The sequence below is a fragment of the Lissotriton helveticus genome, chromosome 11 (assembly GCF_964261635.1).
Source record: "Lissotriton helveticus chromosome 11, aLisHel1.1, whole genome shotgun sequence".
NCBI lineage: Eukaryota > Metazoa > Chordata > Amphibia > Caudata > Salamandridae > Lissotriton > Lissotriton helveticus.
Genome location: NC_136072.1, coordinates 803,536,052 through 803,680,230, shown reverse-complemented (window position 1 = coordinate 803,680,230; position 144,179 = coordinate 803,536,052). Strand labels below are relative to the sequence as shown.

At 45.6% G+C, this 144,179-nt stretch overlaps 1 protein-coding gene across 3 annotated transcripts; it reads left to right on the top strand.

The window, feature by feature from the left end:
• The first annotated feature begins 23,032 nt into the window (after positions 1-23,032).
• Positions 23,033-142,590, top strand: LOC144791974 (uncharacterized). Of its 3 annotated transcripts, none has more exons than XR_013602497.1 (5): positions 23,033-23,182; positions 94,574-94,732; positions 96,874-97,205; positions 105,778-105,862; positions 141,589-141,702. XR_013602497.1 is itself a non-coding variant. In XM_078666835.1 (5 exons), the coding sequence occupies exons 3-5, from the start codon at positions 94,582-94,584 to the stop codon at positions 141,799-141,801; spliced, it is 696 nt and encodes a 231-aa protein (XP_078522961.1). In that variant the 5' UTR covers positions 23,042-23,182; positions 50,945-50,965; positions 94,574-94,581; the 3' UTR covers positions 141,802-142,590. The 3 variants fall into 3 exon arrangements, 2 of the variants coding, with proteins under 2 accessions (XP_078522960.1, XP_078522961.1); XM_078666835.1 differs by lacking the exon at positions 105,778-105,862 and adding an exon at positions 50,945-50,965 and having other exon boundaries at positions 23,042-23,182; positions 141,589-142,590; XM_078666834.1 differs by lacking the exon at positions 105,778-105,862 and having other exon boundaries at positions 141,589-142,590.
• The last annotated feature ends 1,589 nt before the right edge of the window (positions 142,591-144,179 follow it).

The following is a 144,179-nucleotide window of genomic DNA, read 5'->3' as shown; positions in this document are numbered from 1 at the left end:
CAGTATATTGCTTTCAAAAATGTGTCATACATAGAAGAAGTTACAGTTGAAAACATTGGCACTAATGGCTGTTTTTTTCAACTCATTTTCAATTTTTTTATTTTCAACTGTTGGTTTCTATGTAAAAAATCTTGAAGGATCTACAAAAAAGACCCCTTGCTGAATTCAGAATTTAGTCTACGTTTCAGAAATGTATACCTTTCCAGGATCCATTATTGCTTTCACACTTATTTCTACCACTAACTGGAAGGAGGTTGAAAGCAGAAAAAGTAGCAAAAATAGGCTATGTCCCAGTAAAATGCCAAAACTTTGAAAAAACATTTGGTTTTCTGACAAAAAGTCTGCCAGTCCCTGAAAGCTGGGGTGGTGTTGATTTCAGCACCACAAACCCTTTGTTGATACCATTTGCAGAGAAACAAACAGATGCTTTCTTCTGCGGCACTTTTTCCCCTCAAAACTTTTTTTTCTGTATTTTGGCTACTTTCAGGGTCCGCTCCAGGGCAATCCACACACCCTGGGTACCTTTAAAATCCCCATGATTTTGGAAGAAAAGGACGCAAATTTGGCATAGATTCCTTATGTGGACAAAAAGTTACAAAAGCCTAATTGCGAACAACCCCAAATAGCCAAGAAAAGGCTAAGCACAGGTTGGGGAAAAGGTCTAGCTGAGAAAGGCTCAAGCCCAAGTAGGGCGGCACAATGTGCCCACCTCCTTGTTTTAAAAAAAGCCTGCATGCGCCCGGGACCTGGCCCACCCTGAAGCTATATTGTAAACTGGCATGGGAGACTGTGCTTGTTTTTTTTATTTTGAAGCAGATTCGCGGTTCCGTCCCATTCCAGCGGCTACATTTTGTCGCTTTTTGTGCCTGTTTGGTTAACAGGGGGGCTCTAGGACCACATTTACAGGGTCAAAATATTCTTAACCTGACCTCTTTTCTTTGTTTTAACGCTTTCAGCGCGGCACGAATTTTCGCGCTGTGCTGAAGGTTCTAAGAAACGGGCGGGGCCGTGACGGAACGGTTCCGTCATAAGCACAGCCCAACCGTCGCTAATGACGGAACCGTTCCGTCACAAGCATCGAAGGGGTTAAACGTTCTTTTTGAGACTCGGTTGAAGCTGAGTCCCAAGATGGCTGCCAAAACTTTCTGGTTGAAGTGTTGGCAGCAAATTAGATTTCAGAATGGAGACTGTTAGATCCTTGGAGGATCTGTGTCTCTATAAATACAAATTTGGTTTTCTTCTAATATTTCAAATACTATTGAACAGGTTTACACCAAATAACAAAAAGGGTGCCTTCTGGACCAAGAGCTACCTTTCTTCCAAATTTGGTGTATTCCATCCAGCAGTTCGGACTGTAGTTGTGTCTAAAATTCAAGGGAAATTAACATGAAAATAAACACTTTTATTTACCCCCCCTTTTCTCGCCCCCTGCTTGGGGGATCACCCTGAAACGTTCCATGCACAATAATAATCACTGGGCCCCTTTGTTTGGAAATGTTTGTGAATATTCATCAAACGGCGCCAAAGACATAGGGAAGTCAAAACACACTGAAACATGGTACTAACTACGATATATATACATGGCGGGTGCTGCTGTTATATGATGGTGGGATCACAATAAATATCAAAGCTTCCAAGAGAGACGGAGCACTGGCTGGGTACAATTGAAATCTTTATTAGCCCCCGGGGATTGTCACCTCCTGGGGCTAAAAAAAACAAAATAGTGGGTGGAGGGGTCCATGGTCCCCAAAGCCACGGGGACCACCACCCCCTCGGAGCTTTATGTACTGTAGAAGGGCCGGCTCCTGAAGTGTCCCGGGGTGCAAGGAAATCTCTTCTCTCTTTCAAAATCTAAATCAGTTTGCTTTTCCACATGGGGAGCTGCATGTTAGTAGATCCCCATGTGGAAAAGCAATGCCGGCTGCCAAACGCATAGAAGTTGTGCACCAAAGGAGCTGGAGTCGCGCACCCTACAGATTATGAGTCGTGCATCCAGCGCGTACACACCAGGGGGCGTCACTGAGCGGTACGCTGGGTGCGCGACTTCCAATTTTACCATAAACAAATAGCCCCAATCAGTAATTTCTAATATCCCCTGGGACCCTATCCTTCGGGTCTTATAAAAAATGTTGGGGCCGTGTGGGGAGCCACAATGCTCCCACGGTTCCGCCGGCTCCCCGTGACCTTCGGGAGCCAGCATTGCTTTTCCACATGGGGAGATGCTAACTTGCATGTGGAAAAGTTAACTGGTTTGGATTTTGAAAGTGAGAACAGGTTTTACTGCTCTATCTTTCAAAATGGAAAACAAGTTTACTATGGGAGGGCGGGAGCCACAAGACCTCTCATAGCAAACAGTAGTTTCCCAGGGGTAGGCATCCCAGGACACTGCAGGATCCGGCCCTGGGGGGGTGGATGTCCCCGGGGCCCTCGGAGGCTTCGGGCGGGGGGCCACGCAGCCTCCCTCCCACAATACACAAAGCCCTGTGGGGTGGTGGTTCCCGGGGCTTGAAGGGGGTCGTTGAGGCCCTTCCACTTCTAATTTTGCAGGGGGGGGGGCGTTGGAGCCCATTCCAACCATTTATTTTATAGCTCTGGGGGGTGGCTCTCACTGTTGCATAGCAAACAGCAATGTTGAGAAAATCTTCCGGTAAGCTAACAAAGGATTTTGAAGTCCATTTTCGGCGTTTTTGTTGTAGGTTGCAGCCGCAACAATTTTACCGCCGTGTTTGAAAATATGCCCTTAAGTTTTGTAATGTCGACAACCTTGTCTCACATTTAAATAGGCACGAAGAATTTCTTTAAGTGCAATGTGAATCGTGAAGCAACACTGTCTAATTGTGAACTAGTTGTGTACTTCTTTTGCTCGTAATGTGCATAGGGGCAGATTTACAAGTTCATTGTGTTACTGTAGCATCATTTTTAAGATGGGAAAAGTGACGCGAAAGTGGCTCAAGGGGCTTGTAAATCTGCTACACAGTGTTCTGTCTTACTTTGCTTTCCTTTCTGTCATGTAGAGGATCCTGGGTAAATATAACAGTTTCTGTACAGTCAGTACCATTCAACCCTACCCCCAATCTGCTTACTGTCTGTTACCATAGTAACAGTTCATGAAACACTTAAGTGAGAACAGAGGTTAGAAGTTCACCACACTATGTTGCTAATCAAAACAGTTACTGTGCTGGAGCTTTAAAAGTTTTCTATAGGAACCGTTAGTCGTAGAAGAAGTCAGTGGAAAATATAAATAAAAAAATAGCGAGGGTTCGCTGGGGCCCCCACAGTCCCGGGGCTTCACTCATGTTGCATGTTGCAGTAGGCTGTGGAAATGATATCGAGAAAACAACAATGTGGCATATTACGGCTTTTCTTTAATATAATGTGGAATACTGTTTATGTATTAGGCAGTGTTCACTTTTGTTACGGATAGAGTCACTTTGTTACAGGAAATGTATTAATATGTAGGACGGCGTGTTCTGTATGTGTGCGTGGAACAAATTTAACGTTTAATTGGCTAAGGTGTTCCAACAACAAGCTTAATGTTCATTGGGTGCAAACTATTGAAAGTAGAAGTGTTTTATGCTATTCACTTCTGCTCTGCAGAGTAGCAAGGACATCTAATTGGCTTACATGTTGTAAGGAGGACTTTCCTGAGCTTTATGTTGGTTTGTTGCGAACTATTGAAACTAGAAGGGTTGCCAGCCATTCACTTCCACTCTGCAGAGTAGGAGAGACATCTGATTTGCTGACGTGCTCCAAGGAGGACTTTCCCAAGCTTAATGTTGATTGGCTGTAAACTGTTGAAAGTAGAAGTGTTGTCAGCGATTTCTTCCCTCTTCGCGGAGTATTAGGGACATTTCATTGGGTAACGTGATCCAAGCGGGACCTTACGAAGCTTTAATGTTCGTTGGCTATGAAGCATTAAAAGTAGACGTTTTGGCAGTCATTTCTTCCTCCTCTGCGGAGCAACAGGAACATTTTATTGGCTAAAGTATTTCAAGCACAAGTTTGCTCCTTATTGGGTAGGAACAGTTCACTGTTGTCAGTGATTTTGTGACTCACTTCCGAAGGAGTATGGGAAAAGAAAGTAGTAGAGGGGAGGTTAGGAACACTAGTAACTCTGTACAGTGGTCACAAGGTGGTGGACAGGGATTATGAAGGTAAAAATTGTTTTTATATGTTTTAAGGGCCATTTCCATAATTGCTGTGAGGTGTACAAATCACGGCGGAAAAATGACAGTGTCTTGCGGTGTTTTTTTATCAAGTTTGGGGGTGGGATACTTCCCTGGAGCATTATTTACTTATAATGTGGGGTTTACATTTCTGATGGGGAGGTGTGTTTGCGCAGCAAAAATTTCAGTCTAGGTTTGAAACTGTTTTTATTTAGCAAATACAAATAAACTTTCTTCAGAAACTGACGTTGTATATATGAAAGGGGTGACAATTAAAAATGCAATTTCAGAAAATATCAGTTAAGTGTGGCCATACCCTCCTTTTTTCTGCTATAGTTTGTAAAAGTGTTGTCCCATATTCTTGATAATGTAAGAGGGCATCAGTTACTTTTAGATAAAGCAGAATAGAAGTGCTACAACAAACATTCCCGCACTACATTATCTGAGGTCAGGAGAACAAGTAAAAAACAGTTAAATACAAGTGACTTCATATTACATAGAAATGTATGCGTTATCATTTTTCAAATTTGTATTCTGTAGAATTCAGGAACGTTCTGTCACAGTGCCTAGAGGTCGCACACTGTTCTGCTAACAAATCACAAACTCAAGTAAGAATATATAGAATGGTACTTTTATAATATACAGAACTGGTCCTATATATTCTTTAGGGAGATGGTGAATAGGAACCGCAAATGAGAAGAATAGAAATTAGAAAATAACATTCAGAAATGTAGCGTTTATCAAATATTTAAAGTAAAAAAGTATGTATGAAAGCTATATTTTTTATCCTGCAATTTCGTAAAATATGCTCCCTGAAAAAATATCTTATCAAGTACGTTCTAATGTTTCCAGATGGAGCCGAAAAATCTCCTATTCCTCTTCTGTAACAATAGGACAATCTATTACAATATAACGATTGATAGATACCATTGTTACAGTAAAACAAAAAGGAAAATAAAGTTATCTATTTAACAGAACATCCATAACGAAATACTTTCGAGTGGTAATTATTTTCTGAGCTTCTTTTCTCTGGGAGGTCAAAAAGTTTGATCTTCGTGGCGACGGGTCATAAACTCCTCTGAGATCATGACTGTGAAAATTATAATATATATATTCACTGTATATGATCAAAAGGAGGGAACAAACTAAAAACTAGAAGCTGGTGACGTTGCTTATATATCTTTACTCTTTGTGACGACGGGTCATGAACTCCACTGAGATTAGGATAACTGTTAATATTATAATATACATATTAACAGTATATAATCCCTAGGGGAAAACACACTAACAACTGGAAGGTGGTGACGTTGAAATAAATGTTTAGGGTCTGCGCCGACGGGTCACCAACACCTCTGAAGCGAAGTATAGTGTCAATATTATAATATAGAAAGTCACAATATATAGGCTGAAAGGAGCCAGAAAAGGAGCAATGTTTGTTGTAACCTATCTGTTTCTGAAAACAAGCTGCTGACGTTACAGAGAAAAAGAGAAAAACATGCAATAATACTTTTTTCTAGATATAAATGTTTAAATATTGACAAATAGCCACAAATTATAACTATCTATTATGCCATAATGAAACAACTTACAACTCCGGAATATGTTTGTTGACGCAAAAGAAGAATCCGATGCTAGAAAAGGGAACCTGCATCACAGATTGGTGACGCAGAAATAACTTGTGAAAACAAACTAATCGCACAATAGGTGTGGTTTATATAGTTTTTGGTTGTTTAGTAGTCTATGGAAGGAAGGTTCGGCTCCGCGTATGTAGTTGTCATGTTTTACAGTTTACATGTGCTCACGTTTTAACTGTTTTACTTGTGCACGTGTTTGGTAAAGTTACAAACTGTGAAGCTGTAAAGGTTTCGATTTCCATAGTAACACGTATAAGGTCCTTATTATCTAAATACGTTGGAGAGTTTAAAAAGTGTTACCCGGTAAACTGCGTCCTTTGCATTCTCATGATTAAAAACAACTAAATAGAAGATATTAAAAAAACATTGTTTACTATAGAAAAAAAAGAACGTATAAATATTTGTTATCACTATGCTTTTAAATTAAAAAAAATGCCGGCATTTGTAAAGCATAAAGCTACCCCTGGAAAGGTGTGCCGGCGTTTGGCGCATTGGAAAGATTAAGCAAGGTGTTACCTACAGTGAGATAGTGGTGGGCTAAGATGCTTATGGACTTTGGAATCGAACTGTGAATGCTGTTCTTGAAAGTCAGGTATTATAGGTGCTGCGTCATACTTTTACTACACTTATATGTTAATTACTGCTAATTAAGTTGAAAATATTCATAAATTATAAGTAGGGCTCCTTGATTTATGTTTTTATTGATTTTTACAGATAAATACAGACAGAAAAGTATTTTCCTCTCTGTATTTATTTTAACGTGTGGATAAATACGGAGATTGGGTTATTTTTTGAGTGTTTGTAAATGCTGTCAATGATGAGTAGTACGACAATAGGTCTGTTGTTCTAAAAGTAAAAGGGTAAAATCAATTAAAGACTTTTAGTAAACAGCCTTAAAGAGCAATATATGTCCTCGTATACGAAAACTTACACATTTTAATATGAAGGTTGTGTATATTTTATCATCTAAGAGTGTGTACATGAGTGAAAATGGTCAGTCTTTCAGCCATGAGTGCATATTTATCAGTAAAATAAATGTGGAAATATACTAATTTCAGATTAATTTTTTTACATAACTCGAAATATATATTGGTAAATACACATACAATTATTAGGTTATACTAAGGAATTATCTTTTAAAAAGCCTTTGAAATTCACTGAAAAAACCATAAGTTTCAGGCAGGTTGTGGTTAGGAATTATCATTTAAAAAATCTTAGAAATTCACTGAAAAATTCATAGGTTTCAGGGGTGTTATAGTTAGTTGGACATTTTACTCATACAAAACCATTGAAATTCCTCCATTATAGTTAGTTGTACTAAGTATAACTTGCGCGCCTGCAATCCACTGCTGATGATGTCACATATTGCATCATTCATGACATAGTCAGTGACATCACTGATGACATCACTGATGACATCTCAAATGACATATAATAATTGTATGTGTATTTACCAATATATATTTCGAGTTTTGTAAAAAATAAATCTGAAATTAGTATATTTCCACATTTATTTTACTGATAAATATGCACTCATGACTGAAAGACTGACCGTTTTCACTCATGTAAACACTCTTAGATGATAAACTATACACAACCTTCATATTAAAATGTGCAAGTTTTCTTATACGAGGATATATATTGCTCTTTAAGACTGTTTACTAAAAGTCTTTTATTGTTTTTACCCTTTTACTTTTAGAACGACAGACCTATTGGCCTACTACTCATCATTGACAGCGTTTACAAACGCTAAAAAAAACCCAATTTCCGTATTTATCCACACTTGAAAATAAATACAGAGAGGAAAATACTTTTCTGTCTATATTTATCTGTAAAAACATAAATCAAGGAGCCCTACTTATAAGAATATTTTTACTCTTAATTAGCAGTAATTAACATATAAATGTGGTAAAAGTATGACGCAGCACCTATAATACCTGACTTTCAAGAACAGCGTTCACAGTTCGATTGCAAAGTCCATCCCCATCTTAGCCCACCACTATCTCACTGTAGGTAACACCTTGCTTAATCTTCCCAGCGCCCCAAATGCGGCACACCTTTCCGGGGGTAGCTTTACGCTTTACAAATGCTGCATTGTTTTAATTTTAGTATAGTGATAGCAAATATTAATACGTTCTTTTTTTTTTCTATTGTACACAATATTTTTTTTTATCTTCTATTTAGATGTTTCTAATCATGACAATGCAAAGGACACAGTTTACCGGGTAACACTTTTTAAACTCTCCAACGTATGCAGATAATAAGGACCTTATACGTGTTACTATGGAAATTGAAACTTTTACAGCTTCACAGTTTGTAACTTTTCCCAGCACGTGCACAAGTAAAACAGTTAAACGTGAGCACGTGAGCACGTGTAAACTGTAAAACGTGACATTTACATCGGCGGAGCCAAATCTTCCTTCGATAGACTACTAAACAACCAAAAACTATACAAACCACACCTATTGTTCGATTAGTTTCGTTTCCGCGAGTTATTTCTGCATCGCCAATCTGTGATGCAGGTTCCCTTTTCTCGCATCGGCTTCTTCTTTTGCGTCAACAAACATATTCCGGAGTTGTAAGCTGTTTCATTATGGCATAGTAGATAGTTATAATTTGTGGCTATTTGTCAATATTTAACCTCTTCAGCGCGAACGCGTTTCCCCCTCCGGTGCTGGGCGGTAATAGAAACGGGCGTGGTCATGACGGAACGGTTCCGTCATGAGCACAGCTCAACCGTAGCTCATGACGGAACCGTTCCGTCATGAGCATGGAAAGGGTTAAACATTTATATCTAGAAAAAAGTGTTATTGCATGTTTTCCTTTTTTATCTGTAACATCAGCAGCTTGTTTTCAGAAACAGATAGGTTACAACAAACATTGCTCCTTTTCTGGCTCCTTTCAGCCTATACATTGTGACTTTCTATATTATAATATTGACACTGTACTGCGCTTCAGAAGTGTTGGTGACCCGTCGGCGCAGACCCTAAACATTTACAATCAACATCACCACCTTTCAGTTGTTAGTGTCTTTTCCCCTAGGGATTATATACTGTTAATATGTATATTATAATATTAACAGTTATGCTAATCTCAGTGGAGTTCATGACCCGTCGTCAAAAAGAGTAAAGATATATAAGCAACGTCACCAGCTTCTAGTTTTTAGCCTGTTCCCCCCTTTTGATCATATACGGTGAATATATATATTATAATTTTCACAGTCTTGATCACAGGGGAGTTTATGACCCGTCGCCAAGAAGATCAAACTTTTTGACCTCCCGGAGAAAAGAAGCTCAGAAAATAATTACCGCTCGAAAGTATTTCGTTATGGATGTTCTGTTAAATAGATAACTTTATTTTCCTTTTCTTTTTACTGTAACAATGGTATCAATCGTTATATTGTAATAGATTGTCCTATTGTTACAGAAGAGGAATAGGAGATTTTTCGACTCCACCTGTAATACACATTAGGAAACATTAGAACGTACTTGATCAGATTTTTTTTCAGGGAGCATATTTTACGAAATTGCAGAATAAAAAATATAGCTTTCATACATACTTTGTTACTTTAAATAGTTGGTACACCCTACATTTCTGAATGTTATTTTCTCATTTCTATTCTTCTCATTTGTGGTTCCTATTCACCTTCTCCCTAAAGAATATATAGGACTAGTTCTGTATATTATAATAATACCTTCGTATATATTCTTAAGTGAGTATGTGATTTGTTAGTGGAACAGTGTGCGACCTCTAAGCACTACGACAGATCGTTCCTGAATTCTACAGAATTCAAATTTGAAAAATTATAATGCATACATTTCTATGTAATATGAAGTTACTTGTATTTAACTGTTTTTACTTGTTCTCCTGACCTCAGATAATGTAGTGCGGGAGTGTTTGTTGTAGCACTTTTATTCTACTTTATCTAAAAGTAACTGATGCCCTCTTACATTATCAAAAATATGGGACAACACTTTTACAAACTATAGCAGAAAAAAGGAGGGTATGGCCACGCTTAACTGATATTTTCTGAAATTACCTTTTTAATTGTCACCCCTTTCATATATACAGCGTCAGTTTCTGAAGAAAGTTTATTTCTGTTTGCTAAATAAAAACTGTTTCAAACCTAGATTGAAATTTTTGCTGCGCAAACACACCTACCCATCAGAAAAGTAAACACCACATTATAAGTAAATAGTGCTCCTGGGAAGTATCCCACCCGCAAACTTGATAAAAAAAATACCGCAAGACACTGTCATTTTTCTGTTGTGATTTGTACAGCACACAGCGATTATATAAATGGCCCTTAAAACATATAAAAACAATTTTTACCTTCATAATCCCTGTCCACCACCTTGTGATCACTGTACAGAGTTAATAGTGTTCCTAACCTCCCCTCTACTACTTTCTTTTCCCAAACTCCTTTGGAAGTGCGTCACAAAATCACTGACAAAAGTGAAGCGTTCCCACCCAATAAGGAGCAAACTTGTGCTCGAAATACTTTAGCCAATAAAATGCTCCTGTTGTTCCGCAGAGGAGGTAGGAATGACTGCCAAAACTTCTACTTTTAATGCTTCATAGCCAATGAACATTAAGCTTCGTAAGGTCCCACTTGGAACACGTTACCCAATGAAATGTCCCTAATACTCCGCGAAGAGGGAAGAAGTCGCTGACAACACTTCTACTTTCAACAGTTTATAGCCAATCAACATTAAGCTTGGGAAAGTCCTCCCCGGAGCACGTCACCAAATCAGATGTCCCTCCTACTCCGCAGAGCGGAAGTGAATGGCTGGCAACACTTCTAGTTTCAATAGTTCGCAACAAACCAACATTAAGCTCAGGAAAGTCCTTCTTACAGCATGTAAGCCAATTAGATGTCCTTGCTACTCTCCGGAGCAAAAGTGAAATGCAGAAAATACTTCTACTTTCAATAGTTTGCATCCAATGATCATTAAGCTTGTTGTTGGAACACCTTAGCCAATTAAACGTTAAATGTGTTCCATGCACACATACAGAACACGCCGTCCTACATATTAATACATTTCCTGTAACAAAGGGACTCTATCCGTAACAAAAGTGAACACTGCCTAATAAATAAACATTATTCCACATTATATCAAAAAAAGCCGCAATAAGCTGCATTGTTGTTTTCCCGATATAATTTACACAGCCTACTGGACCCCACTCCCAACATGAGTGAAGCCCCGGGACTGTGGGGGCCCCAGCGAACCCCCGCTATTATTTTTATTATATTTTCCACTGACTTCTTCTACGACTAACGGTTCCTATGGAAAACTTTTAAAACTCCAGCACAGTAACTGTTTTGATTAGCAACGTAGGGCCATATGTATCATAGTTCCGTTTTGCGAATTCTAAATAGCGATTTTTAAGGAATCGCTATTTAGAATTCGCAAAACGGTATGTATGTAAAAAATCGCATTTTTATTGCGATTCCTTAATATTCTTTATTTGCGAATTCGCAAGTTGCGAATTCGCAAATAAGGAATAATTTCCCATTCATTCCAAATGCATTTCATTTTGCGATTCGCAATTTGCTAATCGCAAAATGAGATTGATTTCAAGGGTGCAGGGGTGTCTCAAGGACACCCTCCTGCACCCCTGAAATCAGCATGTGTGTGCATATGGCGCACATACATGCCCTATGGGCATGTATGTGCGTCACATGCCACATTCAAAAATGCCAACTTGTGCGTTTTTAAAAGAAATCGCAAATTACCACCAAGTGAAAGTTGGTGGTAAATTGCAATTTCTTAAGCTAAATTCGCTATGAAAAAATGCTTCATACATAGCATTTAAGGAATCGCAAAAATGCGATTCCCTAAATGCTATAGCAAAATAAGGAATCCCAAATTTTTGCAATTCCTTACTTTGCAAATTTTTCATACATTTCAAAATCAGAAAAAAAGGCCGTTTGCGATTCGCTAAGGCCGAAATTCGCAGAATTTCGGCCTTAGTGAATCGTAAAATGCTTGATACATATGGCCCATAGTGTGGTGAACTTCTAACCTCTGTGCTCACTTAAGTGTTCAATGAACTATTACTATGGTAACTGGCAGTAAGCAGTTTGGGGGTATGGTTAAAAGGTACTGGCTGTACAGAAACCATTATATTTACCCAGGATCCTCTACATGACAGAAAGGAAAGCAAAGTAAGACAGAACACTGTTTAGCAGATTTACAAGCCCCTTGAGCCACTTTCACGTCACATTTCCCATCTTAAAAATGATGCAACAATAACGCAATGAAGTTGTAAATCTGCCCCAATGCACATTACGAGCAAAACAAGTACACAACTCTTTCAATTCTTTATCGATCACAATTAGACAGTATTGCTTCACGATTCACAATGCACTTCAAAAAATAATTTGTGCCTATTTAAATGGGAGGCAAGATTGTCGACATTACAAAACTCAAGGGCATATTTACAAACACGGTGTTAAAATTGTTGCCGCTTAAACGGCTGCAACCTACTTCAAAAAAGCAGAAAATGGACTTCTAAATCCTTTGTTATCTTACCGGAAGATTTTCTCAACATTGCTGTTTGCTATGCAACAGTGAGACCCACCCTCCAGACCTATAAAATAAATGGTTGGAGTGGGCTAAAAGGCCTCCCCTGCAAAATTAGAAGTGGAAGGGCCTCAACATTCCAGCCTGAACTGCCGAGCCATGTCTTCCCTGGACTGGAAACAAGTATCATGGGACCGGTGAGCTAAAGAATTGTGATGGATTAAACCCAGATCTGTTGACTGGGGGTGAGTGTTTGATTTGCGCAAACGTTCGGTCCATCATCCCCTTTGGTATCGCTTTGTTCGCCCTAAGTTGGCAGGGTATGCCCAGACCTGGGTCCCTTGCTCACTCTACCACTGGATTCAATATAGCCTGGTTGATGAGGATTATGAATCCGAAACCGGTCCCAAGATGCTTCTTTCTGGTCCAGGGAAGACATGGCTTAGCAGGTTGGGCTGGACTGTTCCCATGAGGCACAGGGTCAAACTGATTTGCATATGGCCATGTCTGATCTGGGGTGGTGGAGTGAGCTAAAGAATGGTGATGGATTAAACCCAGATCAGTTGACTGGGGGTGAGTGTTTGATTTGCTCAAACGCTCCGTCCATCATCCCCTTTGGTATCGCTTTGTTTGCCCTATGTTGGCAGGGTATGCCCAGACGTGGGTCCCTTGCTCACTCTACCACTGGATTCAAGATAGCCCGGCTGATGAGGATTATGAATCCGAAACCGGTCCCAGGATGCTTGTTTTCGGTCCAGAGAAGACATGGCTTGGCAGTTCGGGCTGGACTGTTCCCATGAGGCACAGGGTCAGACTGATTTGCATATGGCCATGTCTGAACTGGGGTAGTGGAGTGAGCTAAAGAATGGTGATGGATTAAACCCAGATCAGTTGACTGGGGGTGAGTGTTTGATTTGCTCAAACGCTCCGTCCATCATCCCCTTTGGTATCGGTTTGCTATGACAGGGCGGGAGTCTCGCGGCTCCCGCCCACCCATAGCAAACTTGGTTTGCATTTTGAAAGACAGAGCACTGAAATCTGTTCTAACTTTCAAAATCCAAACCAGATAACTTTTCCACATGCAAGTTAGCATCTCCCCATGTGGAAAAGTAATGCCGGCTCCCGAAGGACGCGTGGAGCCGGCGGGACCGTGGGGGCATTGTGGCTCCCTTCAGGGTCTCTAAAGTTTTTATAAGACCCAGGGGATACGGTCCCGAGGAATATTAGAAATTACTGATATGGGCTATTTTTTTACAGTAAAAAGTAAAAGTCTTGCACCCAGCACAGCGCTAAGTGCGGCCCCCTGGTGTGCACGCGCTGGATGAACCAATCTCATAATCTCTAGGGTGCATGACTCCAGCGCCTGTGGTGCACAACTTCTAAGCGTTTTGGAGCCGGCATTACTTTTCCACATGGGGAGCTACTAATATGCAGCTCCCCATGTGGAAAAGCAATCTCATTTAGATTTTGAAAGAGAGAACAGATTTTCTTGCTGTGGGAAGGCAGGATGGACACCCCGGGACACTGCAGGAGCCGGCCCTCCCACAATACATAAAGCCCCGGGGAGTGGTGGTCCCCAGGGCTTTGGAGACCTTGCAACCCCCCCCGCCATGTTTTGTTTTGTAGCCCCGGGGGGTAACGGGGCCCTTGAGTGCTCCAGGAGGAGGGCCATGCAGTCCCCCTCCCACAATACAAAAAAGCCCCGGGGGTGGTGGTCCCCGCGGCTTTGAGGACCTTCAACCCCTCCCCCTACCATTTTTTTCTTTTTAGCCCCGGGGAGTGACGATCCCCGAGGCTGCGGGCCCCTCTGGGCCCCATATAAAATTTTATGATTTTGCCCACGGTATTTAACCTCCCGGGGACTAATTATAAAAAAAACCTCTGTTTTATTTTATTTATTTTACGGCACAGTCCGCGCACCCTACACCCACCTGCCGGTTTTTTTAAAAAAAACAATTGTGGGCCCTGGGGGTCCTTCTGGGTCCCCCTAAGCAGGTCTAGAGGGTACAATTATTTCTACCTTGCCCCTTTCTACGTTTTGCACACATATTCCACTGACTTCCTCATCCTCGCCTCTACCGAGGCACAAAATAGCTGCCAATAGTTCCTGGTTTCGAATGTTGACAACCGCTTGACAGCCAATTAGATTTCAGTGCATGATCGGAAGGGTGCGCTTAGGGTACGATGACGATCCTCGCACACTCCGCGGATCCACCGCACCCATAGATATATAAATGATTACACATTTGATAGGCATCATCTTTATCCCTGGAAGCATCCTTATTTGTTTCATAATTATGTATGCAAACTGAGCGCAAGCTTATAACCTACTATCATCTCGTGTTCTGCTTTGATATATAAATGACTTTAACTGTAATTTTCTCAGGAACTACTAAACATATTGACACCATTTAAGCAAAAGGCACAAGTCTGAACTGAGAACTACCTCTTTGCCAAATTTGGTGTAATTCCGTTCAGCTGTTCGGGCTGAAGCTGTGGCTAAAGGTCCTATGGGAAATTGCATCGGGAAAACATGTTTTGGAACCCCCCTTTTTTCTCGGCTCCCAATTGACGAATCACCCCCAAACTTTCAGGCAAGGAGCAGAACTGAGCTGGCCAAAAGTTTGGAAATTTTCGAAAAGATTCACCAATCAGCCTCAAAGTTATTGGGAATAGAATGTTGCGGATTTCCTATGCATACTAGGTCCTAACTATAACTCCTTACTGGCGACCGCCAGTAGGTAATATATATATATATAGGTAATATATAAATATATATATCTATGTATGTATATATATATATATATATATATATATATATATATATATATATATATATAAATATATAAATATATATCAATCAATGCAATTCTTGAAGAATACGCAGCACTCCTTTCGGAAATATTAAACTCATTTTTATTGACTTCTTTTCTCTCCTCCTACGCGTTTCGAGCTGCACACAGCTCTTGATCACGGTAGTAAAACAAGTCCGTTTTTTGTTTCACCAAATTTATACTGATTCACCACAGTCGCCCATAATGAAGCATTGTGGGCTCAGTAGTTTTTATATTTTGCATGTGCACATGCTACATATCGTTTACCTGCCAAAAGCCTGGGGTTTGGTGTATGGTACCAATATGAATGAATTATTGTCAGGCCTGAGTGGCCATTTGAATCAATTGATGATTCTCAGAAAATGACAGCGTTTTGCACAAATGCTAACACAAACGTCAAATGACTACTCAGGCCTAACAAAAATTCATTCATACTGGTACCATACACCAAACCCCATGCTTTTGGCAGGCAAACAATATGTAACATGTGCACATGCAAAATATGAAAACTACTGAGCCAACAACGCCTCATTATGGGCGACTGTTAAGCATTGGCTGAAAATTCGTTCCGCTCGCAGAATTTGCAGATTTTTGGCAATTTTGCGGTCCATAAATCGCTCGAAATTGCACAAAAATCCGCAATTCGCAAGTTCGCGAATTTTTTTTGCTTGTTCGTGCTTCAAAAATACAATCTCGCGCACACTGCATTGACTTACCTTGATTCTGAGTTTGCTGAGTTGTTTTCCTCACACGAACAAGATGGCCGTGCCCAAAAACGACCGCATGGGTAAGTTCGCGGTAGCCGCACTGAAAAAAAAACCCGCGAACACGCAAAAATCCGCAAGTTTGCACAAGTTCGCGGATTTTGCGGATCGCGAATTCGCTATTGCATTTCGCCCATACTTAGCGACTGTGGTGACTCAGTATAAATTTGATGAAACAAAAAACTGACTTGTATTACTACCGTGATCAAGAGCTGTGTGCAGCTCGAAACGCGTAACAGGAGAGAAAAGAAGTCAATAAAAACGAGTTTAATATTTCCGGAAGGAGTGCGGCTTATTCTTCAAGAATTGTATTGATTAATGTTTGCGAGAACAAGTCCTTTTCTCGCCGACCGCACCAGCTACAAGTTGTTCCTCCTGCAAGGACGATTTTGTTATATATATATATATATATATATATATATATATATATATATATATATATATATATATATATATATATATATATATATATATATATATATATATACTAGCAGCCCATCCCGACCTTGTCCGGGAGCAATCAGGCTTCCCCAACACCCGCCCGCCCCGACATTGTGCAGCAGCCCGGCCCCCCGCCCGCCCCGACATTGTCAAGCAGGCCGGGACCCCGCCTGCCCCGTCCCCCGTCTGCCCCGACCCCCGCCTGCCCCGACCCCCGCCTGCCCGGAGCCTTACCTCAGCCACCGCTCCTCCCCCGCACTCCTCATTTCACCGCACTCGCCGCTTACCGATCCTCCCGCCTGTCCGCCGGTCCTCACCGCCATTCCGCCGTTCGTCACCGCTCCTCCCCCGCGCCATGTCCGCCGCTCCTCCTCGCGTTCCTGGATGCCGCTCCTCCCCGCGCTCCTGACGTCAGCACGCAGGTCGCGGCCGGCGCTACTTGGAAGGGACTACTTTTTTTATGTTAATTTTTTAAATAACGCATATTTTTATACTTTATATAGCCTATGTCCATCTGCACACCCTGACGATTACAATGATGTATCGGGTGTGTGGATTGGCGCTGTGGTTCCCGAGTTTACCCACCTCAAAGGTGCAAAGTTCTTCCTTTATAATAGTAGTATAGATATATATATACACATATATATCAGGTACACAAATGCTATTCATTTTTGTTTTGCATTTTACCTTCACATTTTTTTCACGAAGTTATCTGTCAGATGCATCATGATTTTTTACTCTGATCTGGACCCCTTAGCACTTAATGTGATATCCTATTATCATGGGCCAGAGGTCAAGTAATGCCTTTCCAATGATGTCATCCTTATGCTTGTAAGTGGTTTTTAATACTTGCACATTCTACTTGTTGGGTCACTGAATGCTACTTTCACATCTCATGCTGGTAGAGCATAATGACCAGCATCTCTTCACAGCACATGCATGATTGCTGCTTCAGAGATCTGTTATGAAGTTTAAATCTGACAAAATGCACAAAAGACACTCATTTAGGTCAATTAATTTCTAGATCGAAACAAACCAGACAGCACAGCTGTGGTATAGCAAGTAAAATAACACCTTCACTTGCAAGGCAAACATTCAACCATTAAGATTACACCACCCATAGACTCTCTCTCTCTCCCGTCAACACACCCTCAGTGCCATGCATTCATCAGTGCTTGCACTCCCTAATCCACCTGGACATGCACTGTCATGCACGCACCCAAGCCGGTGCCTATTGTAAAGATGAAATCCTTGCAACCAACCTCTCCCACTCCTGTCGGGTCTTGTCCAAAGCGCAGAATTAAAGCACTTCAGTGAAGCAACACCTATTTGGAGGAATGTGAGCCGCTGTGTGCCATCCCATGGAACAGGCCTGAATTTTGTCAAAGTCTAGGACTTGTGGAAGGGGGTGCGGTCGTGCACAACCAAAACAAACAGACAGAAATGCACAGTTACAAGAGCAGTGATCTAACCAGCAAGGTTCTCTTAACAGCATTGAGCACCTTATGGTATAATGGATAATTAATGCTTTACCAGTGTGCTGGGTAGCAGTCCTTATGCGACCAGGCCTTCCAGGAAAGCCTGGTGGTCTAATGTGGCTAACATGTGTTTCCTGTTAAGTCAGGTGTGGACTAATAACTTAGAAAACACAGGTACCAAAGATGGGCAAATAGACGATCACAGCATTCCTTGTTGTGGGCTTCTAGAACTGGATACTCCAGAATACCTGGTGATCTACTGAATATTAAGAGGTTCCCCAGTATGTCTTGTGATTCTTCCTGTAGGAATGGCCATTTCAGGAAGTGGAACACCAAACACCCTGGGGGGCAACTGGTGGCTTGGTGCTTTACCCTTCTTTTACCCCTTTGTCTTTGCACTCCGTGCAGCTCTGCTTTTTGTGGTCTTCTCCATACCTTCCACTCTTACTTGCCCTGCAGGGATGTATGACGTTACAACGCATACCTTTACAACACATTTTTTACAACGCAACAACGCATTCCATTACAACGTATACCATTACAACGAAATTTTAAAAACTACATTTACAACACATTCCATTACAACGCATAATACCTTTACAATGGATACCATTACAACGCATAACATTACATTGCATGTTTGGTAAGTATTGGATAGTGTAGGGGTAAAAAATACTATTCTAACTCCAGGGGGTGCAACAGTAGGGTAAGTGTTGGATAGTGTAGGGGTAAAAATTACTATTCTAACTCCAGGGGGTCAAGAGTAGGGTAAGTGTTGGATGGTAATGTTATGCGTTGTAATGGTATGCGTTGTAATGACTGAGTTGTAATGACATGCGTTGTAGTGGTGTGCGTTGTAGTGTCATGAGTTGTAATGGTTGCGTTGTAATTGCATGTGTTGTAATGGATGTTGCGTTGTAAAAGTTTCGTTGTAATGGCAGTGCGTTGTAAAAGTTGCGTTGTAAAGGTTGTTTCCCGCCTTGCAGGGATCCCTATCAGTGTTCTTCGACAGCTTCAGAATTGGTGTCTCCTAATGTATTATTTCCACAGGCTAGGCCACAGTAACTTTGATATCGGAAGCCTTCTGGAATTTCCTTATGACTCTGAAAGTGCCTTGCCTCTGGTCACTGAAGAGGACAAAAATGTACAAACTCTACTCCACAAAACACAAAAGAACAAAAGTGAGCCACCATCCCCATCTTTCATGGTCTTCCGTTGCAGCATAAGCAAAAGCTCACTGTCAATACAGGAATTGCTTGGCTATCCAAAACCTCACATGCCAGCTCATGGGTGACTTGCAAGTACAAACATCTAATTGTGACTAAATTAAAATGAAGAAACTTCGAAAAAACATACAAGATTTTTCAGGGAAATATGCCTGAGAAAAGACCAGCATATTAGTATGTGGAACTTAGGTAAACACAAACAAGTACTGCAATCAAAAACAAAATCATACTCTCCAAAAATGGATCCACAATTCACTCTGGATTTTCGAAAAGTAATTTCCTGCTGTCCTTCCAGTCATTGCAGCCAGCATCCCATCCCTCCCATTGAGAAGACTGATGCTGCTCCCCACTTCCATCCCTAGGCTCCAGGACACCAGGGACGTCCTCAACAAAGGGCAAATGAAACTGAATAGAAGGACATCATCCGGGTTGGCCTTATTAAGATGTGAAAAGGACTAGGGACCAGGTGGTCTGCTCCGCATCCTGCATCACATTAATGCAGCAACTCGGTGGCCCATGCACACATCATCCAGCACCATCTCCATCCTTTCTTATTTGCAAACACCCGCCTGCATAAAGCTACCAATAACGACCTCATCCATATTACCCCCTCAACCACAACAAAAAAGAACACATACTAAGAGCCATGCTCAATGAGACACTTTACAGTGCCAGAACAAATGTGGAATCGTAAATGCAGATGCCAGTGCACTCATATCAAATAGACTTGGTGCACTTTTTATTAGCGAGTCCCGGGTTACCTCAGCCTCTCCAAACTTCTCATTCGCCTCAACCAGGATTCCACAACTTCTCCTAATGTTACCATGCGCTTTCCTCGTGGAAGTGGCGGTGCTGTCCTCTGGAAGGTTCTAGTCTCTGAATTGATGGAGTCTTTGTGAGGAGGTCAGAATTACAGTCACTACTGAGGCCGAATTGGCTCCCCAGGGTCTCTGGATGATGTTGAATGTAACATCTGGACTGCTGATAGAGAGAAATAACGGGCGAGCCATTTGAAGAGTGGGTTGACTGGTCTTGCGAAGCCTGAGTAAGATTGTCACCAGACTGAAGGACTCAATAGGATTGTCACCAGAGTGAGTTTTATTCCGATCCCTTACAGGACCATATTGTATTGTTGGTGTCCTTTTTTAGGTCACAGAGAGAACAAACAAAATGTCTATCGCGTCTTTGTTGAATTGTTTGAGTTTCTTTGAGGGCGTGACCACTATGGATTCCTCCGTCTCCCTACCGTACACAACTATCTTCTGTTGCGCACAATGTGACTTGGGCAGTGTGGGCCTTATTGTAGTGTCACAAAACTCTGCAACACTCAGTCTCTGAACTAGAGGCCCACACCACGAGAGGCTGACAGTCAGAGGCTGTACGCACTGAGTTATTTCACCAGACCCTCTTTACAGACACCTTGCTTTTTTTTTACAGTTTAAAAGGATCTCAAATATAACAAGCATTTGCAATGCAATAGGGCTCGTATTTACGCCAGTTAGAGCTATTGTCATCGTAAATGACTGCCTTTTATTTATGTTTTGTTTTTTAAAACATAAATAAAAGGCAGTGTCATTTACAAGGCCAATAGCTTAAACTCGCTCAAATGTGGGACCTATTACAAATGCTTCTCTTCACTCTCACAAATGAAAGAACCTTCTTATTTACCAGAGTTTACAACACCAGCTGTACGAAATCTTATTGTGTTTGAACTAATAAAGAATAATGTCGCTCTATCTTTAAGAACGCATCAGGCACATACATCTGTTACCACACAAACACACATAAATACTCACACAGACACACAAACACACCGTCTAAATGAAGCACCGTGCAAGAATCGTCCCCGTGTCAAAGAAATAGCTGAAACTGAAGAAGAAGAGCACAGCTGATATAAGCTTTCGCCGAGTCATTTGTACAATTGAATCACATTAAAAACATCTCAGGGTTAAGTAAATGGCAAACAAACAATGATGTGTTGATTTGGTTCAGAATCCAACTTGTAAACTAGTGCGCCTAATATACAACCTACCACGTGCAATGCTCATCACTTACCAGCATTACGATTTTTTTAACTATAATTATGTTTTTCATGTATAACATACAATGCAAACTTTACATAATGCACCGAGGCACTCCCGTTTATTTTTTTCCAGACAAGAGACGCCGGTCAGAGGAAGACACTCGGATAATTTGGGCAGGATCACACAACGCAGAGCAGAAGCAACCAATTTGCAAACCCAAATCACTGGCTCTGAAGAGTGAAGTTTAGTTACCAGATCACTTCTCATTAGCATACGAAACTAGACGCGCCCTAGTTCTGAAGACACGAAACGTGAGTGTTGTTGCGTAAAAGAGTACTCAGGTCAAAGCTTCCTCCTGAGCCATTTCAGTCTGTTCTGTTCACATGCGTTGGTACCGTCCCCGAGTGCAAGCTAAGCACGCACAAACACATCTGATCCTGAACGCACGCGTGCAAGCAGACAGGACAGCCCTGGAAAGAGTGGACGTGGATACAAATAAAAAACACAAGAGTAAAATGGACGAGAGTAAAATAGACGGGCGTGCACATCTCCTGTCCGCGCAGGCACAGCAAGCAGGAGACAGGGAGGGAAAGGAGATGTCCACGCGTGCACATCTCCTGTCCGTACACACGCATGACAGGAGTCCCCCTTCGGCAGAGAAACCGACGACAATAGGTCTGACCAAGGCGGGAGGCGCATGCGCTGCATCGCTAGACGAAACCTAAAAAGCCTGACATGCTCAACAGCAGAGGCTGGCAGAGAAATGGAAGATGTCAAGGTTGGCTCATGCTTCAGAAAGGGAGGTAGTACTGGGTAAGAGGCTGACACTTGCTAGGTTTGTGCCTGGTAGAGTTTGATCAAGGTTGTTCTTTTGTCAGGTTCATGGAAGAAAGGTGAGGAAGACTGGTAGTGCTTAATTTGTGTTGGTGGTTACAGGTAGTGGGCCCCCCACACTCCTTTTTGGGGCCCAGCACTTGTTTTGGAGATTGAATCAAGACTAGGCGGCCTTGGTATTCAGTAAACCCGTCACTGATCAGCATTTTCTACGAAAAACATTGGTCTTTTGCATTTATTTATGTATTTTTGCACATTGAGTACTAACTGGACTGGGAAAGGCAGAGGCCTGGCCAGGGCTCCTGAAAAGCCAGTGAATCTTGGTCAGAGTCTGGCCATTCTTTGAAAGACTGGTAGGTCTGGGAAGGAGGATGTCATTTGTGAGGCTGGCACCCCTCAAATGCCAGTAGATCTTGGTCGGTCACTCTTTTCTCCCAAAGGCTAGTAGGTCAGGGGAGGAGACTGTCACAAATTAGGCTAGTGCCTCTGAAAAGCAATGAGATATTTGTTAGTCGGACTCTTCTTCGAAAAGCTAGTAAGCAGTGGTATAACGCAAAATGATGGACCCTCCTCACCGCCCTCCCCACAGAATGTGATAAGGGCCAATGAGACTCTTATATCTCGTAAGTTATTCGCCGACTTTGGGATGAATTGGGGCACCTTGCACCACATGGGCTGAGGGGGCCTGCGTTACGCCCCTGCTAGTAGGTCTGGGGTCATGTCAGGCTAGTGCCTCAGAAAACGAAGTAAATCTGGGGCAATCCATTACACGTTAGACTGTCTCCATAGTTCAATGCCTGGAGGTATGGAACAGATGTGGCAGCGCCACCTTTCAGCCTCACGTTTGACATGCCTACTCGGCGAGATCTGTGCCCTACCCAGCCTTACATTTCACGGGCGGCGCTTCTGTAAACTCTGTTCCTCAGCAGACACAGAGAGAAGACCTGTCGGGACGGGAAAGTCGAAGTGGGGCAAACAAGCGCCGACAACTGAAGGGCACAGTTAGGATGACGTGTTGCGTTTTATAAACAGGCTGGAAACTACCCATGACTCTTGGAAGAAATCCCAACGTTGATTTCGCTGCCTCGGTCTGGATTCATCTTAGTTTTTTCTGGGGTTAGCTAGCAGGCCGCTCCGAGTAACTCTTGTGGTGAAGGCAGTGACGAGAAGACACTCACCCTTCGCCTGGTAACGGCTCTGTTTCTAGAGGAAGGTCGAGCGCGTGCGAGAAAGCAGAGGCGCGAGGAGCTGCAGGTATGGAACCTTACCCAGGGGCGGAACTTCGTGAGACGGGGTCAGCGAGTGAGTGTACTGTAAATCTTCCCCAAATCACTGTCGTGTGTGCAGCGGTGGAAGGACAACGGTGATCCTGCGTGCAAGGAGGGCAGAGGTCGTAGCTTCTGGGAAGATGTATGGTCTTCAACGCCCGCGAATAATTTATTAGGCCTGATTAAGAGCTCCTTGTCATAATCAGACCCATGCCCGAATTGCGGTTTTGAAAGGGCAGGGGTCGTAGCTTCGAGGAAGATGTATGGTCTTCAACGCCCGCGAATAATTTATTAGGCCTGATTAAGAGCTCCTTGTCATAATCAGACCCATGCCCGAATTGCGGATTTGAAATAATCCATGCTTTAAATAACTCAATCTCCGGACTATTTCCACAGGTAAAACCTGCCAACATTTAACAGGGAGAACATACAATGGGGGATATTTACAATAAAAATGTAGGAGCGAAGTGTTACTCCAACATTGATAACGCCGCGCTCTGACATTTTATTAACGTTGGGATGTGCCATATTTACAAAAATACGGCACAACCCTCCGTTTCCCCTAGCACTGCCGCAAAAAAAGCTGCCTAGCACCAGCGCAGGCACCTTTGCACCATGTTGCAAGGGTGCCTGTGCTGCAGGGGCGATTGTTTATGTGCAGGAAGGGACACCTTCCTGCACTTATACAATCTTTAAAGGCAGTTGGCTATTTCAATGCAGAAAGCAGCACACATAGAAAAGGCAAAATACAAGGAGAAATTAATAATTTCTTCTCGTATGGCCAGCCTAAGACCAGGTATTTCCTGGCTTAGTTTTTGGCGCTGCCACATCCTTGTAAATACAGAGCAGCGTTAAAAAGCAATGGGTGTAGCAGCGGAATGCCCACTGCAACACCCATTGCACACTTGTTTCATGCTAAGTGAAGCTTGAATAGGGGCCTTATTTACAAGGTGGTGTTAAGACACTAACACCGCCTTGAGAATAAGGAGAAGCGGATATCTTCACCACAACGTCATTAAAAGTGACTTCTGGTGGCGACACCTCCTTGTAAATATGCCCCAAGATTTTCTGTATCATATAAACTCCTTATGTTATTCCCCAAGACCCGGTAATAGGTGTTATTAATTACATCTGACAAATTACATACCCCATGCTATCGTCATTTATCAGGGGTGATAAATAACCCCTTAGCTTAATCAAGTCCTATGTTGGGTCACGCCTGGCAGTGACAGTTGGGACCTGTCAGCTGTACTCATATGTGCAATCAGATCAAGTCACTGTTGACTTGGAGACCTGCACCAAGTGCACTCAAGGTGTGTGTGTGATGTGCTAGCAGAGCCCAGGGCTCGAGATGCTTATCCGATTTAAAACTGGTGCGAGGGCCATGCACTCGTGCCTCTCACTGCATTACTGTGTGCTGTCTGGGATGATGACCTGACTCATGCACAGCGTCAGAGTGCCACACCTCTACCTGCCTTGGGTGTGCCCACGGGCACTTGGGCACAGTGCTCCTGCAGTTAAAGTTGGGTCTTACATTATGTTCACTACGCCACAGCACCTGCTTACCTCCATTGGAATCTGTCCATGTATTTGAGAGGCACCGACCATGGGATCTGAATGCCATTGTCTTAATTTTGGTGCATCCGTACTCTAATATTTCACCAGGAAAGTGGGGTCTTCAGAGTGCCCAGCACTGCACCGCTCACTTTCATAAGATTCTGCATGGGCTGTCATGTCTCTGTTTCTGCAGTGTAGACATTGGGCCATGGGACGCCTGTATGTGTTGGTTCCAAATCTAATCTTTTCCAATATTCATGCGGTGTCGTTCCTAAGGGCTGTAAATTATGAATGTTCTGATAACGCAGGTCATGTGGATAACTCTCTTGAGTCACAGTTCTGTGTGTGATCTTAGAACTTGAAATTAGATCAACTCATTTTATTTTCAGCACCACAACATATTATACCTCATTTTAAAATAGCCCACTGTTATTCTTTCTGTTATGAGCTTTTCAGACTTACAGCCAACAGAGGCATAGTCACAGTGCCACCATTTGTATGGCATCATGTTTGTCGGGTTCAGAATCTTCTGTTGTTGGAGTATGACCCCCCCCACCAACCTCAAGTGTACAAAAGCCAATCCCCAGTCATTTTGTATAAGGAACCTCAATGGTATGATGTGATGGTGCTGTCCCATCAAAGAGATTTACTGTGCTTTATTACCCAGGAGGTATAACCATACAGGGCCATTAACCCATTGTACAGCTCAGCATGTGTGTACAAGGAGAACAACTCCAAGTGCAGCAGCATCAAGGTAATATCCCAACATCCATTCACACATGATCAATCTGTGCGAGTGCCCAAATACACTTGTTTACATCACCCCACGCACCATAGACATATACATATACCACATACATGAAGTGATCATGAATCCACCCTAACACATACTATCACCCATTGTTCCACAAATACTCATCCTCTCACATATGTTCTCTATTCACAGACATTCTTTATTCATCTGTTCACTCATTTATCCAACTTCGCAATTTCAGCATTTATCCAAACATATTCATGAGCTATCCAGCTTCCCACTTACCCAGCTGTGCACCAACCCACTCCAACATCCTCCCATCCAATCCCCTGCTGCTCCATTCATGCAGTCACATATTGTTACAGCCATTCATGCCTCCACTACCCCGTCCATATTTAACCATTTATTCACTCACCCATGCATGCAAATACACAACCATACTGAAACATACACATAAGATAGGTGTTAGAAATAGGATTTCTGTTTGGGTGAGGTATACACCCAGGCCAGGCAGAACCCACAGCTCTAGTCAGGGTAAGCCAGATACACAACTAAGCTAACCTGTGCTCACCCTCTGGTAGCTTGGCACAGAGCAGTCAGGATTATCAAAAGAGGCAATGTGTAAAGTATTTGTGCAACATACACACAGTAACATAATGAATACACCACAAAAAGGCCCCCAAAAGGTTTATAAAAAGAGGTCATTGTATTATAAACAGAACAATACCAAAACAACAAAAATACAATGTATACTTTTCAAGGTATCACATTAAATGATCACGGTAGTCACAGTGCTAAACAAAACACGTTTTGCGGTCTTTTAGGTAAACCCCGTGCTAGTAGCACGTACAATCGTGTTGTTACTGAGAAGTATTACTTCCTATCCAATAGAAGGGCAAAGCACTGTGCAAAACGGCACTAGAGGTTCATTGTTATATAGGCCCGTCTGGACTGGGGAAATTCAACAAAAGGCGAACCGCTGACGTAGTTGAGCGTCGGTAAATGGAACCTTGGTGGACCGACTCCTCAGTATAGTACCTTTCATTTGAGTTGTTGGCAATCCATGTGAGCGGGCCCGCACCGTCCGCTGATTGAGGTCACAACAGTGTGTGTGCATCAACAGCAGATGAACCTCGTGCATTTGGGAGTGTGGCAGTGACTTAGATCGGCATTAGCACAGCTGGAAAAACTTTAGCTTCATAGACAATGGCAGTTGTAGAAAAGCGGGGCACTGAGTACTCAGCAAAGTGGAAGCGCTGGTCTTTGTGCTAAGATCGAATTGATGATTGGCTCACAAGCTGATCTGTGTCAAAACCCACTCACTGAACGCACCAGTTACAAAGTCCTATGGCAGGGGAGGAGGTGAGGTCTTTGATGATCCTCAGAAATTCTGAACAGGTGGAAAGCCAGCAGGTTACAGGGAAACAAAGTGTCTACTTAGAGGGATTCAACAACCCAGTATGTATACCTAGAGTGCCTTTGATGTAGGGGTGGCTTGAAAACAATTCTTTGAAGTGCACAGGTGCCCTTTTCAGCCTAGTCCTGTCTGCCAGCCTAGTGATTGGGGGTAAATCACCCCTTTTTGTGGGGACAAGACACTACCTATTCACAAAAAGTGTTAGCTCCTCCCCTCTTTCTTGCCCAGAAAGACCCATCAGTATGCAGATAAATGCAGACGGGTTGAGTGTCCTGTGTTGTGGCTGTCTAGAGGGAATGCACAGATGTAGCTGTCACCCAGCCAAGATATGTACCGAAGACAGGTTGCCAGGCACACAGAGCAGTAAGTGCACAGAAAATTACACTTTCTAAATGTGGCATTTCTAAAATAGTAAAGTTAAATCAAACCTTACCCATCAGTAGGATTTATCACTACCATTCCAAACATATGGAACATGAAAAAGCTACTCCTCTCTGATCAGTAATTACAGCTTAAAAGTGTATTAAGGAATTCCCAATGCTAACCTATGAGAGGAGTAGTCCTCACAGTAGTGAAAAATTCATTAGGCTGTTTGTCACTACCAGGACATGTAAAACATAAAAAGTACATATCTTAACTTTTACTTACATAGCACACTGTCCTTAGGGCTACCTAGGGCTTACCCTGGGGGTTACTTCAATGTATTAAAAGGGGAGTTTAGGGCTTGGCAATTCTTTTTAAATGCCGAGTCGAAGTTGTACTAAACTGCTCACACAGTCACTGCAGTGTCAGGCCTGAGACTAGTTTGAAATGCTACTTCTGTGGGTGACACAGTCATTACTGCAGTCCACTAGTAGCATTTAACTTACAGTCCCTTGGTACAATCAGTTATACAACAATCACAACATGTTTAGGGACGAAGCATATGCACTATAGCACTGGCCAGCAGTGGTAAAGTGCTCCGAGTCCTAAGGCCAACAATAAGATACACAAAACATGGAGGTCAAAAGCACAAATGTTGGGAGAAGTTCACCCTATGGCCGGCAGGTCTAACACATATCCCCCCCAGCTGAAAGTGGGGAGAGCTACCCAGTCTCTAGGGAGTTCTCTACACTAAGAAGGAAAAACCTGGATAGACTATTAGCATTGGTCTACCCCTGGTAGGTGTTCCACCCTGAAGTCCAAACCTTGTATACAAATGGGGCACTTTAACAGTTTTGGATTCTCACTACTCATTTGCATGAGCCACTTGAGGGACCAGTGGTCAGTCTGAATCAGGAAGTGAGTGCCAAACAAGTATGGTCTCAGCTTCCTCAGTACCCAAACCACAGTAAAAGCTTTTCTTTCTATAGCACTCCACCTTTGTTCCCTGGGTAGTATCCTCTTTGAGATGAAGGCTACAGGTTGATCCAGGCCCTCCTCATTATGGTGAGATAGTGCTGCCGGTACGCCATGCTCTGAGGCATCTATCTGCATGATAAACTCCTTAGAGAACTCAGGAGCCCTGAACACATGATCTGTGCACATGGCTTGCTTCAGGGAATCAAATGCAACTTGGCATGCCTCTGTCCAATTGACATTCCTGGGCTGCTTCTTGGAAGCCAGCTCAGTCAAGAGGGTCACAATGGTGCCATAGCCCTTGAAAAATCTCCTGTAGAACCCATTGAGGCCCAAAAAGACTCTGACCTCAGTCTGAGTTTTGGGAACTGCCAGGACATGATGGTTTGTATCTTGGACTGAAGGGGTTGCACCTTCCCCCTACCCAGCCGTTTTCCTAAGTTCACCACAGCCCCTGCCCTTTCTGGAAGTTATTTGCCTTGACAGTCAGGTCTGCCTGTTGCAGAGCCTGAAGAACTTATTGGAGGTAGAAAAGGTGATCTTTTCAGTTGCTACTGAGGACAGCTGTCATCCAGATAAGCACCGAAGAAGGCCTCCATACCAGCCAGGACCTGGTTCATCAGCCTCTGGAAAGTGGCAGGAGCATTCTTTAATCCAAAGGGCATCGCCTTAAACTGATAATGCCCTTCTGGAGTGGATAAGGCTGACCTTTCCTTTGCTCCCTCTGTTAGGGCAATCTGCCAGTACCCTGATGTAAGATCAAAGGTACTGAGATATTGGGCAGCCTCTAATCGATCAATCAGCTTATCAGCCTTAGGATTTGGATGAGCATTTGTTTTAGTCACATAATTTAGCCATCTATATTCCACACAAAACCTCTCTTCAGGTGTTGTGCCCGCTGGGGCAGCTTTTGGTACCAGAACCACAGGACAGGACTAGGGGCTACTGGATGGTTCTATCACCCCTAATTCCAACATTTTGCACACTTCAGACTTACTGCTGGACTTCACCATATCTGATAACCTGTAAGACTTATTCTTAACAGGGTGGTCGTCCCCTGTGTGCACATCATGGGTACACAGATGGGTAGTCCCAGGGAAAAGGAAGACAGAGTGGCAGACTGTCCCAACACTTGGTGGTAGTCTCTCTGTTATTCAGGAGTTAGAGGGCAGGAAAGGATTACTCCCTCCACAGACCCATCTTTCTCCTTACAAAATAAGAGTTCAGAGAGAGGTTCCCTGTCCTTTTACTCCTCACCATTCGTCACCAGCAGCATGGTGACCTCAGGTATCTCAAAGTGTGGCTTGAGGCGATTGACATGCATCACCTAGTGGGATTGCTTAGCGGTCTTGGGATCCACAAGGTAGGTGATCTTCCCCTCCTCTGAATCACATTGTTAGACCTGGTACCATTGGCGTGAGTCTCCCTTCCATTTTTCACTGATTGCCTCCTCTGTTTTTGATATGTTTTTGCTGGTTAGATGTTTTGGGCACTGTGCCACTGCTATTCAGTGTCACTTTGCAAGTGCTCCCTATGTTAAGTTGATGTATTGATTAGTGACTCCATGATTGGCTTATTTTATTTACTTGTCAGACCTTAGTACGGTGCACCATGTGTGCCCAGGGCCTGTAAATCAAATGCTGCTGGGGGGCTTGTACAGCTGATTGTTACAGTATTGTGGATTTTGTCATTTATGATCTTGTGATAAGTCTATATAAAGAATACTTATTTTGATAAAACCTGTGTGGTGTCTATCTGTAGTGTTTTCACTGTATTACTGTATGTATTCACAAATTCTGAACATACTGCCTCTGAGATAAGCCTGTCTGCTCGTGCCAAGCTACCAAGGGGTGAGCAGGGGTTATCCAGGAGTGTAATCCCCTTTCCCTGACTTAGAAGCAAGGGTCCCTATTTGGTCAAAGGTACCTACCTCTGCCAACTAAAGACCCCCAGTTCTAACACACATCATATGGGCCAGTCCAGTGGTCCTGGAGAGTTATGGGCTCCACTGGCTCCATTACCCACACTTTCTAACCAGGCTGCAAATCCAGAGTGGTAGAATTTTTGTCATCCCACTCTTTCATGACAACTTGGCTGGCTTCAAGGTTGCCGTGAAGCTAACTTCCGCAACTTAGCCATTTGGCTCATGAAGGCAAGCATGTAGCTCTCTAATTCCTGGGGAGGTTTGCTGGGAGATTTTCCCCAGCCTTCCTTGACCTTACTCAAGGGTCTTCTATCAGGGTACCCAAACAGAAGTTCAAATGGACTAAAGCCCACTCCCTTCTGTGGCACCTCCTTGTAAGCAAACAGCAGGCATGGCAGGAGGATATCCCACTTTTTCCTCAAGGCCACAGGCAGGCCTCTAATCATGCCTCTAAGGGTCTTGTTGAACCTCTCATCAAGCCTATTGATTTGTGGATGGTAAGGAGTGGAGAACATGTTTTTAAAAATAAAAAATGTTATTGATATTTTCGAAAAAATGCAAAACATGCAAAACAACAAACCAGCATACCAGTTATGCATGTCCGGAAATAAAATCAGCACAGTTGGCTCATTACAAGTGTTAGACAGTATGTGTCCTACTCAACAATACATGACATAAAATGCCAATAACATCCATTCTGCAATCAAGGAATAATCATTTGTGGGGATGTGTTTGCAAAGTCCAGAACTCGTCTGATGCTACATATATCTCAAGCACGACAGATAGCCCCAGCAGGTCATAACAATCCCCCAGTTGACCCTTCACATGTCGGGGTGTCCCCATCTTCCCCTCGCTGCTTCCGAGCCCAAGCAATGAATGGTTCCCAGATGTCACGAGGTCTCAAGATAGCCGGCATTAGTTCCCACAATGTGTTTAGCTTGGAGTGATCGTATGTTACATCCCTAATCCACTCCTTAACAGAAGGTACCCTCCTCCTCCCCCAATGTACGGCAACTTGGCGTTTAGTAAATAAAAGAAGTAATGCTTATAATTTGCTCTTCTTAACTGGCGTATCTTTAACGTAGCTCAGCAAACCCAACAGGGGGGACGGGGATATGGACGTAACAATGATCTGGTTTATTGATGTAAGATTGTGGACCAAAATGTTGTGAGCTTTGGACAGTCCCAGGCAACATGCAGGAAATAAGCAGGAGTAAACCCACAGTGCCAACAGCTCTCATCGTCCCTCAGCCCCATTCGGTGCAAAGCCTATAGGTGTTCTGTAGTACCTGTGAAGGAATTTGAAATTAATCAGGCAGAGCCTATAATTGGGGGACAGCTCAGTGAGCTGACAGCAACAATATACCCATTGATCCTTAGATATCGGGCAGGAAGCTCATTGTTCCACCCCTGTAATGCTCTGGGCTGCACCAATGGAACATTGTTGTGCAATTGCATGTAGAGGCGTGTGACAAGTTTATGTGGCGATGGTGAACGTACAGGCTCTCTAGGGCTGACAAATGTGGCGGGGGAGCCGGGAAGCTATTGTGCAGTGTGTGACAGGCGGCACATAGCTTATGATATAGGAACATTTAGGCAAATGGCACTCTCTGACCCTCAGCTGCAAATGGAGGGGCCCTAAACGTGTTATCTGGGTAAAGGTCTGCAAACGTATGAAGGCTCAATTTCTGTGCCATCGTTTTACTTATCCCGCCTTAAGTGTTTGGCAACATGGGATTTTGTGCTAGTGGTATAGAAGGAGCATACAGTAGGAGCATACAGTATAGGGGCGCCCGCCCGCCTCTGCAGTTCTTCCCAAGCCCAACGCAGAGTCTCTGCGGTGTCTATGCCGTCTCGGGGCGGTGATAAGGCTGGTATAGCGCCACCCGGATGGGAACAGGTGCCACCACGTCAGTCTCCACTGCCACGTGAGGTTGAAAGGGTGTTGGGTGAACCCAGTAATGCAAGAATTGAGCTTGTGCACCCATCCACCCCTGCTTCAACGGAAGCATCAGTATGTCCCACGACACTCTAGCTTCCCCACCCGCCCACACCAGGGAGACCAGCAGTGAACGCCAGGCCTTGAAAAAGGTGTGTGTGAGTATGATCGGAATATTGACAAATAAAGAAAGACATTTTGGTAAAACAATCATTTTCGCCAAGGCGATTTTCCCTGCTAGAGGTAACGGAAGCTTAGACCATATTTTGACCTTTCCTTCCAACCAGGCAATGGCACGGCCATAATTTAAATTACATACCTCTTGCATGTCGCGGCTAATCCAGACGCCCAGATATTTAACCTCCTCAGCCTCCCATTTCAAAGGGAACTCAGAAGCCACCGGGTTCGTGTTATCCATCAGGGGAAATATGACTGACTTAGCCCAATTGATGGAGATACCGGCTAGCCCTCCGAATCGAATGAATTCTCTCAAGATGGGGTCCAAGTTTGCTGCGGGATTGGTAATATACCATGGGCCATATGTAGGAAGCCTAATTGTGCTCCCAAATGTTGAAATTCGCAATTAGGGCAGTGTGATATGTAGTACACAAAAACCCACATGCAAAATAAAGAATCGCAAAATTTGCGATTCCTTATTTTGCTATTGCATTTAAGGAATCGTAAATTGCGATTCCTTAAATGCAATGTAGGAAGCACCCAAGTTGTGCGACTTTTGGCTTAAGGAATCGCAAAATACCACCAACTTCAGGTTGGTGGTATTTCGCGATTTCTTAGGAAAATTCACTTTTTGGCATTTTTCAAAGTGCCATGTGGGTCACATACATGCCCTTAGGGCATGTATGTGGGCCACATGTGCACACATATTGCAGGGGTGCAAAAGGGGGTCCTTTTGACACCCTTACAACCCTGAAATTGCATTCTCAATTTGCGATTCTCTAATTGAGAATCGCAAATTGAGAATGTCTTCCCACTCATTCCTATGGGCCTTCTAGCCCATAGGAATGAATGAGAAGGTATTCCTTATTTGCGAATCGCAATTTGCGATTCGCAAATAAGGAATAAGTGGGATTCACAATAAAATTTGCTAATCCTACCTACATTTTGTTTTGCGATTCTCTAATTGCGATTCCCTAAAAATCGCAATTTGAGAATCGCAAAATGAAAATTACCTACATATGCCCCAAAGTGACATAATCCGCATAGAACGAGATAAGAAGGCTCTTTGTGCTGAACTCGATCCCTCTAGCCATGTGATGTTGTCTGACGCGTGCAGCCAGGGGTTACATCGCAATTGCGAAGAGCAGGGGGGAAAGGGGGCACCCCTGCCGAGTGCCTCCCGAAATAGGGAAAGGCTCCGAGAGGAGGCGGTTTGCCTTTATCTGAGCAGTGGGCATAGTGTATAGTAATTGGATCAGGTTAATGAAGATCGGGCTAAATCCCTTGCGGGCTAGTATCGCAAATAGATACAGCCATTCGAGCGTATTGAAAGCTTTACTAGCATCAAGGAAATCTGCTGCGGGCTGCACGTCAGGGTGGAGATAGTGTAACAACGAAAACACGGTCCGAAGGTTATGGAAAGTACACCGTCCAGGGATAAATCCCGACTGGTCAGGGCGAGCAACAAGGGAAAGTAAGGGTTGCAGCCTATTGGCTATCAATTTAGCTAGAATCTTGACATCTATATTAATTAATGACAATGGCCGTAATGAATCTAGCTCAGTTTCAGGTTTCCCGCGTTTTAGCAGAGTTATAATGATCGCCTCACGCATCGTTTGAGGCAATATGCCTGTAGTTTTGGCCTCTTCATATACTGCTAACAGACAAGGCGCTAGTTCTTCCACTTACGATTTATAGAAGGCAGTCGTCAGGCCATCAGATCCAGGAGCTTTGTCTAAGGGCAGACTTTTTACATCCTCCACAGAAAAAGGGGCGTCCACGTATTCCCTGTGTCTGTTATTGAACCAGATTAGTTCCAAAGAGTCAAGGAAGAACTGCATTCCCTCTGGGCACATCTCTTGAGTGGCTGTGTAGAGCTGAGAGTAAAATGAGGAGAATTCACCGAGAATACCTGTTTGGCCCCTAATAGTGTCTCCCTGTGTGTTGATCAGCTTGGGAATGTTAGTAGTGGACCGCTGGGTGCGGATCATAATAGCGAGCGTTCGTCCCTGCCTACCGCCCTCCACGTATCTACGCGCTTCCGCATGTTTCCCAAGAAACCTCACCTCGCGCTGCACCTCCTCAGCGTAGTCTAGCAGTTTGGTCTTCAAGAGAGCCAAATTTTCAGGTTCAGCGGCAGAATAAAATTGTGTTTCGAGTTCTTTTATTTGAAACTCGAGTGAGGCAAGTGTGTCCCTAATGGCCTTCAGCACACCCGCCTGGCGAGCAATACATTGACCTCTGATGACCACCTTAGACACCTCCCAAAGGGAGGCCTCCATGTCTACTGAACCTGCATTTAGAGTAGTGTAATCTGTTATATCTGTTCGTATTTCTTCCTTAAAGGCCTCGTCCAGCAAGGCATGTGGAGGAAGCTTCCAGGAGAACGCGGGCAGGAGGTAGTCTGGAAACGCCGACCGCAAAAGGCATGGAGCGTGATCTGACAAGGTTCGTGGTAGATGCGACACATCAATAGCCCAGGTGGCTGCATCCCGAGATACCAGACAAAAGTCCAAGTGGGACCAGGCGCTGTGATGTTCAGTGTTCAGAGATGCAGGGGCCCTTCCTAATCAAGGGGTGTCTCCAGCACCAGTTATCAACTAAATCCCCATCCGAAGGTATGGTATTTAAAGTATCAATGTGGGTGTTACTAAAAGGGTACTCTCTTTCTTTTTTAACCATTTAAAGTATCAATGGCAGCGGGATGTAAGGTCCGAGCTGCCCCCCACCTGTCCATATCATCATCTAATATGGCATTGAAATCCCCCCCCCCAAAAGACTGTGCTGTACCCAGTCGCTCTGATCCTGGCCCAGATGTCTTGGAAGAAACTAGGGGAGTCCACGTTGGGGCCTTATATATATTGCTGTTATTGCGACTGAAACACTACCCAGTGAGCCCAATGGTATAATGTATCTGCCCTCCGGGTCCCGTGTATTTCCCTCTCTTTCCAGTCCAAATTTTGCCTAACCAGTACTGCCACTCCACAGGAGTAATTAGAATATATGGAGGAGTAGACGTGGCCCCATCTGTTGTGTTTGAGCTTCGGGGAGGGCACGACGTTGAGGTGGGTCTCCTGTAGGAGGCATATGTCTATATTATGTCTCGTTAGGTAAGCATGTACGAGTCTGGATTTTCTGCCGTCATTCAATCCCCTAACGTTCCACGTAAGAAAATTCAGGTTGTTAGCGTGGTGTCAAACAATACAATATGCATAAGACCATAGTGACTAGGGCAACACATCATCGTCCCATACCTAGCTGTGCAATCAAACCAATAGCATGCAGGTACTCTGGCTAAAAATACAACAACATACCCAACCTCCCACCCTCCACCCACTCCAACCCCCAATAAAAATGTAGAGAACCCACCCAGAAACATAAAAGAAAACAACAAATATCCGGAAAACTTCCCATGGGGATGCAGGAACACCGGCACACTTCCCTACCGTGGCAGGGTGGCCAATATACTGCAGAGAGCCAGGTCCAGAGCATAACAGGATAATTAGATAGTGCATATCTACCATGAATGGCCCCTTTGGGTACCCACGTTCACAACATCCCTGCTCAGCCCAACACAACAGTCCCATGGCCAACATATCACAGCAGCCATCCAAGGCATTGCATATATATCAACAGTTCCTCGCAGAGGCCTGGTCCACCGGCCCACCTTATGTGAAGCCAACTCTGGAGAAGCAAGTGTAACTTCAAAAGCATGAGCTGTAACCAGCAGTGGCCATCAGATAATAGGATGACATATAGGGCTGCAAGCAGCAAAAAACATATGAAAAAACTTGAGCAATATACGTAGCAAGTCTAAAATACCCTCAGTCATTGTCACTTAGCTGGGTTTCCGCTGAGTCCGCCATCCTAGGGCTTCGCTTCGCCTGCTTACCACCGATATGTTTTGCAATCTTAAGCGCTTACTTTGCATCTGTAAAAAAGTGGGTAGAGCCATCATGTGCAACCTTAAGTTTGGCGGGGTACAACAATGAATAAGGGACTTGGGCCTGCATAAGAATCCGTTTTGCAGGCAAGAACTCACGCCTCGCTGACTGCACCGCTGGTGTAAAGTCCGGGTAGAAAGAGATCTGGTTCCCTTTATGTGTGATTTTCCCCATCTTACCCGCCTGTCGCAAGATCAGATCTCGGTCTTGGTTATTGAGGAGTCGTGCAAGGATGGGCCGGGGTGGGGCCCGACTGGTGGTTTAGGGCCCAAGGCACGATGGGCTCTTTCTACCATGAAGACCGGGGAAAGCTGGATATCAAACAGCTCCCGCAGTAAATCAGCCATGTACAACTCCATCTTAGCAATGGCTGTGGTCTCCGGTATGTCTGTGATGCATACGTTGTTGCAGCGGGATCTCGCCTCCAAATCTTCAATCTCGGCACGTATGATGCCCAATAATTTATTCATCTGCAACAGTTACTCTTTCGTCTCCACCTGAAACTCATGAAAGTCCGTTTGTTTGTTTTCTAGCACGTCTAGTCTATCCTCATGGGCTCCCACCTGAGACTTGACTGATGCCATTTGTGTGGTTTGTGCGTCAAGTTTGGTGTCGATGTTGCAGACGTTGAGGTCTTTCCACAAGATGGGAAGTTGGCTACTACATTATTTGTAAAAATCAACTGACCGCAATAAATCTTTACTGTTCGACAGTAACCACCCCAGAAGTCTCAAAGAAAATCTTCCGTACGGGCAGTTCCTGCGGGTGCGCAGGAACTGCTCGTCCAAAGAAGACTTCAACCATCATGCTGGTAATCTAATATCCAAGCTATGCGACAGGGGATACCCTAAAAAACTAGTAAAAAACTGTATGAAAAGAGCACTCTGGACCCCACGTGAGGCTTTATTAGAACAAAGAGAAAAACACAGTATGAAACGTCAGGTATGCGTTACCACCTTTTGCCCCAACGCAAACCAGTTAAAACGAATTATTGGACAAAATTGGCATCTAGTCAAGAATCTAGATGAAAGCCTGAAAGATCTTCCCTTGTTTGCCTTTAAAAAGGAGAACAATATTGCCAATCATATCGTTCGAGCAGCAATGCCCATTTCGAGTCCACCTTCATTGCGCCAAATGATGCGATTACCGCCTATAACTGGCCACCATAAATGCGGCACCTGCATGTGCTGTGAATCCACGATTGAAGGTTCCCTTTTCCAGCATAATGGGATTCACTGGAAACATAACACCTTCAGTAACTGCAAGTCCAAGCAAGTCGTCTATGGTATTTTATGTCCCTGTCTACAGTTGTATATAGGTAAAACGAGCCAAGAGATACGTCAACGTATCTCCCAGCATAAATCGAGACTGAAGAATAAAGTGGAGAATGCCCCTCTAGTCCTACACTGGACAAAGATGCAACATGCAATCAGTGACCTCAAATGGACTGTGATCTCAAGAATTGAGAAGAACCCTCGCGGAGGTGATCTGGATCTACAACTTTCAAAACGAGAAGCCCTTCTAATTGTAAAATTTGACACGGCAATCTCTGGCCTTAATGAATTGAGTGAAATTTTCAAACTGTAAACACACAGTTCTTTCACCATTCCATCCAGATGGAACCTTGACCCTGTGGGAGCACATGGTCTATCTGTAACTGTAGACTTCTGAAATTTGTGGTTTTCACCCTCAGAGGTCGGCAAACAGCTGAGAGATTGGAGCCTGTGTGGTTACTGCGGGTTATTCCCCCGTTTTATGAAGCGGCATCATTTATTTTTCGAACGTCATCCCTTTAAGAAGGAGGCGACCGTGCACCTGCTTGCCCCTTTAAATACCGGCTAGTGTCTGACCCTAGCATGCTATGCGCATGTCTTTGAAGTTAGTGCCGACTGGAACGCGAGCTGATTTACGTCGTTTGACTTAAGAGCAAAGTAAGTACTGTGAGCCGGCGCCTTATACTTTTATGCTGTTTACCTGATAAAAGTAGTCGCTAAAATGTGCCTCTCGGTTATTTAATCTAGTAACCGCCGAAGAGCCGCCCGAAGGTCTCCATTGAGCCAGCTGGTTGGAAACCCACATAGATTATGGTGAGCATCCACACTAAAGCCATAACTTAGTCGCGTCTTTTGCTGTGCAGTGCTGTTATTTCAAACCACGATTCCATCTTGTTACAGGATTAACAAGGTGACTCAAATTCGGCCCTCAAACTTAATTGATTTTGCCGTGCGAGAACGGATTACAAGCGCGAGCGATCCGGCTCCCGCCCAACTGCCAGCCGCGGCTAATCCGCCCCTGGGTGAGTATAAGCATCGAGCCCAGTCTGGGTAGTAGGGCAACTAGTAGAGTTGCACTCCCTCGCCGGTGGTCGTGATCGACAGCCCGGCTCTAAGCAGTCACTCGGTCTAGTCACATTGCATAAAGGCATGTTAAAACTAAGAAGCTCACTCTGAGTTTTTTGCATTAACAGAGAGCTGCACCCCGAATGCACCCTCCGCGCTGCTCTAACACCACCAGAACGGAGTTAAGAAACGAACTCCCTGCTTCCCTCCGCCCTGGAGCATTCCACCAACCGGTAAGCCCCGGAGTGTGTGTGGGACGGTCTGTCTGGTTTGGTTCTTGATAAGTGGTCGAAATTATAATCAAAATTGACTAAAAGCCAACCCCTGATGTGCTTAAGTTGTTCTTTGTTGTCACACGGTATGTTTGAGTTATCAATTTTTTGTGTTTTTAACCCACGTTTGTGCTCTGTTTAGATACTGCTTAAGGCCCTGAAGAGAATCCTATGAAAACAATCGGGATTCGAAACGCGTAGGCTCCTGGCCACACCTTACCTGCGAAGAACGGCTTGGCTATTTAATTTTTCCAATCCGTCTGTACATTACTAAGAACCTTTACAAGTTTATTTACATAACCATTTGAGACGAATGTACTTGTGTTCAGAAAAACGTTCTGTTTATTGACGTAGTATTTTGCCCGCAGGTTGTGGCGCTTTTGTTCTTTTTGTGAAGCTAATGTGCAAATGTATATATACATATTTTTTTAAACAAAATATTTTCTATGTTTCTATAGTCTTTCCCCTGAATGGTATGAAAGTGTGTTGTATGCGTGTGATATGGTTGGAATATTGAATGATTGAAGACAAATGTTCTGCTCTTTCTCAAATTGTCCCTTCTTTGTAAATAGTTTTTCTTATATTATTTGAAAAAATAAAAATTGATCTTTCTAAAAAAATATTGCAAATAAAAAGCTATTAACTAGCAATTCCCGTCCTTGAATTGTTTTTTCAGGTTCAGGTTAGCACATTGTTGGTCGAAATTGTGTTTATCAGTATTGGCATTCTATTTTTGTTTTTTGACCTCATTTCAAGCATGAGTGTCCAGATGTCTTCCCCCTGATCTTCCGACTGTCCCTCAGCGGACGTCCCCGCACCAGCCTCCGGGTCAGATTCCGTGAGACGAGTCATCCTCCATTGATCGAAGTTTAGCATTGGCTGTGTGGCATCTTGTTTTCCCATGGCAAGTATCTTATGCCACGTCTCAGCAGCAGAGAGTCTACGCCCAGCTAGGCGCGAGGCACACCATGACCGCCTTCCTTCACATGCCTGGCAGTTGCTGTTGAATGATCGTGAAGTGAGTAATGGACGCAGCGTCCAGATGAGCGAGGGGTTTTACCGTTCCTTACCACTAGTAGCTGGGCAGCCCCATGGGAGCGTCCCCGCCCTTCAAGTGAGTGCCACTCCGCAACAGCGAGCCAGGGCGATGGAGTGATCAGGGGCTCAGCGAGGTCCCCACCATTGTCCACTGAATGCTATCTGTGCACCCCAGCGTTGCTCGTGCAGTGCCCGCCAATGTGTGTATAATGGCCACTGCTCAGCGTTGAGGTATGCAGGGCCCGACCAACACGTGTCTCAGAGGCAGAAGTAGTGTCCGTGGGTAGTAGGGTCTACAACAGTGCTGGGTGATGGTGTCCAGGTATGGGGAGATCAGACACAGAATCCGCTAAAGCACCACAGTGAGGGCTGTACTAGGCGGCCATGCAGTGCGATCCCAAAATGGCACCCTCGGTTCATGGGACGCCGCACTATTCCTCCTCCATCGCGACTCACCGGCAGAGATCAGGGTATGGGTCCAGAGATGTACAGTGGGGCCGCTCAACACTCCAGTCGCATCCAACCCGGTAACAGAGCCACCAGGACTTCAGGATTTCTGCCACGTTTTCACGTCAGAGGCCTTCGCCATGCCTGGAGCCGCAGTCTCAATTTGCAAGGGCCGCTCACCCTCACAGCGTCCGGATCTGCCTCCGCAGTCGACCTCCTCCTCTCAGGGCATGCAACACAGCGCTAGAGCGGGGTATGCTGGCAAAAGTGGCAGCAATCGATTCAGCAGAGATTCCGCTGCAAGTGAGCTGATTTCAGCTCGACATTGGCTCCCATCCTGCACGGATGATCGAAGGATAATTCCTTGGCAGGCAGAGCTCGCTCACAGAGCCGCCATTCCGCTGCTCGGCAGACCACGCCTGAGTGGAGAACATGTTAAGTAACTCCGCACTCCTTCCACATAGACTGAATATATGCAGGCACGAAGTTTTTGACCCTGTCAGACACAACTTCATTGGGGAAACTCACTCAGGTAAAAATCCTCAACAGGACCTTTGCCACTGTAGGTACAGTCACGATTTTGAGAGGGATGGACTCTGGATACCTAATGGAATGATCCACCAGAATCAGGATGCACCTGTTGCCTAAAGCAGGCTGGAGATCCCTAGGCCCTTAAATGTCAATGCCCACCTTCTCAAAAGGTGGGCCAACGACTGGAGGTAAGTTAAGGGGGGCTTTAAGCCTATGCGTCCTTTCCACTAACCTGGCACGTCACAGAAGTCCTACAGAATATATCTGAGGAAGTCTTGAGCCTTGGACAATAAATGTGTGAGATAAGCCCTGCAAATGTCTTATGTTGGCCCAGGTGTCCTGCCAGGGATATATCATGAGCCAGCTCCAGTAGGAAGGCCTTGCAGCATTAGGAGCTCACTAGGGCCCTTTTTTCATGTACAATAACCTTAGGATTACTGTATAGGAGGATGTCCTCCTAGTAAATATGCTGACTACCACAGGCATGGCGTGCTGCTTGGGCTTCAGCCTGATGCCTCAGTCCCTCAAAGGTTGGACACTCTCTCTGTGCCCTATAGAACTCATCTTTGGTGAGTCCTCCTCCTACATGTTACCCAGCAATGACAGGCAAGTCACTAAGGGGTGCAATGCTCTCTTCTGTGGACAATGGGGCAGCTACTGCAAGTGCGCCATCCATCTCACTAGAGGCTCATTCAGAGGTGGGCTTCCCATGCCCCCTGCCGTTCCCCTTCTTAGCAGCTGGTTGGGCCATTTTTCCAGGTTCCATCCCTTTCTAACTCCCATCCTGGGCAGCCATGTACCTTGTCGTAGCACAGATCCAATCTGGTAATCTCAACATTCCCACATGATCCCTGAGCTCCACTTTCTTTCAGGTAGTGTGCTCAAGGTCATTACCTAACAAACAGTCCGCAGGCATGGCAGGGCTCACAGCAACCTTCACAAGCTGATCTGTGTCAAAACGCCCTCGCCGTACTCACCAGTTACAGAGTCCCACTGCAGTGGTTGAGATTTTTGATGATCCACAGAACTCCTGAACAGGGGGCAAGCCAGCAAGTCCTTGGGGAACACATGTAGTTCAGCACAGCACAAATGTACCAGGCAGCAGGCCAGCACAGTAAGGCAGGTCACAAATTTGCAGTCCCTCCTGCAGCTCAGGCCAACACAGCAGACCAGTTAGCAGAGTGGCAGTCCTTCCTGCAGCCCAGCAACCAACAGGCCAACATAGCAGACCAGTTAGAAAAGTGGCAGTCCCTCCTGGCAGCACAGTCCCTCTGGCAATGTGCAGATGTAGAGCCAGCTGTGTCTGGTTACAGGTTTAAAAAAAAGTCTACTTAGAAGGGGTCAGAGACACAGTACTTATAAAGAAAAGGGCCTTTGATGTGGGGGTGACTTCATAAGAATTCTCGGGGCACAGTTTCCCATTTTAGCCCAAATGGGAGGTAAATTAGCCCTTAGTGTGGGGACAGACACTATATATTTATGTGAAGTGTTAGGTCCTCCCATCCCTCTTGCCCAGGAGGACTCATCATTATGCAGATGAATGCAGACCCAGTTGAGTGTCCTGTGTTGTGGCTGTCTAGAGGGAATGCACAGATGTAGCTGTCGCCCAGCCCAGATATGTATTGGAAACAGACTGTCAGGTACACAGAGCAGTAAGTGCAGAGAAATGTCCACTTTCTAAAAGCTGCATTTCTAAAATAGTAAAGTTAAATCCCAACTCAACATTCAGTAGGATTTTTCCTCACCATTCCAAACATATGAAACATAAAAAAGCTACTCCTCTCTGATCAGAGATTACATCTTAAAAGTGTATTAAGGAACTCCGAATGCTAACCTATAAGAGAAATAGGCCTCACAGTAGTGAAAAACTAAACAAGCTGTTTGTCACTAATGTAAAACATAAAGGTGCATGTACTATCTTTTACTTACATAGCACCCTTCCTTTAAGGCTAACTAGGGCCTACCTTAGGGGTGACTTCCATGTAATAAAAGGGAAGATTAGGGCTTGGCAAGTAGTTTTAAATGCGAAGTGGCAGTAAACTGCACACACAGGTATTGCAGTCGCAGGCCTGAGACAGGTTTGAAAAGCTATTTCTGTGGATGGCACAATCAGTGCTTCAGCCCATTAGTAGCATTTAACTAACATGCCCTGGGTGCAGGGGGTATCACTTTACAAGGCACTTACAAGTAAATTAAATATACCCATCAGGATCAGGTATACACCAATCATGTACTTGTTTAGGGAAGAAGCACATGCACTTTAGCACTGGTCAGCAGTGTAAAGTTCTCAGAGTCTAAGACCAACAAAAAGATACAGCAAAACAGGAAGGTCAAAAGCAAAACGTTTGGGGGAAGACCACCCTAAGGCTGACAGGTCTGACACTAGATTAGGGTGTTTGTAGTGCTGGGACAGGTTGTGCTGTGCCTGTTATGTGAGGAAGAAAATGTCACTGATTATTCCAGAGTTTTACATCTTCTTTAATTGCAAGAGGCTTGTACTGGTGATGTCATGCCATAATGTTTCTGTCCAGAGGGAAAGCTTTTTCTGCTGTACCTGTTCTGTGGCTGCTCCATGAGGGAGAGAAGCTTGCAATAAGGCTGCCTATGCTGTACCTTTTCAGCAAGGGGTCAGGGAGGAAAGCTTGCTCTGCTCGTTATTCTGCTACCTGTAATGTGAGGAATCCTGCGCTGCAAATGTACAGCTGTACCCGTTATGAGATGGGGAGGCTTTCACCGCTGCTGCCTTGCGGTACCTAAACTGAGATTGAACCACAAATACCGCTGATGGTGTTGTGTACCTGTTCAGCGAGAAAATGTAGGTTGCACTGACGTTGTTGTGGTGTATTCAGTCTGTGAAAATGTGGAGTTGGAACAGCTGATGCACAAGGTATATCTTATCTGTGAGGAAGGGAATCTTGCACTGTGAGTGTACAGCTCTACCTTTTTTTCTGAGGGACACTCGCACTGTGGATGTTGTGCTCTAGCTATTCTGCGAGGAAGGGAAACTTGCGCTGAATCAGCCTTCTTTTGCCTCAGAAGTATTATCTCCTGGTGCCTAGGGAGTGTATCTGAGTACAGTTTCTAAACAGGTAAATGTAGCAGACAGTATGTGGCCCTGCCTTCTGCGAAGGTCTACAATAAGGGTTGTCACCTTTGTCAGAGAAAAAAAAAATCAGAAATCTATGTATGCCTTAGGGTTCTGGAAGGGCCAGGAGATGGTACTTAAATGTCAGTTTATGTAAAATCTGCAGTTTTCTTTTTTGACATAGCCATTCTGACTTTACTTACATCAAAATAATACAACATCATAAGCGTTAAAATATGTTTGACATGGTTTCATCTTATAGTTGCTGCTTTAAGTTTAATATTGGTTTTTTTCCTGGCTTGGCATGAAAATACTGGGGAGGTCCATCTCTGGCCACAGTTTAAATCTTCGTAAACTACCTTTGAGAGTTAATGATTCTATTACCGAGATCTTTGAATAAGCTATGAGTGAAAAGTTACAATGATAGTAAAATAGCTGCATCTAACAGCCAAGGCATACGGTTGGATCCTGCAGGGATTTGGTCTAGCTTTCATTTTAATAAGGCATTCACAATTGGCTTGATTGGGTAGGTATAAATACCTTCAAATGCTAAAAAGGGAGTCAGTATAGTGCTTTATGAATGTTTATCATTAGTACAGTAACTCAGACCGGCATGTTTTTACTAGTCACACTGGGTTGGGGTCTTTGCTTTGCCTGTCTCTGCCATTGGCCTGATTCCCAGCCGTATCTATGCAGGGCAGGCCACCGAATGTTTAGCTGTCCTTGCTTACACAAGTGACAGATTTGAGCTGTACCAGGTCTACTGTCCTTGGCCTTTTTCCCCTACGTTGCTATGTGGAGAAACAAAACCAAAATGGGCAACACAGTCCAGTCTATCTCAATTAGGCGATATTCTGAATAGCATTACTTCTTTTTTAATAACTCAGAACTAGTGCTTCCAGTCCTGTTCCTTACCCAGGCGAGCAACTCCAGCTTTTCAAGTGATATAATTTGAAATATCATCAGTGATGTCACTGACCATTTGATGACTGAAATAATATGTGAAGTCATAAGCAGTGGATTGTGTGGGCATAAGTTATACATTAGCTCAGGTAACTATAACTGCAGAATTTCACTAGTTTGTACGGGTAAAATCTGAGCCTGACTACAACGTCCCAGTAACCTTTGTTTTTTTCTGTGAATTTCCAAGGTTTTTTTGAATTCTATTTCCCAACTATAACTTCCGTGTAACCTTTGTATTTGCTAACTATAACGTTAATGAATTTTCAAATTGTATTTCCTAACTATAACGTTCCTTTAACCTTTGGTATTTTAAGTGAATTTTTATGTTTTTTTATAACATGCAGCTGCCTCTCTGTCAAAGCAATTGTTCCCTGCTTCTTGCAAGCGAGAATTTTTTTTTCTTCCCTCGCTTGCTAGAAGAGGAGCACAGATTGCTATGGCTTGGCAGGAGTGGTAAAGCCTCTGCATATTTGGTCCGACCCCGGGCATAGGGTCCCCGGAGCCAATCACACCCTGCAATAAGCCGCATCCCCCCTCAACCTTTTGAAAAATGGCTTGGCCCCAGGGGATGGGGTCCCCGGGGCCAAAATCGACCTGGGGAGGGGGGCCACATGTGCCGCCTTTGCCCCAAATATAAATATAACCCCCCCAGATCTGGACCACCTGGGGGCCTTTTAAAAAAAAGGCACCTTGAGACCGCTCTTTTAAAAAAATAATTCTGCCACGGAGTTGCAGATTTTCCGCAAATCCACAGCAAAATTAAAAAAAAGAAATGATTCTGGCACCAGGTGGGGTCTCTCCTGGACCCCACCACCAGGTTTAAGGGGTCAGGATATTCGTACCCTGCCCCCTTATGTCTTTTTTTAGGACTAGATGGCTGCCACCACTTTCTGGTTGAGGTGGTGGCAGCCAATCAGGTCTCAGTTTGAGATCTGTCTGGATCCGTGGAGCAGCCGCGTCCCTATATATAGAACATCTTTGAGCATTTATTGCTCAAAAACTATTGAACGTATTTCCACCAAAACACAAGAAACACTTTTTATGGTCCTAGATCTAGCTTTCTACCAAAAAAGGTGTAAATCCGTTCAGCGGTTACGTCTAATGTTCCTATGGGAAAATGAATGGGGAGAACACTTTTTTTAACTACCCCTTTTTATTCTTGGCCACTGCTTGACGGATCACCCTGAAACTTTCTATGCGTGAACTTTAGCATAAAGGAGCACTTTTTTGGAAAGTTTTGTGGAGATTCGTCAAACGGAACCAAAGTTATTAGCAACACAAAAAATGCATTTCCTTTGGAAATACAAACCAAAATATACCTACCCAGTATATGTACCTTACCTGATATATACTTACATTTTCATTGCAAAGTTATGCATGGTAAAGTCATATGCATGGTAATGACTTGTGTGTTAAAGGCACTGCAAGTAAAGGCTGCATGACAATGGCATGTATGGTTACAGCATACGTGGTTCCATCATACATCCATTGGGGAATAGTGGTGTATATTTGTAGAGCTACATGGTCCTAGCCTGCAACCAAAGCACTGTGAAATATGTATATCAATTGTTTAGAACTGTTTTACACACAGTTTGTGCAAAAACGCTTTGGGCTTGATTTAGATCCGGAGGGCAGGTTACTCCGTTACAACAGTGATGGAGCAACCTGTTCTCTGAGATCTAAATCAGGCCCTTAGAGTTTATCGGACAGGTTGCCCTGTCACAAAGGTGATGATATCCTGTCTCCAATGTTACAAATTCCGTATATTTGTAATAAGGCGGGCAGGATATCTGTTACATTTGTGATGGAGCAGCCCATCTCACAAACTCTAAACAGGCTGTTAGGGTAAAAAAAACAAGTGCTTTCCAAATTTGTATTTCTAGTAACTCCCAATCAGGTTGCACCTCATGCAGACTTTGTTTAGGGTTGAGCCTGCAAGAGTGCATGTTCTCGCTTGCAAGACACTATTACAACAAGTATTTACAATGCAATGGTCTCGGCTTTGTTAAAGTTAGAGCTATTGGCATTGCAAATGGCATTTTTTTTAAAAACAGAAATAAATGGCATTGTCATTTACAATGGCAAAAGGTGAGCATTAGAGAGTAGTAGAGAGTATTAGCGGACACAGAGACCCACACACACACAGAGCCACACACACACACACAGAGCCACACAGAGAGCCACACACACAGAGCCAGAGCCACACACACACACAGAGCCAGAGCCACACACATACACACACAGAGCCAGAGCCACACACACACACACAGAGCCAGAGCCACATACACACATAGAGCCAGAGCCCCCCCCACACACACAGAGCCACACACACACACACAGAGCCACACACAGACAGAGCCACACACACAGACAGAGCCACACACACACAGACAGAGCCACACACACACAGAGAGAGCCACACACACAGAGCCACACATACACACACACAGCCACACACACAGAGCCACACACACAGACAGAGCCACACACACAGAGCCACACACAGACAGAGCCACAGACAGAGCCACAGACAGATCCACACACACACAGACAGGGCCACACACACACACAGACAGAGCCACACACACACAGACAGAACCGCACACACACAGACAAACAGAGCCACACACACACACACACACAGCCACACACACACACACACCCACACACACAGCGCACACACACACACAGCCGCACACACACAGACATAGCCACACACACACACAGAGCCACACACACACACACACACACACAGACACACACACACAGCCACACACACAGAGAGCCACACACACAGAGCCACACACACAGAGAGCCACACACACAGAGAGAGCCACACACACACACAGATAGAGCCACACACACACACACACAGAGTCACACACACACACAGAGTCACACACACACACAGAGTCACACACACACACACACACAGTCACACACACACACACACAGAGTCACACACACACACACAGCCACACACACACACAGCCACACACACACAGCCGCACACACACGCACAGACAGAGTCACACACACAGACAGAGCCACACACAGACAGAGCCACACACAGACAGAGCCACACACAGACAGAGCCACACACACTCACACAGAGCCAAACACACACAGAGACAGAGCCACACATACACACAGACAGAGCCACACTCACAGACAGAGCCACACACACACACTCAGACAGAGCCACACACACACACACACACACAGACAGAGCAATACACACACACACAGTCTGCCCAGTAACCCCCCAGGGAACAGAGGCACGAAAAACCAGATCACAAGCAGGGAACAGAGGTGCAAAAAACTAAATCACAAGCAGGGAACAGAGGCACAAGCAGGAAACAGAGGCACAAGATCCAGGAACAGAGGCACGAAAATCGGGAACAGAGGCACAGAGGAACAGAGGCATGAGCAGGGAACAGAGGAACAGAGGCACAAGCAGGGAACAGAGGGACAGAGAACAGAGGCACAAGCAGGGAACAGAGGCACAAGCAGGGAACAGAGGAACAGAGGCACGAGCAGGGAACAGAGGCACAGAGAACAGAGGCACAAGCACGGAACAGAGGCACGAGCAGGAAACAGAGGCACAAGCAGGGAACAGAGGCACAAGCAGGGAACAGAGGCACAAGCAGGGAACAGAGGCACAAAATACGGGAACAGAGGCACGAAAACCGGGAACAGAGGCACTGAGGAACAGAGGGACGAACAGGGAACAGTGGAACAGAGGCACGAGCAGGGAACAGAGGCACAGAGAATAGAGGCACAAGCAGGCAACAGAGGAACAGAGGCACGAGCAGGGAACAGGGGCACAGAGAACAGAGGCACAAGCAGGGAACAGAGGCACAAGCAGGGAACAGAGGCACGAGCAGAGAACAGAGGAACAGAGGCACGAGCAGGGAACATAGGAACAGAGGCACAAGCAGGGAACAGCGGCACAAGCAGGGAACAGAGGCACAAGCAGGGAACAGAGGCACAAGCAGGGAACAGAGACAAAATCCGGGAACAGAGGCACGAAAACCGGGAACAGAGGCACAGAGGAACAGAGGCACGAGCAGGGAACAGAGGAATAGAGGCACGAGCAGGGAACAGGGGCACAGAGAACAGAGGCACAAGCAGGGAACAGAGGCACAAGCAGGGAACAGAGGCACGAGCAGGAAACAGAGGAACAGAGGCTCCTCCTCCCTCTTTTCTGTTTTTAAATATTTTTTCCTACAGTCTCCGATTTTGTTTCATTGAAGGCAGCTCTAAATGTTTCAAGGAAACACACCAGAAAGTCGCCAATTGTCATGAGTAGGCTTCCACATCCAGTCGCACTATACAGGCCTGTAATCAGGAGCGGGGTTTCTCACGAAATTAAATTTCTATGCTTTTTGGGACAAAAAAAAATAGCGAAAGTTGCTTTACTGGTAGAAGACGGTTAAGAAAAGGGGATCTCAAAAGGACATACATTCATAATATTAACCTTGTAATTTACAGCAAATCCGTTGTTTGTCTTAATTGGCTTTTTAGAGGCTTTTTTGCAATGAAAGTAAGGTAAAAGGTGCTTGTAGTTTTTGCAGCCTCATACACTTACTGTTTTCACTTTATGGAATTCAATGTTACCATCTAAATAAGGTTGCACTGCTGTCAGGTCCTGCATTATTCGTAATCAGTCAGTACATTGCCCGTTTTTTAACAGAGGGACATAATTATTTTTTGTAACTCTTTTTTTTATTGAAACGTTGCGAGAGTATACAACTGTGACAAATCACTACATCAGGTGTCACAGCAGTACAAAAATGCAATTGTTCAATTGAAGTTTAGTCAAAGCAGCGAGTATCACATTACAGCCCATCTTAACTTTCCTCATAGGCAGGTCTTCTATCTTTCATACAACCCTTCTGGATAGTGGGGGGCACACGTATATTACACCAATGTACATGCCATTTACCCCATATCTTGTCCCACTTCTTGAGACAACCTCTACCCTCGTAGACAGCCTTTTCTGCCACCATGGATGAGCCTGTATCCCTCTTCCATTCGCCCAACATTGGCGGCTCATTCGACCCCTATTTTTGGGCAATGTATTATTTTGCTATCATCACTCCAAGGGTGGACCAGAGTTGTTTTTTTCTGTTCAGGTCAGTCTGACCCCATATATAGGGAGGCACATTTTAGCAGCACATGGGAGGTCTTTACCACACACCAGTTGAAGGTGGGTCTTAATAGTTCCCCAATATCATTTAATGGCTGGGCAGTCCCATAGTATGCAATAGAACGTGCCTTCCTGTGGGAGCAACATCCTCTACATGTAGCGTCCTCTTTCCTGCCCATTTTTGATAGGGCACAACACAAGAGTTATGACCTATGGAGTATTTGGGAGGATAATGCTTCCTGCCATTCCTCATCTTCTAGGTCTCCTAAGTCTGCCTGCCAGAGCTCTTGCAAGCGTATGAAGGGGATAGGTAGATTACGGAGTAGCCTTTGAAAAGTCATCGATATCGCTTTATGGTCCATATAATCGGTCAGGAGCCTATCCTACAGCGGGGACACCTCTGGGAGTTCTGTGCCTGGCGGAATGACTGACTTAAGGGCATACCATATTTGTAGATATCTGTACGTTTCTATGGCCGCCATTTCGTGGTCTTTTAGAGTGCAGGGATTTCGAGATTCTGAGACACACGCCATAGAGAAGTTGTAAGCACCGGAATCTGCTAAACAGTTTCCTGCTGGCAGCTTGTAGGAAGGTGGCCCTGTGTATAGTATACCAAAGAGAGGTATAGTGTGCACAGAGTACAGTGGTCCACAGAGTCCAGTGGAACCCCAAAGGTAGTCAGAGGTGAAGTTAGATAGCACATCACTCTCTATTTGTGATACTGTGGTCGAGCACTAAGGCTGTATCAGAGGACAGTGTTAAGCATTTGTTGTACACACTTAGTCAGCAAATAAATTCACACTCTGAAAGACTGAACTTCAGAACAATTGTTTTTGTATACAAATAATCTTTTAATTATTTTATTTTATAGAACCAAGCAAGCTTGACACAGGTAAGCATTAAATACTTTACAGTAGTAATGTAGTTTGCAAACAGTTTGAATTGAAATTGTATATGCACTTTGTTTTGACTTACAGGATGGTTGCAGAGAAATGCAATACTTTGTAAATACATTACATAGACTTGAATGGGCTCTTCAGTAAAATACCAGGTAAGTTACTTTTTAGATTACTTTTCTTACTCATAGTAGTATACCTGAATACTACTCTGGGACAATTCCTGTAAAGAGGTAAGTAAAATCGTTTTGGTTAAATAGTGCAATTTTAAAGAATTTCTTTAGGTTTTCAAACTCCACACGTAGAAACTTTTCCAAGAAAAACAGTCAATGTTATCCTATGGAGGAAAATAGTGTTATCGGTTTGGAGGTAAGTATTTGGTAGTGTGAGTTGAGGCTCTGGGGGTAGACTCAGGGGTCCTCCAGAGTCAAGGAGGCACTCTAGTTACACCCTCAGCAGCACTCGGGCAGCCAGGTGCAGAGTGCTGAGGCCCAATGTTATCTAAAGGGGGATAGGGGGCCTCCGTTTGGTGGCTGCCGAAGAGCAGGCCACTTGGTTGTGGGAGCACAGCTCCTGGACTTTAGCTCAGGGCAATGGTGAAACAAAGTAGCACCAAAGGTGCACCCTCAGCTGCACTAGGGCGTCCGGGTGCAGGGTGCTGTTTCGATGTCGGGCGCCCCGTTGTTTGCAAAGGTAAACCTCTGGTTTCCAAAGACGCAGCAGACTTGGAGACTAAGGTCTTCTGGGTGCAACAACCACTTAGAGAGATAAGTTGGGAAGTTAGGGGATGGTTAGGGACCGTCGGTTTCGTCACCGAAGGCCGCGGGGCGTCGAGTGCAGGGGTGCCTTTTGTGGTCGGATCTTCTTACCAGCTGCTGGTCGCAGTTGGGGGGACCTTCCGGATTTAGGCTGCAGGTGTCGGCTGGAGGCTTTAGGCAGGTATGGGGTCACCAGATCTTGGGTCAGGTTCGGAGGGGGGACATCCTTGTAGTGTTTGTCCACCCGAGCTCGGGCCATGGACGACAGGTGCAGAGTGGGGAAGATTTGCGGTGTCCGACCAGAAGAGGTGTTCACGGAAGACAGAGTCTTTATGGTTGAAGGCAGGGAGGTCCAACGGGGTTTTCAAGGTTGCTGGCTGCAGGACACACCGTGATTTCGCAGGAGCAGGTTCGAGGTGGAGACAGGCCGGTAGGGCTGGGGCCAAGTCAGTGGGCGTCTTCCTCTTGTTAGCTTCGGCACGGCTGTTCAGTCCTTCTTCTTCTTTTCTTGTTGCAGGTTCTTGTCTGAGGAAGCAAGGTTCAGGGATACCCCCAAATACTAGATTTAGGGGCATTACAGGTAGGTAAAAGGTAGGGAACAATGGGTCCCCTCCCTGGGGTGGGTACACCTCCCATGATGCCACCCTCCAGTGGGAGGGGGCATGAGCCTGCCCCTGGTTGGCTGAGTCCCCCAACCTGCAAGATGGCGGGGACTGAGAGTTGTGCTTCACCTCGCCTCCCCCACCTGAGGGGTGGAGTTGGCAAAGGTGGACACACCTCTCTTTCTCACTTGTTTTACTCGCCGGTTCTCCCGGCCAAAGTGGGGGTCAGAACCAGTGGTGACCAGTTGCTGAAAGCAGCAAGTGGCCTGGGGAAGATTCCCCTTTGTGAACCCTGCCCATCCTGGGGGAGGAGGCTTGGCACCTTGTCCCAGGATGTGCATTGCTTCAGGCCCCAGAGAGCTGCAGGCTCTCGACCCAGGGGTCCAGAAACATGTCTGGTGGTGGCAGCTGAAAGCAGCCACTCAGCTTGGACACTAGTGGTGGGTTATTTTTCAGATGCCCCCTGTGTTTTATTTTCTCTAAGATGCCTCCTGTGTGCATTTTTCATTAGATCCCACACTGGCATCAGTGTGGGTTTAATGTGCTGAGAAGTTTGATACCATACTGCTCAGTTGTCAGTGTAGCCATTATGTTGCTGTGCAGTTCGTAATGACAAACTCCGAGGCACCATATACTCCTAATGGCAGGACTGCACTTACAATGTCTAAGAATGGACTTAGACGATGGGGGTGTGGCCAACCAGCAACTGAGATGGTGGCGCTCGAGTAGAGCTCCGTAACCCACCGGCCTAAAAACCCAGAGTAAATCCGTCAAATATCCTAAAACAACCCCAGGATTGTTTTACCCGGTGCTCTCAGAGGCCCAGAGACACCCCAAGCGGGAAGTGGCGGACCGGCGTCTACTCGGCATGCAAAATTGGCGCTGAGGCGGTGCCGGCGGAGAGAGGCCCATGAAGCTGGGGCCTCGAGTGAATTGGCGCTGCGGAAGGCCCTAAGGGGAAGTCGGACCTGGTGTGACTGGGAAGCCCCTGCAGTGTTCTCCGTGCAGCTGCCCCTCAACAGAGACTGGTGGGAATACGGGGGACCCCGGAGACCTCAGGGACAGAGAAGATTGTGGCGTACAGGTCAAGGAGGTCGGGGCTGGCGTGGGGTGGCCGCTGACACCGCGACATTACTCTTTGATCGCAGTCTCCGCACTACTTCGCCTGCCGCACTTCTCCCCCCCTCTATTCTCCTGAGTTGCCTCCACGGGACAGTGGGGAGGGTGCTGGCACTGCCGCAGAGGAAATAGGTGAGAGGCCTTATTTATCGTCCTATGCCATGTCGGCGCACTGTGGTGCGCGTTTGCAGGCTGTATTGCTGGTGAATGGCTGTCTGGGCACACAGACTTGTAGCGTGCTGCTGTGAGAAACGCCCGCCTGTGCCCGACTGGAGACCTTTGTCCAGCACTGGATGTGGAGATAGAGAGGAGCATGTTGTCCCCCTCGCAGTGGACAGTTTTGTCCCTGGTGATTTTTTACCTCCTTCTTTTGCCCTGCTGGTGCCCCTCTTGGAGCTGGTCTACGGAGCGGGCCCACTCTACTGTTCCTGTACCCCTGAGTATCACGGGCCCATAGTGCTTTTGGAATGACACGAGTGGAAGAGGGGGGCGCCATCCTCATAGGTGCGGAACAGCTGCAACCTACATATTAGTTGCAGCCTGGCCGGAGGCGGCTCGAGGTAATCTTGTGTGGAGCCAGTATCAAAGACAGCCCTATGGCAGCAGCCAATGGATTACAGCAGATGCATCAAACTAAGCTTGATAAATTCATGCTATCCAAGGCGGAGTGCCTGGTGGAACAGAATGTGGAGCCAGGTGTGAAGAAGCAGGCAGATGGAGGTGCCCCTACCCTCCAAGACATAATGGAAGCCATACAGGGGGCCGTACGGCTTTGGAACTTAAAATACATTCCGTTACTTTGTAGGTGACCTAATGCACGCAGATCTATGGTCGTTGGAAGAAAGGATGAAAACTGCAGAAAACTCTGTAACGTGCCTCCAATCCTCCATGAAAGTTTTGGAATGAGAAGTCAAAAACTACAAGTCGCGAGGAGAGAGATGGAAGCCCGGCTGGAGGATTAGGAGGGGAGGCCATGCAGGAACAATGTCCGCATCTTGGGGGTGCCGGAACGGGCAGGGGGCCTGGCGGCAGACCTCTTTGTTGAAGATCTGATTCTGAACTACCTGCAGCCACGCTCGCTCTTGGTATTTTTCTGTGGCAAGGGCCCATAGGGTGCCAGGTGGTCCCCTCAAAACCCAGTGCCCCACCGAGCCCTCTCATAGTTAGAATTTTCAACTATAGGGACGCGGACGTAATCCTGCAAGCTGCACGCTCCTCCCCCCCTACGAAGTTCAAAAATTCTACAATTACTTTCTTCCCGAACTTTACAGTTAAGGTTCAGAAAATGAGGAGATCCTTTTTGGAGGTTAAGAGGGCTCTTCGTGAAAAGAACATAAAATACGCCATGCTCTTTCCAGAAAAACTTAGAGTGACAAGATCTGATTCTTCTCATCTCCGGAGGACACGTGGGACTGGTTTGAACAGTGGAATGTCCGTGGCCCCTCGCAGTAGGACTCAAGGCGGAGGGAGCGAGGACAGGATGGTCTTTGTCAGGCACCTGATTCCGGGGAGGACCCCAGATAGAACCACTGTGGCGCTCACATGTCTGCTTGTATGGTGGCCTCTCGTCGATTGTTGTTTCCCGAGGCCGTGATTGGGCACTGTTCGAGACCGTCTGCCACTCGGAGATGAAACTGTCCTTTATCAAGTAGCTTTGTTCTAAAAGGGTGGTGCGTTGTTGACTGTTCGGTCCGTGTATATTCTGGCTTCGATTATGTTACAGCGTAATGTCTTTCACCACGAGACCCGGATCGCTTCCTGGTGGGAGGGGCCACAAGTTATCCTATATGGGAATTCTGGTCAGAACTGGGGTAGTTTAAGACCTTGGGCCGGAGTTGGCGGGCCACATTCCCTCTACCATTGTTTTATGGGGTGGGGTAAACAGGCGCTCTGTACTTTTGGGGGGTGGGAAGTTTGGAGTCCACGTTGCAAGGAAGCAGGGAGGGGGAGTGGGAGGTGGTCTCTTAGGGGTTTGTTGTTTTGTTGTTACATGTTTAATTTCCTTTGCAAGATTGTTCGCTGACAGTGCAAGAAAGGTACCTATTTTGGTAATAGAATGTCTGACATTAGAATATGTGACTTGTTTGACCATTTTGCAGCTCCTCTTACTTGTTAGAAGGGGTGCTATGCTAATGTGTCAGTCTGTGATCTTGAGTCTTAGTCCCCCCCATTACGTCACATAAATGGCTAGTCAACTGACACAGCCTGGGTGACTAGACCGACTTAAATTGCTCTCATGGAATGTTAATGGGCTTGAGAATAAAATAAAGAGAGGGATTGTCATGCAATACTTAAAGAGACAGGCCCATGACATGGTCCTGCTGCAGGAAACGCACATACTAGGCACCACCTGCTGCGCTTTGAATACGTGGGGATATAAGTTGGTGGCGCATGCGGGCTACACCAAGGGCTCCAGGGGGGTAGGAATTCTTCTCCGTAAGTCCTCCCCTTTTCAGGTCCAAACTGTTACATGCGACCACCGGGGTCGGTTTGTGACGCTGACAGGTACCTGGGAGGGACGGCTAATTAACATCACTTCATTGTACATTCCACCTCAACTTCACCTCCCAACACTTACTGATTTGGATACACATCTGATCAATTTGCCAGAGGGTGAGTTTCTACTTGGGGGTGATTGTATTGCAGCACTAAACGGTGAAATGGAATGACGACCTGCCAGGCCGGATGAACTGGTGGGAAGAGCGCTTGGAGATTTTCTGACGGCAATGGGCCTGCTGGACCTCTGGAGAGTCCAAAATCCGTCCTCCCTCCACTACACCTTTCATTCGGGGGTACATGGGAGTCTTTTCCGCATAGATGATATATTTTACAAAACGTACCAACTTTCCCTGTTTAGCGGGGTGGGCCACCTCCCAAGAGGCTTTTCAGATCATTACCCGGTGATAGCTACATATGGAGATTGCCCCTCCGAACATCGCAGTGGGATGCGGCTGAACCCCTGGTATTTGAGGCTCCCTACGTTTCGGGAGGGCCTAATTGACACAACAGAAAAATATTTCAAAGAAAATGTGGGTTCGGTGGACTCGGCCTCTACGTTGTGGGAGGCGTACAAAACTGTGGTCAGGGGCCAGGGTGTATATATTGTAGCCGGGCATAAGAAAGAAAAGCATAAACAACGTCTGACCCTAGAATGCGAAATAACCAAACTGGAAGAGAACCTAGTGACTGCAGGGACTCCTAAACGCAAAAATAAGTTGCTTCTCAAGCAGAAGGAATATAGAGATATCGCCGAATAGGTGGCTAGGGTTTACTATCGAGCCACGCAGTGTCGAGTTTATGAGATAGGAGACAAGGCAAGTGGTATTGGCATCTCCATGAGAGGTCGCGGTGCGTTCCAGATTTAAATTGGTCCAGCTTAAACTCCTCCACAGAACCTATTACACAGGCGTCGCTTTAGCTAGGATGGGCATTCTGGGTTTCCCCGCAGTGCCCCTGGGGATGTGGACAAGTCAGCACGTACATCCATCAGTGGTGGGAGTGCCCAAGTATATGGCTGTATTGCAGTAAAGTAACTGCAAAAATGTGGGAAATGTATGGAGGTCACACCTGACTTTACCTTTTGAATGTATGGGATGCAACAGACCTGATGGCTAAGGAAAGGATCTGGGTCACCCTTGGTAATGCGAAATATAGCCAGAACTTGGAAGGGCGACACAATACCCAAACTCCGGGATTCGGAAACGGATATGGACTGATGTATGCTGATGGAAAGGGTGATCTATGAAGGGAGGGTTTGCACCCAGAAATGGACCAAGATCTGAAGTGAATGGAATAAAGCGAGTGGAATGTAATGTCAACGGTTTCCAGATCCCTCTGTACAAGAAGATATGACCCAGTAATATAATTGGTCAGGATGTTGTGATTGAATGACTGTATTATGATAGAGATGTTGGACTGCGAAGATGATTTGATGCTGTTATGGTATGGGACTTAGACACTGTAGGGGTAGAGGGCTCACGTACCTGTACCCTCACCACTGTTACAGTTTAGTGACTGATCTAGGCCAGGGCAGTGGGTTGTAGGCATGGCACTCAGGGATGTGTGCCATGTCAGTTCTTCAGTTTGCTCTGCACCAAAACATGCAGCCTGCAAGGGCAGTGTTTGAGTGTAATGGTACACGACCTTTAAGGGTGGCACAATAAGTGCTGCAGCCCTTAGAGGCCTTCTCTGGTCACAGTGCCCTGGGTACCTGTGGTATCATTTACCAGGGGCTGACCTGTGGCCAGAGATGCCAATTGGGTTTAGGCTTCAATGCAGTTTTAGGTAAAGAACATAGGCACTGGGTACCTGCTTAGCAGGAGTCCAGGGCATACTCAGTCAAAGCACATCAGCAATTCAGCAAAAAGTGGGGGAAACCATACAGGAAGAGGGCACTTTCTCACACAACCCCCCCTCCCAAACAAAAGAGGATGAGGCTAACCTTTCCCTAGAGAGTCTACATTTTCTAAGTTGAAGAACCTGGAAAGTCCATCTGCATTGGCATGGGCAGTGACACGTCTGTGTTTCACTACAAAGTCCATTCCCTGTAGGGAGATGGACCACCTCAACAGTTTAGGCTTTTCACCTTTCATCTTCATTAACCATCTGATAGGTCTGTGATCCCTTTCAATTAGGAAGTGAGTACCAACCAAGTATGGTCTCAAGTTCTTCAGGGACCAAACCACAGCAAAGGACTCCCTCTCAATGGCACTCCAACGCTGCTCCCTGGGGAGACGCCTTCTGCTTATAAAAGCAACAGATTGGCCTTGGCCTTCATCATTGGTGTGGGATAGGACCGCTTCTATCCCTAGCTCAGAGGCATCAGTCTGCACAATGAACTGCTTGGCATAGTCTGCTTTGAGAATTGGTGCTGAGCACATAGCCTCTTTCAGGGTGTCAAAAGCCTTTTGACAACTAACTGTCTAGTTTACCTCTTTGGGCATCTTCTTGGAGGTGGGTTCTGTGAGGGGAGTTACAATGGACCCATATCCCTTCACAAACCTCCTGTAGTACCCAGTCAAGCCGAGGAATCCCCTGACTTGGGTCTGGTTTGTTGGAGCTGCCCAGTAGAGGATGGCCTGGATCTTGGGCTATAAGGGTTGGACCTGGCCTCCACCAACAAGGTGGCCCAAGTATACCACAGTTCCCTGCCCTATCTGGCATTTGGATGCCTTGATAGTTAGGCCTGCAGTTTGCAGGACATTTAAAACCTTCCCAAGGTAGATCTGGTGATCCTGCCAGGTGGAGCTAAAGACAGCAATATCATCTAAGCTGCACTAAAGGTCTCCAAACCATCAAGGATTTGATTCACCAACCTCTGGAAGGTGGCAGGGGCATTCCATCCCTACACCCCCATCTGTGATGCAAGTCTCTGTTGCTGTCCCTATCTCTTGAGAAGACACCATCCTCATGCAGTTGTAATGTGTGTAGTGTTAGGGTTCAAATGTGTACAATATGGCTTAAAACACTTGTATGCAATAATTTCCTGGAAAGCACCATCCCGCTATCATATGATAATCAACATAACCCAGTCATATCAATACAGTTTACATTTAAACCATAATATCTTCACATGACATATATGTGCGTGGGTCTTTCCTTTCCCATACTTTTAGTTCACATAACCAATACTTTAACCCTTCTCAGAGCCTTGTGCTCTTCTATTTGCTCATTACTGCATAGGTAATGTGTGGCAAAACTGGACTCATCAAATGCTATAAATGCGTACCAGAATGGGATACTATGTTTCCCGCCGCTAGACACCAATGTTGGGAAACGAGGCAGTATCTGTGAGGCCTGCACAAATAACATGACTACGTTTGTCCTTCACTGGGAACCAAACACCCCATTGTAGCGCTTGATTCTCAGAGGGTAGCGTTGCAGAGCAGTCTAAGGCTTACTCCAGGGAGATGGAGTGGGCTAGTAATCACCATTTACAAGTATGTAGAAATAACACTCAATATTTTATTGCCCAGTCTGTACTTTGCTTTATAAAAGGAAAAGTACATTTATTAAACACAATGCACCAATTTATAAATATACATAAGGTGTTGGAATTACATTGTGATATTGCATAACATTCCCACCCCTTCCGCATGGGGGGTCTAGTACCACCACACCATGTATGCACATCATGTTGCCCCCTAATGCAGTGGATTGAACGTAACCTGGAGCGAGGGCCTTGCCCACTTTCACCATCCCAGTGGCAACCCACCCCATTATCTCAACAAGCATTTAAAATAGGTAACCCTGACTGAGCACCTCATACTGACCATACAGTATACACCTCTACATCTTAGGGGCTAGCAGTATGGGTTGTTCTTCACCTAACGCAGCAGCAAGAATACATGTTTAGACATCACTTTAAATGGGGCACTTTAATATCCGATAACAGTTGTAATGCATTACAATCACAGCCCCTAAAAGGTATCACAGTTATAATCACAGGTGTAGCATATACATCCAGACACCGTAGCAGGAATGTCCAGCAACATAACCCCAGTTTACTTATGAATTCACATTACACATGTGCCTTTCAGTACCTCAAATATAAATAACCTGGGTAAATGCACTTCTCCTGCAATTGCACCTCTTCATCTCCAGGCTCCAGGGGATGCCCTTCTACAGACATCACCAGCACAGCCCTCCATACCTTGAGGCAGTCCCTAATGCACCCCCAGATGTAGAACAAAAGTTCTAGCCCCGGGATGCTGATAACTGTTGTCTGAGCCCTTGAGGGGTTGTTTCTTCCAAGTCCCCCAGAGATTTAGGGAGGGACTTTACATCTTCGTGCTGGGGGCGACTGCATTGCCCTGAAGCTCCCCCTGTACCTTGGCACACACCTAGCGGTGACCCCATCCTCCTGGGGTCACAACACACACAGAACAATCCTCTTTCCCTAGCAGGTACAGATAAATGTATGGGAATCTTGGATTTCTGATTGTGAGAAAGTTGTGTTCTGTGTCAGACAATATTTAGACCCCTTTCTACAACCATTAGTGGTCAACCTGCCCTCCTATGTTAGGGACAGTACCAACATACTGAACAAGTTTGAAGACCTGGAATGGGATGATAGATATGGTTTGCAACACTTGATGTAGAATCACTCTACACATACATTTGGAGAGACTTGTGGAAAATGGCGATAGACTTTATTTCTTTACAAAAGACAGGCCACCCTATATGACCACAACCTCATGTTACTAGACATGATTGATCTCATTCTTTATAACAACTTTTTTTCTGTTTAATAACACCTGGTACAAACAGGAACAGGGGACTGCCATGGGATCCAAATTTGCACCGTCATAGGCTAACCTCTTCATGGGGTGGGTAGAACACATGCATGCATGATCAAGAGCAGCCTCAGACTGCACTAGACATTTCCAGTTCTGGGGTCGTTACATAGATGACATCATCATCCTTTGGACAGGCACTGGACCTGAACTTAAAGAGTACTTTAACTTCCTAAACCACAACACCCTAAATGTCTCCTTTACTCTTGAGATGTCACAATCCAGAATACATTTCTTGGACCTAGAGCTATACGCTAAGGACAACACGATTCAGAGCACATTGCATAGGATGGAAACTGCAGTAAAGAGCATGATGCCTTTTACCTTGGCACTATGCTCACAGTGCTGCCCATCGCTCTGAAAAAGCCCCTGTGTGGGCGAAACGCATTGGCTGTCTAAACTGATGCAATTGGTCAAACTTGAAATAAAGAATCCAAGACTGCAATCAACAACTCTTGTGAATCTACCTGTATATCTTAAATCGTACTGCATGCTTATATTGCCTCTCATCTTTCCTTATTTGCATACCTCAAGTTTGCGGTTAATCGTTCATGTATTGGCATCATAGATTTTATGACGAGTTAAGTGAGTTCTGTTGGGATGGACGAGAGTTAAGGAACCAGCAGGATGTAACAGGGTGAGTCCAATGTACAGAAGTCAGTTCACAAACTTGTTTTTTGAACCCCAACATTTATGTGTGATTGTGTCCCCTGTGATCACACAACACTATTAAACTATAGATACATGTGTTTATATACAAGAAACAAACACTTGATGAAAGTAGTGAAGCTTGTTTAAAAATATTTTAAATCTCAGCTCAATAGATTAAGGAATATTATAAACCCTTTCCTGTTTTTTGAGAAGTCAATAACGTTTTAACCTCATACATTATTTAGGAAGTCATCATCCGGGCCGTAGAAAATTAAGGAACGCTGTCTCTCTTCTTCTCTACTTTCCTGAGGATGATCTCCTAATTAATATATTGTGGCAAAACGTTGTCAGCTTCACAACAAACAGAATCAGGATAGTAGACCTTTGAAAACAATTGTATTCATCCTCTTTCTAAATCTTCTAAATTATCAAATTTGCGTATATTAGGAACATTTTGGAGAATTTCTTTTATGTTCAGTCTTCTATCGAAATGCACAGGAATACATCTCATTTATTAAAGTAAAGAGTTTTGCTAACTACGGCGTTGTCAAATCCTTCAATTGCTTTGTTGTGAGACATTTCATGTTTGTTTTTGCACTTTTTTAACTTTTTAGTAGCTTATTAGATGTTCCTGCGCTTAAGCATACTAGGTTCAAATCTATTCATATTAGCAGTAAAATCTATAGAAATTAAATTTGCACCTATACAAATCTAAATGTAATAGGTATTAGGTATTTGAAATATGATAGTTGTTTTATTTTTACATAAACTTTATTATATGCTGTTTATTTTCTTAAGAATGACTTAAGTACGTCAAATCTTGAAATTAAAAAATAAGAAACATTGTAGGTTAAGCAAGATTATTTGACAGTGCAGTCAAGAAATTGCTACGTGGCCGTATAATAGAATTGGAGACAAAAGATCAGCCCATCCTTTCTGTTGCTGCTTCTGTGATGCACTGCATCTGCTGCTGGACTCTGGAATGCTTTAGCTTGTATTTAAATTCTTGCTGTGGTAGTTTTGCACTTCACATCAAAGTCCTTAGTTTATAGCTGGCGTCACGTGTGAATAGCAGTTTTTCTTGTTAGGGCTCGGGCCTACGTCACACGAAGTGGGCGGGGCTTCCGAGCTCTAATGTTATTAAAAAAAAAAAGTTCAGAAAGGGTTGTGGGCTGCCGCATTCCAGAAAGCGCGCGGTTTTTGCGTGTGGTATTCTGCCATGTGAATGGTAATTGGTCCAGGCAAGGCTGTGTTTAAGTAAGGCAGCACGCCATAGGGCTTTGGAATTTTTGCAATGTCCACTTCCTGCATAAAGTGTTCGGACACGCGCAGAAGAATACATAAATCCTCAATTACCAGCTGTCCGAGGTGCCGGTAATTGAAGGCAGATGGTGCTGGGAGCGTGTGCACTGCTGTGTTTTTTTTCCCTTGAGCTCTGTGTGCGCGCCGGCAAACCCGCGCCTGCTCTTTGACTGAGGTAGGCTAAACAAGCATTGGCAAAGCAAATAGGACTCTCCTATACAAAATCTGTTGGTTTTGTGGCGGTGCAGAGTGGCGGTGCAGAGTGGCGGTGCAGAGTGCAGAGTGGTGGTGCAGAGTGGTGGTGCAGAGTGGCAGTGCGGCGGTGCAGAGTGGCGGTGCAGAGTGGCGGTGCAGAGTGGCGGTGCAGTGCAGCAGAGTGGCGGCAGAGTGGCGGTGCAGAGTGGCGGTGCAGAGTGGCGGTGCAGAGTGCAGAGTGGCGGTGCAGAGTGGCGGTGCAGAGTGCAGAGTGGCGGTGCAGAGTGGCGGTGCAGAGTGGCGGTGCAGAGTGGCGGTGCGGTGGTGCAAAGTGGCAGTGCAGAGTGGCGGTGCAGAGTGGCGGTGCAGAGTGGCGGTGCAGAGTGGCAGTGCAGAGTGGCGGTGCAGAGTGGCGGTGCAGAGTGGCGGTGCAGAGTGGCAGTACGGTGGTGCAGAGTGGCGGTGCAGAGGTGCAGAGTGGCGGTGCAGAGTGGCGGTGCAGAGTGGCGGTGCAGAGTGGCGGTGCAGAGTGCAGAGTGGCGGTGCAGAGTGCAGAGTGGCGGTGCAGAGTGGCGGTGCAGAGTGGCGGTGCAGAGTGGCGGTGCAGAGTGCAGAGTGGCGGTGTAGAGTGGCGGTGCAGAGTGGCGGTGCAGAGTGGTGGTGCAGAGTGGCGGTGCGGTGGTGCAGAGTGGCAGTGCAGAGTGGCAGTGCGGTGGTGCAGAGTGGCGGTGCAGAGTGGCGGTGCAGAGTGGCGGTGCAGAGTGGCGGTGCAGAGTGGCGGTGCAGAGTGCAGAGTGGCGGTGCAGAGTGCAGAGTGGCGGCGCAGAGTGCAGAGTGGCGGTGCACAGTGGCGGTGCAGAGTGCAGAGTGGCGGTGCAGAGTGCAGAGTGGCGGTGCAGAGTGGCGGTGCAGAGTGGCGGTGCAGAGTGGCGGTGCAGAGTGGCAGTGCAGAGTGGCGGTGCAGAGTGGCGGTGCAGAGTGGCGGTGCAGAGTGGCAGTGCAGAGTGGCGGTGCAGAGTGCAGAGTGGCGGTGCGGTGGTGCAGAGTGGCGGTGCAGAGTGGCGGTACAGAGTGGCGGTGCAGAGTGGCGGTGCAGAATGGCGGTGCAGAGTGGCGGTGCGGCGGTGCAGAGTGCAGAGTGGCGGTGCAGAGTGCAGAGTGGCGGTGCAGAGTGGCGGTGCAGAGTGCAGAGTGGCGGTGCAGAGTGGCGGTGCAGAGTGCAGAGTGGCAGTGCAGAGTGGCGGTGCAGAGTGGCGGTGCAGAGTGGCGGTGCAGAGTGGCGGTGCAGAGCGGCGGTGCAGAGCGGCGGTGCAGAGTGCAGAGTGGTGGTGCAGAGTGGTGGTGCAGAGTGGCGGTGCAGAGTGGCAGTGCAGAGTGGCGGTGCAGAGTGGCAGTGCAGAGTGGCGGTGCAGAGTGCAGAGTGGCGGTGCAGAGTGGCGGTGCAGAGTGGCGGTGCAGAGTGGCGGTGCAGAGTGGCGGTGCAGAGTGCAGAGTGGCGGTGCAGAGTGCAGAGTGGCGGTGCAGAGTGGCGGTGCAGAGTGGCGGTTCAGAGTGGCGGTGCAGTGCAGAGTGGCGGTGCAGTGGTGCAGAGTGGCGGTGCAGAGTGCAGAGTGGCGGTGCAGAGTGGCGGTGCAGAGTGGCGGTGCAGTGGTGCAGAGTGGCGGTGCAGAGTGGCGGTGCAGAGTGGCGGTGCAGAGTGCAGAGTGGCGGGGCATAGTGGCGGTGCAGAGTGCAGAGTGGCGGTGCAGAGTGGCGGTGCAGAGTGGCGGTGCAGAGTGCAGAGTGGCGGTGCAGAGTGGCGGTGCAGAGTGGCGGTGCAGAGTGGCGGTGCAGAGTGGCGAGTGGCGGTGCAGAGTGGCGGTGCAGAGTGGCGGTGCAGAGTGGCAGTGCGGTGGTGCAGTGCGGTGGTGCAGAGTGGCGGTGCAGAGTGGCGGTGCAGAGTGGCGGTGCAGAGTGGCGGTGCAGAGTGGCGGTGCGGTGGTGCAGAGTGGCGGTGCAGAGTGGCGATGCAGAGTGCAGAGTGGCGGTGCATAGTGGCGGTGCATAGTGGCGGTGCATAGTGGCGGTGCATAGTGGTGGTGCAGAGTGGCGGTGCAGAGTGGTGGTGCAGAGTGGTGGTGAAGAGTGGTGGTGCAGAGTGGCGGTGCAGAGTGGCAGTGCAGAGTGGCGGTGCAGAGTGCAGAGTGGCGGTGCAGAGTGGCAGTGCGGTGGTGCAGAGTGGCGGTGCAGAGTGGCGGTGCGGTGGTGCAGAGTGGCGGTGCAGAGTGCAGAGTGCAGAGTGGCGGTGCAGAGTGGCGGTGCAGAGTGGCGGTGCAGAGTGGCGGTGCGGTGGTGCAGAGTGGCGGTGCAGAGTGGCGGTGCAGAGTGGCGGTGCGGTGGTGCAGAGTGGCGGTGCAGAGTGGCGGTGCAGAGTGGCGGTGCGGTGGTGCAGAGTGGCGGTGCAGAGTGGCGGTGCAGAGTGCAGAGTGGCGGTGCAGAGTGGCGGTGCAGAGTGGTGGTGCAGAGTGGCGGTGCAGAGTGGTGGTGCAGAGGTGCAGAGTGGCGGTGCAGAGTGGCGGTGCAGAGTGGCAGTGCAGGTGCAGAGTGGCGGTGCAGAGTGGCAGTGCAGTGGTGCAGAGTGGCGGTGCAGAGTGGCGGTGCAGAGTGGCGGTGCAGAATGCAGAGTGGTGGTGCAGAGTGGCGGTGCAGAGTGGCGGTGCAGAGTGGCGGTGCAGTGCAGCAGAGTGGCGGTGCAGAGTGGCGGTGCAGAGTGCAGAGTGGCGGTGCAGAGTGCAGAGTGGCGGTGCAGAGTGGCGGTGCAGAGTGGCGGTGCAGAGTGCAGAGTGGCGGTGCAGAGTGGCGGTGCAGAGTGGCGGTGCAGAGTGGCGGTGCAGAATGGCGGTGCAGAGTGGCGGTGCAGAGTGCAGAGTGGCGGTGCAGAGTGGCGGTGCGGCGGTGCAGAGTGGCGGAGTGGCGGTGCAGAGTGGCGGTGCACAGTGGCGGTGCAGAGTGGCGGTGCAGAGTGGTGGTGCAGAGTGGCGGTGCGGTGGTGCAGAGTGGCGGTGCAGAGTGGCGGTGCAGAGTGGTGGTGCAGAGTGGCGGTGCAGAGTGGCGGTGCAGAGTGGCGGTGCAGAGTGGCAGTGCAGAGTGGCGGTGCAGAGTGCAGAGTGGCGGTGCAGAGTGGCGGTGCAGAGTGGCGGTGCAGAGTGGCGGTGCAGAGTGGCGGTGCAGAGTGCAGAGTGGCGGTGCAGAGTGCAGAGTGGCGGTGCAGAGTGGCGGTGCAGAGTGGCGGTTCAGAGTGGCGGTGCAGTGCAGAGTGGCGGTGCAGTGGTGCAGAGTGGCGGTGCAGAGTGCAGAGTGGCGGTGCAGAGTGGCGGTGCAGAGTGGCGGTGCAGTGGTGCAGAGTGGCGGTGCAGAGTGGCGGTGCAGAGTGCAGAGTGGCGGGGCATAGTGGCGGTGCAGAGTGCAGAGTGGCGGTGCATAGTGGCGGTGCAGAGTGCAGAGTGGCGGTGCAGAGTGGCGGTGCAGAGTGGCGGTGCAGAGTGCAGAGTGGCGGTGCAGAGTGGCGGTGCAGAGTGGCGGTGCAGAGTGGCGGTGCAAAGTGGCGAGTGGCGGTGCAGAGTGGCGGTGCAGAGTGGCGGTGCAGAGTGGCAGTGCGGTGGTGCAGTGCGGTGGTGCAGAGTGGCGGTGCAGAGTGGCGGTGCAGAGTGGCGGTGCAGAGTGGCGGTGCAGAGTGGCGGTGCGGTGGTGCAGAGTGGCGGTGCAGAGTGGCGATGCAGAGTGCAGAGTGGCGGTGCATAGTGGCGGTGCATAGTGGCGGTGCATAGTGGCGGTGCATAGTGGTGGTGCAGAGTGGCGGTGCAGAGTGGCGGTGCAGAGTGGTGGTGAAGAGTGGTGGTGCAGAGTGGCGGTGCAGAGTGGCAGTGCAGAGTGGCGGTGCAGAGTGCAGAGTGGCGGTGCAGAGTGGCAGTGCGGTGGTGCAGAGTGGCGGTGCAGAGTGGCGGTGCGGTGGTGCAGAGTGGCGGTGCAGAGTGCAGAGTGCAGAGTGGCGGTGCAGAGTGGCGGTGCAGAGTGGCGGTGCGGTGGTGCAGAGTGGCGGTGCAGAGTGGCGGTGCAGAGTGGCGGTGCGGTGGTGCAGAGTGGCGGTGCAGAGTGGCGGTGCAGAGTGGCGGTGCGGTGGTGCAGAGTGGCGGTGCAGAGTGGCGGTGCAGAGTGCAGAGTGGCGGTGCAGAGTGGCGGTGCAGAGTGGTGGTGCAGAGTGGCGGTGCAGAGTGGTGGTGCAGAGGTGCAGAGTGGCGGTGCAGAGTGGCGGTGCAGAGTGGCAGTGCAGGTGCAGAGTGGCGGTGCAGAGTGGCAGTGCAGTGGTGCAGAGTGGCGGTGCAGAGTGGCGGTGCAGAGTGGCGGTGCAGAATGCAGAGTGGTGGTGCAGAGTGGCGGTGCAGAGTGGCGGTGCAGAGTGGCGGTGCAGTGCAGCAGAGTGGCGGTGCAGAGTGGCGGTGCAGAGTGCAGAGTGGCGGTGCAGAGTGCAGAGTGGCGGTGCAGAGTGGCGGTGCAGAGTGGCGGTGCAGAGTGGCGGTGCAGAGTGGCGGTGCAGAGTGCAGAGTGGCGGTGCAGAGTGGCGGTGCAGAGTGGCGGTGCAGAGTGGCGGTGCAGAATGGCGGTGCAGAGTGGCGGTGCAGAGTGCAGAGTGGCGGTGCAGAGTGGCGGTGCGGCGGTGCAGAGTGGCGGAGTGGCGGTGCAGAGTGGCGGTGCACAGTGGCGGTGCAGAGTGGCGGTGCAGAGTGGTGGTGCAGAGTGGCGGTGCGGTGGTGCAGAGTGGCGGTGCAGAGTGGCGGTGCAGAGTGGTGGTGCAGAGTGGCGGTGCAGAGTGCAGAGTGGCGGTGCAGAGTGGCGGTGCAGAGTGGCGGTGCAGAGTGGCGGTGCAGAGTGGCGGTGCATGGACTGTGAAGGAGTTGTTGAAGAGGTAAGGGAAGCATTTTTATGCATAATTAGCATTTATTCTTGGAGGCAAATTCTTTGTCCCAATGCAGATGCTAGTTTGATAGCTGCTGCACCTGTCTTCATGGAATTCTTTGGGGAGTACATATGTTCCAGAAACTGACCGAAATGGAAGCATCTGAATCTGCGCAAACACAGGATGAATGTTTCTCTCACTCTTATATAGGCACACATGTAAACATTACCACAAACACTCCTACAGACAGGGCTGTTTACTCATGTATTGTATTGTTCCATATATCCATGAAAAAAACAAATGTTAGGGTTAAGCTATAGTTAGGAAAACTTTATTTCTTCTTTCCATACACACCATAATTAAACTACACAAACATTAGAAATTCTAAAGTTATAAATAGAACTTAAATTAACAATTCACGCAACACCTTCTAATTACTGTAAGTTGTGCACCCACATGCAGTGTTACTTACAACTTACATTTTAACTTACCATACCACCATCAAAATACTATAAATTGCGCCCCTCCATACACAGTGTTCTTACTGCATTAATTATAACTTGCGAATCTGCTATGCACTGCGATCTGAAAAATCATCTCAATTGAGGTGTCATAAGTGTTGCAATGAAAGCTATGATTTAACATGGTGTAAGTGATGTCATATGCATGGGCATAACTAGAGCATTGAGAAGGAGCTCAAGATTCACTCCCAAGATGCCGCATTAACAAGCAAGCTTCACTGTGGGTCGCTTGCACAATAGCGCAGTACCGTTGGAATGAAACTTATGTGAAGGGTATGAAATATTTTTTTTAATTATAAATGAAACGAGTGTAGGGGCCTGCCATGGTGTGGACATTCGTAGAGGGTTGGGCATATGGCCGTGCCAGGGGCAAGGCTCTGTGGCTTACCTGCTGCTCTGCACTGCCATGGACTGTGCATAGCGAGAGGGCTGGTAGCCAACTTACACCGCATGGCCAACCCCCAACACACATTAGGTGGCAGTGCACCTAATACACGTCAGTTACTTACAAACATGATCATGTTGCTAAAAAAAAGCACGACTATTATACGTTATCTTTCAATAATGTGTTGTTTGAAAAACAAGGCTAAACGTTCTTACCACACTTTAAATGTACTCTCAATGCCACATGTATGCATTGTTGAGTGCCTGTGTGATGCAGTCATGGTCATTTTGATGTGCTTTCAACCTCTGAAGAATACATTTCCCTACATACTTAACATATGTTTGCACTCATCTCTCCAACACCGAAAAAGCAATACATTGAAATTCTTGACTGAATATGAATTGGTGATAACAAGACAGGATGCATTCCATGCCATCATTTTTCGTTAATCTCTGTAGACCAGTCATATGCAAACCAGCCTTGGTTGTGCTCCAATACGAACAGTCCATTCTGAACAGCTACATGTGTCTCCTCTCCTCTGAACTGCAACACATGCAACCCGTGACTAGTTCCAACCAACTGGTTCCAAATAAGATGTCCAAGTCCACATGGAGTTGCACTAATCAGAACATGGCTTTATAGTGCAAGAGACCATGATGTTATGATTTTGTAGCACATGATAAAATAATACAATTACATCCCACCACTTCCAGTAGACATCTGAAACTTGACTTCAGCATGCTAAATATTTGCTCAACGATATCTCATGTTGATTGGTGGGTCTTGTTGCATCTTCTTTCCAACTGAGTTTTTGATGGAGTCATTAGGGTTAAAATACTTTGCCATATACCACAACCACTGGCCTCTGCTATGGGGGATTTCAGTTGCATTTAAGACAAGCACTGCCACAGCCAGACAAGCCTCACCGTTGGGACCCCTGTATTTTCCAATGCCTTTTGTCGATGATCATAGAAGAGGGTTTTTTTCCCGAAGCTGTGTAGCACTGTAAATGTTTTTAATTAAAATGAAACAAGCATTTGCAATGCAATCGGTCTTGCCTTTAGGACCTTATTTGTATTTAACTATGCAGCTCATTAGCCTGGGTGCTGAAACATCTACTGTTCTTTAACATGGAGGGAAAGTAAACCCCAAACTGCCTGACACACCAGTTATGGGAACACATGGAGAGAAATATTGCCTTTCAGTAGGAAATGCTATAGTCCAAAGCTCTGTTTTTAACATAAAATCAGGGCCTTCAGTGGTCATATCCCTGAAAATACAGGAGTTAAAAAAAATATTATTATCTACGGGTGCTCGTGGAAGACAATTTCTATGGACTGGAATCTAGAGAATGCTAAAGTGAATCTGGTATTTTACTGACCCTGCTGGTCGTTTTCTATCAAGAAAGTTAAATTGAGGCAGTTGCCAGATTTTTTTTTTTAAAGAAAGCTTCTCAGCAGAAAGCAATTCAGGTATTTTACTGACCTCTGCTGGCTGTTTTCTATCAAGACAGTTAAATAGAGGCAGTTGAACAGAAAAAAACCCTAAGTGGAAGCAGACACGTCCTAGGGCTGATCTCCTTTGTCCATAGAGTACATACACATATAAGTATATAATAAGTATATACTAAAGTACATACAAGATGTCTCGAATGCTCGACCTAAAAAGGCACAGAGATGTGATCGTCCAGTTCCACTGCTGCTCTCAAGGCAGGTAACTTACTTCAGAGGCATGTTAATTTCAGGAGTGGCGCCTCCGCCATGGCGGACGAGCGCCACCCCACTGTTGAAACACAGCAGGCAGAAGAAAATGAAATGACAATAAAACTATTTCATTGTCATTTTATTTTTGACTTTCAATCCATGAGTCTAAGGTGGGGTGAGGCCATGTCTCATCATCAGAGGTGGTGGGAGTGGGGGTAGGCACTGAAAGTCTGCATATCGTTTTAGCTGACCATCCACAGCCGATGCTACCCTTTACATACAACAATATCCTGTACTCGTTCTTCCACAATCCAACCCTCTTCCAACTTGTCCTCCAAAAACTCTTTTCCAGCATTTCATAATCTTCCATTCGCCCAACAAGCATGCATGCAGCTCTGCTTGTACACAGCATTTCACTGTTACCCACACAGCCATTGCCAAATTAAGCTTCCCATAATGCTTATGTGCTGTCCGGGGATTCCGCACTAAACCTAACCTAGGCACCTTTGCCAGGTCAATTGCCATCTCTGGGTGGACCACACAGAACTGTGCCTTCCCTTTCTGCTAGTGCATATGAGCCACACCAGACTCTCCCTGTCTTCCATCTTGATGTTAGCTCTGCCTGTTCATCAAACCTACACATCCAGTCACCACAACCTGTTTCTATCTCCCCTTCCTTCTCTTGCTCTAGCTTCGGCAATCCAAGCCTGCCTACATTTAGGGCACTTGCCTGACTCTTCGCAGGTCCTCCCACACCATTAACCCCTCACCCACCCACCCACCACTATCTTCCTAGTGATTTGACTGTGACACCTGCGCTATTTATTCATTAGTAGTGCCTGCTATCAATGCTCTCTGCAGCACTTCCTTAGCCTTTGCCTCTTCCCCTTCCCTTCGCTACTGCTGGGCTTCCCAACATCTCATGGATGCCCAGTCCTCTTTTTATGATGATTACCTTTCCACTTTCGCCCCCGAGCGTCAGCTACTATGATGCTTCATGACCATGGCGGAGGGCTTAGCTGCCGCTCTTTAGCTATGTGCTATCTCCCGGCCTCTGCTGCACACCGCTGCCTTCTTCACTTCAATTCGACCTGAGGCCTCCCCTGATACCTGCCCTCCAGCTAATGCTGGTGCTAGCAGAGTCGTGGCCCAGCCTGGAACTACAGCTAAGGCCACGTGGCCTTAAGTGCCTTTTAAGCAAGCTGCATCCTCCACATCTACTGTATGTGCCCAGTCCGGCAACGCCATGGACCCAGCTTGGCTCAGGACCTCCTTCGTGCTACTCTTATATTCACTGCTCTCACTCTGCTCCTCAGCAGCCCCGCCTTGAAGGGCAACTCTCTAAAGGGGCATCTGCCACTTTACCCTTACTCGCTACACCCGCCCCTGCCTCCCCAAGCTTGACTTCACTCTGAGGATGAAAGCAGGCTGAAACAGCCACTCCTTCCAATAACCTCCTCACCGGACGCCTTCTTTGATGCACCCAACACTTCTGAAGAATGCCCAGCATAAGGTCTTCTTCACCTGCTTCTCTTACAGCTTACAGTGCTTCTATCTATTTTTATTGGATGCTGTAGCATCCATCCTCCTGTCCTATGCCTCTCTATACCCACTAACTGTCCGTCACCTGCTCACCTGAAATGCCTGCTTCCCCTGAGACAACCAATGAGCTACCTGTCCTTCAAAGAGGTCTCTCCTCTTTGCCCCTGGCCACTTAATCCCTGCCAACCTTGTCCCTTCTTGCCTGTTGGCCAAAGCCCCCTTCTTCAGTCCATGGACTGCACCAACCGCACGAACAGCCCAGGGGGACAAGAATCATTTGTTCGTGGTCCCCAATCCTTATCCTAAGAGGGTTCTGCAAACACCAAAAGGATCAAGAAGGGTCTTCCTTGTCTAGATGATGGAATATAACAGATGATGGCAAATAACAATTACCGGAGAATGTGAGAGAGAGGGTGAGCAGCACAGGGCAAGTGGGGCGGCAATAAAGGATTGGGTGAGGCAGAAGTAAGGGGGAGTGGGCGGAGTGAGGTCTGATTCCAACTGAGGGTGATGCAGCAACAGTAAAAAAAAAAAAAAAAAAAAGAGGAATTAAAAAAAGAAAGATTTTGTTTGTGTTTTAAGCACTAAATAAAAAATAAAAAGCACCCATGGTGTTGGTTGGGGAGAAATGGAAGAGCAAATGGGGGGATGAAGTGGAAAATCAGCACATGGAGCTCTGGCTGGGGAGAGAAGCACACGGGCAGGAGTAACATGAATTGCGAGATGAGGAGGGAAGCAGTGTGAGGACGCAAGTTATGCGTCCATGCTGAAGTGGGGGACAAACACAAGAAGGAGAAGGAAAGCCCACACATGCAAACGAATAAGGTATCAAATGAAAGTGACAGCAAATCTACCAGTGGTAAGAAATGGTGGGCTCTAAGCCCATTGTAGGCTAATAATATGTCTCGCAACAGTCAGCGCACATGCTGCCTAGTAGGCAAGACCCAAAAATGGGACTTGCTTATCTGCCATCAGTATTACATGATTTACACTTAACAAAGAACCACCCATCAGCTAGACCCAATGTGCAAGCCCATCATTGACGCCACTATGTCAGAAAATATAAGTGCTGTATGTACTTCCTGGGAATCTAGTTATGATGTCAAGTATGATATGTTTGCCAAAGCATAAGATTTGCACGTTCAGAGAATATTGTCCCTTGATATTTCTGTACAAATGCCGAGTCTCCAATGGTGAACAAATTTATATGTGCCATCTGCAGTTACAATTAGACAGTTTACAGTTGCATAAACATCTACTTTTATGTCCTGCGTGTCCTTCTATTTTTGTGGGGAAAAAAATATGTGCCCCCACTTTGGCCTACATTGTAGCTGGAGAGTGCTGGCAGCAGAATGAGATAGCACTTTGTGAGACACTTTTGGATACAGTGCAATGAAAACTTCCGGGGGCTATAGGACTACAAACATGCTACGTTCTCATAAATTGTGCAACATTTTTTTGTACGATTACTATTCAGATGATATCCACTGCAATATGCTAGCGAACACTTGCGTACCGCAAACAAGCTTTGTTCTCCTTGTTTCAGGTAAAATCGTGGTTTGAGGTTGTGCAAATACTTTGTGTATTCACAATCCTGGTGATACCTCTGGAATATTCTCTTAGCTTGTATCTCCTTCACTACTCAACATTCCTCCTTATGCCCGTCTGAAATCTCCTCCATCGCACCCAAGTCATGGAACGGCCTCCCTTGACACATCAGAGCCTTCTCCTCACTTATTGAGTTCAGCAGGAAGCTGAAGACCTGGCTCTTCTATAATCACCTTAGGCACGACAAACCTACACACTTGCTCAAGCGCCTGGATACTGTCTTGGGTGATTAGAGTGCTATATAAATCAACATAACATAACGTAACAAATAGGCATGTCTTACTACCCCTTCCATTATAATTCTGCCTTAGGTACATGCGTATTTGCAGTACAATACAGCCATACAGCCGATTAGTGTTTATGACTGGCTAACATCTGAGGTCTTTAATTGTATATCAAACCATTTTGTCCTTTAACATAAATCATGTGGGGGAATTTATTAGGTTTAGAAATGATATACTAATGCAGGCCACAAAGTTAGTGTGATATTTTTATTATAATTTCGGATGTCATGTGTGAGTTCATGAGCCGTACATTTGGGGTGGGGGCTTAGGTTGTGCATCTCAGGGGCGATACCGCTGGTGTGTGAGTAGTGTGCGACCCCACCCCCAATTGTAATGTGCATCTCACCCTGAATGGTGAGTTGCAATAGCTTTAGATCATAACTTCGAGATCCATTCAGATAAAGTTATTTCTCTGTGAATTGTTCATTTTTTGGACTAATGCGAAATATTTCACCATACTTTATTTACCATTTTCTCCGTGCGAATATATAATTGAGTAGTGTCCTTTTTCTAGTTACGTATGACACTATTTAGACCTTATTTAGACCTTACACAATAAGGACTAAAATGCAGGTCAATTTACAATTGGAGTTACCATTGCAACTTAAACTTGGAGTTAATTGGAGGTTTTAAGCACAGGCACAATATGGTACTGAGTATGGGAGTACCAACGTCATGGTACTCTGATATTCGAGTATGGGTCTTTAACAGGTAACCTTAATATGATGCTAAGGTTTTTGCAATGTGCTTACCTTGGGTATTTGGGAATGGTGAGCTTGGAATGTGGCACTATGAATCATATTCTAGTCCTCTTAGCTACTTAGAATGTTTTTTGGTACTGTGATGTTTTTGAGGAAGGCAAGCAGGTAATCTCAGTTACCAAGAGAATGGTACTTCAGGTATGTTGGCTATTTCAGGTACGTAATGCCCAGAACATGGCCTTCTCGTGTACAGTCCAATATTGCACAACATTAACAGCAACTGGTACAGAAATTAGTCTTGGCCTGAATTTGAGTTTGTGTGCCTCATGATGAGCTCACCATTGCAGGAGATTGAAAATCTTTGCCAAAGACGCAGGGGGATACACCACCACAATGTCTGACTTTTCTGTCCGAACATTCGATTGGTGGAAAATCACTCACAGTCTGTTTCAGCAAGATGAATTTCCACCTGTAAAAGTGGGCACCGAAATGTGCCCCCAAGTGTGATGGAACGCGATCAGTGTTTACATATCTAGTCTCCCGAATATACTGGTAGGTGTTAAACAGCATGTTAACCCCTTCCGTGCTCATGACAAGCTCAGCTCGTTATGAGGTATACCTCTAGGTTGCTCATGACGAGCTGAGCTCGTCATGACCACACCCATTTACATTAAGGTCCAGCACAGGGAAAGAATCTGCCAAGCAGCCAAGGTGCTAAGGAAACTGTGGCCCTCCTTAGAAGGGGCCCATTATTTTCTCATTCCTGTGCAAAGTAATGTTTGCACAGACATTGTAGTTTTTGCTAATTACCACATTCCCCAAAATGTTCTCCATGTCAATTTTGTCAGGTGAAACATAAGAAATTTTCCCAGAGGAAAATGGCAAGAAAATGCGATACATGCAGATTTTGATGCACAAAGCACCAAAATCCGTAATTTATGTCCTATCTCCAGGGCCAAAAGTTGTAAAAGGTCATAATTGTCACACCTTTTATATTCTGATCCCCTGGTATCGGATTTTAAATGGTGCGCTTCTTATTGCATATCCAACCTGGCCACTCGCCGAGGGCCTAGGCCAGTGGTTCCCAAACCTTTTCGACCCATGGCTCCTTCTGACTTATTACCCATTGGCTGCGGCTCCCCATTTTGTTACTTTTTTTTTGGTTGGGTGGGGAATGTAAGTCCAGCCTTGTGAGTACTTCCATTTTTCTTTCTGAAAATATTAGGGATGGAGCTGATGAAGCTATTATAGTCATAGATGTAACAAAATAAAAATACAACATGCTTACTCAGGCACACCTTCTTTGACAAGCACTTTCAGCAGTTTGCACTCAAGTTCAAGTATGAAGATAACCTTTTCCTGATGTGATAAGTGTTTTTTTCATGGGGCATCAGAAATATTTACTCACTTAAGAAACAGCCGCAAGTGAAAGCTCACACTGTTATGTTCCAAAAACACATTTGCACATGTTTATTATTCATTAGGAATTTGTGATTTTGGGGTTTTCTTACTGTACTACGTTACTTACCTTGTGAATGCTCTTTATTATTTTCTGTTTCCTTTCTGTTGCTCATGTACTTTGTTGGCTTTGCTGTAGCAAGTATATTGTTTGCTTTGCCACCAAAAGTTGCTGCTATGTCTGTGCTCACACATACAGTGTCTGCAAGTCTCACGCCGGATACCTCCCTTATGCCGAGATGCAATAGACATGTGTAAGTATTACTGGCATTTGAGGTTTCTTTGTCAGGGCTGCCAACACTTCATGGTGATGTTGAAACTGTTTGCTGGGTCCACCCTTTCATTGGGTGTCTGCATAATTACTGCCTGTACAAGGGTGTGCATGATTTAGTTTAGTATGTTTGTTAAAAACGTTTTTAAGGACTAATACCATTTTCTGAGGTAGTGTTAGACTTGTAAAAGGTGTAACTGATGGTAATTCTTAAACTTATACATTCATGGTTTCAGAAGTTTACTTACAACCCTTTCATGCTTTCTTCTAATTTAGTTTAGCACAGACTTAAGACGTTACCTTTAAATTCTGGCCTTTCCATTTTATTTACAATTCTCCTCAGTGTGGTCTGTGCTTAGTTGAGTGTTACAGTGTGAGCTAGGCTTGGCAGGACTAGTGCGTCCTTCTTATAAGGAACTAGGCAACAGCACACTACTGGGAGACTGGAAATGAACTGTCCCAGATTTCCAATATATTATTTGACCTTGGCAAAAAATACGGATAAATAAAGGTGTCAGATGATAGTCTTTACTGGATGGTCTGTGGTGTTGCTGCGTGAAGCCGTTAGAGCATTTTTCAGGCACCGGGGGTGTTTTAAACTTTGTATTGAATACGAGTCTTTCACCATAGAAAAAGGGTGCTTACACTGATTGTTCGTGAAGGAAGTTGCTTACTAGGTGGCAGTGTATGCAATTATTTCTACAGCGTTTCTTTTTAAACACGGCATGAATTAAAAAAAACAGCCTGCGTCATTAAGTGTACGCAAAAAGCTATTAATAAAATGCCTTCCTGTTAACGTAAATAGCATGCCTGAGTTTGCTACGTGCCCCCAAAACTTTCTGAAAAATAACAGTTTTCACCATTAGTCAGTGCAACACTGCATTTCACTGATGAATAAATGCTTATTTTAAATGTTACTGTGGTCCAGATTGTTTTTGTTTTCCAAGACAGCCAGAAAATCAGGGAGCCTACGAATGTAAAACTCTTGCTCAGACCGCAATAGGCTTACAGCTTTCCAGAGGAATGATGAATGATTTACATGGCACCGCCCTCGCCACCAAATGAGATCTACTGTAGTGAATGCAATAAAAACGTAGCCTTTTAAATGCCGGGCATGTGCTGTGTCAATGTGTTCACGGCGCCCCAGGCTTGTTTTAACGGCACAATGGGGTGTCGCGGCACACAGTTTGGGAACTGCTGACCTAGGCCTAAAAATTCATTTAATGAACAGTTGCTGCTGTTTCCATGTTAGGGGTTCACAGGAGTAACTCTACCTGACATGGGGAGGTTTAACGATTCTCGCTCGAATAACAAAACCAATTTTAACTGTGTTACCACTACACCATGGTTGAGAAGATTGCTAAACCTGTGGAGCTATCACCCATGGGATAACTACCTTTGGTTGGTTTGACAGATGGTCAGCAGAAGGTGGTAATGGTAGATCATGCATTTATTTTGGCGCATTTACAGATAACACCCTTATTAAATCATGCCTTATTTGTATTACGAGGCTTGTGTCTTCTTTAACGCTATTTTTTGGGTCGTGGAATTATTCCAGTAACAAACTGTTGTAATGATCATAAAAATGGTAGATTCAAATCTACCATTTCCCCCACATTTTTCCCATCCCTTGGTCTTAAACTTGCAACCCTCAGGTAGAGCTAGTTTAAATGTTGAGATTCTGTCACAGCAAAGAGGCAGAGAATCATTTGGCATGACTGGAGATGTCTGTTGGTTGATACAGAGTAAAGGCTCTTCATCTTACATACTTCAGAATAATCTTCTCATTTGGCGACGAGTATGGGATGCTGTGCAGGGGCAGCAAGATGTTTTCACCCCTGTGAAATTCTTCTTGCCGGGATTTGAGAGGGTGCAATCTGAATTTTGCTGCGAAATTGCAAGGATCTACAAGTGACGAGGTGAGTTCAACTCTCTGATACATAGTGAGAGCTACATTAACCTGAGGTGGTACCCATTAGTGGCATTGGCTGCAAGAGACACTGGTACATGCAGGACTATCTACCCTCTCCCTGTTTATGGCACTATTGTCAATTTACCTAATAGCAGGTGTTTTATACGCATGTTTCTATCCATCTGTGGCAGGATGGTCTATTGAAAGTAGCCGCTGTTCTCCAATAGCAAGTATTTTTCACCTGCTGCTCATCTACATGTAGGGGAGATTAAGTCTTATCCATTGCTAGCTCTGGGCATCTTGGACTAGTTGAAGGCTATTGAGTGTTGCCATCGGATCTGTGTGGCTACAGACTCATAAACATTCTGACTGGCCCCAGAAGCCTTTACGTTCAATGAAGAAGCGATATGCTATATAAACATTGGGTTAGCACCTAAATGTTTGCATGGAGGACCTTAGCACTGGGTGTGAACGTATGTCAGCAGTCCAAATGGTGCTGTGCAACCTACTGTGGAATTTAGCAGGAAAACTAAATAAGGAAAAATAACGGATGGTCCCAACGTCGGCAGTGGAATGTGGAATTTTATGCTAGAGCTAACTCCCAAGCTCAGTGGCCAATCTGTACTCCAGAACACATGAAGGATTTTGTCTGCATGAGAAGGAAGGGATGATGGGCAGTTGGCAGCTGTAACGTGCACTAAATAGAATGTTGTGGTATCAGGAAAGGGAATGGCTGGTTCAGCGCTTCTGTCCAGCGACACAACGGCGGCTTGTGGTGAGTGCTCAGCACTGCTAACAAGAGTTTCTGGGTGAGTCGTGAAGTGTGTGTGGCGGTCCTGCTCCATAATATTCTTTACTATGCGGTGGCCCGTGACTACTATATGCTCTAAGGCGGCTCGTGGAGTGGTTGCAATTATGCTCAGCAACACTCTTTTCCTGGAGTGCTGCATCAAAGTCTTTTTGTATTTTAAAGAGTAGGCTTACCTGAAGTAACATGGTGAGTATAAATAACGATTCTTCAACCTACATCTTGGAAGTTTCCAGGCTGCTACAAAGTGACACTCCTACCTCACTCTCTCAAGCATATAAAAACTAAGCGAGGACTATCCTCTGGGGATCTGTGTACTTTCTGCAAAACAAAAAATGTAAGGTTTTGACATAGAGACAGGACCTTTTATTGTGAATGGCATACATCCTGCATGCATTAAGAATTTAATATATAAAGTAGAAGCTTCCAGTTATTTTACGGAAATACATTTACAAGTGCAGTGTGTATTATGTATTGTTGTATTCAGGGTGTTTTTTCTGCCAATTTTAGTATGGTGCCAGCTAGTATGAACTAGCAAATCTCTACCTATCTATTTAAATTATGCAAATAGTCGATTCTATCGTAACACGACAAACAGTGCATGTACAAATGATATGTGTTCATATCTTAGAGAACCACAAAGAAAAAAAGTAAATATATCAAAATAGTTTTATTAAATAGAATTAGTAACTAAATAATCAGGTCATAATACATCAAAATATCAATTTCACATCCCACCACTCACTCATTCATATCTCAGACAAACCACTCAAAGACTCTTTGCATAATTTAAATAGATAGGTAGAGATTTTTCTTTCAGATTTTCTGGTTTGTTCCCCCTGAAATACCATGGGGCAGACAGATACAAATATTTAACTTATATTTAATTGATACTGTGGGTGAGAAATGTTCTTCTTAACATGAACATCATATTTTGTTACATAATTTAGGTTTGCAAGGAAGGAAAGTGTATGAAGATATTACATAACAAATATCTGATGAAGCCATTGGGGAGGAGAATGGCGAAGAAGATGTTTTTAGTTCAAACTAAGGAAATTAGGAGGTCACTTTAAAGAAAGAATTAATGTCATTCTTGAGAGGCATGAATTATTTAACTGAGCACAAAGGAGAAAAGGTTTCCACATATGTTGCAGTTTTAAGAGGTTTATCAATCACTTGTTATTTTGAGCCTCTCGCAGATTCATTATTTAGAGATCAACTAGTTTGTTGCACTAATGACTACAAAGTTCAGGAACAGCTATTAACTCAAAATCCAGATCTCACAGAGGCCATCAATTTTGCAAGGGGTATTAAGCATACTGCATTATTTGTTAATGGGATGATGTTATCGAATGATACACTTAAGGAATATGAGGAGGTAAAAGTTCTCACTAATGAGGAAAGTGTATGCAAAATTAATTAAGCTGTTGCAGTGAAACTCAAATCCAAATATGAGGTTCTGAAATGTTTTAGATGCAGCAACCACAATCACATGGCCAATATTTCCCAGTGTCTGGCACAAGGGGTTATATGTAGAAAGTGCAACAAAAGAGGACATTTCGCCAAAGTGTGCCTCCTGAGACAAATATATGTGTGATAAGCAATGTAGAAGGATTTCTTGAGGAGAAAAAGTTGATATTCCAAACAGACACATCAGAAAAAGAGAACAATATTTCATACCGCACTTGTGACATATTATTAGACGGCATAAGCATTAAAGCTTATGCTGACTCATGTTCTCCATACACTCTAATTGACAGTGACAAGTTTCACAAAACAATTCCCAAGGAAGAGTATACATTTGAGGGTCCCAGATATTCAACCAGGGGGGTATCACAGAGAAACCATTCCTCTAGAATTAATTTTAAGAATGTGTATTTCATTCAGAGACATACCTGTAGTAGGAAAAATTTACATCACCAAACAAAGCTCAAATCTGTTGGGGTGGAAGCATCAGAAGGATTTAGGAATAACCCTTGATCCCAACAATGAAGAACACATACTCCTAGTTGACAGGTCTTTAGTGAGTAGAAACATATTTGAAGAATGTTCTGCTGTTTTACAGACAAATTGGGATTGCCAAACAATTGCATACATACAATAAAGTTAAAAACGAATGCTGTCCCAGTTGTGCACAAAACAAGGTCCCTACCATTGCTGATGAGAGATCATTTAACAGAAGAATTACAGTAGTTATTAAGGCAAGGTATCATTGAAGAGATAGAAAGTTACGAATTGTTGGCCCCTACAGTCATCACAGCTAAAGATGGTGGCAAAAATATTTACCTTTGTGTGGATCTAAGGGATTTAAATGTCAACATATTGGTAGATGGCCACCCCTTCCCATAATACAAAAAATGTTGATCACCATACATGAACCTAAATACTTCAGTGTGCTGGGCTCATCATCAGCATACCATCAGGTAGCACTCCATTCTGATTCACAAGTGCAAACAGCTTTTTCCTTTTTTTCCCTTTTTTTTATTTTCCCAAAGAGACATAAGCTCACAAAATTAATTTGTTTTAATAATATTCGAGTGCAAATAGCAATCTAAAATCATTAAAAAGCTGTTACAAATACACCAGACAGCCAAAAGCCCCCCAGGAACATAAGTAATTATAGATCAGGCTTTTCAAGATGGTAAATACAAAATTGCAACAGAAACATTAGCACTATGTGTCATTGACCTTGGAATAGCACTAATTCGGACAAGAACCCAGCATAGTTGAGCCATTGCTATGTACAACAAGTAAAAAAACCACATACTCCTATGAATGAATTTTCACCACCGTTGGAGGGTGGACGACTCTTGTCCTCCCAGTTAGTGTATAGGGGTTAACTAATCACTATGCCCTAGGTGTCCAGTCACCCAATTCATCAAAGCGAACCAAATCCTTTTGCCCACAATCTAGTCCTGCTACCCTTACAGTTATATAAAGATCTTTCTAAGTTATAATTACCCAGCAGTCACCCAAACCATGCCAAATCATTGCAATTATCAACCACTGGGGAGAGGATGTGGTCCGTTGGCTAGATTGCTGACTTTGGTGCTGGAAACCAGGGTTCGAGCCTCGGGGTCGCGTCCACATCCTGTGATTCTGGGCAAATCACTTAATCTCCCTGTGCCTGAATGTGTAACGTAACTAGTGCTCATGTAAAGCGCTCCAATACCTTAGGTTCGAGGTCGCGCTGTATAAATCTGCATTAAAAAAAAACAAGCAACTGCCATTGATATGAAAATAAAATAGGTCTGAGGAAGGTTTCCTTCACTGTGATTATCATGGCTGAGTAGCATCATGATAGAGCTAATGCGTAACTCTCTCCCAAACAACTGTTTCCAAAATGTCTCAATTCCTTCCTTCACAGACTGCAGTCTATCACAGCAATAAAACATATGAGTCATGTCAGCTGGGCTTTTTCCCACCCAATTAGCTTTACCGGAGTGAAATAGAGGCTAAAAACTGTTTTATAATGCTGGGCTTTCAGATTAGATGAGAGAAGAACCTTTGTTCCGAGTCCGATAGATCTGTTAAAATCCACCTCCCCTAACTTCCTGAACTAACTAGACTCCACCTTCTCCAGATCATCAGGGCTGGATCCATGTATCCATTAATAATATATATATATATCTGTCCTATTTTACAGTTTGGACGACTTATTGCGTCTAGGAGGGGGATTCTATCCAGAGAAAACCTGCCTGCACTCATAAATTCCCTCACCTGTAAATACTTTTGGAAAGACCTGCCCGCTAGCCCAAAATCTTGTTGCAGTTCCAGAAATGAATATATTTGATTTGTAGCATATAGGTCCCCTATCTTGTTGAGATTTATTGTTCTACCGACTGACTTCCCATTATATCAATAAAAGTTGGTCGCAAAGAGTGGAGATTGTCACAAAGGGGTATACCTGCTACAACGTGTAATTCTCAGCAATTTTCGAACCCTGCTCAAAACTCTCCAAGCGATAATTGTCCTCTTAACCCACACTTTATTTTAAATAAGTTGGCTCAACTTGATGAAGGAGATAGCCCCATGCTGATTTAACAAGCGCAAGCTCATATATAGTGGGAGAGGCAGCACCATCTCTCTGATTACCTCTTTCTGCCAAACACAATACTCCCATCTGTTGTAAAAGGGCTGCACAATAAAAAAATAAGAAGGTAGGAGCTGCCCAACCTTCCCGTTCCTGTGGAAGAGTTAAAAACGAAAAGGCTCTTCTAGGCTTCTGATATTGCCATATGAAGTTTATACATATAGAATCCAGCTTCCTAAGCAGAAAGGCATCGACCTCGAGGGGAATGGAGCAGAACAGATATAGTACCTTAGGGGGGACTGTTATTTTAAGAGCATTGCATTTCCCTATAATTGATAAATGTACCCAGTTAGTACGCCTCAAGTCCGTGCAAATTTTTTTTATCAAAGGATCATGCTGAAGCTGTGCCCGTGGCTTGGGGCAGGTTCCTGGTACTAGCTCTGTTTACTTTACCCTAATTGGTCCTAGTACTCTGCTGTAAGGAGAGTAATCGCCATGGCTTATAATCAGTGCCGCCACCGCTGGGAACCTCCAGTCCCGGAACGCCCTGCTTCAACTTTTGTTATTTCAAACTAGCACAACTCCCTTTAATCAAAGAATTCGAGATATTTTGAGACATGTGATATGTTGCCTGAGCTACTGAGACCTGGCCGTAACTCCCTGGTGACTTTTAATACAAATCGTGGTTGTTTCCAGATAACTGAGTATGTCAAAATGTAAAGCTAGGGAGGGCGACACGGGGTTGTAAAGTATAAACAATCTAAGAAAATGTGTAAATCCGCAGGGGAGAATTGTGTAATTGACAGGATCGATAGCCTTTTGGGAGAATGCGAGCAGATTCTGGTACAGGAGCCTTTGGATTCCAACTCTAGTGCCTCAAGTCCCTCCAACTGCCACGCTCTGGAAAACAAGATGAGAATACCAGGGATGTTTTTAAGATCTTGGGAACAGGGTCATGAAGCAATTACTGATGCACAGATTGCTCTGCTTCCATCTTCTTCTGTTGACCCTCCCATTGTACCCCTTTCCCTGGAGACATTAAGGGGCCGATTATGATGGCGGACGGACCTGAGTCCTTCCGCCACCATAGAGAAGGAGGGACCGTCCGCAGGGGCAGCGGCGGTCCCTCCGTGCAAATTAGGATGTGACCGCCACCCTGGCGGTCACATCCTGTATTTTTATCATTGCGGCGGGTGCTGCTTGAAGCAGCACCCGCCGCAATGATAAGAAAGAAAGTTGTGCATTTGCATGCACAAAGCGGCAGGCACCTCGCGGTGCCTGCCGCTTTGTGCAGGCAAATGCAGGGGGGTACCATAGGTACCCCCCATGTGCACCCCTCACCCCCCCTTCACCCCTGGGGGCCCGCAACGGGCCCCCAAACACAAATCCGTATGCCTTTACACGGCGGAAATGCCGCCGTGTAAAGGCATCTTTCCGCAGTCATCCTAATATGGCTGGCGGTGTCTGATAGACACCGCCAGCCATGTTAATGCTTTTCCGCCGCGGGCGGAATCCGCCCGCGGCGGATTAGCGGCGGACAGATAGTAAGACCCACCAGCCATCCTAATATGGCGGTGGGTCTTGCAAGGCTCCCCGGCGGATTTCCTGCATCCTCCGGGCCGGCGGTGGCTTCCGCCGGCCCGGTGGATGCGGGAAATCCGCAATCGTAATCGGCCCCTAAGTGTGGATTCTCATGTAGAGGCATTCCCAGGCAGCAACTGCCTTTCTCCTTTGAGCTAGCTGCAGGCCAAGCAGAGACTTGACAGAGATTCCACAAATGTGGACAGCAATTATGTCACAATGTTGCCTGGATGCCCTATCGTAAGTGTGGACTTTTTGACCTTCCCTTTAAAATCTCTAAAGGATGAGGTGGATGCATTCAAATCTCTAGAAGCCTCCCTGTCTTCCACAGTAAATCTGTTACTAGCCCCAAGTAGGCCCCCAGTAGTATTTATTTCTTAACAGCACCAGAAATCTATACCCTGGATTGAGCCTCCACATACAGTGCAGTTGTCAACCTTGAAATCCAAACCTTATCTAGTTGAAAGTTATTTGCCTAGATCAAATGTTACGGGGGCAGAAGCACTAATTATACATATTACTAGCACTCTTGCTCCTAAGCACTTATACTCAAGGGAACATACATTTAACTCTGCTTATGTATATTCTTATAAGGGCTTACATGGAAGAGTCCTGAGAAGCAATACACATCTTGGCTGGGTGTATTACTCAACCTTTGGTCATATTACAATGATAAATGTTCCAAAATGTACCAAACATTTGGTTGTAGAGACAGAGGGTTCCCTCATAAACAAGGCTATACACTGGATCTGTCATGTTCGGGGCTGTAGCTCACTAAAACAAGAACAACAAATAACAGTCCTGGGCTTGACAATGTTTATCTTACTTTGTCTACTTCCGATTTGGCTAGTAACTTGGTTGCATTAGATGCAAGATCATCCCCACCAGGCCATTCTAACATCCAGTTTAAATACACTAGACCCCATGCTCATGGATGTATGTCAGTACAACGCGATCTGTTAGATCGCTGTACTTGACAACGCTGCCATTACCACGCAAGTCGTTACAACGACTTGCGTTGGAGGGCGCGGATTGTGGAATATTATAATTTTATATTCCAACACCAGTCCACGTAACAGTAGGGAAGGTGTTGGAATATAAAATTACAATATTCCTTAACCAACAGCGCCATCCAGCACAAGTCGTAGAAACAACTTGCGTTGTAATGGCAGCGTTGTTAAAGTAGTGCGGTGTAAACACCGCGTTGTAAACGATGTTCCCCCATGCTCACACAAGCACAGATGGTCCCATCTCACCCTTTAGCCATATTGATTGACTTGAGAAGGCTTAATTTGTATACATAACCCAGCCATCGCCTTCCAACAAAACTCGAGTTCTTGCTGGGGGTGTCAGCAGTGAGTCAGTTCCTTTTCCTAGCTCCTTCCCAAAGAATATTCCTGCCAATATTACTTTAAAACTATCAGGAGACCTCACACCGATTGTTCACGTATCTCTGATTGCCATTCCCGAACCTCTAACTTACCCATCTTTTGTCATCAATCATGGACTTGCAAGGACTAGTCTATCTGAAGAGTCCTCCACGAATGCTTCTTCAACTCTAACCATATTGAATGGGAAGGATCCTGTATGCCCCATCCAAGATGGCCTTGCCATGCCAAAAATCACACTCCAGTCTGATCTGCCGTTCTCAAGAAACCATATCCCATGGAACACCGCTGAGTGCTCCCCGATACTTATCTCTTGGAACATCGCAGGGTTAAGGACCAAGCTAAAGGATGTGACTGGGGATTGTACATAGACAGTGAAGTGAACTTACCAACACCTTTTGTAGATTGTGGAGGCAAAGACAGCGAGGAATTTACTCCTAAAGAAACCACCCTAGCCATATTATTACAGAAGCCAGGGAAAGCGCCAGGCTTTATTATATCCCGGTCGACCACGATAGAAGTAAACCACAGATTTGTGCCCCATACATAAATTCTATGTCTTAACACCCCATAAGTTTAACTGATAATATCCAGAAAGGTTTTAGCTCTCAGATACTCATTAGACTATGGGACTGGATGGTGCAAACTAAGGTGTTATCCCACTTACAGGCAGGCTTTAGGCAAAAAACTAGCACAGTGGACCAAATCACATGCTTCTTGGCCATCAAGTGAAGGTCAGTAGATCTAAAAAAATGGGAGATTATTTGTGGCTTTTGTGGATCTTTGTTCTGCATTGGCCTTGATAGAAGGTCAAAATTATGGGAGACTTTGTGCAGGATAGGAGACTCAAGAGGCCTGCTGACATTAATCCAAGCTCTTTAAAGAGACAGTTATGCCAGGGCTAGGTGAGAACCCACGTGAGAACTGACACACGAAATACCAATTTCAAGAGGAGAGCATCAAGGGTGCGTACTGGCCCCCATGCTCTTCTTCTTATACATCAATGAATGCTTAACGTATCTCTGTAACTGTGAGAATGATTCCCCCAAGATTAAAGATATGAAGATACAGTGCCTATTATTTGCTGATGACGCCCTACTACTGTCCGAGAGTCCCTCTGGCTTATCCATACTGCTTGAGAACTTCTTCCTGTATTGTAGAGATTATGGGTTAGACATTAATGTAAAAAAAACGAAGTATGTGGTTTTCGGAGATCGCAAGGGCAAAATAAGAAGAACCATAATATTTTTTGTAGTTTGATTACTTGGGTGTCAGTCTGGAAGACTCACACAGGTGGGCAGCACAGATGAGGAAAAGCATGTTGTCCTTAAATCAATGCTCTGGATCCATCATAAGGTTTGTGAATAGGGCACCCTCTTTCCCCATCTCTCGCCCCTTGGAAATCTACAAAAGTCAAGCATGCAGGGCAGCTCTCTATGTAGCCTGTTGTGTTTCTATCTAGGACCCTAATTTGATATTCCCGATTTATCCCCTTATATGGCTATAATAAATAATATCCTTATAAAGGCATAAGAATCATATCCATATTTAGTAATAGCCCATGCAGTCCAAATACGGCAAGACTACTCCCCTAGACTCCTAGAAAGTACAACGTGTTCTTTAAACAAACCAAACCTCCAGCAACCTGGGAATTCCCCATGCTTCTGTTTTGATTTGTCCTAGAACTCCTGCGAGCACTGAAAGAACGGCCAGTTCTTAGTGACATCTTTTATTGACGTCTTATGTCCAACCTTACGTCAAACCCGGCACCTTTCAGGTATAAATATACCAACGTTGCCTTAAGCAAACACACGTGGTTTGGAGCAGAGCGGCTATCTACTTGCCCGAGAGCCCAGCTGATGCGAGAGCCCACGGATGCCGCCCCTCCCTTTTGACGCACTGAGAAAGACGCTGTCTTTTTCTCCAGCCGAGAAAATCCAGCTCTGGTGTTTCCAGCCACCCTTGCGGGTTGCTGGGATATCGAGTCCTGAGAGAGAGATACCAGACCTCCTGCTTTCTATTACCATGGTACGGAGCTGACTAAACCCTTAAGAGAATTCTTGATTCAGATTCCTTGGCAAAAACCAACTTAACTTAAACTGCTACTTACTTACTCCTTCCCACGTATTAGGCTTAGGTCAGGTACACCGGGGTAGGCGTAGATTAGAAGCACCAGTTGAGTACGTTAGTCAATGTATTTATGTATGTATATATTTTATCCATTTTAAAGTATCATATGGCTAAGAAACCATATCAATGCTTTTACAGTATTATTTCATAATACTTCTTTTACTGTATGCACTTTACTTTATGTTAAGTATTGCAATTGTGGCAATTCATTTCTCTTGCATGAGAAAGAAGACTGCTCAATAAATAACACCTTTTATTGAAAACGACCGTCTCTATATTTCTCTGCACTCTGGTGAAACTAAGTATGCACGGTTGACTGAGTAAAATAGCTGTCTATTGTTTTCACACGACTCTAGAGATACACTCTTATTCTGAGGGTGCAAAGTTGTCATGTTATATGGTTGTCAGAAGCTAATCCCTTCTTGTCTATCCAGGGAAGTTAAACTCCTCCTTGTTTATTCGAGAAAGTTTCTAGTGACCTCTGAGCTAGCTGGCAAAACTAATTAAGTCTAATATAGTCAGTAGAGACCTAGTCGACCTCAGTCCTACGTCTACACTGCTGTTTATATTATTCCAATGCGCAGACCTTATTGGGAATATAGGAACTACACTACAAGCCGATATTTGGTGCCATTGTAAAGTGGAGATGCTGGAGAGTGCAGATAATATTTTTTTCAAATCACTACTAAACATTCCCCTGAGCACCATTACACATCCCATCCGTATGGACCTGAACTTGAGATCAATCTCAGAAATTGCAGCCTTGAGACTGATCCAATATTGGTTAAGAGTGTGGGTACCAGAAGAGCTAGAGACCTACAGGTAATGGCTTTGAGGCTTGCTAGAGGGTTTGTGTGCTGACAGGATTACTTGATGTGCCTATATAAGACATGCATATATAAGCTCGGCTTAGGGTGCTTCTGGTCAAGTCCCCTGGAACTACCACGCAATGCTATTGAAAAGCTCAAATTGGACTATTGGAATATTGAGCTGGGAGAGAAAATTTCAAAGACAACTTAGGGTAGCTTGACTGATGCTTTTCTTACATTTAAATGTGCCTTTGAATTTGACACGTATTTAGACATAGTTACCAAAACTTTTGTAAGGGCACGCTTTGTCAGGTTTTGACTAGGTACATTACTGACAGCTACCTTTACTTGTCTTTGGAATCAAGGGCTATATAGATCGAATAAGTGACCAATTGGATTGAGGCTCCAGACTCATTCGAGCGTATTCTATTCTTCTGTACAGCCTATGCAAAGCGACGCGCCCGTTGGATCAAACCATTGTGCAAATTGATGGGTTTCAGGGCCCGCATCACAGCACAGGAGACATGGTCCAGGGAACATTTCCTTAGGTCGGGATTTTTGTCAGTCAATAATCTGGCCTTGATTGGTGAGAGGGGTAGACCGTTTGGGGGCTTAACCATTCTCATTGGCTCCCACCTAGGATGCACAGTGACGCAACTAAACACCTCATCGCTAGATATTCAATGTATTAGACTTTCTTTTGTGTCAACATTTAGTGTGATTCCTATTAACGTCTATTCCCGTCCCACTAGGTTGAGTAAAGAATCACCAACATTGGCTACCTTAGATAATCTTATCTCTACAGTTCAGGGGGAGAGTACTTTGATTGTCGCAGGAGATTCAGAGGGAGAGTACTTTGATTGTCGCAGGAGATTTCAACTGCCAATATGAACCACTCCCGGGCATTATTGAATCTATTACTAGCGTTGAGGACTCGCTATGGTCCATCCCAGACCTTCAAATACCTCCGATTAAGGCATGGACACCACTAGCCCTTCAAATGAATTCCATCACTATGGCCCACTCTCTGAGAGCCTGCAATGGCCGTGCCCAATCTGACCTAGAGGGTAATAATACTTTCAATCGCCCAGGTCATTCCTCCCGCATAGATTACATTATAGAGGTCAGGACTTGGACTAAGGTCATTGATTTTGTGGTTCTCCCACGTCACCACAGTGACCATAATGCTCTGGTGCTAGATATAAGCCTTCCTGAGATGGGTTTAAATATGGGGGATAGACTGGATAACCGAGGGACACCCCTTCTTTCAAATGACAGAAGAAAGGTTAAATGGCCAACCAGAAATAATGAGTTCCCTCTACCAAGTTGTCCATCAGGTGTTCTTTGAACTAAGTGGTCATATAGACAACGGGCAGGGAGTGTTTTTAACCAAATTTTTATTATACACACAGGTTAAGTGACTGCCCTCGCTGAATTACTTAATCCGCCAATGGCTGAATCCAGGAAGAATAGGAAGGCCTCTACATGGTTTGATAGCAACTGCAAGAAAGCCAAGGGGACACTTCTGGACGCAATTAAAACCCTGAACAGACCATTAATAAAATGCAAGAGGCTTGAATACAAGAAAGTGCTATCTGAGGCCAAACAGAACTGGGAAAATAGCAAATGGCACGCTATTAAAAATGCCCTCGGGAGTAGGGACATGAGGGAATTCTGGACAATAGTCCGATCTGGCAGTAGGGATGGTCTAAAGGCTGATGACCCAAATATTGCACCGGAGAGATGGGTTGAACACTATCAGATGCTATATGCCCCTCTGGAAGAAGTTAATCCTTTTTTTGATCCCTCTGAACAGCTATTATCACAGTATACCGCTGAGGCGTCAAACTGCTTCCCTGATATTTCTCCCATAGTCTATACTAACAATGAAATATTAGATTCCAAAGTAACAATGAAGGAGGTCGAACTTGCTGTAAAAAGGCTCCCAGCAGGTAAGGTGCCTGGCATCGACAAAATACCTGGTGATCTCTACAAGGAGCAAACAGAGATTTGGGTCCCATATCTCTTTATGCTGTTCAACGCTATACTTCAGGGGTCTAAATTACCTGTTACCTGGGTGGGTGCTGAGATTATACCACTGCTCAAGAAAGGATCCCCATTACTCTCGGCAAATTACCGTCCGATCAGCCTGATCGATTTAAGGCAAAAACTATTTGCATGTAATATTCTCGATCGGCTTCAGAGTTGGATGGAGGAACGACTGATCCTGAGCCCCTATTAGGCCGGTTTTAGGGAAAAGACATCCACGGTCGACTAGTTACTAAGGCTACAACTCTTGTACTGGAAAACTGTGAGAGTAGAGGGAGACAGCCTTTACTTAATTTTTGTTGACCTTAAAACGGCCTTTGACTTGGTACCCCGCTAAACACTATGGGCAGTATTGGAGGATATGGGGGTGCCAGCATATCTTCTTAACATCATTAGGAGACTTCAGTCAGATAATTTTGCTCAAGTTAGGAGTTGCAAATGGGGTTGCTTAACATCTAAATTCCCAGTCAATAGAGGAGTAAGACAGGGGTGTGTGTTGGCACCCACCCTATTCTGTCTTTTCATCAATGCATTGATTGCCCACCTTAAGGGGGTCCAAGACATTGATGCCCCAATACAAAAAAAACGACCAGGTGGTGGCACTAATGTTTGCTGACTATACTCTTCTATTGTCAAAATCACCCATGGGTATCCAACGTGCCCTTGATAGCTTTGCCAATTTATGTTATAAAATGGGGTTGGAGATAAACACACAAAAGACTAAGTTTATGGTCTGTAATCCACCAAATACCAGATGTCCCAATCCCTCCTTGAATGGCATAGCTTTGGACAGGGTAACTGTATTTGAATACTTGGGTATCACCCTTACCGACAGAATGGACTGGGCCCTCAACTTGCTACGGCTAAACTTAGACTTGCTCAGACTACAAGTGGCATTTTAAAACTCCACAGGGAATCCACTTCAAAGCCAGTTGCTTCCATCATAGAAATATATAAAGCACAAGCCCGGGGAGCAATTTTATATGGGGCGGAACTGTGGGGCCATCGTCCGGTAGAAGGTATCAGTAAGACTGAAAATCTATTTTTAAGATCACTGCTGGCTCTTCCAACCAGTACTCCCCTCACCCCCAGGAGAATGGATATGGGAATTAGACCAATAGAAGAAGAAGTTGCTCTACGGCCCTTAACCTATTGGCGTCGACTCTGGGTAACCCCTGAACTGACGCATTTAGATCTGAAACTGAAGAGTTATTGGGCCTCCCAGGGTCTGAGAAATTGCCCTGGTTTGCTTTCATAAAAAGGAAAGTATGAGACTGGGTTTACCAGGTCTTTGGTCTAATCCTGCTGTAGTTTGTGCCCAGCTGATGCGCCCTGATTTGGTCAATCTGTATCACATGAATAGAATTACGGATACTCTTAGTAATTCCTGCTTGGGGTCACTTACTGTCCAGTTTTTTAATATAAAAGATTAATATAAAGTGGAGCAGTTTCTAGATGAGATCCTACCTTTTGCATCGAGAAAACTTTATCTGCAATTTAGATATGGCACACTCCCGCTTAGGGTCTTCTCTTTATAAATAGTCGCCCGAAAAGACAGTAGAATGTCCGGCTTGTGGGGCCAAGGAAGAGACTGAGTCTCATGTTTTCTTCTTTTGCCCGAAGTATAAACTCCTTTGACAACGTTGGCTTGTCCAACTTTGCAGAAATTTGGGGTGGCCCTTAGAATACTCAAGTGTAACACCTCTACTCCTCTTGTATTCTCAGTTTCGCTCTTCATTGATGCTATGTGGCGCAGAGAAGATCCTTTTTATAAAAAATCTTTATATATGTGTACCTTCTAGAAACCATACATGAATTGCAACCTGTGCCTTTTTTAATGTTTTATACTTTTTACATTTTTTATATATTGCATGTTAACTGGTCTACGACCCACTTTTAAGTGTTGTAAACATTACAAATGATATTGATTGTAAGCATGTATCTTTTATGGTCTATGACCAAAATAAAGATTATTTGACTGACTGGCTATTTGAAAACAAAGTAGTTTCTATAAATAATGAGGAGATATGGGAAAAGGTTTTAAAACATCAAAGCCAATACAAAAAGCAGTATGGCACAACTGGGGAGTGAGGAAACGTATGGGGTCATCCTCGACTCCACCCTCTCTATTACCAGGCAAGTCAACTCCGTCTCCGCGTCCTGCTTCAACACCCTCCGCATGCTCCACAGGATCTTCAAATGGATCCCTCCCGACACGAGAAAAACCATCACCCAGGCCCTCATCACCAGCAGACTCGAATACGGGAACGCCCTCTACTCAGGAACAACAACCAAGCTCTTGAGACGACTACAACGAATCCAGAACACCTCGGTATGACTGAGCCTCAACGTCCCCCGACGCAGCCACATCACACCCCACCTGAGAGGCCTGCACTGGCTCCCCGTCAACAAGAGGATCACCTTCAAACTCCTCATCCACGCACACAATGCCCTACACAACACCGGACCTACATACCTCAACAACCGACTCAGCTCCCACACCCCCACCCGAAACCTCCGCTCAGCTAACCTCGCCCTCGCCACAGTTCCTCGCATCCGGAAAACCACCGCCGGCGGCAGATCCTTCTCCTACCTTGCCGCCAAGACCTGGAACGCTCTCCCCACCAGCCTACGACAGACTCAGGACCTGCTGGCCTTCAGAAAACTCCTCAAGACCTGGCTCTTCGATCAGTAGCGGCCCCTCCTCCCCCCCAGCGCCTTGAGACCCTCACAGGTATGTAGCGCGCTTTATAAATGGATTGATTGATTGATTGAAAGTTGGTCAGTGGGTATTGGTCAAAAAACCTAAAAGAAGTCAGAGCAAGTTTAATAAATATCACAAACCAGCAAGAATCAAAGAAGTGAAAAACAATGTTGTAGTTTTGAAGATGATAGAATGTGGAGCATGGACAGATTAACACCATGTCCCAGAATGATGTTACATGCTAAAGATGCTGTAGGAAAAAAAAGAGGATGTACTAGACAGCCACGATAACACTCAAAGAGGGAGAAGGGTCATATGTCCCCCGGGGTGGCACAGAGCCTAACATTTCAATTAACTTCCATGGTCAATTTATTGTATATGCCTGTAATCTTTGTTTTTTCCTCACAGGTCATGGACTATCTTTCTTAGTATTTTCCTACATTATTACTGTTTTTTCAGTATGTTCCCTGCATACTCCATCATAGGTTTTTTTTATGCCGTATTGCTGTGTAGAAACATCCTTATTTTCTTTATTATAGAAGGAGGATGTGCTGTAATGTTCATAAAATGGTAGATTTGAATGTACCAGTCGTCCTTCCTCTTTTATCCCATTCCTTGGTCTTAACCTTGGAGCCCTCAGGTACAGCTGAATTGGAATATTTAGATTCTGTCAGAGAAGAGAGGAAGAGAAGCAGTTGGCAAGACTGTATGTCAATTGGTTGATCTAAAGACTCTTCATTGTTCATAATTCAGAGTAAACTTTTCATTAACATTAGTCTGGAGGGAGCATGTTCAGACTCTGGGTTTGTTTTGTTTCCAATGCAACCTTCCATCACATCAACAGTTGCTTTTTTTTCTTTAGACAGCGTAATGGCTAACAGCGACCGTGCATCTGTGCCATCGGAACAGAAATTTAAGTACTTTAAAAAATACAGCGCCAAAGTGACCGATAAGGAGAGCAAACAGTTGAGGTTGGAAGATCGTAAAGTCATTGCCAAGCAGATTCCGTCCAACAACAAAGGTAAGAGGCCTGTGCAGTGTTGCCAATCAGTCCAAAATCACAGGCAGACAAGCCAACATACACATGAAATAATTAGAAATGGAGGCAGGGCATTGGAAGAGCTGGCTTTTATGACATGAGCTGACTGAGAGGCATTCTGCCCTCATACCCCACAAACTTCTACTCCCTCCCAAATGAACACAAACACTAAACAAAAGCTTGCTAAAGCTACCACGATGTTCTGGAGGGTTTTCACACCCCTTAATGGACATCAGCTGCTGAAAGCCTCCAAAGACGAGCTAGAAACCTTTAAGTGTAGGGGTTTTCAGCTCGCCCTGCCTGCCTTAATGTGATATCAGCAAGCCAACATTGTTTTAAACACAGTGGCACCATGTGAGTTGCCAGGTCTGCACATGTGACTCCTCTAGCCCTTCCTGGTCTTTATCCAAAAGTACTTTTCACTTTGAGACTGGTGGTTTCCTTTCACCCTTTTGAATTGATCCTTTCTATCTCTTTGCGCACAAAGTGGTGTTTGCTGAAAATGCAGAACTGGTTGAAGGTGTCAAAGTGAAATCAGACAACTTGTCAGCTTCAATGTTTGCTAAAGCTCCCACCTGCCTGCATTGCACGGTGCGGCTTTACTACTGCACATTTATAATAGACAAAGGTAAGGCCTCAGCTGCTGCAATGTAACAGTCTAGAAATGGATACAGTTATCACTCATGGCATAGAGATAAGCAGCATGTCAACTAGAGGGTCCACACCTGGCAACTGAGATGGGCCCCAAAAGGTAGATTTCAGATGAAGGATTATGCCACAGATCCTCTAGTGTTCCATGAGATAGCACCTGGAAGCCCACTGTGCTTTCATCTGTGATATTCCAAGCACCGTTCAAGAACACAACCCCCTTCTTCAACTGGTGGGTTCTATCTGTTGCCCAGGCGAGCAGCTGTGGTACCTACGTACCTGTGGGGTCCAGAGCCTGTTTCTCATTGGCCAGAGTAACTTCTTCTCCTAGGGCCCCATTCCAATTTGGTCAGGAGCACTGCTTTCTTATTCCTTCAACTGAAATTATCAATACCACAGTTATCAGGAATATCTGGATGTAGGAATACCATAGAATAAGTTGTCTCCACATGGCATTTGAAATGGGGTATTAACACATTACTTACCGTAATCTTCATTTTCATTAGCTTTAAGCTGAAGAAATGCCTGTGGGAGAGGAAGGTGAAGACAATATTGGGAATGTATTTCTTGTAATACCTGATTCAGACGAAAACTCAGTCTCCAGCAAATCAGAATGTGCAGGGTGGTGATGGCCAAGGAAGCATGGGCTGACTTATTTGGTCAGATAGAACATAAAAACACTTTGGTATGGTTTGTGTAAGACTGCAGCTCTTGGCACCTCCATGGGCATGAACACACGTAGGAAATGACAACTTATGGTGGTTGCAGGTTTAATATTCATTTTGGGGCAGATTTATGATAACTGGCGCATCCCTGGGGATGCGCCAGTTATTTTGCGCCGCAGCTCCGCCACCCATGGTGCGCCGCATTTACAATGCGGCGCACCATGGTGCAAAAACGGCACAGATGCGTGACGCATCTGTGCCGTAAAGGTGGCACATTGCTGGAGTTGCGTCGCAAGCGCGACGCAGCTCCAGCAAGGCTCGGGGGTGCCCTATCTGTCCAATGCTGCGTCAAGCCTTACGCCTGCTTCAAGCAGGCGCAGGGTTTTGACGCAGCATTGGCCTGAAATTGACTGAGTGAAATCTTATAGATTTCACTCAGCCACTGTTGCGAGGCGCACCTGCCCCGGAACGCCCACCCTGCGCCGGAACGCCCACATGTGGCGCAGGGCTTTACAACGTGACGCATCTGCCTAGATGCGTCACGTTGTAATTTGGTCGTTGGATGCGCCACATTTACGCCGCAGTTGCGTGACGCAAATGTGGCGCATTACCAACATAAATATGCCCCTTTGTTTTTAAACCCTTTAATCTTTTCCTCCCTCACACCATAATTGTTCCTTTTGACTATTATGCCAGCGCATTTAGGCGGTATGCAATATGGGCAGCTTCCTATAGGTCAAAGCGAAAAAGCATAAATAAAATAGGACTATGCTACACAGCAGTAACTCTGTGTAACCACTTTCTTAACAGATACCCTGGACATCCACCTCTACGCAGTGCCCGAACACATCCCAGAGAATTATCGGGCTGACTCAGAGTCATCGTCCATCCTGAAGAAGATTCTGGAAGACGCCGGGTCACGTTTTATCTTGGAGAAGCTTCTGGGTGACACGGAGTCACTCTCCACGCTGCAGAAATTCATGAATGGCTCAGGGTTATTGGCTAGGGATGGCTCTGCATCGCAGTCCGCTCTGTATACGGTGGCCTCCTGGAATCAACTCAAGAAGCTGCCGGTTGCTTTCTGCTTCACAGGGACAAACCTCTACTTGGCTGATGGGGAGCAGTCGTCCCTCTCTCTGGAGGTATGTGTCTTACAGCAGGCAGGTGCTTCATTGCACAATGAGGAAATAAGTTAACAATATTTTTGGAACTAAGGCAATTGCATTGACAAAGCCAATTGGTTTGACATTGGCTGCTAGCTTTTTGGATTTGCCTGTGCTATTTTGTCAGGGTTTTTGTAAAACCTTATTATTGGGGCATATTCATAGCCCTTGCCAATATAAAAGTAAAATGTTGTTGAAAAGAAAAAATATTTTGGGGGTTTCAAAAAGCCCACATTGCCATAGTAGTCTTGGCTCTGATGGGAACTGTGTGTGTTGTGCTCCTTGTGAAAAGACATCATGCTGTCACTCCCGGGGAAGTTAGCCAATTGCTGAAGTGCTCAAACCCATTGCCCCATGCTGTATACTGTAGTGGGCAGAAGAAAAAAGGTGAACGACACAACAGACTTGTAGGAAGGTAGGATCTGACTGCATGTGTACCCTCACTTTTTGCCTGGTGTTTTGCTGGTTTTTGACTAGTCTGGCTGCGATCCACCTAATCAGGACCCCAGTCCATCTGCTTTCTCCCTAAAAAGTAATGACATTTACTTAGGAACACTCCAGATTGTATACTGGGGTACCCTTATAAGCCCCTATTATATGGTACCCATGTACCAAGGGCATAGGTACCCCAGAAGCCTCTCATGGGCTGAAGCATGTATTATGCCACCCAGGAGAGGCCATGCAAAATGGAACTACAGATCTGCCATTGCAGCCTGTGTAAGCTGGTGCCTGCACCACATACAATAGATATAGGTTTACTATATCTATAGGTCACTGCACTTAAAACCTGTAAGTAAACCTGTAGCAGGCCTTAACAATCCTGAAGGCAGGGTGCTGGGTTTTACGTGAGAGGGTGCCCCTGCATGATCAGATCCCCTCTGCAGCCTTCGGAGACCATTCTCCTGGGTTGTCTATGACACAGCCAGACATATAGGTAGAGGTGCATTATATCCTTGCGGTAAATGCTATCTCAGAAACGGCTTAAACAAAACATGCCGTGTTTGGTATCAAACACCTTGGAAACATACCTCAACACCGGTAACCGGTGAGGGAGGTATTATTCCACCCTTCTGAAGCAAGCTTCATAGGTCCTTGTACCAGGATTCTCAACCCGGACAGTACAAAATGTTTGCTGCCGACCAGAGACACATTTCTGTCCTCCTGCTGCTGAGCCAAGCTCGATCAGAGGAAAGCAGCACATAAGGCATCCTGTCACAGGGAGGTGTGACCACCTCCCAGATAGGATTTAGTGTATTGAAGCTGGGTGGGTGCACTTCCAAAGTGCCTGAAAGTCTGCACGAGGGGCACATTTGGTGTCCCTGTGCATAGTCCAGCTCAAACCAGTTCTGGAAGCCATTGGCTCCTGCTCTGGGGTGAAAATGGACAAAGAATCTGGGTGTAACCACCCCCCTGTCCTGACCCTCACATGGGAGGGTCACCTGAATCTGTCCAACCCTCTCCCGTTGGTACAAAAGGCCTTAGGTGGCTGTAAGACTCTAGATTCGACTTGGACAAGATTCTGAACAAGAAACCACTGACCTTCAAACATCTGGCCACTTTGTACTTCGCTGGACTTCGACTGGGCCCGACTTCATCTCCCTCTCCCTCCAAAGCATCATATGTGCCTGTGCACCATACAGGCTCTGTGCAGGACCTGTGGAGCATCAAGGACAACTGAAGTATCTCCCTTGAGGTGAAGGAGTCGCTCCCCTGCATTCGCAGGCACCGTAACGCAACTGACCTGATCCTGAGCTCCTGCGGACTCCAAAGGCTCCAGCAACAGAGGAGGTGGGTTCCTATGTTCCTTGAGGTTGAGCTGCCCTCTCACCAAGTTTGAGGCCAGTATCCCTTGTGGGCACCGCATAACCCGAACCCCTGTGCACCGTGTACATTTGCAAGTGCATATGCTTGTTGGTGTTCCCCAACTTCGTGCATTGGGCTGTCGCTAGCCTTAACCTCTGCACACATTTTGTACCATGTACTACAGTCTCCTTGCATTCTCTGTGCCCTGCAAGCTGTTGTTTGGTGAAACTGCTAGAGGCCCCCTCCTGATTCCTGTGCCTTCGACTTGTGGGTCCATTTGAGAGACAATCCTTTTTTTCTTGGGCTCCCCTGGTTGCTCCAGGCCTACCCTGATTCCCCTTCCTGTGGTGAATCCTCTGGACCTTGCTGGGCCAGACTGTAACCTTTCTTGACCTTCTTTGTGGGTTGCCGATGCCAAGGCTTGTGGGTGCTTCCGCCCGCTCAGCACCGACCCCACAGCACTCGACATCCTTCGTGGGACAGCTCATATCTGGCTCCTGGTCGTCCTTGACTTCACTTGCTCCCTGCAGCTGTAGAGTCAATGTCTCCTTCGCACCTGAAGCATCGGACATCGGTGGGCATTCGTCTACCGAGCCCCTGGTCACGCATGAGTGACCCAGACTCTGTACCCTCTGCTTTCAGGTTCCTTCCATCAAGAATCCACCTGCGGATTCCAACGGACACTTTTCTTCTTTCCAGCAGTGGCATTTCTTTGAAGACTCCTGTTGAGAACGACAGCAGTTTCTGACGTCACGTCAGCCCTATACACCTGGCTCCTCTGGGATAGGTAACAGTGGTACTTTGGTATCCACGGGTGGGGTGGCTCTCTAACCTTCTATGTTCCAAAAGGTTTCCTCGTCATCCACTGGGAAGGGTCCTTACACTTTAAAATTGTAACTGCGACTCTCCCATTGAATTGTACTTAGCACGCGGTTGTGTACTCACATTGCACCCGTCTTCCGTGGAGTCCCTACTTACTCACCTTGGGTGGTTCCTAGGGGTCCCTGCGAATCTACACATTCTAGACACTGTCTTGACTCGACTCCTGGTTCTTATACCACTATTTGAGTATATGGTTTATATGGTTTAGTCTCCCCCGGAGCCCACTGTGTAATAGTGCTGCTTACGATTGTTTCTGTGCTATAGTATTGTGTGCTTTGTGTTTATCTGTGTGTAGCAGATACTGTGAGGTATTTATGGTGTTATTATAATAAATATATATTCTAATAACTACTGTGTTGTTCTCCTTTCATTTAACCAATACAATAAGATTGCATTCTGATAAAACAAGCTGCTTAACATTCCATCAAGACTAAGCCTGAAGGCTGCTCTTCACAGCTACCACTTGGATAGCTTTCTAAGGTTATGTTTCACCTCTTAAATCACCATAAGGGTTGTTCGGACTGGTGCAAGGTGCCCACTTTAATTAGTGGACATCATATACCAGGCCAACTTCTCACATTGGTGTGCAGCGGTTGGGATTCAAGCCTGCATTGTTTTACCAGATAAATCTTTGTATTGATTAACTGAAAACCACTAAGTACTAGGTGCGTATAATACTAGCTTAGAATAAGTAAATTCGACTGAACTTAGGGTTGGGTAAGTCAAGGGTCTAGCACACCCTTTCCCCAACCCCAGAGAGTTTTGTTCCCACTAAGTTAGGTAGGTGCAACACCTCACCACACTTTGTATGTCTTCTAAAGGAGATGCCAGTGGCTCTCTGCCCTCAAGATACAGTGAGCTTTCATTCCAAGAATTGAAGGCCCTGTGTGCCTCTAGGAAGCTGAAGACAGGGAGAACTGCGAACACCCACCGCCTCATGGAGGCCTTACTGCTTCATGATTATAGGAAGACCCCTGGGTCAGATGAACAGGAGAAAGTGGTCGGGCAGGAAATGAGGAAAGGTCAGGAGGTGACACATTTTATGACCTAGACTCAAACCCTGGCCAGGAGGAACAAGATGATTGCCACCTGGACAACTCAGATCTTCATGGAGATGAGGAAGAAGGCCAAGATGGCCCTCTCTTCATCCCTCCTGGAAGAGTGCAGAGTTTACCAAGGAGATATGGATCTCCCTCTGCAGAGTCACATCACGCAGGACAGTCTGTAGGGACCTCTGAATCTCGCAAGAGGGACCACTCTTATGACAGGCAATATCAATTTCTGGAACTTCAGAAAGCTACGCTTAGGCTCAGGTAACTGCAATTGGCCCTGGACAAAGAGTCCCTAGAAGACCAGAGAGCTAGAAAAAGATTGGGACTAGAGTCCCATGGTGGCAGCAACAGTGTCCCTAGAGTTAAGGAACATTCTTTTGACAATAGGAACCTGAGCAAGATTGTCCCTCCCTACCATGTTGGGGATGAAATCCATAAATTGATAACTGCTTTGTAGAGGGCATGTACATTTCAGAGGGTCCATCAAGAGCAGTGGGAAGCTATCTTGTGGCTCTCCTTTGCTGACAAAGGTAGAGATAAACTACTCACTGTTAGAGAAGAGGATGCTGATAATTACTCAGTCTTGAAGAGTGCCCTAGTTAAAGGGTTTGGCTTAACCACTGAACAGTACAGGATTAAGTTCAGAGACACCCAGAAAGCACAATCTCAAGACTGGGTAGACTTTGTAGATTGTGCTACAAAGGCACTGGAAGCTTGGATACTTGGCAGTAAGGTGCATGACTATTTAGGATTGTACAATTTGATTATGAGGGAGCAGATCCTTAATAATTGTCGAAACCAGCTTTTGCACCAGTACCTGCTGGACTGCGATCTGACTTCTCCCCAAGAATTGGGAAAGACGGCAAATAAATGGGTCAAAACGAGGGTAAAACAAAAGAACTAGGGTGGTGACCAGAAGAAAGATTCTTCCAAGACCCAAGAGAAGGGTGGAGATAAATCAAAAGATAAGTCCTCTGAAGGGCCCAAAAAATCCTCGTCTAGGGGTGGGATCCTAACTCCTTCCTCCCCTGAAAAGAAACCTTATTGCTTTGTCTGTAAGAAGCCAAGCCACAGGAAAAATGATACCATTTGCCCCAAGGCCAGCAATAAGGAAAATATTACACTACTTCTATACCTCCATACCTCCTGGTACTACAGGTAGTAATCCCCCAGGTGGTGGTAGTGCACCCAAATATTTAGTTGGGTTTTCTTGGGGAACTGAGATGGACCCTGGCCTAGCCAGGTCCCCCACAAAGGCCACTTTAGTCTGTGATGGTGGCATGGGGTTTGACACTTTTACTGTCAGTCCCAATTCCATGGGCAAGTACAGACAAGAGCCGCTGATCAATGGTCAGAAAGCTGAAGCCTATAGAGACACAGGGGCTAGTGTCACCATGGTGATAGGAATCCTAGTGTCCCCAGCTCAGCTTTTACCTGAGTTCAAGTACCAGATGACCAATACTGATGGTGTGAGGATAGATCATCCCATAGCTGTAGTCAATCTCAGCTGTGGAGGGGTCACTGGTCCAAAGAGAGTGTCAGTGTCCCCAAACCTGTAGATTGCCTCTTAGGTAATGATTTAGAAACTTTGGCCATGGCTGAAGTAGAACTAAAGGCCCATTTACAGATGTTAGGCCTCCCTGAGAGAGGTGGTGGGATCCCTAGGGCCTCAGGTCATCCCCAGAACACTTTTGGAGGAGTGGAGCCTGAAACAATGGTCCACTCTCCTCCACCAGAGAACACAGACAATGAAGAAAAGTCCCCCCCCCCCAGACTATAGGTAAGGGTCAGCTTCCTCAGGGAACTGATCCTACCCCTTGTGAAGGAACTGCCCCAGAGGTGGTCCGGCCTGTCCTGGCAGAACCCCTGAGGGCATGGAACCCTTCCAAGGAGGTGCCCAGTCTGGAGCAGGTAACCCGCCCCTCTCTATCCAGCCTCAGTCGGCCCAGGGCAGCAAAGGTCAGGGATGTCAGTGGACCCCCAGGGGCCCACAGTCCAGAGGAACCCCCTCATCTTCAGATTAGGGACACCCAGTCTAGTAGCACTAGCCAGGCGAATATTCCTCAACATTCTGAGGGATCCCTCTTACCCTTAGGTACTGACATTACCCAGATGGTTTCTGATGGGCAAAGTAAAACCTGGGACAAAGCTGTCCCAAATCTTCCCTGGCCCACCATTGTTCCAACCAGAGGGACTCAACCCGCAGCTGTAGGCAGCCAGAGGGTGACCCCTAGGGCCAGATATAACTCAGTCATGGAAAGAAAGGCCTCCATGGTGACCAGTGCTCTGAGAAAGCTGAGACCAACTGCATTAAGGTCTCACTTCCCTACTCAGGCACCCCACCAGCCTATTTCCTAAACCAATCTACAAGTAGTTGACCCAAATTTTGGGGAGCATCCATAACCCTTCAGGGTAGGGATTCCTTAGTGGTCCATAAGACAGGAAGGATCCATGCTACTGCAGTACCTTCCTTATATGGCCACCTAGGAAATAAAGTCTCAACTGGGCAAGGTTAGCCTTATCTCCTTTCCTTTGGGGGGGGGGGGTTATGTGGGAAGGTAGGATCTGACTGCATGGTTACCCCCACTTTTTGCTGGTGTTTTGCTGGTTTTTGACTAGTCTGACTGGGATCCTTCTGATCAGGACCCCAGTCTATCTGCTTTCTCCTTAAAAAGTAATGACATGTACTTAAGTACACTCCAGATTGAATACTGGGGTACCCTTAGAAGCCCCTAGTATATGGTGCCCATGCCATGTACCAAGGGCAAAGGTACCACAGAAGCCTCCCATGGGCTGAAGCGTGTATTGAGCCACCCAGGAGGGGTCATGCAAAATGGAACTACAGGTCAGCCACCACTTACGATAGATATAGGTTTACTATATCTATAGGTCACTACAAATAAAGCCGATAAGTCACCCCTATAGCACGCCTTAACAATCCTGAAGGCAGGGTGCTGGGTTTTACGTGAGAGGATGCCCCTGCATGAGCAGAGCCTCTCTGCAGCCTTCGGAGAGCATTCTCCCGGGTTGTCTGTGACACAGCCAGACGTATAGGTAGAAGTGCATTATATCCTCACGGTAAATGCTATCTCGATAATAGCTGAAACAAAACTTGTTGTGTTTGGTATCAAACACCTTGGAATCATACCTCCACACCGGTAACCAGTGTGGGGGGTATTATTCCACCCTTGTGAAGCAAGCTTCGTGGGTCCCTGGTCTTCCCGGTACCAGCCTTCTCGACCCGGACAACACAAATTGGGTGCTGCCGAACAGAGACACCTTTCTGCCCTCCTGCTGCTGAGACAAGCTCGAGCAGAGGAACGCAGCACGAAAGGCATCCTGTCACAAGGAGGTGTGACCACCTCCCAGACAGGATTTAGTGTATTGAAGCTGGATGGGTGCACTTCCAAAATGCCAAAAGTCTGCACGAGGGGCACATTTGGTGTCCCTGTGCGTATTCCAACTCAAACCAGTTCTGGGAGCTGTTGGCTCCAGCTCTGGTGGAAAACTGGACAAAGGACATGGGTGTAACCACCCCCCTGTCCTAACCCTTCCCTGGGAGGGTCCTCTGAATTTGTCCAACCCTCTCCCGTGGTACAAAAGAGCTTACCTAACTGTAGGACCTTACATTCGACGTGGACAAGATTCTGAACAAGAAATCACTGACCTTCGACCGTCTAGACACTGTGGACTTCGCTGGACTTTGACTGGGCCCGACTTGGTCTCGCTCTCCGTCCAAAGCATTGTCCGTGACGAGCACCATACAGGCTCCGTGCTGGACCTGTGGAGCATCAAGGACAACTGAAGTATCTCCCTTGGAGTGAAGGAGTCACACTCCTCCATTCGCAGGCACCGTAACACAACTGACTGTTCTGCTGATCCTGAGCTCTTGCAGACTCTGAAGGCTCCAGCAACAAAGGAGGTGGGTTCCTATGTTCCTTGAGGTCGAGCTGCCCTCTCATCTAGTTTGAGCCCAGCATTCCTTTTAGGGTCCACATAACCAGAAACCCTGAGCACCGCGTACATTTGCAAGTGCATATGCTTGTTGGTGTTCTCGAACTTTGTACATTCGGCTGTCGATACATTTTCGCACATTTCGTACCAATGACTTTGGCCTCCTCACACTCTGTGCCCTGCAAGAGTAGTTGATGTTTAGACAAATTGGCAAGTTTCTAGGAATCCAGAGCTGAGTTCAGAAATAGTCTGTGATGGACTGTATGGTTTGGTGTTCTAGATTTCTGTCCAGACTAGATTTGTTTTTGAAGCTTCACAAACATTCCTACATGTATAAGGAATGCCCCTACCTAAATAGTTGTTGTTTCTCCAGTCCAAACTGTAGACGTACTTAGGGCTTGTGAAGTATTTTTTTAAGCTCAAATAATCGCCTCTACAGGTTTGTTTTTATAAAGTCTAGTGCTCTGCTACTTCCCTCGAAGTAGTTCCAATCTATAAGTCAAGGAGAGTACGAATTAGGTATTTATAACTTTGAGGATGGGCTTCAATGATGGATTTTTAAATTTTCTATGCAAAGATCCAAATGCAAATGTACGAGATCATGCATTGGTCCTTAACAACTGAAAATGGGCTTTAAAGTTAAATCTATAGACAAAAATCACCCCATAAATGTTTGTCAGAATAGTGACAGTTTTCTCCTCCGTGTGCACTTGTTGTTTTTTGGTGCTTTGGTGTTGACTCCCTTCAATTATAATCAACATGGCTAGGAGGTTTTGTTGAGTACTTCTTCCTCAATGAAAAGCCATTTGGTTTACTAGAACCAAGCCTGTTTTATCTACCCATTTGTTCATATTTTGCAGGAGTAGGCTTGCAAAGAACATTTCCCCAACGTCCAAGAGGGCAATTAGCCTATAGGTTGCAGGATCTTCTGACGTCAAGACTCAGGTATCTGATTTAATAATGTATACCCATTATATAGAGGAAACAAAACCTAGGACCAAACGTTAGCATATGATTGAAAGAGTCTAGATGGCAATGCATTCGGACATAGGGGAACCATCTGGCTTTGTTTGTTTATTATATAGCATAATTGTTTGATATCAACGGCAATAAGTCAATTTGAGTCATCTGCCTAATAGATTTTGTGTAATAAAACATTACTCGAAGGTGGAGTGCCATATAACTTGTCTATGTGGCTCATCCAATCTTATTCACTAATATTTGCAATTTTAGCTCTCAAGAGTCCACAAGTTAGTTTATTTATAAATCCCAAAAATGTCTTTAAATTATTTCATGTATAGATTTGCAACAAGGATCCCCACATTTGGGCATTTGTTTTGGCATGCCAAACTGCTCCTTGGTACTTCCGTTTTAGATCCTGCACTACTTGCAATTGAATTGGATCAGAGGTTGAGGATTTTTTTAATGATCTTAATTCTCTATTTCATCCCCTTTTTTCCAGGGATAGAGATTTTGAGAACCATTCATTTTTTTTAGGAAACTTTATAATTAGGCGCTCTGTGAATGTCAACCCTTTCAATAAGTAATTGGATTGCATTTCCATTTGGATAGTTACTTTTGTAGGATTCAAAAAGGGTAGTCCTAATTTTGCTTGAATAATGTGCTCATTATAGACTTCATCCCATTTTAGATGCTTTATATTTAAAGTAATTGGGTGAATTATTAGACTATTTTCTTCCTGCCCTGTAGTAAAGAAATAATCAATGCAAATTAATTGAGGGAAGTGCTCACTCTGTTCACGTTTCAAGCTTAAACTCTTCTATGTTGTTAAATAAACAAAAGTTTGTTAAAGTGTTATCCTGGGTCGTTGTAGTGTAAGAGATACATGTTGAAGCATGAGACTGTCCTGAATTAAAGCGACTTTTGAGCACTCATCATCATCATCAAAGTACTTTATTCGGTTTATGAAAAACCCATAAAAGTATACATGTCAGAAAAGGGAAAAACATTCAAAATACAATATAAGTTAACCATCAGAAACAATACATTAGCTGCTGAAAAAAATGTATTACAAAAAAATATTTAAAACTACAGCAATTCATCTAGATTAAAAACCATAAGTCATTATTTAACAGTTTCCAAAGTATCATCTCAAACTATTTAATTAACTTTTCCCTCAATCTCATGGCTGTATTAAAAAAAGTAGCAACATTAAAAATTTCCCACGTATTGGACAACAGTTGGAGATATAGAAGCGCAGGTTTCACTTGTTTAAACCCTTTGTCCTTTAGCAGTGGTACAATACATTTTTTCCGTATCTCCCTAAAGTACCCACAAAAGAACATAAAGTGGGCCGTGTCCATTATTGAAAAACCGTCACAAGTACATAGTTTCAAGTCTATATCCTTAGTCCAGCATGTGCTCCCAGATATGAGTAAATGAATTTTGTTTAATCTAAACTTTGTTAATAGATATCTATGGTTGGCATTGTTGACAACTTTCAGATATGGTTCCAGGTATTTTCTGATGTAACGACCAACTGATGGGTTCTCACAGATGGCTTGATCAGCTCAGAGCCCTCTCTTTCCATCCCTCTGTGTAGTTTAAAGTTGGTCTTGACCCATTTTATGTCTGCTTTAACCAGTTTAGATGGTTCCTCAAAAAGTTCCGGTCGTCCCAATGAGACTGCAATCTTTTTCACATAGTTTAACCATGGTATGGAGTCCCAGTGTGCCAGTTTAAGGCAATCCATCAAGATCTCATGGTTTACCTCAACCTCTGGGTTTAACCTTACCAAAATCCACTTCAAGAGGGGGCGATAGCAATTCGGTCTTCTAGATAACCCACCCCACACTCTTGGTGGACAATAAAACATGATGTCGATTGTGGGACAGAGAGAATAGACTTTAAAAATGTATCCTCTGCCACCTGTAGCTGCTTGACATTCTTAAATCCCCATAAGTCTGCACCATACATTGCAATGGAAACGTATTTAGCGTCATAAACCTTTAACACTGCTTCTAGTGGTTTTACCCCCAATTTGCGAGAAAAGCTTAAAACAGCCGAGATGGATCTTACAAAAGCATTTCTCTTCTCAAACAGTTGGGGAAGCCAGGTGGATTTTTCATCAAAAACCACCCCTAGGTATGGGAATTTGGTTACCCTAGATAGCCTATTTCCATTGCAATGTAAGGTCATCAACTTCTTTTGCCTGCCCCTTGTGCCCAAGGCCATGACATGGGATTTAGTGTAATTAACACCAAGATCCAGAGCGGACATAAACTCATAAAATGTATTTAAGAGACTTTGTAGGCCCACTGGTGCACGCGATAAAAGTGCGGCATCATCCGCATATAACAGAGCGGGTAATAAAAAAACTTGCCGGCCTTTGGAATATCTTTACAGGCGGTACCCAGGATGCTTGCTAAATCATTAATATATAAGGTGAATAATAATGGGGCTAGAATGCAACCTTGCCTAACCCCATTAGATATTCCTATCTCACCCGTCTTATTCCCCTTCCGATCGTATCTCACTGTAGCAGTGAGATCCCCATGGAGGTCCGCAAGAAAGTATACTATGTTCTCATCGATACCCATTTTGAGAAGCAGTTCCCATAGCTTGGACCTGTTTACTCGGTCAAAGGCCGAGGACAGATCCATAAAAGCTATGTACAAACTACCTGGCTTCGCTAGAGTATACTTTCCGATTAGCAATTGAAGGTTAAGGCTCTGGTCAATGGTACTGTGTCCCTTTCTAAACCCGTACTGTATGGGTGAAAGGGAATTTGTATCCTCAAGCCAATCAGATAATTTAGACAGTACCACTCTGCCAAGTACCTTTACTGCAGAGTCTATGAGGGAAATTGGGCGGTAATTGCTTGGCTCTCCTCTGTTACCTTTTGTGAAAATGGGGACAATTACCGACTGCGACCAGGTCTTAGGGATGCCAGTTGATGGGATTCTATTAAAAATATTGGTGAGAACTTTGGACCATGTCTCTATATCACACTTAAAAAGGTCGGCTGGAACGCCATCAGGGCCAGGGGCCTTGTTACTAGTCATTTTATTAATGGCTTCAGCCACCTCTGCCTCATTCACCTCTAAGGTGTAAAAATGGGTAGACCCCCTGCTTCTATTATCGCCCCCTACGGACATGTGTTCATAAACTGATTTAAAATGGGAAAACCACTTGTCCTCTTGGATACCACAATCTAAAACATTATTACTTGAGTCTGAGAAATAAGGTTGATTGATCACTTCCCAGAATCTATAGAGGTCAAATCCGCCAAGCATCTTCCCTGATCTCCCGCCTCCTCTGTTCTACTGCTCCTTTGTAAGCTTTCCTTAATAAAGCCACTCGTTTCCTATTGATGGGCTTACATTTCAGAGCCTCCTTCAGTTTACGATTACATGTTGAGCAGTTTCGGTCAAACCACCCAATGGAACCCAAATCTTTAACTTTGCCATTATTTGTTAAGTCGGTCATAACCTGGCGGCAAACCGTATGATATGCCTCCGCTACCTCCTTGTCCCCTGCTTCCTTATCCATACAGATACGCATCTCCTCACCTCTACTGATGAGAAGGTTGCATGAGAAATCCTCGGGGATAACTTTGCACCATTTAATTCTACGAGCCTGGTCTGTGGCCCGGATGTCTAGATTGACCCCACTGTTTGATATCATCTCGGAACCACTAAAAACTCCATTGACTCGTAGAAAAACCGGGTTGTGGTCACTAAAGTGGGACCATTCCGGGGAGTATTCTGCAATATTACCCCCTAATGTTAAGCTTGTAAAGATGTAGTCAATAGTGGACCCGCAACCATTTCCCTTGAAAGTTGGTATGTCAGAGTCATCCCCCATAGGCAACATCAAACCATTTTCCGCAAGGATATATTCTAATAATGTCCCCTGTTCCGTATGCTCAAAATGAGAATCAACTTGCCCAGGGGGGGCAAAAAGATCATTGGGCTGACATTTATCAGGACATCTATGAATGTTAAAATCCCCCAACAAAATTATGTAACAATCATTCTCTGGCAATTCCATGTAGTCAGCCAAGAAAGAGTGTAACGCTGTCAGATTGCTCGTTGAGGTAGCTCTGTCAAAGGAATTATAAAAATTCACAATTAACACATTATGAGCCCCTCTACAAATAATTTTAACTACCAGACAGTAGGGTGAACCTGAGTCAATCATAGTATGTTTTCCAGCTATATTGGCAGCCACTAAGGTTACCAGACCTCCTCTTGCTCTACCACTAGAGGTGGGAACCGCGGGGAGGAAATAGGTGGTATAGCCATCTAAGGTAAGTATGTTATTAGTGTCCCAGGTCTCTTGAAGAGCGATGATATCAGCGGAACCTAAAAGTTTCCTCCAAATTGGATCATCAATTTTGTTTCTAAGCCCGGCAATGTTCCAAGTTCCCACCTTTGTGTATCTTCTTACTTTTGGGACATTCCTACCCTCAAGTTCATTTAATGGGCTAGTTGTTGTAGCATTGCCGGTTCCAGGGGCTTGGATAATTGAAGTTAAAACCATATTATTTGTATCTTTGACCCTGTTGTCCAAATCCATATTTATCGGAGAAACTGAATTAACCCTTTTTGGTTTATCCAAATCTGATGGGGTGGTCACCTGTTGTCAATCAACCCAATCTAGATCTGTCAGGCACGCATACTGATTTGCCATCGGGATATTATAGGGGTTGTTTAGCGTATAAGGGACCTCGGTATGATTATGATTATAGCCAGCAATCATACCGTTGCCCCTACGCCTATCTGTTTGGGATCTAGGGTCTTGATTGTACCTGCCTCCTCTACGCTGAACTAAATTCCACCCCTCCTCGCTAGTCCTGTCCCAACCATTGGGGTTTCTTTCTCTGAGTACCTCTTGCCTCATACCTCCTTTATGATAGGTTGGGTTTTTGAGCCAGCTCCATCTATTATCTTGCTGATCTTTGGGCATATAAAAAAAGGACAGGGGTCTAGCCGCGACCAGGGAACCATTGTAGTTACGGGGATTTCTCCTACAGATATATTCTACAACATGTGGATCTTCAAAGGTCACTACTATACAATCACCCTGTATAGTTTTCCGATTATGTCCTACCCATGGTGTTCTTTCAGCCATTAACATATTACCACAAAGATTTGGTGGTAAGGGATGATAATTCATGAGCCAGTGACATACCTTATTTTTAAGTGCCTGAAAAGTTTCTGGATGTGAGGGAGCAAGTTCTGTTACCCCAGTCAGTATGATCACATACGGGCAGGCGTCTGGCGGAAGATGAATATTGCGCCGTGTTTGATTTATTACTGTGGGAACAGGGTCAATCTGTGGGGCAGGAGTTATGGGAGTTTTAGGATTAGGTTGGACAGTGGACTTATTTAATATATGGGGTTGAACATGAGAACTTGCATTACTCGTCACAGGGATAGGTGTATTCAGAGTCTGGTTCTTTGTCGTTTTCCGATTTTCTATTACTGTGCTCTTAGCGGCTGGCCGGGCCTTGGTGGCTACAGTGGAGACATTAGTGGCCCTATTAGCATAACTGCTATCATGGAACCTGATATCTTTATGTATGTCATGTAGCACTTTTTCAATCCCGTTGAGTCTGGCTTCTAGGGGTGCAAGTAAACTTTTAATGATTTTCGTTATGGTACAGCCTATTGGTTCCTCCTTCCCAACAACTTCCCCAATAGTATCATACTGTGACCTGTCGGCTATGACGCTGTCTTTGAGAATATCCACCAAGGAATCATCCAGGATGGTATCCTCAATAATGGTCAAGGGTAAACTGACGGTATCTGGGCCATTTTGAGCTGCCCCATTTATCTGGCCGGTAGGCTCAGTTACACAATCTCTAGCCTCTACTGAACCGCCCGTGTTATTTACATCCTCACTAGTTTGACTAGCATGAATGGAGCGAGCTTTTTTGGCTTTAGTGGCACAAACAAATGATTGCTTACGTTTAGGAATGGCCCCCTCCCTCTTCCCCCTTCCTTGTTCATCTGTGCCCAGTGTCTGGTGGGTTACTTGAGGAATTATTTGTGATTGCCCCGTGCTGGTTTCCGAGGGGGTAGAAGATTCAGCCTGGGGAATTGGGGGCAATAGATCTGGAGAGCCTTGCTGACTACCATTCATATTATGGATATCAGCCACAGCCTGAACTAAGTTGGGTATATGTAAGGGTTTATCTGGAGTACGGGCGGCACCAATAAGGCCTAACGACGATCTCTTTGCTATTGCCAATTCATCTGACACCCTACTTTCCATAAGTACAATGCCCTCATTAATCAAAGAATTGGTGCGCACAATAAAATCATCTAGAGTCCCAGTCAATTTTTTCCCACCCGCCGCTGCCATGCTTCTGGTTTCACCGCACTCCATGATCCTTGCAAGGACAAAGAACAGGGGTGGCGGGAAACGTGGGCGCTATTATAGGGGAGGATTGTGTTAAAATAACAACTTGAAAAATCAAAGAGTGAATATAACCCCACACTAAAGTAACAACTGCGACACACAAAAAGGCACTGTCATAATAATTTCCATAATCAACCTCGAATTAAAGAGCCTAGGTCCAGACCAGTCTCTACCGGCCTCGGACGGCCACAGACGGTCCCGCCCTTGTCCCGGGCTTCTCCCGGCGCTCCCGCGCAGCGGTGATGACGATCTATGTTATATAGGGAGGTGGCTAAAAGGGGCGTAGCCAACAGGGAGAGCGGCACCAGGTGATTGAGTGCAGGTCAGCAGCAGGGACTCTTGGGAACTGGAGTCCTGCAGCTGACGCGCTCGCAGCCCTGCTTTGGGGGTGCCCACAGTAGTTTTTAGCTAGACCTGCTCCCAAATGTCCTCAGAAAACAAAGCACCGCGCAGCCGGACCCGCGAAGCGGGTCCGGCAAGAGGTAGCACTTTGCAGGAGGGAAAGCGCTCCGGATTTCTAAGGCGCTACAAGCTCCACCGACGACAATGTTCCAATCTCGGCAACAAACACAAAGGAAGTCCCACGAAGGTCTGTGTCCAGGTTCTTTTGATGCTGGAAAGGGGGGCGTAGCCAACAGGGAGAGCGGCACCAGGTGATTGAGTGCAGGTCAGCAGCAGGTACTCTTGGGAACTGGAGTCCTGCAGCTGACGCGCTCGCAGCCCTGCTTTGGAGGTGCCCACAGTAGTTTTTAGCTAGACCTGCTCCCAAATGTCCTCAGAAAACAAAGCACCGCGCAGCGGGACCCGCGAAGCGAGTCCGGCAAGAGGTAGCGCTTTGCAGGAGGGAAAGCGCTCCGGATTTCTAAGGCGCTACAAGCTCCACCGACGACAATGTTCCAATCTCGGCAACAAACACAAAGGAAGTCTTATCCGTGGGAGGGGGGGGTGGGAGAGAGAGGGGGGATGGGAGAGAGAGAGAGAGGATTCACCCAACTTGTCTTTCCACTGAATGCTCTTTTCTTGGCAGGGAGTGTTCCATTGATAGCTTTGAAGACTCACTTGGAGTCCGCAGCATCGTTCATTATATTCATGCTAAAATCACCCTTTAAAAAACACTGAGTCACAGGATAACTATTTTTCAATTTGTAAATGATTCCCAATCTTTTTAGAAGAATTTGTTTCTTACGGTTCATTGGTTTACATACATATTTAACCACACAAGGTGTTATCAGTCTGAGCAGGTAGCCAGTTTTGAATTAAGATCCCCTACAGCCTAAGATACATTTGTTTCCAACCAAATTGTTTCTAGGCAGAGGGTTGATGCTATGTAAACCATCGACACTCCACTCGGTCGTTCTTTCTCAAACTGCCCATTCGCTTGCAGTTGATATTCAATATATCCTATCAGCTGAAAAGTTGTTGTTGCACCAGGTTTCCTCCAAAAATACAAAATAGAACGTTTGCCAACATTTTGACACATTTTCTTTTGCAGCAATCCAAGACAGACGCGCTCCATTCCATGAGCAAACCTGAAGCTTGCGAGGGAGGGGTAGGCTTGGACTGTTGGTTCAGCTTTGAAGTTGAAGGCAGCCAGCTCCAGTAATCTTCGTGATGGCTTGGTGATGGCTAGATATATCATTTACCTTGCATTGTCTTCCAGGTGTAGAATGAAAGTGGATGTTTCAGTACACAGGCCAGTAAATATTGTCACATTTGCCGTGCACTCAAAGGCAAAGGAGAGGAGGGAAGAATAGTAGGCAAGGAAGGTAGAAGGGAAAGAAAGTAAGTAAGAGAAGAAAGAAAGGAATGGTGGACAGAAAGAATGGAAAAATGGAATGAAGGAAGCAAGGGGACACGGAAGGAGGAGGAGAAGGAGGAAGCAGATAGAAGCAAAGGATGCACAAAGTAAAGAAGGAAGGACAAAGAGGAGAAAGAAAAAATCCAACAAATCATAGAAAAAAATTATGGAAAGAAAGAAAGAGAAGGAGTTAAATGAAGTAAGAAAACAATAAGTGAGAAAGTAAGAATAGAAAAACATTATAGAAGGAGGCGGAGCTTGCCTGGCCTAAAGATGGCCGCTCCTTAAGCAAGCTCCTCCTGCCGCCACGAATATCCAATGTAAAAGGTGGCTACAAGGGATTTCTTTCATTGTTTTTTTAGTTTGTATATAGCGTCTATTATTTATAGGTTCATTAAACAATTGATCCCCGTGTATCCGTAGAATTACTCAAGATAATAATCAAAAAAATTCTTTACAAAGCAAAACATTCAAATGTAATATAAAGAGAAGAAGCACACAGCAGGGAAGGTTATGTTTAAAATCAATTGTATTGATATGAATCACCACATAAGTTCATGGGGACAAATAGTAGAACAAAACTTTAGATAAAAAGTCATGAAAAGCAATGTGTTGGCATTCAACCGACAATTCATAACAATAACATCAGCTCCGTGAATCAATGAGGAACACCAAAGTCATAAATGAATCCTGGTATCCTTCTGTACATAAAATAGCTGTGGAGTTGATGCTTTATGTCGACGTTTCGGTCTTGTAAGTTGTCATCAATAAGACCATCATCAGGACTAAGTTTTCATCAAATAAAAAACCCCTTGGGTGTACACGATGTGTAAAGCCGATCTTTGGAATGGGCAATTTATCGAATTGGAAATGGTTCTCCAATGGAATCTGGTCTAGCTCTTCTATACAGTCAAGGGTCTATTGGGTCCTCCCACGTCTTTTGATATTGCCACGAATATCCGGCAAGAATTGGCTGCATGTTGGTGACTCTCGATCAGAGGTCTGGGCGAGTGAGGCCCTGCTCCTGGTGCCCTCATTGCTGAAAGAGCAGGGTCGATTGTTTCAGTGGGTCCTCATCTACGGCCTGGGACATTGCTCTCCCCGCGCTGGGAGAGGACGCGACCGACGCAGGTAGCGCCTCCTGCTGGGCGGCATCTACACCAGCCCCGCCCTCACGTGCCCCGACTGGAGAGTATGGCTCTACTACTTGCACCGCCGTGCTTGCCTCGAACGGAGCGCTGTACCACTATCGTGCGCTGGAGTTCCGATATCTTTTTGAGGTTGGCGGCGAGTGAGTACCTACGGAAACCGCCTCTGGTGTGTTGCGATGGGCCCCCGCAGGCAGGCAGATTGATGGTGGCCCGTCGCCCATCCTGGTAGGTGAGTTGCTGCCCGCTTTGAGGCCCCATTTATGTGCTCTGAGAGGCAGCATTCGATCGTCTCACCTGCAGTGGACCCTGTGGTCTTCTGAGCTGTGTGCTTGGCTCCATTGCTACTCCCTCATGGATGTAGGCCGAAAGAGGGGGCTATTACCATAGTGGTCCTGCACGGCTTAGATTCCTGTCCCTAGAGTGGATTGTGGTGCCTTGACCTGGAGCGCCCTCTTGGTCTCCCTTGCTAAGGGCCTGTGACCTGCACCAAGGGGGGGTTAACGCTTGTTGAGATAGGAGCGGTGGCAGCTGAACGTGTGGTCCTTGCGTTGACTGCACCAACACAAAGAGGCGTCAATATGGGTAAGCCAGACAAGTCCGAGCCAAAGCTGAGCTTCGAGCAGCGGAAGTCCAGACACAAAGAAGATGCTGCTGATTCTGGTGTGTCCGAGTCTGAGGCACTAACAGAAGACTCCTTTGGCGACATCAAATGATCCTAGTATCCATGCAGAAGGGGCTTCCTGCAATCGATGCGAAAATAGACACTTTGTCCTACAGAATGGATCGCATATTTGAGAGGGTGGACAAAACATGCAGAACGACTAGATATAGCCAAACGACGAATAACCGAAACTGAGGAGGCCCAGACTGACTCCAACAGCGCACAGAAACAGATGGAGAAGATCTTACTTGCCTTGCAGGATAGAGCCGAAGAATTGGAGGCCAGATCGAGGTGCAGTAACTTGCACATTACAGGCCGTCCTGAGTCCACCGTAACAGGTAACATGGAGTCCTTTACAGAAAATCTGCTCACTACTCTGCTGGATGCTGACACTTTCCCCCCATGTTTGTCGTGGAGCATGTGCACTGCTCGTTGGGACCTAACCCTCCCCCTGGCACACCTGGAAGGCCTATCATAGCGAAACTGTTGAACTACAGAAACAGGTATGCAGCACTAAGAAAGGCGAGAGAATTGGGCAATTTACCATATGAGAGTTCCTCTCTCTCTTTGTTCCCGGACTTCACTCTCAGGGTCCAGGAGGCCAGGAATCAATTTGCTACGCTGAAGCGCAAGCTGAGGGAGCAGAATGTGGAATATGTAAATGTAAATGTAATGTAAATGTAAATTGATACTTGTATAGCACACTACTCACCCGCAAGGGTCTCAAGGCGCTTGTAGGAATACCGCTGTGGAACCCATCCTGGCTTTCCCTGTGAGGTGTCCACTCCTGGGCACCCCCAAGGTGGAGGCCAGGCATCCTTAGCATTGTGGGGGCCGTTGTGGAGATTAAGCAAGCCATTGCCCAGAGTTGCAGAGTGGGACTCCATTATTGGAATAGGCACCGAGGCGAGAATTATCAGGTCCGTGGAATTTTTGAGCCCAAGACCCGCCGAGGCGGGGAATTGAACCCTGGTCCTGGGCTAGACCTCTGCATCAGGGTCTGCCGCTCTAACCTTTGAGCCACACTTCTCCATGCAATGCTCTACCTAAGGATGAGAGTGATCCTAAACGGGAAGGCCAAGATTTTCACTGATCCTCAGTCCCTCCAAAAAGCTCTTAAAGACTGGGACAAGCTCGGCAAACGTAGGAAAGGCCAGACGGAGGACGACCGTGCGGATAGTGCAAGCGGAGGTCTTGATGATAACGACTGAAGTGGGGACTGCGCCCCTCGGTCCCGATGGGGTCCCACCCTCATGTGTAGATTTTTCTGCTGTTGCTTGGGGGGGGTTGGGTGTGGGTGCTTGGTTGCTAGCTTCACTACCATGCTATGCCATTTACTGCTCCTATTGCTAATTTGTGCACTGTTCTGCTAACCTGTAGTTTCTATTCTGTTTAAGCCGGAGTTGGGGTGCAAGGTCGCAGGGCCCTCCAAGTGCGAGAGACACTATGGTTTAGGGACTGTTTACGAGCCTTTTATGGAGATTTCTCTCTCTCTAATGGTAGCCTCATGGTAGATGCTCAGTGGCGGTGTGGCACAGTGGTATACTGAAGTGTCTGCAGGCAACATCCGCCCCAATGCGTTTCCCGCTTGTTTACTGTATGTTATTTAGTTCCTATTGTAGCACAATTGTTGTTTTCCTTCTATGTGCTATAGTGATTGTTGGCAGGGAGGGCTGTAGAACTGCTATGCCCAGTTGGGGACGGAATGGCATGGGAGGGGGTGGGGCTGGGTTCTTTTTTTTAACGGTTCCCATGCACATTAGTGTCATGAATGATCAGGGTAACACACCTCACATTGCTGCTGGTGAGTACCATTGTTATGATTGCCGCGAATGACAAACTGCGAACAGGGCAGGGACACAGAAGGCACCTGCGGCTCGTGACTTGGAATGTGAGAGGTCTAAATGACCACAGAAAGCTGTGTAAAATCCTGGCATATCTAAGGAGAAAGGAAGTAGACATAGCCCTGCTCCAAGAGATGCCCCTTGCCCCTAATTGCACTATGCTCACAAGGTGGAGCCTAACAGGCCTGTTCCAGGCAGCTGGCTAGCTTCACCTCTCATTCTAGACTTGTGTTAACATGGGTGAACCCTAAGTCAGGTCTCCTACTGGAGGAGCGCTGGGCGGATCCGGCTGGTCGATATGTTATTTCAAGATGTTATTGGAGGGTTGCTGATTTCCTAATTGTTAATACCTACGGGCCAAATTATGATGATCCCCAGTTCTATCATTCAATATTGTCACTTATTAAAGATTGCTCTTCATCGCGGCTAATTTGGGGGGAAACTTCAACTGCGTATTAGATCCAGCGCTTGATCGATTGAAGGGTCCTCCTAGGCACCCATCTGCTGCTGCTAGAGCTGTGGCCGACATAGCTCTACAATTGCATCTGCTTGACATATGGAGAGCAAGATCCCAGGGGAGGGGCAGGTTTAGGCATTATTGGGCATACCATGATACACACACTCGCATAGATTACTGGTTCATTTCGGCGGCGTTAAAGTCTAGGGTGTAGGACTGCACAGTCTTAGCTCTCTCTTTTTCTGACCATACTCCTATATTGCTAGCAGCAGATACCCCCCCTTCCCCGGGCCTTCCCCCTTTCCTGTGGAGATTCCCCCCATACTCCCTGCTAGATACTGTATTTAGGGCTGACTTAGCTGCCGCTATTACTGAATTATGTTTAACCAATATTGGGAGACATTTAAGGTATTTATACTGGGGGGTTGCCATTAATAAACATTCTGGGGTGCTTCGCTCCATTAGGGGTAGACTTGTTTTATTAGAGGTTTGATTAGGGGTGCTGGAGACTGAAGTGGCGAATAAGAATGACCCACAGATCCTAGAACAACTGAAAGAAACAATATATGAGTACCACGAAGAAGCGGATAGTGGAATCAAACACATGGGGAAATACGCACTGGCTAGAACTTACGAAGAGGGGGACAGACTGGGCTCAGTACTGGCGACGTTGGCTCGCTGTCGATTCGAGTCCGGAGTCATTGCTGAGTTTAAGGATGAGGAAGGCACCGTTTCGAAAGAGCAGGCGGACTTAGTCAACCGGTTCGGCCGGTACTATCAGGATTTATATAGCTCCAAGGTCCCCCAGATGAGGAAAGCATAATGCATTATCTAGAATACATAAAGCTGCTGTGGCTGACGGATAGTCACAGGGAATACCTCATGAGGCCTCTCGATGCTGTTGAGATTCATATGGCACTGAATTCCATGCGTGACGATAGTGCCCCTGGACAGGATGGGCTCACTGTGTCCTTTTACAAGGCTTTTGGTGACCTGCTGATACCCCACTTGAGCACATTGTTCCAGGAGATGAGTGAGACTGACATCATGCCTCTATCTATGCGCAAGGCCCTGATAGTAACGTTATTGAAGCTCCTCAGGAGTGCTCGTCTTACAGAACACTGTCGTCAATAAATGTCAAAACTAAAATCTTTGCAAAAATATTGGCCAATAGACTGTCCCCCCTTCTGCCCCTCCTGGTAGGTCCTGAACAGTCGGGCTTTGTACCGGGCCTCACACTATCATACAACCTGAGAATAGTCTTCGGTGCCTTCCAACATGTTAAATTTGCAAAAAAACGGAGTTTGGTCCTGGGACAGGGGGTCAACTGGACCGTAATATAATGAAACAAAAACAATGTTGTCCCCCAGGATAATTTTCTCTCACAACTTGGAGACTACAAACAAGGGAAAAAAACCTATTGTTTGTATGGGTTATTTTATTCAAACCCCTTTAGAAATTTTTTAATTAAATCATTTTGAAAGGCATTTTAAGGTTGAGAAAAACACTACTTACAAACATTTACACTATTTACAACTATCATACAAACAATTCTAGACACAAAACAATAACTATGTACAAATAAATCCACAGTTATAAACAAGCTTCTTTTACAATAAGAAAAACAACAATTCTGTTCGCACAAATAATCAATCTTTGTGACAAATACAACTTATTAGAAAGCCCAACCAGGGTCAAAACAACAGGAAGAGGCAACAAAAAAATCACTTTGTACTCAACAATCAGTTACAGATGACAAATGACTGTTAATTTTGCTCAATCAAAAGTGCCTATTCGCCGTTATGCCGACGCGTTTCAAATCTGGATGAAATCACAGATTCTCTTCAGGGCTCTGTCAGTGTGGTATTCTTTTCATATGGATAACGCGGTCCCGCGGTCCAATCATTCAAATAGAGAGGGGCCTTTTATTATGCAGAGGTTCTTAGATTGTTTACAACGGGGGCACCACTAGTTATTTTCTCCAAACATGGTTCTTCCGCTGTGTATTCATTAACGCTGCCGCCTGGGTTTCTTTCTGAGGAGCAGTGAGTGATTTTGCTGTTATGCCGGACACTCGCTGATGGGCGGGGATGCCTCCGCGGTATAACACTGCGTGCTTCAATCTCGCTTCGATCTCTCTTTCCAACCACGTGCCAGGAAATGCGAACTCATTGGTGACCCCGTTGTAAACAATCTAAGAACCTCTGCATAATAAAAGGCCCCTCTCTTTTTGAATGATTGGACCGCGGGACCGCGTTATCCATATGAAAAGAATACCACACTGACAGAGCCCTGAAGAGAATCTGTGATTTCATCCAGATTTGAAACGCGTCGGCATAACGGCGAATAGGCACTTTTGATTGAGCAAAATTAACAGTCATTTGTCATCTGTAACTGATTGTTGAGTACAAAGTGATTTTTTTGTTGCCTCTTCCTGTTGTTTTGACCCTGGTTGGGCTTTCTAATAAGTTGTATTTGTCACAAAGATTGATTATTTGTGCGAACAGAATTGTTGTTTTTCTTATTGTAAAAGAAGCTTGTTTATAACTGTGGATTTATTTGTACATAGTTATTGTTTTGTGTCTAGAATTGTTTGTATGATAGTTGTAAATAGTGTAAATGTTTGTAAGTAGTGTTTTTCTCAACCTTAAAATGCCTTTCAAAATGATTTAATTAAAAAATTTCTAAAGGGGTTTGAATAAAATAACCCATACAAACAATAGGTTTTTTTCCCTTGTTTGTAGTCTCCAAGTTGTGAGAGAAAATTATCCTGGGGGACAACATTGTTTTTGTTTCATTCCAACATGTTAAGGCAGAGGTCAAGGCGGCAGCAGTGTTTTTGGACGCTGAAAAAACCTTTGATGCCGTTAAAGGAAAAAGTTCATGCTTCCGGTTCTGAGGCACCTGGGTGTAAGGGACGTCTTCCTCCAATTGGTTTTGGTGCTTTATAATTCGCCCTCAGCTCGAGTGCGCATTGTGACACTGTCTCCTCTCTGGTTCAGGTATCTAGGGGCACCAGACAGGGGTGCCCCTTGTCCCCCATACTTTATGCGGTGGCTGCAGAACCTCTGCTGCAGGCACTTTGTGAATACCACTGTAATAGAGGTCTCCGTTTCCCCAACTATAATCTTATTGTCTCTGCTTACACAGATGATATGCTACTATATATATATGGAACCCAGACACAAATCTCTCCCCAATAATCCGAGAAGTGTTACACTTTGGTGGCCTTTCGGGTCTTAAAATAAACTAGGGCAAATCTATAATCTTCCCATTAACTCCAGCTGCAGTCCCGACGCCCTTAGACTTCCCTCTCCAATGGACATCTGATCCAGTTAGGTACTTGCGAATCAAAGTTCACTCTGATGCAGAGCAAGTACTTAGAGTGAACTATGGCAGAGCCATTGTCAAGCTGGAGGAAGATATAGACAGGTGGATACGGCTACCTCTCACGTTGGTGGGGCGGGTGTCCTTCATGAAAATGATTGTACTTCCCCGATTTCTTTTTCTCTTCGTTAATATCCCTGTGGTAGTTCCCCAACACATGTTTAAAATGTTGCGGACATTGATGGGTAAACTGGCACGGGTAGGCAAAACTCTGTGTGTCAAGCTGGATATTCTAACCTTGCCCTACTCTGCGGGGGGCTTGGGTGCACCGGATTTAGAATTATACTGTAGGGTGGCACAAAGCTTCCATGCTCATAGTTGGATTCACGGTCCGCACGATTTACCTCACCTCCAAATTGAGAAGGTAGCAGCAAGCCCTGACCCCCTCTCGTGTTTGTTAATTCAGGCACCTATCAGGCATGGTAGCATCCTGGACTCTGTTAACTCTATAGTTCATGCCTGGCACGTTTTACTAAAAATGCAGACTGGAGCCCAGTTGTATTTTTCACTTCTGCTGGTAGAATGGTGCCAATGGATTGCTATTAGTTCAGAACGCGGTGCACTCCGCTCGCTGAGAGCCCTCCGGATTCCTGTGATGGGGGATTTTTTTACTAAGGAGAGAGCACGTACATGGGAGGAGGTGGCAGCAGGCGTTCCTGACCGTACTGCCCTAACACAATTTTACTTCTTCAAAACTCGCCATGCTCTCTGAGGGCGCAGCTTGGTGATGAGCTACCAGAACCACCAGAGCTCCCTGCCTACTCCTTTCTTCTGCGCTCATAGTCCCCTGTTAAATTAGTCTCAAAACTCTATGCTACATCACAAGCCTTTAAATATATGCAACACACCAAAGCCAGGCTGGAGTGGCAGAATAATATTGATGTACCCCTCACCGATGATTTCTGGCATAGCTGCTGTGAAGCCACCCAAAATGTCTCACTCAATGGCAGGCACAGATTGGTACACTACAAGTATCTGAATAGAGTGCACTACACGCCAAAGAGACTGTTTTGCTGCGGGCTCAGGGACACAGATCACTGTGAAAGATGTAGGATGGCAGAGGCAGACTTTGTACATGTGGCAAGGTTGTGCCCTCCAGTTGCGGAATTTTGGAAGCACATTTTTCAAACATTAAATGCTATGGCTGATCAATCCCTCTCCCCTGATCCCCTTCTAGCGCTTTTGGGATACACGAAATCCCTCAGCAAGAACATCAGAAAGTTAGTCTCTATTGGTTTATTATTATCTTAACCAGAATAGCGATGTGCTGGATGCGCGCCCCTGAACCAACTGTGACAGATTGAAGGAATATTTTTTAGGGTGTTTCTCATAATGTTTTTCAAGGAAGGTGCATGGAGGTGTTTATTCATTGTCAGGCTTCTTAGCTGCCATCAGTGGCCCTCTTAGATAATTTAGATTATGGTGGGCTGTAAGCTGCTCTGCATGTTCTGAAGTGCAGCACAGGCAGTGAGGGGTCGAAGACCACTGAATTCCAGGCACTGACCTGTTCCATGACGGCCTGTGAGATTCTGCCATGGGCACTGCTAACTGTGCGTAGCTTGACTCCCTCCTTACTAAACCCAGCACTTGCCAAGAGTCCACTCCTCTAGCCAGTTGTTTTTAGGTCTCGCCTGTCGATGCGCATGCGCATCGAGCAAGCGAGACTATAGGGGCTCATCGACTCTTTATCTAACTTGCAAGGAATCGTGGCGATTCCTTGCAGTGCCCGTGACTTTTAAGCTCAATGCGCATGTGCATTGAGCTTAAAAGCGCGTGCACAGCCGCCCGCATTCCTCCGACACCTTTGAAGTGAAGCTTAGCTTCACTTCAAAGGCCCGGCTTCTTCACACCCACATGCCGCTCTGCCCCGCTCCGCCCCCTCCCCTGAGTCATCCTGCCTGCCCTCGACGTTCCCCCCGCCCCCTCCCGCCACGCAATGCCGAGAGCTTGTTGGTTTGTCCGATATTCAGTGCTAGGCGCTACAAAAGACGGATTTGATCAATTTAGTATCATATTGCACAAGTACGTTTGAATAATACTTTCTATTTTTAAATGCGTACCTCAGCGCGACGGACTCCCACCCCGGACGTTTTCCTTTTGTTTCAGAGTGCAATCTCCGATGGGTGATTAGCTCACGTTTCTGAAAGAAAATATCAGAGCCGGTTTAGCTGTTGGCCCGTGATTTTCTTACTATGCATTCAGTCACGTTTGTGTCCCTTGGCTGGGCTTACCTTATATCTTCCTAACTTTGTTTAATCGTCTATTGTATCTGCTTTCCTCGGTTGTTCACGAGCGGGCAAAAAGCATTTTCTCTTGGAGTCGCATATATGTGTCACCGCTTTCAAGTGTATGGGAAATGTAGTTTAGGCATCTCAGCCAATAATGGTTGGCAACAGCATTTGGTTATCGGTGACCCTATATGGTGCATTATGGGAAATGTGGTTTTTACGCTTTTGACAGTTCGGTCATGTTGTTCAATCTTGTCATGACGCTATTAAATTTGAGGATAAGGTATGCCTCTTTTTGAAGCAAGGCTTCCCATTTTTCTATTTTTCTTTACCATTGTTTTTACTTGCAATGGCGTATTTTACAATGTTTTAATGTTGTGTACTGCTGCCTGTATGTAAAACATCTATTACACTTAAACGTAATTGGAGATTAAATTGTATAGCGCTTTTGCAACGTAGAAACAGCTTCAAAGCACATTGAAAATAAGTGTTACCGAAGGCGGCCAGAACAGTAAATAGTATTGAAAACCAGGCGCGCGCTTGGCCTCACTCACACCCCATAAGCTTTCCCTCCCACTCGCTCTCCCCCCCCCCCCCCCCCCCTCCCCCAGGCTCTTGAAGCACGGCGCTGGTCATAAACAGGACCATCTGCTCATTCCTTAGCCCTTCTCGCAACCCCTCCCCATTTCATGTTCTCACCCATCCACCTTCTCTCCCGGAGCACGCTGGTATTGGCTTTGGATGACCCGACTCTGCCTTCCAAGCGCCCCGGGGACACAACCAGCAGATCACCTATGCGTGCATTTCAAAGGGCTTCTATCAAGGGACAGCAGTCCTTCGTGGGCCCCACCATTTGGCCGAACATTCACAAACGTGCACTTCAAGATTTCATGCTGCTGAGGTCGATTACATGCTACGGTGACCAGGGATCCCACTTTTTCACGATCTAGGTAGCTTTTTGTTTCTTTTAACTTGTTTCGTTTTTTTGCTCTTAAACAGTCTACCACAGATCGTCAGTAATTACGTCCTCAATGGATTTGGTTTAGGATTTTCAGTAATTTATTCTCTCCTACCTTTTTTGGCGGCAGTGAGAATCATATTGCACAAGTACGTTTGAATAATACTTTCTATTTTTTAATGCGTACCTCAGCGCGACAGACTCCCGCCCCGGCCGTTTTCCTTTTGTTTCAGAGTGCAATCTCCGATGGGTGATTAGCTCGCGTTTCTGAAAGAAAATATCAGAGCCGGTTTAGCTGTTGGCCCATGATTTTCTTACTATGCATTCAGTCACGTTTGTGTCCCTTGGCTGGGCTTACCTTATATCTTCATAACTTTGTTTAATCGTCTATTGTATCTGCTTTCCTCGGTTGTTCACGAGCGGGCAAAAAGCATTTTCTCTTGGAGTCGCATATATGTGTCACCGCTTTCAAGTGTATGCGAAATGTATTTTAGGCATCTCAGCCAATAATGGTTGACAACAGCATTTGGTTATCGGTGACCCTATATGGTGCATTATGGGAAATGTGTTTTTTACGCTTTTGACAGTTCGGTCATGTTGTTCAATCCTGTCATGACGCTATTAAATTGGAGGATAAGGTATGCCTCTTTTTGAAGCAAGGCTTCCCAGTTTTCTATTTTTCTTTACCTCTCTCCCTCTCTCACTCCACTCCCTCTCCTCTCCCTCCTTCCCACTCGTCCTCCCTCTCTCTCTCTCTCTCCCTCCCCTCACTCTTTCACTCTCTCTCTCTCCGTCTACCTCTCTCCCTTTCCATCACTTCCCTCTCTCCTCTCTCACCCTCTCCCTCTCTCCTCTCTCCCACTCTCTCTCCTCTCTCCCTCTATTTACCTTCCCCTGCTCCCCTTTTTCTCCCTCTCCCCATCTCCCCCTCTGCCTGCTCTCCTCTCCCCCTCCCTCTCTCCCTCCCCTCTCTCTCCCCTCCGTCCTTTGCTCTCGTCCTCCCCCTCTCTTCCTCTACCCTCTCTCCCTTTCCCTCTCTCCCTTTCCCTCTCTTCCCTCTCCTCTCTCGCCGTCTCCGTCTCTCTCTCCTCTCTCCCCCTCCTCTCTCCCCCTCTCTCCTTTTTTCCCTCTCCCCATCTCCCACTCAGCACCACCACAGCACCACCACAGCATCACCACAGCATCACTCAGCACCACCACAGCATCACTCAGCACCACCACAGCATCACTCAGCACCACCACAGCATCATTCAGCAGCACCACTCAGCACCACTCAGCGCCACCACAGAACCACCACAGAACCACCACAGCACCACTCTGCACCACCACAGCACCACTTAGCACCACCACAGCATCACTCAGCAACACCACAGCATCACTCAGCACCACCCCAGCATCACTCAGCACCACTCACCATCACCACATCATCACTCAGCATCACCCCGCACCACCACAGCACCACTCAGCATCACCACATCATCACTCCGCGCTACCCCAGCATAACTCAGCACCACCACATTATCACTCAGCACCACCACATTATCACTCAGCGCCACCCCAGCATCACTCAGTGCCACCCCAGCATCACTTAGCACCACCACAGCATCACTCAGCACCACCACAGCATCACTCAGCACCACCACTGCATCACTCAGCGCAACCACAGCATCACTCGGCGCAACCACAGCATCACTCGGCGCAACCACAGCATCACTCGGCGCAACCACAGCATCACTCGGCGCAACCACAGCATCACTCAGCGCAACCACAGCATCACTCAGCGCAACCACAGCATCACTCAGCGCAACCACAGCATCACTCAGCGCAACCACAGCATCACTCAGCGCAACCACAGCATCACTCAGCGCAACCACAGCATCACTCAGCACCACCACAGCATCACTGGTTCAAATATGTTCTTTCAATGTTTCAAGCTGTTTTCAAGCTTTCAAGCTTTATTACAAATCACAAAAAAATGTTAATATTTCACTTCTGTTCTTGGATTTTCGTCACAATAAAAAACACTGAACATAATCTTCACAAAAGTTATTTACAAAAGTTTAAGCTATTGACATTACAAATTAAATAAATCATTTAAGTATTAATTATTTTAAAAAATTAAAAGCCATTGTTATTTGTAATATCAATACATCTAAGTCACGTAAATACAAAAAATGTTGCATTACAAATGCTATAGGTGTCACATTTGCGAAAGTTATAACTATTGGCATTGTAAATGACAAAGCTATTAATTTAGCTATTTTAAAAAACACATAAATAAAAAAATGTCATTTATAAGACCAATAGCTCAAACTTTCCTAATGCGAGACCTATTGCATTTCCAATGCTTGTTTACTGAAGAGAACACAGCAGGTTGACCGCCCTGGCGCTTTCAGAAGCGGTCGCTCCCTGCCTCCCCGCTCCACTGGTATCGTTGGCTGCTTTGTGATACTCTCAGAAGCGATAGCTGCTGTCTGGCTTAGCGCTCATACCGCTAGAAACATCCTCGAGTGCTCATTATTACTATTAGGCAAATTCGAGTGTTTACTTAGCTGAATTAATTGCGAGTGACTGCTTTGTGATACTCTCAGAAGCGATAGCTGCTGTCTGGCTTAGCGCTCATACCGCTAGAAACATCCTCGAGTGCTCATTATTACTATTAGGCAAATTCGAGTGTTTATTTAGCAGAATTAATTGCGAGCGGCTGACTGTACTAGCGCTGTATCAGAGCTTGAAGCATTAACGAGTGTTCTTCTGTGTGCCCCATCTTGCTGCCTGTTTAACTTTTACCGGCCATTTTGTTGTTGTTTGTGCCTCGGAGCCGTCCCCTCCACCACGATCCCGCCTCCCAGCGGATCATACCTCCCACTAACTACTTAGCCTGGCTCTCACCCTCCGTAGCGCTGTGACCGCCCTGGCGCTTTCAGAAGCGGTCGCTCCCTGCCTCCCCGCTCCACTGGTATCGTTGGCTGCTTTGTGATACTCTCAGAAGCGATAGCTGCTGTCTGGCTTAGCGCTCATACCGCTAGAAACATCCTCGAGTGCTCATTATTACTATTAGGCAAATTCGAGTGTTTACTTAGCTGAATTAATTGCGAGTGACTGCTTTGTGATACTCTCAGAAGCGATAGCTGCTGTCTGGCTTAGCGCTCATACCGCTAGAAACATCCTCGAGTGCTCATTATTACTATTAGGCAAATTCGAGTGTTTATTTAGCAGAATTAATTGCGAGTGACTGCTTTGTGATACTTTCAGAAGCGATAGCTGCTGTCTGGCTTAGCGCTCATACCGCTAGAAACATCCTCGAGTGCTCACTATTACTATTAGGCAATTCGAGTGTTTATTTAGCAGAATTAATTGCGAGCGGCTGACTGTACTAGCGCTGTATCAGAGCTTGAAGCATTAACGAGTGTTCTTCTGTGTGCCCCATCTTGCTGCCTGTTTAACTTTTACCGGCCATTTTGTTGTTGTTTGTGCCTCGGAGCCGTCCCCTCCACCACGATCCCGCCTCCCAGCGGATCATACCTCCCACTAACTACTTAGCCTGGCTCTCACCCTCTGTAGCGCTGTGACCGCCCTGGCGCTTTCAGAAGCGGTCGCTCCCTGCCTCCCCGCTCCACTGGTATCGTTGGCTGCTTTGTGATACTCTCAGAAGCGATAGCTGCTGTCTGGCTTAGCGCTCATACCGCTAGAAACATCCTCGAGTGCTCATTATTACTATTAGGCAAATTCGAGTGTTTACTTAGCTGAATTAATTGCGAGTGACTGCTTTGTGATACTTTCAGAAGCGATAGCTGCTGTCTGGCTTAGCGCTCATACCGCTAGAAACATCCTCGAGTGCTCACTATTACTATTAGGCAATTCGAGTGTTTATTTAGCAGAATTAATTGCGAGCGGCTGACTGTACTAGCGCTGTATCAGAGCTTGAAGCATTAACGAGTGTTCTTCTGTGTGCCCCATCTTGCTGCCTGTTTAACTTTTACCGGCCATTTTGTTGTTGTTTGTGCCTCGGAGCCGTCCCCTCCACCACGATCCCGCCTCCCAGCTGATCATACCTCGCCCCTCCCCCCTCCACTATCCACATATGACAGATGCTTCTGCGCGCAGCGTCCACGCGCAGCGTTTGCGCCCCAGTCGCGCCGAAGGTGCGCCAAAGGTAAGCCCGTCTGCGCCCGTCGCGCCTGGCCCGCGCCCAGCGCCAGGACCCCTGGACCCCGCCGCACCCAACCCACCAGACTCACATTTGATGCCGCAACTCTCCTCGCCCTCAACCCCGGACGCACACCACACTGCTGCGAAGCCACCCCAGGACGTACCCACGGCCCGTTCGCCTGCCTCTCCTGCAATTTCAACTGCTTCAGGACCCTCACCAAATCCACTTCCTCCATACACAGCTCCGACTCTAACCACCTGAAGTGCATTCTGCTTAACACCCGCTCGGTCCACAGACACGCTACTGAAATCTGGGACCTACTCGACACTGCGTCTCCGGACATCGCCTTCCTTACAGAAACATGGATGAACACATCATCAGCACCCGACATCGCCATAGCCATCCCGGACGACTACAAGATTATCCGCAAAGACCGCACCAATCAAACAGGAGGAGGCATCGCCATCATCCATAGGAACACCATCAAAATCACAGCCAGCTCCGACGATAATCTTGCAATCGCCTAACATCTCCACTTTCAGATCCACACCGACCCTAGGACCACAATTAGAGGCACCCTCATCTACAGGCCTCCTGGAACCCGCACTCAATTCAGCGATGAAATCACCGACTTCGTCAGCCCACATGCCCTCGCCTCCGAGAACTACATTCTTTTAGGAGACCTCAACTACCACCTTGAAAACAAACATGACAGCAACACCTCCACCCTTCTGGATAACCTGGCCAATCTCGGACTCAAACAACTTGTTGACACCCCCACTCATGTAGCCGGACACACGCTCGACCCTATCTTCACCTCCAGCAAGCACATTTCATTCGATCGCACCACAACTCTCCATTGGACGGACCACAGCTGTGTTCACTTCAGCTACAAAACCACCCCGAGCCACAACCGCCCACAACCTATTCCTCGGAGAAACTGGAACAAAATCTCCTCCGACCAACTCCTCACATCACTCAACAAAAATCCTCCCACCCTCTCATTGGACCCAAACCTAGCGGCCACCAATCTCAAGCAATGGATCACCCACAGTGCTGACGAATTAGCACCCCTGAAAAAGCACCAGATCAAATCAGCCAGCAAAAAGGCTTCCTGGTTCAATGATGACCTTAAAAAATCCAAGAAGCTATGCCGCACCCTGGAGAAAACATGGAGAAAAAACCCTACCGCCGACAACATGGCCACCCTCAAGGCAGCCACCCGCAACCACCACCAACTGATTCGATCCGCCAAGAAATCAGCATTCAAGGATCGTCTCGACAACAACACCCACAACAGCAAGGAACTTTTCAACATCGTCAAAGAATTCACCAACCCCACCGCAGCATCTAACGACATCACCCCCTCCCAAGACCTATGCGATGCGTTATCCTCCTTCTTCTACAACAAAATAGCCGACATCCACAACAGCTACGAGAATACTCCCAACGATCAACCCTCCCCACACCCCTCAGATCCCACTCCGCCAACTAACTACCTTAGCGCCTGGAACACAATCACCACTGAAGACACCATCCGCCTAATGAACTCAATCCACTCTGGCTCGCCAACAGACCCCTGCCCCCACCACATCTTCAACAAAGCTGACTCCATCATCGCACCCCACCTTCGTGATGTCATCAACTGCTCGTTCAACTCTGCCACCTTCCCAGAAAGCTGGAAACACGCCGAACTCAACGCCCTCTTGAAGAAACCCACAGCAGACCCCTCTGAACTTAAAAACTACCGACCCATATCCCTCCTCCCTTTCCCCGCCAAAGTAATTGAGAAAGCCGTCAACAGCCAGCTCGCCGCCTTCCTTGAATCCAACAACTCCCTCAATCCATCTCAGTCCGGATTTCGAGCCAAACACAGCACCAAAACCGCCCTCATTGCAGCGATAGACGACATCCGAACACTACTGGACAACGGAGAAACTGCAGCCCTCATTCTACTCGACCTCTCCGCCGCTTTCGACACAGTCTGCCACAGCACCCTTATACAACGCCTCAGCAACATCGGCATACAAGGAAAAGCCTTGGACTGGATCATCTCGTTCCTCGCCGGGAGAACTCAAAGAGTCCGACTTCCCCCATTCAACTCAGAGGCCACAGAAGTCATCTGTGGAGTACCACAAGGGTCATCACTCAGTCCCACCCTCTTCAACGTTTACATGAGCCCACTCGCATCCATCGCGCGCCAACACATCCTCAACATCATCTCTTACGCCGACGACACCCAATTAATCCTTTCCCTCACCAAAGACCCTAACACCGCCAAAACTAATCTTCACGAAGGCATGAAAGAAGTAGCCGAATGGATGAAAAAGAGCCGCCTAAAACTCAACTCAGTCAAAACGGAGGTGCTCATCCTAGGATCCTCCCCCTCTGCCTGGGACGACTCTTGGTGGCCTTCCGCTCTGGGCACAGCACCCACACCCACCGACCACGCACGTAACCTTGGCTTCATCCTAGACTCCTCTCTCTCTCGATGTCCAGACAAGTTAACGCAGTCTCATCCTCCTGCTTCAACGTACTTCGCATCCTCAAAAAGATCTTCCGCTGGATCCCCCTCGAAACAAGAAAGACTGTCACCCACGCACTGGTCACGAGTCGACTAGATTATGGTAACACACTATACGCCGGAATCACAGCAAAATTACAGAAAAAACTCCAACGCATCCAAAACGCATCAGCGAGACTCATATTAGACATCCCTCGCCAAGATCACATCACCGGACACCTAAAAGACCTCCACTGGCTTCCCGTCAACAAAAGAATTACGTTCCGTCTTCTCACCCACGCACACAAGGCCCTCTACAACCTAGGACCCGAATGCCTCAACACTCGACTATCCTTCTACAAACCCACCCGCCAACTAAGATCGTCCAATCAAGCCCTCGCCACAGTCCCACGCATCCGAAAATGCACCATGGGTGGCAGATCCTTCTCCTTCCTGGCTGCCAAGACCTGGAACTCACTCCCCTCTCACCTCCGCCTTACTCAAAACCACATCTCCTTCAGAAAAGAACTTAAAACCTGGCTATTCGACAAATAATGAACCCCCTCCCCAAGCGCCTTGAGACCCTCTGGGTGAGTAGTGCGCTATATAAATGCTCGAACTTGAACTTGAACTTGACCGTTTCACTATGTTTCAAGGAGTGCTCCATTGGTTGCTGGGAGCATAGTGGGGTGCAGTTAAAGAGGTTTTTAAAGGTCCTTTGGGCCTGCCATGAGTTTCATAACATTTTGCTGTATTTAAAACCAGCGTGTACTGCCGTGGTTCGTTGTTAATGTGTTTAACAATTGCTAGAATGTGCATGCCTTGAACTCTGTGAAGGAAAGCTGAGGCAGCTGCAGAAAGTTTCCGAGAATGCCAGAGCCTTCACAAGTTTCATTTGGAAATTAGTCAAATGACCTTATCTGAATGAAACCAGCTTATGTATGGACTGCTCTGACTGACAAGATGCTGCTGCAGAGAGCCAGATGAAATGTGTTTAACATTTTCAGTCATTGTAAGCAGTTGCGGCTACTGCCGCTATGAAGTGGCAAGGCAGCAGGGCAGCAGGAGCGTGAGACGTGGAGCGGGAGGTTGAATGAAAAACCGTTTGGGAAACGTACCTGTTCCTGAGGCTCCCTTGTGCTTCAGCGCTCCCCGTTCTGCTGCTCCCAGCAGTCCCTGGGGCAACAGACTCCTCATCCAATCCAGATGCTGCTCTCATACTATGAAAGCAGCATGGGGATTGGCCTGAGCGGTCTGGTTTTATGCTCTGCTCAGACACTGGGAGTCTGTGCCTTTCTCTAACCCAGCTGTAGAATACAGCCGGGTTAGGGAAAGCTAAGTGTGTATGTCTGTTTGGCCAGCCTAGGACGTACGGCCAAACAGACATGCACACTTAGAAGTGCACAACATTTCACCTCCCCCTTCCATGGCCCGGCCCCATCCCTCCCTGCATGAGCTGACTCAGAGCAAGCAGCTCAAAACTAAAAAAATAGTACAATATTGTTTTATTTTTCAGCTGCTGGCTCTGAGCCAGTGGGGCGACGCTCTCCGCCAGTGCGAGGAGCTGCCGCTGATTGTAAGTTTGAAGAGTGCCAATATGAAAGGCTGTACTTCAGTCTTCTTCGATGCAGGCAAATTGTATTGGCTCCTGGCTGGAAAGCAGCATGCACTGCTGAAATGCAAGTACTTTGATGACACAGCAAAACCTATTTCGTCAGAGGGAGAGGTGGGATCAGTAAGTCTTACTGATCCCAACCTCCCCTGTGACGAGATAGGAACTGGGGGATGCATCCTCGCTGATTGACACACAGCCTTTGAAAGCACCAGGATGAAGCCTGATGTACCCGGCCAGTGATCAATTAGTGAGACTGCTTTATATATTAGGGGGCATGGTCCTAAAGCTTGGCTGGCCACTGAGAGCCAGAGCTCATGAAAGATAAGTCTAGAAAATAATGCAACAGCAGGCACATGCACATAGTGCGTAAGTCTTCACAAAGAGTGCCTGACTGCTGCTTCAGGGAATTGTGAATAATAGACTTAGAAGGGGTCAGGAAACAAAGAGGGCGGGCCCCATAGCCCATTGAAAGGAACCACTGCTTTTCACAGCCCTTCCCTTGCATTCCCCAATGATTTTCACACCCCACCAAAAATTTCCCAGTCAACTCATATTGTCCTGCTTTAAAGCCCCAGACTTTGCCTTTCCCTCCTCTGTGCTCCCCACCCGAGGGGTGGAAACACCCACAGCTTACTCTCCACCCCATTAGTGCTTACCTACTGATGCTACATAACCTGTAATATTGTGGCATTTTTTCAAAACATCTTTTAAAGGGACAGGTGGGCAGATCTAACTTTCCCTGCACAAAGCCATCTGGGGGAGACTGGCTTTGCCTTTGCTCCCTCTCAGGTACCCTCATTCCCTTAGTTCTAAACCGCAATGAAGGTGCAACTGATCAGAGACATCTTCCTGAAATGGGAACAGGTAGTTGAGTTGACAAACGAACAACAACGGGCTCACATGATTCATACACTGAGTCATGAAAGTGATGGCATTCACGTTGAAGGGAATTCATTGGCTAATGAAGCCGCAAAGGGGGCTGTATGCACAGCTTCCATAGCTGCAATCACTCGTTCAAAAACGAGGATAGACGGTGAGATTATGGTTACTGTCATTGCTTCACGCAAGGGCAGCTCAGCAGTACCAAAGAAATTTCCATTCAAGTACTCCTACAAGTTAGATGTAAACAACATTCCATATGCTCAGATTCCTGGAGTGACAGATAGAAGAATACCAAATATGGATTGTAGACAAGGTTTGATTATTGCAGCACACAAGGGTTTGGGCTCTGTGCACACAGGTGTTACAGCGTCTATTTCATTATTGAAACAGTGCTATTGGTGGCCAGGTATAACAAAGCAAACTACAAAATATGTCTTGAAATGTGACATTTACCTGCAGATGAAAGGCTCAACCATAACATGCCCAGCACAGACACCGTTATTAAAATCAGACAAACCTCTCGCTTGTGGGTATCTGGACCACTGCGGCCCTTACAATCGGATGGGGCTTACAAGTATATCTTGGTGGCAGTGGATTCATGCTCAAGATTCCTATGGGTTTGGCTTCAGCACTCGGCTGATGCTCGAATTGTTATCAAAGATTTGTGAGTCTTTATAGGGACATACTCAGTTGGCACGTTACATTCTGATCGTGGCCCAGCGTTTAGCTCTCGGTAACATGTTGTCTGATTTAGAGAAAACTGTAGCGTTTCAGAACACTGAAATGCTAGAAGGTACTTCAGACTATGACACTTTGTACTCTTATCAACATTATGGTCATCATTTCTTGCGCAAATCTATAACACCTAAAAATGTTTTTGAGTACCACCTCGGAAAATCCGAGCATTGGATATCTGAATGTATGTCCCTGGAGTCATCACCTCAAACAATTGTCAGCAGTTTCCAAAGTATCCAAGAAACGATAAGGGATGAACTATTTGTCAAGCTAAAAAAGAATAACAACCCCCCTACCACGAGATGGTTTGATACCGCTTGTCGAAAGGCACTCTCAACTCTAAAAGAAGCTCTACATAGACCCACGAGGGACCTCCCAGAAATCTCCAACTCAAGAAAAGCATACAACTCCGCCAGAAGGGATCTTAAAAAACAAATCAAACAAGAACTTTGGTTACAACTGCACGACAGCTCCCAAAGAAAGGACAGCACCCTATTCTGGCAAGTCATAAGGTCCCCATTCCTGACAAATAGTACAGAAACCAATCACTTAGACGTGGCAATAACGGAAGAGGATTGGGTCACCCACTTCTTAAAAATCTTCGGCCCGCCTGCGGGCCTTGCAGCAGGAAATGGTACAGGAACAAGCGAGGACCATCTACAGGAAAACAACATCTGTCCGTTAAACATCCAATTCCATCTCACCGAAGTCATAAAAGCAATCAGGGCATCAAAATCTGGCAAGGCCTCTGGCCCTGATGGAGTTCCAATGGACATCTTTCTTCACAATGTAGAGTTCTGGTCCCAGCTAATCACTCGGGTCATGTCAGCTGTAACGTCGGTCGGGCTTTTCCAGTCGTGGTCGACGTCAGTCCTTTTACCTATCTTCAAAAAAGGCGACCGCAACGACCCAGCCTGCTACAGACCAATCTCTCTTCTGGACTCCATGGGCAAGATCGCGGGTCGAGTGCTCCTGGACCGTTTACAATCATGGGCCCGGGAGAATAACTTCATAACCGACCTACAATATGGTTTCCAGAAGGGGCTTGGGACTGTGGAGCAGGCTCTTAACCTTGCCCTCCTGGCGGGGAAATACGTTGGCGCCAAAGGAGGTAACATCTTCCTCGTCTATGTCGACTTAAGTGCGGCATTTGACTGCGTCCAACACCCAAAACTCTGGCAAATACTCAGCGACCTTGGAGTGGACCCTCCATTAATAGCTTTTTTACGTGAACTATATTCTAACGCCTCAGGGCGTGTAAGATTTGGCATCAGTGGTGAACTGTCCCGTTCATTCGAAATAACGAAGGGAGTAAGACAGGGATGCGTACTGGCTCCCTTCCTGTTCAACCTCTACACAAATGGGCTTGAGCAGGCTATGTTGGAAGGGAGCCAGGACTTACCGCAGATAAATCAGCGTCCGATACCAACACTTTTATATGCTGACGACTCAGTAATATTGGCACGGACTCTGAATCAACTCCAGATACAAATCAACAAATATGCCACATTCATGGACTCACTCGGCCTCAAAATAAACATAAAGAAAACCTTTACAATGCATATTGGTCCCAGGGTCAAACACCCTAAACCGATAATGGTCGATAAAATGAAGCTGGAAAAAACGTCAGTCTACCCCTACCTGGGAATTTTAGTGGATGATGCGGTAAACTGGCGCCAGGCAATTGACGCCAGAAACCTTCACTTTCGGAGGGCAACATCGGCCTTGATGTCTTTCTCGAGGAAATTGGGGAAACCAGCGCCACCTGAACTTTTAACCATATATTATGCAAAGTGCCACAGTGTGGCTACCTACGGAGCTGGTGTTTGGGGTTATGGACGTATAGATCAATTACAAATAACAGAGAATGGCTTTATTAAATATGTTCTAGCCCTCCCCCAAAGTTCCCCGATACTAGCTTCGCATCGTGAGCTAGGAATGGAGTATATTGTAGACACCATCCGCTCCCAACCAATTTTATTGTGGCACCGAATATGGACCAACCCTGAATGCCATCTAACCCGCTCCCTCATCACAGACTGCTTAGCCCTGGCAAACTGGCGGAAAATTCCTTGGCTGACTTACATCTGGAACTTTTTTAATGACCTAGGCCACAAATCTTACTTTGATGATCCCGTTACAATTGAAGACATCTCCAGGAAAAAACTAAAATCAATGTGTTTGGGCCACCTGCGAGAATTGCGGAACCAAACTGAGATTATAAAACCCTCTAACGAAAAAATCTGTGTACAACAGTCCTGCAAAGGCATACAATCATACTTGACGTACTTTTTATCAAATTATGAGAAATTTTTATTAACAAGATTTCGTTTTAGCTTCTTTTTTCGCTTAGTTACATTTCCTGATACTCAAAATTGGTCCCACAACCTGATAAAATGCCCATGTGATGGAATTTCCCCACAGTCAACGATCCACGTTATTTTATTTTGTAAATACTATAAACTTCCACGGAAAACGTGGATCATTCCATTTCTTCGATCCAGTGGCTATAGACATTGCAATACTGCGCTCTTCTTCATGCAGTCTTTGAACACGCCCCACGTAGCAAAACTTATAGTGACCTTCCTTAAAGCAGTTATTACAACACGTCAAAACATTCCAAACTAATTAGAAGTATTTAAAAATGTAAAATCTTATTCCTAGTACGTGTTTTACTTTTTTGCTGTATTTTTTAAACTCATTTAAGTGTTGGAAATGTCTCTCTCTATGTACTTTTTATGATTATACAATTGATAATCGAATAAAAGTTTATGAAACTGAAACTGAAACTGAGTACCACCAGTGGGAACATTGCCCTACACCACCAAAAAGTAGTTCGCAAAGATTTGCACAGAAATTTTCATATTTTTCAGGGTTTAACACCACTGACCCAACCTCATATTATTATAAGGTTACTACCGACATCGGCACTAAAAATTATGTTGACAAACACCAAACAGATTTACTCTGCTTCATTTATCGCCCAATTGTCTGAACAGGGTTTTGACCTATGGAACGACACAGTAGACTTAAAATCGGTCTGGGGTTCTAGGGACTGGCAAGTCCAGGGAACAGAAGCACTATTTAGAGCATGCCTCATTACAGCAGATTATATTTCTAAATAACACCGTGCAACAACCAAGAACAAGGACCTTATTATACCTTAATTTCCAACACTATCACAGAAGGAGGGGTGGCAAAATTCAACTTCACAGGAAGGGACAACAGTAAATGACATTTTACAGTACAATAGATGAGACCCTAATTGGAATGAATGGTTGGTTTGGCCCTTAGACAAGAACAGATGTCAGAAAAGATTCTGGGGTATCACCGAAGGGTTCAGTATCCATAGGCCAGACCCACGCTATGTGCAAAGAGAACACCCAGGGGTAGTGACATCCTACAGTGTTGGGAAGTTGTGCCTTGATTGGCTACAAACCTCAACATTCACAGAAGGGAAACAACACTTATCCTTACTCACACAAGACATGGATCATAGGGATTTTAAACTAGATCCCAGGAAAACCCGTCAGAAACGTTTCGTATATTATGGAATTCATGCTGCCTATAATAAAATTTGGAATATATCCCAACAAGAGGCCGCAGAGAGAATACAAGAAATAGACCGTATTAACTTAGAGGAGGTGTTAGCTGTAGTGGATAATGGGTTAACAACTTTAACCTCCAAGATATATTCCTTAGGCAACATTGTATCTTCTGCGATAGACATACTGGAACAAAATTTGGCCATATTACAACATGGGCAATCTCAGTTACATTCTATTATGTTGTTATGCTGGACGCTGCAATCTTTGCGTGCAGTCTATGTGCCTTGGGGTTTTATCAACAGTACATCTCTGTTTTCTGAATACAATCTAACAGATAAACAGGTAGAAATGGCACAAAGGGAAGCAAAATATGCAATGCTGCATATTGAAAAACTGGATCGATTACCATTTACAGTGGCAGAATCACCATCAACGGAATGGCTAATCCATGGCCACATAACTCTACCGGTCACTACTTTTCAGTTTCAATATTGCCTTGAGCAAAAGCAGGCAGGCAAAAATGAAAAATGGGTAAGGAATACATTAAGGAATCTTGGGCATTACCATACAGATTTCGAGGCCGGAGTGGGGATTGAGAAGTGTTTCTAAGCTGTACGATCTGCAAGAAAGCTTTAAGGCGTTCTCTCATGTGCCAGGATATTTCACTGCAGGGAGCTTGTAATAGTTCAGTAGTGAACTTGTCCTGCCACATGAAAGGGACTCCAGTGGCTGTGATTACTCCTGTATTCAAGCTGCTCTCGAATAGGAGTTACTTGATGCTGAACGATCAAGGTTGCTGTGGGCTGCTTCCGGGTATTGCCTATCTGGTCACTGTGAACTCCAGGGTTACTTCCTGTATGCAAGTATTGTTTCCCCCAATAAATACAGTCAGGGAGGTGCCATTATGGCCTTCGTTGAATGTTTTCTTTATACAGTTTTATACTTTGAGCAGATTGAAAGTCATGCCTTTATAGCAAACCGTACCCATAACCTCCGCCCGAGAGACCTTTGATCTTCAAATCGCAAGGACCTCAACTGAGGTACAGGCACTTATACGTACAAACTGCCCCTTTCATTTCACAGAAATGGTGAGTCGTATCTTTATTATGTCTGATACGGGTGGTATTGTACACCTATCTAATACCATAGGGTCAGGATTTCTATGCACCTTTCAGACAGTCCTCGGAGTTATTCCAAATTGTATGCACTCCGTATAGGGAAGCATTTTTGGAGGCCTTTGGCTGATCGTGCTCTCAATAGCAGGAATCCTGATTGATAATTTTCTGCTACGCAATGGCCGGCCCGTTCACCAACGAGATGGCAATCGCACTCCTGGAGCCCAAATACCGTACAACATCTGGGCACACCTCACCTACGGGAACTGAGCGCCTCTTGGTTCCTATCCTTTAGACCAGTCTGAATGGACTGCACCTTACCTGTTCTGCGATGCCTGTTTTGCGGAGAAGAATGCGTGTTGGATCTCTGTCTGACAATTCCATCGGTCACGCCACCGGACATAAATCTCAGGCTGGAACCCGTGAGGGCTCATGCGTATTCCTATATTGATGGCTCATTCCTCGTGAACCCGCAGTTGCCTTTTGCTACATCTGGGTTGAGCATCAGCTCTTCCACCAGAACTCAGGTATCGACTACAGCACCAGCTGCCTCTGCACCAGCTATTGGCAGTTCTGAGTATCATCTGTGCTCCATTGACGTACTCTTCAAGGTGTTACAGGGACTGTCCTCTGCAGTGGCGAGCAAAAACGATGTTGCGTCTCCTAGCCAGGACACTTAATCTATATTTGGCTCCTCGTGTGCTGGGAAAGAATTCGGGTTTTTCCTTTTGGTTTCAAAACTCAACTAAATTTGGAACATTTCCTGAAATTGACACTTTCGCTGGAAAAGCATGGCCTTCTGGTGCATGTAGTGGTTCTTATATAAACAAACTCAACTAGGACTTTGGCTTAAGTGACAATTCCAAAAATGATTTTTCAAATTGTTTTCTTTTCCCTTCTTAGACTATTTTTTAAATGATTTTAAAGACAATGTTTTTATTGCTGTCTATTTGGAAGAGGAGTTAGTGTTATGTTCCATAGAGATACCCTAATATAGGCCCGCGATATATTATACACCTTCACCTACAATTATACACCTTCACCTACATTACCTCCCTTACACTACACAGTAACAAGCTTTTTAGGACTGAACCTTTACCTAGTTCTAGTCCTGGGCGCTGAAGGAGGGTTTTTCCCAGAGCAATAGCGTCCAATAACTTCGTCAATAGATCACACAGTATGAAAGAATATTCATAAGGGTTCTTGGAAACAAAGCAGAGGCTACACCACTTGCATAATATCTACGTACAAGGTTCATCCCATACGTCATCCTCAAATCCAACAATGGCTAATACAAGAAGCAAGGGACAAAGGAACTCTAGATACTTTTTGTATACATACAGCACATCTTACTAGGGTTAGGGATAGGAGACCGAGACTTCCTAGCCAACACACTGACCAGAGACGCTGAGGCTCCTGAATGCAGACCCTCCAGCGGACAGTGGTCTAACACATCCCTTGCTGGGTGTCCATTTTTAGACTAGGACGGGCTCCCACACTCTCTCACTTCAGGTAATGGGGTTAGACTAACTCCTAGAGGGAGTCTTGGCTTCACACCTATTCACATGCTAGGTAAATTTAGGTACATCTAGACCGACGTAGGAGTATGCGCGCTCTTTTTATCATGCATTTTATATTCATGACTATTGCAAAATGGTAGAACTGTACTATCCTTTTATTTCCACTGTACTGCTAATCATATACATATCTGCTACAGTCTAACGGTTGTTGCAGCACATCTATTTTACACTAGAAGAACTGTGCAATAAATTCTTATTGTAACACACCAGACTGTTTCTTCTGTGGAAACAATCTGAGACCGAATAAGTGAGCACGAGTGACTGAGCAAAAGGTAGTACATTGTTTCCACGATTCCGAGGGATCACGGTTGTCATGTTCTGAGGTTGCCAGAAACTACCCTCTCCCCGATAAGAAGAGATTCTAGTGGCACTGTGAGCTAGCTAATGCAAACAGGTTAACATTCGCGGTGGGGGTGCTCGGAACCCGTCTGCCACCAAACCCACAGTTTATGTTATCCAAACTCACAGATTCTGTATAGGATATATAGGAACTACACAACAGTGTACAGTTGGATGAGTATGGGTTGATATACAAGGTGTTCATGTAAGGTTGGGGGTGGTGATTGCAAGGGTGCACACTATTCTAGGTTTTTAATTGGTTTATCTTAAAACGTCTCTCTCTCGCTCTCTTTTTCTCTCTCTCTTCCCTTCTGAACTCACATTCCAGGAGAAGTCTTCAGAAGAGCTTAAGGAGATCAGTGGCTCTAACACTCGGTTCATCTTCTGGCAGGGAATGGAGCAAAGTATGCAAAGCTTCGAATCAGGCATTCACAAGGATTTCTACATCTGTACCAGTGCAGGAGGCAGCACCAGCCCCGTAGAGCTGCGGACGGGCCCGGAGCTTCAGCAGGCGATCTCCCAATTCCGAGTGTCTGATTAAGAAATGAAAACAGCACAGCGCCCAACCCTGCACCAAGACGAGGAGACTCCACACATAAAGTTGTTAATGAGGACATGAGATTAGGACGGATTCTCCGGAAGTAAAGCAAGATCCACGGGTAATCTCACCATCCACCAGCCATGATAAAGACGATGGTGGCATTTAAAAATCTAGCCTTACAAGACGCATGGCCTTATTTGGACTCGGGGTGGTATGAGACATTCCCCACAAGCTGGCAGGCGTACTGTCCACCCATTAGTGTCAATGGCACACTAAATATGGCCGACCAGAAACGGACAAGACATCTGCCAATTTTCGGTACATGACCAGATCCTCCAAATCCTAAATAAGGCAATTAGACTGCTATATACAGACTGCTAAAATACTGACCATAGATAAATATTGTCACACACATTTTTTAACCAGAGTCAAACCCAACTGTAATGCACTCGACCCCTAAAATATGCTCCTCCTAACAATGTTAGACTTCCATTTTTCACCACCCATCACATGATAAAACAAATAATGCCACAGTTCCATGCCATGGGTGAAATGATATGTTAGATAACATATATAACAGATACCCATTTGCCAAAATTGACAGTCTCAATTGGAAAATCTGGCTGCTCCCTTGTTAGGAAGTCCCCATAGATCTGTGTTTTCATATTATTTTCAATATAAAGAATGTTTGTAAAATGATAACAGTAATTTAAACAAAATTGTTTACATAGAATTGAAAAAACGCTATTTTTTTCCTTGAAATATAAAATTTGAGACCATGGCACATGCTGCCAGACTCCATGTGAATTTTGCAGATGTAGGCGGGACAGAGTTGAGGGCTGAGGTGAGACAGGAACACTCAGTTTTGAACTGCAGCCTCTTCCAGTTCAAAACACCTGAATTGGAGTTAGTGAGAAGTGGATGCTGGTTGAATGTCTAGATGAATGTGATAGAATCTATGACTACATTCAGACTGGTTATCTGTGTCTACCCACCAGCAGACATGTTTTAATATTGTTGAAGAGCAAAAAACTCATTGAAGAAGTTCGGGATGCAAAGAGACAACACAGCTGAACTTTCGAGTAAAGGTTTATTATTTGCAGGCAGCTCATCTTCAAGGCAGGGTCAGAATGACCCGTAGACGAACAGTCAAAACATAGTCAAATAAACACAATCCAGAATGCAGAATATATTTAAAAACCTTCCCAATGTTGCAACAGCCAAAACCATGAAAGGTCAATGGCTAATAAATGTCTGCATTCCTCTTTTGTTGCCAGCTGCTTCTCATCTTCGATAATGGAACTATGGTCCACTAAAACCAGTTTCCAAGGCTAGTATGTTTCCAGATGCATTACAGCACTACTTCACCTGTTGTAACCCCTATGGCCCAACTAGAAGTATCAACTTCAACAAAGAGCTCATATCCTAATATTGGATATGTTAACAGAGGCCCAAACGTAAAACATTTCTCAAAGTTAAGATTGGCTGTTCCAATTCTCTGCTACTAATGAGTGATTTTCTCTTCTGAGTGAGGCTAAAAAAAAGTTTTGATGCGCCTAAAAATGCATACAATAAATCCTTCATAAATGTTAGCAAAATAATTGAACTTACTTTACAGTAATTCATTGGGGCACTCCATTGCAGTGCACACATTGTGAAAATCCGTGAAGCGACATGGTGAATCCAAAAAATGAGATGACTGTCAGGTCAAAGTGACATTTATTTACCTTTGTGTAGCACTCTCTAACACTTGGTGTAACAACATTTGTGTCACCATTCAAGTCAAACGAGTACTGTAGTGGCTACTGCCGTCCTAGTTCTTAGCCCTTCCTCTCCTAACCGTTGCTTCATTGGATGCCCATCTTGGCAGGGAATGCCAGGATACATTGTGCACATTTCAAAAGTAACTGGGAGTCTCTGGTGCATGACTCCTGTCACGTGGCTAGGTTGGGCCCTGGAAAAATCACTGCCATTACACATATACACGTTTCTTAAGTTCCCTACTTTTTGACACACATATGCTTGTGTGACAGTGCAGGATACATTTCTCTGAAACCACATTGCTTACAATTCCATTTCGTAAGTACACTGTCATGACACCATGAACATTCAGTGCAAGGCTGAACACACATTGTGCAAATGTTGTTGTTTATTATTTTTCCATAAGGCAATAGCGTTATCACAGAGACAATAAACAATGTCAGCTTGACTGAAGCCTTGACACGGAATCATGGATGCTGTTGTTATAAATACACGTATTCTTCCGTGCTCAAATTAGAGGAGCACTCTGCTGTCATTGCGAGGTCATTGCAATTGTCCAGTAGGGGATTCTTGGCAGAACACCCACCCTAGGCAACTAGGTTAGGGAATGCATAATA

What these genes read in the sequence shown, in the direction of transcription:
- LOC144791974 (XM_078666834.1), top strand. Translation starts at nt 94,582, where the DNA reads ATGGCTAACAGCGACCGTGCATCTGTGCCATCGGAACAGAAATTTAAG. An exon ending in GATTCCGTCCAACAACAAAG is followed by an intron (nt 94,733 to 96,873) that starts GTAAGAGGCCTG and finishes CTTTCTTAACAG; the next exon opens with ATACCCTGGACATCCACCTC. An exon ending in AGTCGTCCCTCTCTCTGGAG is followed by an intron (nt 97,206 to 141,588) that starts GTATGTGTCTTA and finishes CTCACATTCCAG; the next exon opens with GAGAAGTCTTCAGAAGAGCT.